Source organism: Ursus arctos, unplaced genomic scaffold (genome assembly GCF_023065955.2).
Source record: "Ursus arctos isolate Adak ecotype North America unplaced genomic scaffold, UrsArc2.0 scaffold_21, whole genome shotgun sequence".
Classification (NCBI taxonomy): domain Eukaryota; kingdom Metazoa; phylum Chordata; class Mammalia; order Carnivora; family Ursidae; genus Ursus; species Ursus arctos.
This window is the reverse complement of record NW_026622886.1, coordinates 11,900,049-12,044,227: the sequence shown is the minus strand read 5'-3', so window position 1 is coordinate 12,044,227 and position 144,179 is coordinate 11,900,049. Positions and strand designations below refer to the sequence as shown.

General features: G+C 41.5%; 1 protein-coding gene and 1 long non-coding RNA gene across 2 annotated transcripts in view; both read right to left on the bottom strand.

The window, feature by feature from the left end:
• Positions 1 to 10,441, bottom strand: part of CUNH12orf42 (chromosome unknown C12orf42 homolog) — an 11,822-nt gene extending 1,381 nt beyond the window's left edge. The window contains exons 1-2 of the mRNA XM_057316144.1: positions 10,396 to 10,441; positions 2,558 to 2,941 (exon numbers count right to left, since the gene is read on the bottom strand). Of these exons, the coding sequence (XP_057172127.1) occupies positions 2,558 to 2,941; positions 10,396 to 10,441 (430 nt within the window). The remainder of the gene's footprint in view (positions 1 to 2,557; positions 2,942 to 10,395) is intronic.
• A 68,411-nt stretch (positions 10,442 to 78,852) lies between these two features.
• Positions 78,853 to 139,516, bottom strand: LOC130544488 (uncharacterized). Its single transcript, XR_008960801.1, has 3 exons — positions 139,320 to 139,516; positions 131,507 to 131,611; positions 78,853 to 81,038 (listed from the first exon to the last, which is right to left on the bottom strand). It is a non-coding gene; the product is annotated as an uncharacterized LOC130544488 (long non-coding RNA).
• Positions 139,517 to 144,179: the final 4,663 nt, after the last annotated feature.

Sequence of the window (144,179 nt, the reverse complement as noted above, 5' to 3'; positions counted from 1 at the left end):
GAGATTAAAAATGCACAGTACCCTCTTTACAGTGGGTGTCAAACAGCTAGTCTATATCCAGGCAATTCAATTAGTTCATTACACACTGCCTTGTACGTACTGGACATCTCCCACTACACACTCAACCTACCCAAGTCAACCTACCCAAGAAAAACTTTTCGTGACTTTGATTTTTCAGTGTAAGAATTATTTCCTGGAGATAAAGGTGGAATGGCATTTCAATATCTCCAGGTAAGTAAAAGCTTTCAGAACGCCAAACACACTGCTTTCTGAAAACTAGACGCTTAATAGCTGTTTGTGGATTTGGACTTGCAGCTGTGGCAGATGACCAATTCATTGCTATCAATAATCAGTGCAAGAGAATTCTATAAGAGAACATGGATATGGTTTTGGAATTTAGAGCCACAGAATATAACCTAGGCAGGTCAAGACAGGTCAAGGCTGTGCCATAAACAAAGAATAGGAATTCCTTCCCTGAATGCAATTCGGTAACGATGCATTTTGTAACAGACTCTCTTAGGGAGGGAGTGTGGTGTAATGGAATCAACAAGGCTTTGGTGTCAGACCATCGTAGATGCAAATCCTGGCACATCACCTGGCCTAAGCCCCTTTGTCCTTACCTGAACCATGAGGATTGTATTACCTACTTCACAAGGTCACTAATAGGATTAAGTTTGTTCATTCATTTATTCGTTCTTTTAGATTCGTCTGTTATATGTCTGCCGGTATTCTAGACACTGGCGATTCAGAGAAGCACAAAGCAGGCGATATCCCTGCACTTACGGAGCTCACGTTCTAGTTGTGGGGAAAGGGGATGGGGATGGGAAAGTAGGTGACTAAGGATCAAATGAAGAACTGAGTGAGTGTCAGCTGGTAATAAATCCGAAGTAGAAAAGTAATGCACACATAGGTGGCAATTTCAAAAAAGACTTGAAGGAAGTGGAAAAGCAAGCTAGTTAAGTACCTGAGAGAAGCGCGTGCTAAAAGTAAAGCATCTAGTAAGCAGTAAGCGCTCCATACCCAAGAGCTGTTATCATCATGTTTAAAATCAGCACAGGTATACTCTGGCCTGGAGTCACAATGGAGGGCTTGAATCCTGCTCCAGCCCTAACGCTACAGAATCTCCACGGGCTTCAGGTTTTGCATCTAAAGCATGGGAAGACAGCAGTTCCTGTCTCAGAGGATGGCCACGTGGATCAAAACTGAAGATGTATGTTCAGATTTTAGCACATGGCCTTATACATAGTAAGACAAAAAAAATGTTGACCAGCCAGTATCCTCAGCATCCCATCCTCAAGCCCGTCTTCCCAGAAATGAAGCGATCTCTGAATGAGCATCTTTGGTAGGAGGTCTACCAGCTCCTCCTCCGCCACCTCCAGTCCAAGCAGGACATTCTCCTCCAGTTCAAAGAAAATTCTCCTTTGTATTGAGTAAAAATCTGTCTCTTTCTTCTATTGGTCAATTCCAACAAACTGCATAAACATATGAAGTGAAATCTACCAAAAAAGTTTCCAAAAAAAAAGTTATGTAAAATTAATCTAATCTTTCTACATGATGGTTCTAGAGCATCTGGAATATACGTTGTTTACTCACATTTTCTTACCTCCAGTCCGGACGACAGCACCATAAACACCGCCGCCATCACCCCCACCGCAGTTTGGTCCCTGCTGTGTCCAGCGGACTTCATTTATACCAGTACCCTAATGACAACATCTGTTCAAGGCAGTAACTGTCATTAGTTTGCAGATGAAAATACGGAGCTCAAAGAACATGTGTAGGACTGATCATGGCTACAGAATGGAAATGGGAGAAGGGGGAGATTTGAGCCTAGGTGTCCCTGGTTTCAAAGCTTATTCCTCCTGGTCCATTTCCTTATTTTTACTCATTCCTCCTATGAGCAATTTTGAAACACTTTGTCGTCATACACATTATCGTGTGCTATGAATTCACAGTTTCCTTACCTGTAAAATGGGGATAATGGCATTACCTGCCTAAAAGTGTTATGAGACGGTTTCATAAAATAATGTGAAATGCTCAGCACACTGTCTGGCACATGGTGAGAGCTAATTAAATGAGAGCTGGATTGACCATGACAGCAATAATTGTCATTATCATTATTATCTGGTGCAATACCTGAATCATCACATTACTTGTCATCAAAGCACACTTGTTCCCTCCTCCAATACAATACTTGGCAACGAGTAGACTTCCATTCAAGACTGACTGATATAGCTCTTACAGAACCTTCTAGAATAGGATCTGCCATTGAGTCAGTAATTTTACTGTTTATATGAAGTTAAAAACAAAGTGTGACCAATTGAAGAGAGAAACAAAGAATTAAGAATCACGAAGTCAGGGCGCCTGGGTGTAGTCAGTTAAGCATCTGACTCTTGGTTTCCGCTCAGATCATGATCTCAAGGTCACATCAGGCTCTGAGCTCAGTGTGGAGTCTGCTTGAGACTCTCTCTCTCTCTGCTCCTCCCACTTGTGCTCTTTCTCTCTAAAATAATTAATTAAAAACAAAAACAAAACCCAAGAACCACAAAGTGATCCTTACCGAGTGGGGCAGAATCTCCCCTGGAACTGCGGGAGGGCCGGTTCTGAAGTCTCGCGTGCCTACTGATGTGCGTGCCTGCAGCCTCCAGGTGCACGGGAATGACTGACTGCGATCTAATAGGCTTTTTTGTCACGTGCTTTGCCAAAATGGGACTGCTCCAGGCCTCACTGGGTGCTCCTCTGGCTCTCCTAATTTCTCGTCTGACAGTGGGGATCACTAGGGTCTCATCGCATTCATTGGATGGTAACTGGGAGGAGCTGGATTCTCCATGGCTCTCTTCTTCCGAAGAAGCTACACTCACCACAGGAGACCTGGGGACGGTGTGCAGGTGGGCACAAAGCAGGCTTTCACATGCCACTGGAGTCTGAATCTTTCCTGGAGACACTGCAAAAGGTAAGCATGTTAGTTTAAAAGAATGCACTTCAGTATTACCTTCGAGATTAATGGTAGGAAGAATGAAATCAAGCAATATGTGGATTATTTGTTTGTTTCACATTTCTGTACCAAGCAAACAGAAAGGACAAAGAAGCCAAGGACCTGAGAGCCTAAGTGGGAGAAGCAGAGGAGGGAAAAGATATGGCAAGGGTGGTAAAAGGCTGAAAGTGCTTCTGTTGGAAGCCTAGACATGTTGGTCAATCAGTCCTCACACGAACTGTATCTGACAGATGCTATTATTACCTCCATTTTATAGGTCAGAAAGCTAGTTTGAAGCTAATGGGTTGAATTGTGTCCCTAAGAGGATATGTGGAAGTCCCAACCCTCTGCACCTGGGAATTATTTGGAAATAGGGTCTTTGCAGGTGCAATCAAGTTGAGGTTGTTAGAGTGAGGCCATAATCCAATATGACAAGCATCCTTGTCGGAAGGAGAAACAGACATGGGCGCACAGGAAGAACACCAGGTGATGACGGAGGCAGGGACGGCAGTGTGGGATCTCCGAGCCAAGCTATGCCAAGGATTACAGCAACCAGCAGCAGCAGCTCAAAAGAGGGTATGGAAGGAATTCTCCGTGAGAATCTCCAGAAGGCGTCAATCCTACTGACACCTGGATTTCTGACTTCTGGCTGCCAGAACTGGGAGAAAACAATTTGGTTTTCAGCCATCCCATTTGTGATTCTTTATGACAGCAGTGCTAGGAAACAGGTATCCACAACAGCTCCTATTGTCCCAGAGCAGTTATTAACAGCAGCCTTTTCATACTTAAAAAAAGAAAAAAATAAAAAGATGTTCAGATTTGGGGAGTAAAAGGTAGAAAAGAGGAAAAACCAGGAGGTGGGAAGTGTGGAAGGGGAAGGGAATCTATTGCATGAGTTCTACTGTGTGTCAGAACGGTGCCAGGGTGCAAAAAGTCTTAGCAAGATTCCTATTCCCTGTGCTCCAGCTGTGGGCAAGGGGCAAAGAGGATGCTGGTCATGTTAGCGACCAGGACACACTCCTCCTAAACCACAGCCTTGTCTGCAAAAGGAGGAATCAAAGCGAATGCCTCTGGGGGTTTGCAGATAATAGAAATGAGACAAAGGGCCAAGGAAGGGTACCCTGGGAGTACATGTCCTGTCAACTGGGGCTAACCACTTCTCAGATCACGCCTTATATGTTGCCGTGAGGGCAGGTGGACCCAGTGTAGACAGATTTTTCTGGATTCTCAGGAGAAGCAGAAATATATTTTTTATATATATAAACATTTATAATTTTTCAGTGTTGGTAACTCACTCAATTTTTGAAAAAAACACAGCGTGAGCTCCACAAAACACATCTGCTCTCTGAATCACTACAGGCCATCAATTTGCATCTTTGGCCCACGGCCAGCCCTATAAAAGTCACAGTATCATTTGCGTCCCTTCATACCATCTTCATCTCAGAATATGATTTTATAAATATTCAGCTGGGCACCATGGGAATGCATGTGCAAGCTTTGTGCGTAAGCAAATTTTAGAGTTCTAGAAGTTTTGTCTACCTCCAACACTTTAGGAAGATTGAGCTCTGTTTTCATTTTAATTGATTGCCTCATTTCATTTTAAGCCCAGAATTCGAAATGGCGCACAAATGCACCAGGCTTTCCCAAATGCAAAGCAATAGCTAGAATCTTTCAGGACAGCAGCTCTGGGACTCTGGATCCCAAAGGAAAATCCATAGCATTAGAACCATCGCCATTTGATCTGCCCTTGTTCTATTGTTCAAACATCAAGGACAGGATGGAAGTTTCAAAGACACTTCACACACCTTCTCATCCTAAAAGTTAGGAGTTGAAAGAGACCTTATAGATCATCTGAGGCTGACCCACCACCCTCATCATCCACCGCTGCTTAAATACCTCCAGGAGCCTGTGGGGCGTCGGGGTGGCTCAATCGGTTAAGCGTCTGCCTTCGGCTCAGGTCATGATCTCAGGGTCCTGGGATCGAGTCCTCCATCGGGCTCCCTGCTCTGCCGGGAGTCTGCTTCTCCCTCTCCCTCTGCCCCTCCCCCTGTTTGTGCTCTCTCTCCTTCTCTCAAATAAATAAAATCTTTTTAAAAAAACACCTCTAGGAGCCTGAATCTCACTACCTCTGCAACAGAGGTTTCCTCGATTATTAGAAGAGCAAATAACATTGTATTTGCAATATAATAAGCGTATTATATACATGGATATATGTAATACTATATATGGGGAATAATTATTAAAGCCTCCTTATATGGTGTTGGGACAGGTGGTGACTATGCTTATTTAGTTATTCAACCAATATTTATCGAGCTCCTATCAGATACCAGGTACTACGCCAATGACAAAAGTTACCCAGGCCAACAAAATGGATCATTTTGAGACTACATTGACCAGTCGATTTACAGCAAAATGGACATTAGTGCAGCAAGCCAGAGCCTCTCAATCTCACAGACACTGGAGTGAATTTCAAGTTTCCTTTACAATACAATTACCAGGTTGCCTGATTGAATAGAACCACCAGTTGTTTTAGCATTAAACACCCTGAGACTGTGGCAAATGGAAGGGTATTTTGCAATCTCCAATGGTTTCCAGTCTTTTTTTTTTTAAGTTTTCAAATTTCCCCACCAAGATAGTGACAGACCTTGAGCCCAAATCCACCGCTCATGATTTCAAGCCCAGCGCACGTTGTTAGGTCCCACATCTCTTGAATCTAATGTGGTATTTTCCAATCCTGGCTGTGCATTAGCCAAAACCCAGCATGCTTTGAAAAATACGGACACATGGTCCCAGGACCCCAGGACCTGTGGTTTGCGAGCCTCTTGGGGATTATAATGAGTGATCAGGGAAACATTTGTCTAATTCACTCGGAAGGAAGTTCAGGTACTGTTAACTATGAGTTAGTCCCAGCAATCATGAACGTGCTGAAACATGAAGTCCGAGGCGTCTTTCTCCTCAGAGTATTACCTCTCTGTGGACAAGTCTTCATTTCAAAAACCAGCATTCTGTATCACTTTACAGCTTGTATACTCCTTTACATCTTATTTCTTTTCCCATCAGTAATCCCCCTTGAGTCTGACAACAACCCTTTTGCTTCCTCATTTTTCTGAGGAGAAAACTGAAGTCAGCGAGTGAGCACCTTGTCCACACCACTCACCATGCATCACAGAAGCTGGGGTGGGGACCCACGTCTTAGATGTTGAGGGGGTTTTGTTTTTCTCCCACACAGTCAATGCCGGCTTTGCCAGAGCAAACTACGGGAACCGGTTTTGATGAAGGGAGGGATAGAAGTGGGCACAAGAACAGCTAACAAGCGGTGGCGCCTGACCACAGCTCTGACACGGTCCTAGGTCCACGCTTCGGGCCGTCGTCAATGCTGTCAGCAGGGCTTCTGATGTGCCGAAGAAGAAAGGGCATCTGCCTATGGCCCAATGCGTGGAACTCGCCCCCATGAAAGCCCACATTCTTGTGGCTCCCCCAGCCACCCGTCCAACTTTTCTCACTAATCGAGGCCCTTGTTTTGTGGTGTGTTGTTTGCTAAAAAAAATTCTTCCCATTATCCCAGGTTTGCGAGTTCTTTTCATGTGTAGGCGACTCCGCCTGTCATCTTGCTCTCAGGTCTTCCATCTGTTGCTAATTTCACTGGAAGCAATATTGTGGCAGACAGGAGATTTCAAGGTACAGTAAAATAAGCCTCAGAGCTTGAACGTGTTCCACAGAAGCAATTTATCTTTCTCTTGAGCAGCAAAATAGTTCATGATAAGTCATGACAGATTCTGATTTATTCATTTTATTCATTTTCTAGTCCTGTAACTCCTGCACTTTCCGCCCCTCCACGACACCAGCAGGCACGGTGCCGCAGCCCTTTGTGCCTGAGCCCAGCAGGTACCCCTCAATATATAACTCCTATGTGTTTGCATCCCCTCTCTGTCTCTTTGCTTTCTTGACTAGCATGTTCATGTTATGGGAGGACCAGAGGCGACTGTCTTGGAAGGAGAACTAAAACCCAGAGACAATTTCCCAAAGCTCATTTGCCCTTGACGGTCGGCACAAATAGGAACTGAAGCTAATTTATGTCATCTCCTGCATATAAAACCAAATGCAACCCTGAAACAGGTCTTTAATTAATGCTGAAAACTCCAACAACATACTCTTTAAAAGGATTCTTAAACCACACCATGGAGTTTAATAGAATCTGCCACTTTACACCATCTCTCCTGGCTGTGGAGTGAGAGTCCTTTGTGAGCCAATGGGGTTGAGTCTACAGAAGGAGTCGATGACGCATCAAGCCCTGAGCAGTGGTAGAGCTTAAAGACCAAGTGTACAAGTTCTGCACCCAGACTCCTCGGCCCAAATCTCTCTTACCTCTTCCTGGCTGTGTTACTAAGACCAAGTTGCTCAAATGCTCTCTTAGTTTTCTCACTCATAATGTCAATAATCATAATACCTACAGGTATTATGACAGGGTTCAAGTGCAGACTAAATTAAAAACAAAGCAATGCCTGGCACACAGGAAGTACTCAGCGAGGCTTAGCTGTTATTATTATTGTTGTTGTTATTGAAAACGTTCCTTCCTCTCTCCCTCTGTAGCTCCTGGCTGGGCTCTTTCAGTGATAAGGACTCAAGCGGAAAACTCAAGTGGATGTGCATGGTCGTTTTGTACAGCGGTTACGAGCTAGAGAGTCTGTGTGGCTCTGTCTCATCCGTAAAATGGGGAAAATGATAACAAAAATGGGGGAAAATATAAGAAATGGACTTCCAGTTTTAGCTCCAACATGGAAACAGCTTGGAAACTGACATTCCTATCCTTGCAACGAGAAAGAGCTAAATGAACTAAAAATCAATAACTTTATTTGGACCCATCAGAGACTGAGTTCACAGAACAAACTGGCACTCTATAATCTGGACACAGGTGAACCCAAAGACTCAAACCGAGGTCTGTTTCCCTAGAGTAGAAGCCTCTGAAGCCATAAACTGGTAGGATCATTTAAATGGTAATTTTGATGAATTGTTGGAGGCTAAGTGTAGAAGAGTTTGAGAGCGAGAAAATCCTGAGGGCTACAGTTTTGGGGGGTCTGTATACGTATTTCAGTGGGTTTTGCCTTAGAAGAATCCCACTCACAGTCCCCCACCCTAGTTTCTCAAGCTGAGGATCTAAGAAAGATCCTTTCACACTTCTGACACCGAAAAGGGAAGAAGAGTCATTGTAAAATATGCCTAGAGCCCTCTCCATAGCAAAGGCATACATCTTATCATCACAACACTAGGTCCCTAGTGTATTACAGCTGAAGAAGCTGAAGACGAAGGGGGAAAAGCCAAAGACAAAAGCAGGAACACTGAGGAAATACGAAGCCTCTGACACCTACAGCTATAACAAACATTAAACACAACCCAACACCTAGCCAGATTCACATCAATACCCCCCTCCACGCAAGGATCTGTTTATCTCAGTTCCTATTTCCTCCTATATCAAGATTGGCCTTCCACAAAACATTATGAGGCATGCCAAAAAGCAAGAAGAAACACAGTGGAAGAGACAAAGCAAAGCCTAAGAACCAGACTCAGATATGACACTGATGTTGGAATTATCAGAGAAGGCATTTAAAATAACTCTGATTAATATGCTTAGGGCTCTAATAGAGAAAGCACACAACAAGAAAGAGCACATAAGTAAGGTAAGCAGAGAGATGGAAACTCAAAGAACCAAAAAGAAACACTACTTGATTTCACTTATATGTGAAATTCAACAAAGTTGAACACATAGAAGCAGAGAGCAGAACGCTAGTTACCAGGGGCAGGGAGGTGGGGGAGATGGGGTGTTAGTCAAGGGTACAAAGTCGCAGTTACATAGGATGAATAAATCTAGAGATCTAATGCGCAGCATGGTAACTATAGTTACTAATACTGTACTGAATCCTGGGAATTTGCTAAGAGGGTAGATTTCAGGTGCTCTCATCACACACCAGAAAAATGGTGACTATGTAAGGAGATGACATGTTAATTAGCTTTATAGTAGTAATCATTTCACTATGTGTGTGTGTGTGTGTGTGTATCAGATCATCATGTTGTACACTTTAAATATATACAGTTTTTATTAAAAAATGAAATACAATAAAAATACAACAAAAAAAGAAATGCTATAAATACAATACACTGTAACAGAAATGAAGAATGTCTTCAATGGGCTCCTCAGTACACTGGAAAGAATCAGTGAGCATGAAAATAGGTCATTAAGGACTTCTGAACTAAAATGCAGAGAGAAAGGATTGGAGGAAAAATTAAAAATTTAAAAATTTAAAAAACAGTACAGAACATACAAGAACTGTGGGACAATTTTATGAGATACAACATACACATCCTTTTTGGAAGACGAAAAGAGAGAGAATGAGGCAGAAGAAATATTTGAAGTAATGATGGCTGAGAACTTTCAAAAATTAATGACAGACACCAAACCATAGACCCAGGTTGCTCAAAGAACATTAAGCAAGAGAAATGACAAAAAGAAAAAAAAATGACATCTAGGCATATCATGTTCAAACTGCAGAAATCCAAACACAAAGAGAAGATCTTGGAAGAATCAGGGGTGGGGAGAGGCAGGGAGCACCTTTTAGAAGAATAAGGATAAGAATTAAAGTGGATTTCTCATCAGAAACAGCAAGCAGGAAGAGAGTGGAATGAAATAGTTACAAAGTATTGGAAGAAAAAAACCAAAAACAGCAGCCTTGAGTTCTATATCCAGCAAAATTACACTTCAACACTTACGGAGAAATACTTTCTCAAATAATAATAAAAAAGTGGAGAGGGGCACCTGGGTGGCTCAGTCGGTTAAGCGTCTGCCTCCACCTCAGGTCATGATCCCAGGGGTCCTGGGATCAAACCCTGAGTTGAGCTCCCTGCTCAGTGAGGAGTCTGCTTCTCTCTGCTTCTGCCCCCCTCCCCCGCTGGTTCTCTCTCTCTCTCTCTCTTTCCAAATAAATAAAATCTTTTCAAAAATTGGAGAAAATTTATTGTCCACAGACCTTCCTTACAAGAAATGTTAAAACAAGTTCTCAAGGAGAAGGAAAATAATAGAGGTCATAAATTCAGATCTACATAAAGAAAGGAAGAACTCAGAGAGGAATAAGTAAAATCTTTAATTTTTTTATTTTTAATCTAAAAGGTAACTGCTTCTAAAAGAAGCCTACTCCTCCATTTCATTCCCAAATGGCCTCCTGACCTCCATCATGTCTCCGTTCCCTGATCTGTTTTTATTCAACATAGTATAATAATATTTTATATATCTAATCATTTACAAGTTTATGCCAATATTCCTAGCTCTATGAGGGCAAGTACCATCTCTCAATCATTCCCCACAGTATCTCAAACACTAGGCAGGAAGTTCATGCTCAGAAACTTCTCTTGGAAAAAACGAATGAATCTCTCACCTCTCCGATGGATGCTCTTTGGCGTTATAACATTACCTTTATCCATGTGCACATCATCCTGTATCCTCCCTTTCTGCAGATTTGTCTGAGAGTAACCACTTCCCTTTTCTTTCCTTTGGGATTGGTCCACACTGCTCAGTTCACCCCAGTCACCACCCAGCTCTCACTACCAAAAAGGGCAAACAAGTTTCATCTCAAACACCAGAAGCCCAAATTGGAGGTGGCACTGAGTTTTAAAGAGGAGTTCCACAGCCGTGTCTTGGTTCATGGGGAAGTTGCCGATGTCTACCATGGGTTTAGGAGAATGAAGCGGTCACTAAAAGGGCAGGCACCTGTCACAGCTCAGGTACTCTGGAAAGTGTGAGGGTCCTGTCCCTGCTTTCTGCAACAGGGTGTTTCTTCTGATATCATTCTAGTAAAAGGACACACAGAGCCAGCCTCTCACTGCACATCAAAGGTAACTGAAGAGCGTTCAAACATACCTCACCGTCCTCCCATGACACCACCTCTTCCCCATCATACATCAGCCTTACTCAGTTCTAAGTACACGGAATTGCAGAAACTTTCCAGTCTAGGGACATAGAAGCGGACTGGATCTGTAGTTAGACCCTAGATTCTTTCAAACACAGAGCATAATTTGAGAACCAGCACACTGGGTTTCTAGTGGATTCATTGAATGAACGTTTCCAGACCCTGGTTTCCTCCTCTATAGATGAAATACTATGATCTCTTAATTATTCTCCAGCCCTATTCTCCAGGCCTCCAGGCCTGTGAGTCTCTGAGTTTTTTAAACTACACTGAACATTTTTTTTCTTGATTTATTTTTGGAGCATTACGTTACCAGATGAAATTGCTATTTTGTAGGACAAAAATGGTCAAACGTGGGCAATTTCATATTTTACAATTTAATACGCTTAGAAGAGTACGCATGACATATACACATAGTTTAAAGAAAACAAATAGCCACAGACCAACCCAATTTCAGTACACAAATCTCCACTACTTATTCATCCATTGTCTTATTGATGGGTATGCGGGTGAAGTCATTTTGTTGTTTTGTATCACAAACAAGACTGCTGTGAACATTTTTGCACACGGCTCCTGCTGCCTGTACACTAGTTTCTCTAGAAGTGCAAGAGCCAAGTCACTGGGTGTGCATGTCTTCCGCCTCATTATACACTACCCACTGTTTTCCAAGTGTTTTTACCAATTTACACTCCACCGGCAGTGTAGAAGGCTTCTTACTGTCCCCCAGACTTGCCAACACTTGCTATTCCTTGATTAGGTTTCTCAATCTTTACCATCCTGGCAAGTATGAAACAGTTCTGCTACCGCGGCTTTAATCCGTACATTTTCCTGTTAAATAATGAGCTCGAGCGTCTCCCTTCTCACCAAATCTTTCATCTGAATTGCTTACAAGCTTTAGAATCATGGGTTGAGTTTCAGCCTCTTTTCCTTCTCCTGCCCCTTCATAGTCTAACCAGCTGGTGAATAGTGACATTCGCCCTGGAGGACACAGCGGGAAGCACTTGGGTAATCCACCAAGTTGATAACCTGCGTCTAAATAAATAACCAGGACTTGACCCTCGGGGACTGTACTCACGCCATTCAACTGCCATGACCCAGTGCAATATTTCATGTCTTGCTAAAACTCCGGCCCCGCAGTATTTTGCATGCAGCTAAGGACTTGGACAATTCTTTCATCTGAGTGATTAGCTTATTTCAGCCACGGCTTGCTCGAGACACAAAGGCTTGTGCTACCTGCCTGTGCTATCACTCCAGACGGCACCTTAGCTTTCGTGCATGAAACGTGCTTCACATCTCTCACCCTTCCCCCGAAGGACGTGAAGTTTCCCAATGACCCTTTTAAATGTGATACTAAAAGACTGGAAAACATTTTAAATCGCACTATTCAATAGCACATGTTTGGGAAAGCAACCCTTCATGATAGGTATTCTGTTAAAATAAATAAATAAATAAATAAATAAATAAATAAATAAAGCAAAAGTGTTTTCCCCGCAAGCTAGAGAATGCAACAGAAAGGTGGATCTTTCTTAAATGATTCTGTGAATAAATGATTCTGATTCTGACAAACAAAATGAAGAAGGGTGGAAAAAAAAAAGTCACACATAGAATCAGGAACAACTGAAAGAGGAATCCAGGCTACCTCTTACCCCGGCCTTTGTTGAAGGGATCACCAGAGATCTATGTAGATATTATTTTGAAATTTAGAGCTTCAACTTGTATGAACATGAATGCCCATGCTGAGTTTCTGCGTGCCTCTGTGAAACTGCAGAAAGAACCCGACAGACCCTATTCTTGCATTAAAGCAACACACTGTGGAAAGCCTGAAAATAAACCATCTATGCTTGATTAATTAGGTTTGTAAGTATTGTTTCAGAACCAAACAATATTTCTAAAGATTTCAATAGTTCAAAGATTGCCCTATGGCCGTCTGGCCAATACATCTTCCAACACACGCAGTTTACAAGCATTTTTCTTCCCAATATGTTGTCTTTGGTTGGTGCGACATTGTTTGAGTGCAGGGCTATTTGGGTCATAGTGGTTTTCTCCCCTGCACAGCAGTGGTGCTGAGCACAGCACTTTGACCATACATCTTCCATGTCATTTCCATCAAAGGCACATGATACTTCCTGGTGACCAATCAGAAGTGGTCCAACATCCTAACAGAGGGCATATTGGCAAACCAAGCTTTCTTAATGACAGCCATTGTTGGAGGCCAACAAAGGGAGGTCCTGAATATTAACATGTGGCCTTGTGTAAAGGTCACCAGTATGGCACATCCATCATATTTCACAACCGAGAAAGAGAACTTTCTAAGTTCTGTCAGACCCTACTGTTGTCCAAGTAAATGTATTAGCCTGACGGCTGACACCAACGAGGCAAAGGATCTTGAGCAATGATCTCCTCTTTTAACAAATACCCTTTCACTTCTTTGAATCAGCAGCAGACATTATGGTGAGAGATCATCTTGAAGGAATATACCTCGAGGCCATAGGGGGTTAGAATAACCAGGCAACCCAATCAAAATATTAATTTAATAACATGTAATCATTAGACCAAATGGCATCTCCTCTTGACAGGAATAACCTTCCACACTGAAAAGAGAAATCGCTTATTTTAACATATCAGAGCCTCGAATGGTCTTCTTAATAGTAAAGACCAACAAGCCCATGAAATTTCTATCAGTGAGATTTAATACAGTTGGTACAAAAGAACTCAAAGACCTAGGTCTATTGATTACACGGAGTCTTGGGTAAAGGCTATCCAAAGGGAAGTATGATGGCAGAATTGAACAAAGCTAAATTGTATCACATGTATTTATTACGAAACCCAGGCGCAGACGGCAAGCTTCCTTATTTAACAGTCTTGGTTAGAACCAGTTCTACGTTCGATATTAGAAATATAGGGTTCTGGTTATTAAGCACCATCTTGAAAAGAAGTTGGAATTTATTTCAACCTAAGAGATCTGAAAAGAATATAAGCATGAGAAAGATTAGTGAATAAGCATGTATCCCTCAGCTGGGTCACTCTGACCTCAGTCATAGTCATGGTGTGGCTCAGGAAGGGAGAGACAAGAAATGGAAAGAGAAAGAAGAGAGAGAGTTCTTTTTAGTTCCTTGGATACATCAGACTTTCAATACTATCTCCTGACATCCAGACATTTTCTATGTGGCATATCTTCCACAGTCCCTGTTCCTCTGACCAGTCTCTACCCCTCTCCTTTTCTTGTTCTTTTCCCTAAACTCTGAACTGCTTAGCTCCCTCTCTGCATGTTCTCATAGTTCCTTGGACTTGCTTTATCATAACAATCAACACTTGAAATTGCTTATCGAATTATCCTGTCTTCAAAATTAGTCCAAGCTCCATGAGAAGAGAGACAGAATATGTCAATTTCATCATCGTAGGTACTCCATAAATTTTTGTACATAAATAGTAACTTTCAATAATAAAACAGGATCAAAGTCTCAATTCATCAGCTCTTGACCTATAATAAGTTTCTGTTAAGTAAAAGAAATTCTCATACACATTAAGGAAGGATTCAGCATTGGAACAATTTACTTTTAGTGTACTATAGACAAGACACCAACTAACTACAATACAGCCTCACAAATTCATATTCTATTATTTCATAACAAGGCATAACCAGATAAAGGATAAAAGGAAGCCAACTTTTGAATTATCTGTGAAAAGGGCATATTTTAGGCAAAATAATTGTATACATAATATATCAGGAAGGTGTTTTGAAACACTCAGCCACCTGCCTTGGCATTGAGTCCTCTTTCCATCCCTGTACATTGACTCCACTTAGAACACTCTCCACGTGGAATGTTGACTACCTGTCTACATCCTATTAGTCTTCAAGGCCCAGGGTAAGTACCACTCATTTTATGAAGCCTTCCCCTGCTGCCCATGTTCACAGCACTTTGCCAACACTCAGGGTAAGTGGTTCTAGTTCTTCCTGTATTCTCACTGGACACTAACTACATTGTAACTAAAAATCTTAGATGAGAGGGCACCTGGGTGGCTCTGTCGGTTAAACATTCAACTCTTGAATTCAGCGTGGGTCATGATCTCAGGGCTGTGAGATCAAGCCTGGGTCAGTCTCCACACTAGGTATGGGGCCTGCTTAAGATTCTCTCTCTCCCTCTGCCCCTCCCCCACCTCTCCCTCTCTTAAAAAAAAACAAATAAAAATAAAAATAGTTTTTTAAAATGTCTTAGGTGAGTATTTTTTTAACAAAAAGAAAATGTTGTAAATCATTTGAGGAAAGAATCTGCATTTTTGTACTTCTCTGAATTCAGCCGAGTGCCTAGCATGTTACACTCTGTGAGAGGTCAGGAATGTTTTCTAAATAAATGCATTAACATACAAAAGTAACCATTCGAAGTATTTAAGCAAATTTAAAAAAAAAAATTAAAAAAAAGAATTTCTTTTGTCAATGCTTTATTAAACTTTAGTAATCATGTTTTATTCTGTCTGCTCACACACACACACACACACACACATACACACACACACACTTTCTTCAGGCCAATGATCCTATGACTCAAAGTGGTTTAAAGGAGAGTTTCCTTATTATTAGATTCTTCCCTTCAGCTACAATGGGAAAATCACCCAAGATGGTAACACTCCCAGTACACAGTTTTGTGCAACTGACTCAAGCTCAGATTCTTTCCAGATATTTTTGTTCTTAGGACCTAAGACACGACATCTCTATTCCCTTTCAGAAAGATGCTCTGAAATATGAGCTATGAGTTATTGGAGACCATGTTTTCAGTCTTCATTGAAGAAGCTACTCTGAGGAAATAAAGGTAACATGCAAGAAGAATGAGGGGGCACAAGATGGAGGGTCCTAGAGGCTCTCATAGTTCCTGGTTCAGATAAGCCCTGAGGCTTCAGCCCAAATTCCATTTACTTTAGAGAAATAAAATCAATGTAATTCAGACTGATATCCATGATGTCTACTCAAAATAACTTTAATAAAACTAGTCAATATATTTTTTAAAGATTTTATTTATTTATTTATTTATTTATTTATTTATTTGAGAGACAGAGAGAAGGGGGGCAGGTCAAAGGAAGATGGAGAAGCAGACTCCCCACAAGCAGGGAGCCCAGCACAAGGCTCAACCCCAGGACCCCAGGATCATAACCTGAGCAAAAGGCAGATGCTTAACCGACTGAACCACCCAGGTGCCTCAAAACTAGTCAATATTATTGTATTACATAAACTGTAACTGCACTTTTTTTTAAGTTCGAATTGATCTCCACCACAAGTGTCTAAATTCCTAAGAATGCTCTTAGGCTCATCTGCTATTTCTCTTAAGTAAATGGAGTGGCTTATAATAAAGTTACTTAGATAAGTAATGAAGACTTTTCATCCTCATAAATATGGTGAAATTTATTACCAACTCTTAATAAATTCAAAAGACAAGAATGAAAATGACAAGGCACCAAGTAACAATATGCATAATTTCACATTTGTCATTGGAAATATTACAATTATGCATCATAAAAAAATAAAATATTGCTGAATTCTGCTCGATCTGTTTCACTCTAGGATGATAAAGAAATAGGTTTAGAAAAGCTAAGGGACTTGTCTAGGTTGTCCAACTCTTCATCGGTAAAAGTCAGGCTTGACTTAAAGTGCTGAACGCCATGTCTACCCCCGCATAGGTGCACCTAACCATTAGTTCTTCTCCAGCTCTTTCCCCCCACCAAATTCTGGCCTTTCTCTACCACATCACTCCTGAATACTGGAAGGATTCCTGAGGCTGAATTCTGCAACCTCCCTTTCTGACTTAGGGCAACCCCTCATCCTCTCTGCCTCTGTTTCTCATCAGAAGGAAAGAAATAGTTACTATGTTCATCCAACAAAAAGGAAATTAATGGTTGATTAGATGCCTGTTCAACACACTGAGGATGAAAACCAGTCTTCATGGTGAATTATTGAATTAGGGGGCCAACTTACAGTGAGGCTGTGTCTACACAAAGCCAAACATCCAGTCAATTCAGCCAAAAAAAAAAAAAATAGTTTAGCGGCAGGAAAAATGAAATTAGTTGATCAGGACTGTGCAGAGAAAGTAAAATGAGAAACGAATGGCACTACAATGGCATGGTAAATGTTCTGGCAGAATTTACAAACTTAAAGGAGAGAAAAGTAAGAATGAGACTTTTGATGCTGTCAGAAAAATAAAAAGGTCTTATTGAGCAAACAAAACTAGACTCCTTCATTTTGTTATTCTGTTCCCGTCTCCTTCTATCGCATTTTCTGCATTCGAATTTAAGATGGAAATCGCGAAAAAACAAAGCCAGTATCCAAAGATTTGAGTCACGCCCTAGCCCAGGATATTAAAAAGGAACGCCTTCCTACAGTTAGGGCGGCAGAGGACATATTATGATGCAAGCATTGAACATGACTTAGTTTCCTATTTGGTGAATTAAATCTTCCCTTCATTCTCTGCAGGGCACGAAGGATATTGAGATGCATATTATCGATGGCGAATTCTAACTCACAAAACTCATTTGATGTGCACACTGATTTTCCCAAGTCATTTTCAACACCATGGCAAACATCAGAAAATCCTCGGTAAAATGTGCGATTTTTGTTGGTTGACTCTTTAGATAGTCATCACGGACTAGCATTAATGGTGAATATGAGCTGTGCTTTTAGGAGATGCCATTCGAATGTCCCGGGTAGTGTTTTTTGGAATGATGTTTCCATTATGAGCCCCGTGTTATTACTATGCTCTAATACGGAGATCCCCTAAGCTCTGAAGAGGCTCTAAGACGGCATGAAGTTTTCATAACTATTTCATAACTATTGATTATTAAGTAAGGTAGGAGGAGAGATCATTTATGCGCAATTTATCCTTTCATTAAGAATGAAATACAATTAATTAAAATTGTCGGTCTTAATTAATAACTTACTCATTTAACTCTCCCTCTAACGCTAAGAGAATTAGGCCCAGGAGCTAGACAAAGCAAGCATTCTTCAAGACAAATTGGAGAGTACAGTTTTGTGAACTGAGTCCTGAACCCCAGGAATGAACACTTGCAGCTGCGACATGAACTGTTTTCTGTTACCTTAAACACTGCCGGGCCATATGGAGCATTTCTGAGGACCTTCTATTTTAAAACGTTCTGTTCATATTTTATGCTTTTCCATATGTCTCATCCTTACTTCAGAGTTTCTATTCATTTCCATAAAAATAAGATCTTTGTTTTACAAGAGTTCATTTTTCTCTCTCCCCTCCTCCCTATTATGGCCACAAACCTTCACTTGGGTTATTACAGCCACTCTAGGACCAGCTGATTGTGGCAAGATGAATAGCGAATTATTTGAAAGAAAAACAGCAGTGGCAGATGACCGCGGGGCTGCCGAGCTCCTGTTTTCTTTGCTCATTCCAACCGACCCGGGATGCAGGCGAATGAGCCTGACGCTGGGGTCGAACTGCTTCCGAATGAATAAAATGTTGACAGAAATCCTCGCTGAAACCCTGAAGGAAGAGCTGAAGCAAGATATCATTTGGTGAACCGAAAATTAACCAAAACGCGCTTTCCGAAAAAGGGAGCTCCCTGTAGTTTGGGGTTGACTTCGAGCAATTATCCAAACAAAACAGTTGGCGCCTGTGTTGGCGACAAAATAGTGTTTGCATAACGTGGAAGGAGAAGACAAACGTGCATGAAAATTAAATTTAGGCCTCTGGGACTCCCCTTTTGGGGCCATAGAAGAGCTGATTACATGTTCACAGCTGGAATTGGTGTTGGCAGGCGGGCCGCATTCATGGGCAGAGGGAGGGACTCCCTCTTTGAGCCTCGCTCCTGTGGCAAAGCAAGAAAGGCAGCGTTAAAAGCATCTGATGTTTACAGACCTCGAGGCCTGTGGCCCCGAGCTGTTCGGAGCTGGCATCAAACCGGGGCGTTCTCCCCTGAGGACTCAGTATGCAGCCCGAGGGGCATGTGGCTGCTGGAGCATAGGTTCTCCCCCCCACCCCCCATCCCACTCTCTCATGCCCCCAGACCGCTGCTGGCAACCCTTCCATTTAGAAGGCAGCGAATCCGGCCAAGAGAAGAGCCAGCATTCTGGACAACAGGAGAGCGCAGGCTTGTAATTCCAAGGTAGACGGTCACACGCTGTCTTGAGACGGGGTCTTTTGGGGTCTGAGGTGACTGAAAGTGTGCGTTCTGGCAGCTTTTGACAATAGTTCTCTTGGTTTCTCTGGTTATAGATTGCAAAATGGCCCTAACTCCGCCCTTTCTCCGCAGTGTGACTCTGTCCCATCTCAAGAGAGAGCGTGTTTCCCCATCTCTTTTTTTTTTTAAGATTTGATTTATTCATTTGACAGAGAGAGAGACAGCCAGTGAGAAAGGAGGAGTGGGAGAGAAAGAAGCAGGCTCCCAGAGGAAGAGCCTGACATGGGGCTCGATTCCAGAACTCCAGGATCACGCCCTGAGGCGAAGGCAGACGCTCAACGACTGAGCCACCCAGGAGCCCCTCCCCATCTCTTAATCTGGGCTGGTCTTGTGACTCGTTTTGCCCAGGAGGATGTGGTGAAAGTGATCGGAAAGGCTTCCTGTAACAACTCAGAGCATGAAGGATGAACAGACATTAGCCTGATAGAAGAGGAAAACGGACAGCAGTGTCCTAAGGCAAGAAAGAGCAGGTTGTGCTCAATAATCATAATAACGTCTAACGTTTATTGGATGTTCACGATGGGCCAGGAACCGTTCAAAACATTTTACTTACATTAACTAATTTAATTCCCCACAACAACCTGATGAGGTAGGTATAATTATGACCCTCATCTTATTCAAATTAAGAAAATAAGGCCCAGGGTAGTTAAGAATCTGGGCCAATGTCCCACAGATAGTAATTGACAGCGTTGGGGTTCAAACCCAAGGCCCTTCGGCTTCGGAGCCCATATTCTTTCACCATCATGTTGTGATGCTCTTGAGAAAACTGGAAAAAGATCAGCAAGACAACAGCAGGTTGTCAAAGGCAGGAACCAAAACTTTGTTCAAAGTCTCACAACCATGGTCCAGTGTCCATTCTCGTGCTCTTCAGTTCATTCTCAATAAAGCCACCAGAAGGAGCCTTTTAAAAGTTAAGTCAGATCCTGTTAATTTCCTCACTCAAACCCTTCCAATCGCTTCCCATTGCACTTACAAAAAATCAAAGTGTCTTACCACAGTCACAAAGCCTTACACAATCTGCCCCCTCTTAATCTCTCTGCCTACATGCCTTCCCACCCTCCATCTTTTTTAACTCCACTCCAGCTTCTTGACCACTCCACGCTTGTTTCTTGTTTCCACCCAGCTTCCATGCCTTTCCTGGTGCCTCTACTTTAGAATGTTACTTCTCTAGACCTTGGTATTGGTTCAACCCCTTGTCTCCACCAGGCTCTGTGCAAATCTCACTCCTCCGAGAGGCCTTCCTGGTCACCTTCTCTAAAACAGCATCTCTTAATCTCATTGCTCTCTCCCTACCCTGATCTACTTTTCTTCATAGGACTCACCAGCGCCTGAAATCATGTTATGACATATTTGCATGTTTACTTGTTTGCAGTCTGGCTGTCCCACTAGAATGTATGTTCCATAAGGCAGAACTCTTTGTGTTGTTTATTACCTAGACCCGTGTCTGCCATATAAAAAAGACTCAATACATTTAATGAACTATCCCAGAGCCTTGGTGTTGCTTAAGACCGCAAAAGTTTCAAAAACTTGGAACACTAACCAACGAAAGTATGCCCAGAGTAGGACATGTAGGGGTGTACAAAATGGTTAAAGAAGTGGTTCTCAAACGCCAGTGAACAACTATGTACCTTTAGTGGCAGGACCTCTAAGGCGGGGAGCTCCTAGGTGACTCTAACTCAAGTGATATGTGGATAAAGTTGTCAGACTTAGCAAATAACCTATAGGATGCCTTGATAAGCCTGAATTTCAGAGAAATGTTATAGTGTATGGGACATGGTTATACTAAAAAATATTCTGAAGGGTAAACGGAGTGTCTTATAGTCTATTTGAAAACACTGTGGATCACACTCAGAGAAAACCCCTATATTAGAGGGAGAGATGATATTCCGTCTGGAGAAAATCAGTTTGATTGAGAAAGAGACATGATTCACAGTGATACTCAAATACCTGAAGAGAAAAGACCTCTAGGGGCGCCTGGGTGGCACAGCGGTTAAGCGTCTGCCTTCGGCTCAGGGCGTGATCCCGGCGTTATGGGATCGAGCCCCACATCAGGCTCCTCCGCTATGAGCCTGCTTCTTCCTCTCCCACTCCCCCTGCTTGTGTTCCCTCTCTTGCTGGCTGTCTCTATCTCTGTCAAATAAATAAAATCTTAAAAAAAAAAAAAGAGAGAGAAAAGACCTCTAGTCTCTGTCACTCTAGAGGACAGAACTAAGACCAGACACTGACACCATCTTTTCAGTAACTACAGGTGGGCAGCGGTGGTAAGGATTGCTGCTCAGCACCAGTGGTTTTCCACCTCCAAGAGTACGTAAGCCACGCTGCGGAAAGAACTGAATGTTGATGAAAGGAGTCTCTTCTGGGTGAAGGTGGATCACTTCCAAAGACTGTTCCAACACTAGGAATTCAGTTTCACAGACGGAGTGAGAACAGACAGACCTTCTCTGTATTAGACGGGACTCCATTCGTTGAAAGTAACCAAGATCCAATACAAACGGGCTTATGCAAAAAACTGAGTTTATTATTTTGCACTGAAAAGTCCAGGAGGATCTTGATTCAGGAATGACTGAATTCAGATATGTAGAAATGATGTCATCAAGATTCAGATCCAAGTCTCAGCACTATTTTTCCATGCATTGGCTTCATTCTTGGGCAGTCTGTTCTTTCATGGTGATAAAATGATCATCTGTGTTCCAGGCCAACATCTTAACAGGTTAGCAATCTCATCAGGAAACAGGGATTCTTTTTCTCAATAGTTTCAGCAAAACTGCAAGGACAGCATCTGATGGCCTGCTTTGGGTCAGATGCCAACCCTCGAACCAATATTACAATGCCAAGGAGATTCAAATGCTCTGGTGAGACTCACTGGGTCGTGTGCTCATGAAATTGGGAGTAGGCTCAGCGCCACCCAAGTTACAGGGACTGAGAGTCGGGGAGGAGGGTGATGTTACTAGAAAAAAAGGACATTGGATTCCAGGCAGATAAAAATACCAGAGAGTCCTATATTCCAAATTCAGTCTATGTCAGTGATATTAATAGTATCACACAAGCTAGCACACTTATTTCACTCATCCTCCTCCAGCCATGCCTCCACAATTTCAGTCAGTTCTTCCCTCACAGTAGGAAGATGCATCTCCCCACCTTCCCAAAACTCCATCCCTTGCCCACTGTTGGGTTTCATTGAGTGAAACAGCTCTTGAACAGAACACATCTCCATTCTTTGGAAAGACAAGCTTTCTAACATATATAGGTGGGCAATGGTGGAAAGGGTTGCCTCTTGAGCGGTGGTTTTCATGCAAGTCATAGGGTTGAAAAAAATGGAATGAATGTTGAGGAAGGCAGTCTGTTCTAGGTGGGGGTGGATCAATCCCACAGACTGCTCCGACACCAGTAAATTCAGTACCTTGGAAGGAGACAGACAGAGGGCCCTCCTTTGTATTTCTTGGACATTTCTGAATTGAAAACAATTATTGAGCACCTAGTATGGTCCAGGTACTGTGCCCCCAAAACTAGGAATACAAAGATAATTAGTGCACTTCAGACTATCCAGACCTAGTGAGGGAGAAAGAAAGAGTACAGAGGAGATTATAAAATGATGTGATGAGGGTAGCGAGGCAGAGAGACATTCAGGACCATGACCGCACAGGAGGCGGTACTTCACACAATGGGGCCACACAGAGGGCTCACATCTCTGTGCTTTTCAAGTGCAGGGGCTGCACATTTGTGTGTAAGGATTTCTAACATCTTTTAGTTTGTCACCTTGCTGTTTCAACGGTTAGTAAGATAGTCCAAAAGAGACAAAATGATGAGCCATTGCTTTTTACAAAACATAAAGGCTTTTTGTTTGCTAATAAAAGCATACATATTCATTGTACAAAATTTGGCAAATGAAGAAAAGACATGGGAACAAGGAAAAAATACATAACCACTCTTAGCACTTTAATGTTATTTTTATCCAGTCTTCCTCCTTTCTCTGTCTAAAAATGGATCATTGTATGTATTGATGAGATCTATGTCAAATGTATAATGTAGAGGTATATCCATGAAGATATAATGACACCTATAGTAATAGAGATTTTATATTCTATTTTTAACTTAACCCTCCATCACCACACATTTGCAATGCCAATAAATATCCCTTGAAGACTTTTTTATGACTTTATAATATGGTTGTGTGATAATATCATCGTTCCTTCTGGACAGTCTTTTTGACAGAAGCAATAAAAAGAAATTGTCAAGTGAGGGGCGCCTGGGTGGCATAGCGGTTAAGTGTCTGCCTTCGGCTCAGGGCGTGATCCCGGCGTTATGGGATCGAGCCCCACATCAGGCTCCTCCGCTATGAGCCTGCTTCTTCCTCTCCCACTCCCCCTGCCTGTGTTCCCTCTCTCGCTGACTGTCTCTATCTCTGTCGAATAAATAAATAAAATCTTAAAAAAAAAAAAGAAAAGAAGAGAAATTGTCAAGTGAAATGACTCATTTTGGCAGGCCAAGACATCAAACTTCAAAACAGACTGAGATTCACAACTCCAAAAATTTAAGAAAATTGAAGTGCCATAAACTTTTAGGGAGATAAAAATGTCACTGCACTTCCTTGGGGTGCCTGGGTGGTTCCATCGGATAAGCATCAGACCCTTGATCTCAGCTCGTGTCTTGATCCCAAGGTTGGGCTCCACTCTGAGCGTGGAGCCTACTTTAAAAAACCATGTCACTGGACTTCCTTTGCTCATTCACCTTTCTCCAAGTGTACAAGCAGTTATAATTAACAAATAATTCTTGTGTGATTTTATAATATCTTCCTTCCCATTCAGACCAGCATCAAAGCATTTTTTATTATATTTGTAGTGGTGGGTTGGGAGGAATATCAGTTGCTTTTAATACCCCACTGAAAGGAATTTAATCTTATTCCAGGTGGACCTATATATAGAGGCTGTGGCTCTTGATTTCATGGACGTGCATCTGTGTTAAATACCAGTAATGATTTTCAGATTATCTTATCTTATTTTGTAAATTCAAAAATGAGGTCGTTTCATTGGAGGTAAAGGAATTGCTCCCAGGAGCGCACAGGGAGTTCTAATAGGATTAGACCCATTAGTCTCAATGAATCCCTTGGTGTCAAAGTCTGGATAATCTGTAACTATTAACTTTAAACTGATGTGGTTCGCTGCTCCGGCCCACAGCGTAGAAGCACTATTTGGATCTGAATTTATTGCGGATAGTTGGCCAAGACAAGCATGACTCTGTGGGGAAGGATGAAGGCCATTTGTCCACCATCACTGTTGTTCTTAAACCCTCACCTTCTGCTTCCCGACTGTATGACTTTTCTTTATCTTTTCCTGCTCTAACTCCCAGACAGCTTAATTTCTCACCAACTGTATTATTTTGAATTACAGTCATCTGTGTCCTTACCTGACTCCTCTGTTTGCAAAGATTATTTATGTCTTCCTCATCTATTTTGTTTCCATGCATCTAAACTGAAGGGTAGGAGGAACTCAATGTCAAGGTCTCACCAGCCCTCTCTCTTACCCCTCACCTTACTCCCTTCCTCAGAGTAGGACTGGACAGACTAGCAGCTACGGGATCACTGTACCCCAAAGCAGGAAAAAGGAGTAATGCCTTCTGTCACACTGCTATTTTCTTATATGTCTGCTCTTATGAGGGGCAGGCTCACCTGGTGCCTCCTTTGCCCATGCTGTAAGCACCCCAGGAAAAACCGCCACATTCTCCCACCCAGGTTTACCATTCGCTGATGAAACTGAAGCTTTGCTCCTATTCTGGCTCCTGGTGTCTATTGTCAATTGGATGGGGAAAGATTAGTGACTGCCTCCCTCCACCCCTCCATCACTCCCATTCTACGGACGTGCACAAAGGCATACACGGCTTGATGTGTTTCAGTGAGAGTGCAATCGGCATCCTGTACCAGACACACACACCACCTCCTGGAAAGGCCTTTGCTCCATGCATCATTCTCTCTCAAAGACGACTTACAACTTTCAAAGTTCACCTAACTAGTCATTGTTGCCTTCTCTGACACACAAGGCATTGTGCTAAACATTGGTCTTAGAGCAATAAATAAATGAAGCCCAATCTCTACCCCCAGCTGCTCCAGCCTAGAGACAGCAAGGTAACTAAATAATCACATAATGTGATAAAGGCTGTCATGGAATCCTGCACCAATGGAATAGGAACCTCTCATAGAAGTCCTGGGATATAGAGTCAGCAGACATTAATATTCCCACTTTACTGATGAGATAAATGAGGCTCAGAAACACTAAGTTCCCCAAGGTTAAATAGCACAAGATAGTTAGAGCTAGAGAAAGCTCTGGTTCATTGCATTTGCACTACAGCATGGCACCTCTGTGGAATCGTAGGACCTCATCTATCCTAGAATGGAAGGGAAGTGAAGATGGCTAAGGAAGTCAGCCATTCTTGCCTTAGGTTTATGCCAGATTGCTCTAGCCTATGTAGCTATTATGATTCTCTGAACCACTCTTCTAGACCTTACTGCTGAGGGGAAATCAACTAGCATCTGATTTCGAGTCCTATCTATTGGTCAGTTTAAGTCTAGGTTACGGTGCAATGACAAACATCTCCCAAGTCTTGGTGGGTAATAGAAAAAAAGAATTATTCTCAGTACTTCACAATTCATTATCAAGTCAGCTTCAGCTCTGCTCCACATCAGCTTCATTCTGGGCCTCATGTAGAAAGAGCAGTCTCTATGTGGGATGCTGCTCGTATCATAGCAGGGGGGAAAGAGGCCAAGAAGTGACACACTTCTGTTCGTACTTCATCAGCCTGAACAATCACATAGCCAACCTTCTGTCAATGAGGCAGAGAAGCATAAACCCCTCACAATTCAGGGCAGCAAATGTTTTGAACAACAGCCCACTGTCTCTTTTAATGACTATAGGGGTGCAACTAGGCATAGAGACAGAAGACCTGGAAATGAATACTAGCTCATTCATGAACTTCATCAGGGATTTTCTGAGGGTTAGAACTGTATTTGAAGGACTGTTGGACATATTAGACTGACAGTTGATGATAGTGGTTCCGCAGGCCAAATCTAACTATCAGATATGCAGTGGAAAGCAGTGAAAGAAAGAAAGAAAGAAAGAAGAAAGAAAGAAAGAAAGAAAGAAAGAAAGAAAGAAAGAAAGAAAGAAAGAAAAGAAAGTTAGTTCATGAAGTTCAAGTCCATAATCAAATAAATAATATATTTATCTTATTAAAAAGTATGGCCAACAGCCAAACATAAAGTACCTAGAATGATATAGAAGACTCGCGTCTGCTAACTGGTAGCTCCTTCTTAATAAAACAAGCATAAAAGATCTAATAGTTCATGATTAGCCCTGATGAAAGTTTTAACTACTTCAACTGCAAGGAAGTGTCCACTCATTTCTTCATAAAATGTTTGAGTGATTGTTATGTGGAAGGAGACTCTATAAGGCTATTTCTCTTTTATGTCTGATGGAAATATAGCAATTCTCATACAATGTAGAAAATACAACAGAAAGGTAAGCCCAGGGAGCTAAGGGGGCACATGGGAGGAGCATGTGGCCCAGTTCACTGATGTAAAGGGGCGGAAGTACTCACATTACAGAGGGAACTGCATTGTGAAAGATGGGAGAGATAGTGTAGGATTGAAAAACAGGACAGTGAGAGGAGCCCAGCATGGGAGCGCACCATGGAGAACAAGGATGCTGGGGAGGTAAGCAGGGCTAAATCAGGCAGGGCCTTAGCAAATGTGTCATTAGCTTAGACACATATAGTTAAATAAATGAGGTAGAGATGGTTCTTGCCCACAAGGGGAGGCAGGTTAGGATACAGGCTCTTCGGCGTGAAGTCCTATGGAGAGTTAGAATAGGGAAGGGTTCTAACCTCTCCACCCTCCACAGTGGGGAGTATAGGAAAAGATGTTCAGCATTTGAGATGGGCTCTGGAAAATGGAGAGGATTTCAATTAATGGAAATTGGGAGGGGGGGAATTCTAGGAAGGACACAGAGATACAGAAATTAAGAGAGTAACAATGAAAGCAATTTGTGCAAAAGGAGGTATAAAGAAGAGGTAAAAGAAGGAAATGAAAAATCATACACTGTACAGCAATTGTTCATCAAGGACCTGGGTGCTAGGCTCTGGCCTTAGCATGGTATGCAAAGTAGCTCATTTAATTTTCATAATAATACCATTTCACTGATAACAGTACTGAAGCTTTCTTCGAAAGTTGCTTTCTTTAAGGTCATTAAGTAAATGGTGACCTCTCTGGCTGACTCACCATACCTAAAATTTACTCCAGAGGAAATAAGTCAGAGTGATGAAATCAGTGTTTGGGGCAAATTCCTCAAGCATGAAATACAAGGTGATTTGAAGTGTGAGACTAAGGACAGCACAGGGAGTTTGCTGACATTTAAGCGTCCTTAATTATCAAAAATCTCCCAACAACAACAACAACAAAAAAGCCCAGGACCAGACGGCTTTACTGGTGAACTCTACCAAACACTTTTTTTTTAAGATTTTATTTATTTATTTATTTGACAGAGAGAGACAGCCACGAGAGAGGGAACACAAGCAAGGGGAGTGGGAGAGGAAGAAGCCGGCTCCCAGCAGAGGAGCATGGTGCGGGGCTCGATCCCAGAACACTGGGATCATGCCCTGAGCCTAAGGCAGCCGCTTAAGGACTGAGCCACCCAGGCGCCCCTCTACCAAACATTTAAAGAAGAGTTAATACCAATCCTTCTCAAATTTTTCAAAAAAAAAAAATGAAGAGGAGGGAACACTTCAAAACTCATTTTACAAGTCCACCATACCCGAATACCAAAACCAGACAAGGATACAACAAGAAAATGAAATCACAGGCCAATATTCCTGACCCACATAGATGCAAAACCATCAACAAAGTCCCAGCAAACTAAAAGGATCAGGAGGCATAGGAAACAAGAGCAAAAATAAAGAAAAGGGACTACATCAAACTGAAATTGCCTGCACAACAGAGGAGACAATCAACAAAATCAAAATGTAACCAATGGAATAATGGAAAATATTAGCAAACCATATATCTGATAAGGAGTTAATATTTAAAGCATATACGGGAATCCATATAACTCAGTGGCACAAAACCAAACTGATTAAAAAATGAGCACAGGACTTGAATACACACTTTTCCAAAGAAGACATATGAATAGCCAACAGGTATATGAAAATGTGCTCAGTATTACCAATCACCAGGGAAATGCAAATCAAAACCACAATGGGATATCATCTCACACCTGGTAGGATGTCTATTATCAAAAAGTCGTATAACAAATGTTGACAAGGATGTAGAGATGGGGGAACCCTTATACACTGTTGGTGGGAATATAAGTTGGTACACTCATTATGGAAAACAATATAAAGGTTCTTCAAAAACTTAAAAATAAGAGAGCGCCTGGGTGGTTCAGTTGGTTAAGTGACTGCCTTTGGCTCAGGTCATGATCCTGGAGTCCCAGGATCAAGTCCCACATCAGACTCCCTGCTGAGTGGGGAGTCCGTTTCTCCCTCTGACCCTCCCCCCTTTCATGCTCTCTCTCTCTATCTCAAATAAATAAAATCTTTTAAAAAAACTTAAAAATAAGATACTATATGATCCAACAATCCCACTTCTGGTATATTTCCAAAGAAGATGAAGAGATGAAGATGTCTCAAAAAGATACCTGCATTCCCACATTCATGGCAGCATTATTCACAACAGCTAAGATATGCGAAAAAAAAAACCTAGAGTGTTCATCAGCAGATGAATGGATAATGAAAATGTGGTGTCTGTGGATAATGGAATATAATTCTGCCTTAAGAAAGAAGGAAATGTGTCATTTGCAACAACATGGATGACCCTAGAGCTGCAGAGAACATTGTGCTGGGTGAAGTAAGCCAGACACGGAGAGGCAAAATACTGCATGATCTCACTTATATGTAGAATCTCAAAAGCCGAACTCATAGAAACAGAGAGTAGAAAAGTGGTTACCAGGGGCTGAGGGTGGGAGAAATGGGGAGACCTTGGTCCAAGGGTACCAACTTTCAGTTATAAGATTAAAAGTTCTGGAGACCTCATGTACGGCATGGTGGCTACAGTTAATAACACTACATTATATCCCTGACATTTGCTACAAGACGAGGTTTTAAGGGTCCTCACCACACACACACACACACACACACAGTAACTATGTGAAATGATCAATGTGTTAGTTAGATTTGGGTAATGATTTTGGCAATCGTTTCACAATGTACGCATATTTCAAAACACCACCTTAGACACCTTAAACATATACAATTTTTGTCAATCATATCTCAATAAATAGGGGGAGGACAAAGGAGGCCTTAAATGATTTCACCAGCTAAAAAAGTCCCTTGAGTTTTTATATAGGTACCCTGTTTGATTTCTAAATAGCACTCATCCCTAACTGAAAATATTTTATGAAAATATTCTTTCTGTTCCATAGAGGCCCCTGTGTGTAGCTGGTTTGCCACTGTATCCACTGGAATGCCTGTACCTGGTCAGCACTTGTCGTGGGCTGAATTGTGTCCCCAGAAAGCAGATGTTGAATTCCTAACTGCTAACACCTATGAATGCGACCTTATTTGAAAAGAGTCATTAGAGGGGCGCCTGGGTGGCTCAGTCGTTAAGCATCTGCCTTCGGCTCAGGGAGTGATCCCAGCGTTCTGGGATTGAGCCCCACATCAGGCTTCACTAGGAGCCTGCTTCTTCCTTTCCCACTCCCCCTGCTTGTGTTCCCTCTCTCGCTGGCTGTCTCTCTCTGTCAAATAAATAAATAAAATCTTTAAAAAAAAAGAAAAGAGTCATTAGAGATGTAATTAAGATGTAAGTTAAGAGGAGCTCATACTGGAGTAAAGAGGGCTCTTAATTTACAGTGACCAGTGTCCTTCTAAGACAGGGAGAAGAGGCCCAGAGACACACAGGGAGAAGGTCAGTTGACAATGGAAGCAGAGGTTAGAACCACACAGCTCCAAGTGGAGAAACACCAAGGGCTGCTGGCAAGCACCAAAAGCTAGGAAGGGGCCTGCGAATCCTCCCCTAGACCCTGCTGAGAGCATGACCCCGCGACACCTCGATTTCAAGCTTCCAGCCTCCAGAACAGTGAGGGAGTGAACTTGTGTGGGGGAAGTCACCTGCTTTGTGCTACCTTTTATAACCACCCCAGGAAACTCATACAGCACTTGACAAATATCCTTTGAATGAATGAACTGTGCGGTGATACAAGTTGAAAGAAGTGAGTGTTGAATGTGGGAATGGATGGAAAGAACGGGAATCAGGTGCACTGGAAGCATCGACAGGACTTGTTAGGAAGGACCCAGTCTGAGTTTCCATCTTGCAGCTGGAAAGTCATTCTCGAAAGGATTCACTCTGATTTGGGAAGATTCTCATTGCGGATCCTCAAATTCCAGAGTTCTAGATCTATACAGGTGGTCTACCAGAGATTAAGAGTAAGGCATTTAATGAGACAGGCATAAGAAAAATCTGGGCTTGGTTTCTGATCAGAGGTGTGACCTTGGAGAGTTATCTTCTAGCCACTGACTCTGTTTGGCCAAACTTGAGTCTCATGTTCATTCCTGAAACACTCAGGGTGTGTGGGAGAATAGAGCACAGGAGTCAACTTTTGCTACCCCAGCATTTAGCTCTGACAGTTGCGTTTAAATTACACCAAGGTCACACCTCCGATCAGAAACCAAGCCCAGATTTTTCTTATGCCTGTCTCATTAAATGCCTTACTCTTGAGTTATTGGACATCTCTGAGAGGGCTCTGCTGTCTACCCAGCACTTCCTCTTTAAAAAGCAGACTCTGTTTCAGGAGATCTGGGGAAGAGCCTGTGACTCTGCATTCCCAACAAGCTCCTGAGTGCTGATGCCCGGGCGGCTGGCCCTCAGGCCACACTTTGAGCAGCGGGGGAGGGACGAGAGCACATTACTTTTAAAGGGACTCTGAAGGATGGATTCCGCAAGACCAGGAGAGGCTGAAATGAAAAAATGGCCTGGCTGGAAAGATGTTAATACTTGACTGAGTACAACACTTGCTCAGCAACGCTGCATAAATCTACAATCCATGGCCCAGGGACCAAATGTGGCCCACCCATGCCCTGCAAATCCTAAACTATTCACTATCTCGACCTTTACAGAGGGAGTTTGCTGACTGTGGAGTAACCAGTCTGCCTCTCTGTTTTAAGAATCAAACAAATGTTTAGGAAGCCACTCTAAACTGCATAACATGTCATCTGAAGACATGATACACAATAAGAGGGACTTCAGGTGGCAAGAAATGAAAATATGGGGTGGGGGGACAGGCTAGCCCAGTGAGGGGTATTAAGGAGGGCATGTATTGCACGGAGCACTGGGTGTTATACGCAAACAATGAATCATGGAACACGACATCAAAAACTAATGATGGACTGTATGGTAACTAACATAATAAAAAAAAAAAGAAATGAAAATATAAAATGCTGATCATGCTTGCCTCATAGGGCCACAAAGGAAAACTACACAAATTTGAGAACAGGGTGATGACCTCTGCCTAAAACTTACCCAAAGTTAAAATAAATTTCAGGAGCATCTGCGTGGCTCATTCGGTTAAGGGACCAACTCTTGATTTCAGCTCAGGTGGTGATCTCAGGGTCATGAGATCTAGCCCTGGGTCGGGCTCCGCACTCAGCAGGAAGTGTGCTTTGGGATTTTCTCTCTCTCTTTCCCTCTGCATCTGTCCCTGCCTCTCCCCTTCTCTGTCTCTCTCTCTCTTTCTCTCCCCCCACCTCTCAAAACAAACAAATAAATCTTTTTTTTTTAAGTTAAGAATAAATTTCAGAAACAAGAAACAAACATAAAGAAGAACAAAACCCATTTTCCCTTTTCCAGCTCTAGCAGGGAAACTGTGTGCTGCCTGTAAAAGCTCAGAACACCCACTTCCCAGATGAGCTGAAAAACTCCCAGTGTCCTCTTTCAAAACCATCTTGTAGTAGCACCAAACATTCAGTAATAGAAATTCGAAATGTAAAAAGTCAAAAGAAAAACAAAAGACCTATAATTCTTGAACTTCAAATCACCAAGTGATTTTGCTTTTAGAAGCTCATAAAATGTAAACGACGGCAGTTGGCCTTCAGGGTGTCTCTCTGTGAGGAGTCGGCTTGGGAAGCCAATCTCCAGAATTAAGACCAAGAACCACACCTCATATTTAGTAGGAGTACCAGGGCTATAATTGAAAAGTAAGAACAGCAGCATAAATACCTTCCCAGGGCTGTAACTTTGGTGCCCTCACTGCAAGGGCTTCTTAATTAAAATTTAAGTTGCTGAGTGAACAATTTTAGCTTCAGCTGTTTTTATGCATATAAATGCCCAGTTAATCTCTAATTGGCAATATCTTCTCTTTCTCCTCTTTTGTTTCTTTTGGACAATGTAAAATCCAGAAAGCACCCAAGTTGTGCCTCCACAACGTCTACATTACTCTTGGCTTTCCTGCATTGGCTCCCCGGGGGCGGGGAAGAACCCACCCTAACGAGTTTCAGGAGGTTTAAGTCTCCTGAATCTGAGCCAGCCCTTATCTTAACTTGCCTATGTGAGATTTACAAATGGGAAGAGAACAAATAAAGAGTAATTTAAATTTTAATTTAAAAAACCCTCTATTTTCTTATCCTTATCAAACTGCCAGCATTTTTCCTGCTGACAATGACCAAGTGTCATTGGCATAGGCCAGACCCTACCCACAACCCAGGAATCTCTTTCATCTAAAACCCTGATCCCTTTAATAAACAAAATACGAAAAGGCAGTCAAAATTACGCTGCGGCTTTCTAAAAAGAAGGCAGGGAAGTCCTCGGAGTACAATCCCCTACTTGTTATTTTCACAGGCCATGTGACTCCAAGTCATTCTGAAGGATAAAGAGACAGGGGCTGCCACTAGATCCCAGCCATGATTTCCCCTCCGTTCCCAGCCCTGGCCCATCTGTTCTCCAGAGGCCACATGAATGGCATATGTCAAGAGAGTCAGAGCTGTGCAAACTGCCCAAAGAAATCGCTCGGCCAACTTCCCTTTGCTTCCACGGCTTCAGCAATTGTTCCTGAGCCAACCACCATATGGCGAATAATTAGTTTCTCGACCCCACTCAAGAAAAATGTCCGCTTCATTGCCAAGCGTTAGCAATATGTGTGTTAATGAACAGTGCGAGTTGAATGCCTATACATTAACAAAAGGTGTGTGTGTGTGTGTGTGTGTGTTGTGTGTGTGTTTTCTTTTCCAGCTTCAAGCTCTGTCCCTTTTGCTTTTGCTTCCTTTCAAATAGGTGACAGTCTAGAGTCCATGGCATTTAGGAGCAAACTGTAATTTTGTGTTGCTGTCGATGTTGTTTTCTCTTCATGAAAGGCTACAACCCAATGGGAGATGCCCAGATTTCACAACCAAATACCTTTCTTTTAATAAAATGGCTTTAATCTTCTTTTTTTTTTTTTTCCAAAATGATGAATTCAGTCCACATAAAGATTGGGACGTCCAAGCCGAGCACCAGCATGCTTTTTGCCCCTGATGCATAAGAGGTAGGCATAAATTTACGCTGAATGCCATTAGTGCTGTCTCAAGCAGGATGCCCTTCTTGGCCTCTTTAAACACTCACCGCCTTCCTCCGACAGAAAATGCACTTGATGCTCTTAGCATGAAGATTTAGGAACCCGGTTAGGATTTCAAGTTCACTACCCCAAGAGTAAAAGCCTTAATAGGCAGATAATTTCTCTCAAGGCAAAAAGATCTTCAAGCAGACAGAAAATAAACATGCACTTAGTAGATATGCTGCAAGACAAAAATACCTAAGTTTGCACCCATTTTTGCATTTTCTAGGGCAAGGCAACACTGATTTACTCCCGATAAGTTTTTCAGATTTTTTTTTTTTTAATTTGACTGCTTTCTGACCTTGGCCTTCACATACTCTGCATGCAAACGTAGAAACCCTGAGAAAAAGAGACAGGCAATTGACATGTTCTCTAATTCAATTCTCAAAGTCTGGCTATAGGTCAGTGGTTCTCAAATATCTTCAGTTTGCAGACCACCGTACCATGTCAGAAGTTCCTAAAGATCCTCCCTCTTATTTGCGGGTGAAAAAGAAATGCTTTGCTGGAATAAATCACCAGAGGGGTGCTGATTTAATGAGACAGTTGAGAGGAATCTCACAAGCAAAATCTGAATCAGTGCCAGAAACAATGAGTGACGACTGTCATTTTCTCTTTATACTTGTGATCAGTCAGAATAACACCTGCATCACCTTCTAGACTGCAAACTCACCGAAGACACGATGGCTTCTTTTTGCTCCCTGCTCTATTCTTAATTGCAGCTGGATGCTCGGGGCTACAGTGGATAAATTTTCAATACGCAATTGTAGAGTAAATACTTTCAATATTTTAAATAATCTTGAATATGGCGCAAGACCAGTCTAGGAACCACGAGCATTTTCTAGATCACAGTTGGAGAATCCCTGCCAGTGGACACTGTAAGCTGATATTGGACATTATATCTATTTAACAGCATTGTCGCTCTGACTACCACTGGCCTATAATTATAGTCTCAATCAATCAATCAATCAATAAAAACTTTAAAAATTATAGTCTTTATGTATTTCTGCTCTAAAATTCGAATTGTAGAATAAACAGGCTCTATTTTGGGTCAAAGAGCAGCTGACAACGTGTTTTCTATATATTTTTAGACAGAAAATGAAGAGACAACAGCATAATTTGAAAGTCATCTATCCCACACTTCCCTCCACACTTCGCCATTACTACCTGTCTCTTGATTCCTCCAAGTCTGTTTTCTTATCTGTTGATAAAATGTGGTAGGAAAGGGAAAAAAAATAATACTTCCTTTGTGGCGTTTTGTGGTTTAAAAAGTAAGTTATGCAAACTTCCCCAGATAGTGTGGAACAACACGGCAGATTACAAAGCTTGGCTATTTTTGAGTTCACAATCAATGAATTTATTCTCAAAACATCAAATCTGCTTAATCCCAGGGTTTCCGATTCGAAGAAACCATTAACAAATGCTAACTTGGAACATGAGAGGAGTTTCTTATGGGTCTACTCTCTTACTTTGAGCCAAGCCTTTTCCCCCCATACATATCAATTCATAAAACACTAAAAATGCCTCACTGGGGGAAAAAAAAACCCAGCTTGAAGTGGCTCCCTTCATGGTTCACACAGGCATTAGAAACAAGCCCCCTTCTGATTCCATCCTGAGGAGAAATAACAATAACTTGGTCAAACAAAGGCTTCTCAAGTCTCTGGCACCCTATTTTCATCCTGCTGGTGGGCATCAAATCTGGTTCAAAGCTCAGCCCCTGAGAGAAGGTTGGGTTGCTTCACCAATGAATCTGCTCTTAAAGAAAGTACTTCTGCTGCATTCTCAAAAACATTATAATGGAAAGTTATAGTTAAATGAGTTGGAGACATTAAAGCAGAGTTGCTGTTCTGATTGGTCTGTGGCCGAGAAAGGTATCCAAGGAGAAGCCAAAGCAGAAAGTGTCAAGTCCAGTGTCACTGGAGTAGCTGCTGCAGGTTTGCTCCTATCCGGCAGCCTAGGTATACGGCTGGGGACAAGGTATACGGCTGGGGTCCCTGGTATATGGCTGGGGACAACGGCCTGGGTCCGTGAGGAGGAGCAGACCAGAAACCTGGAGGGACAGGGAATTTTAATATAACATATGGCTTCTCACTTGGACTGTGTCCCTCTAGTGGGGTCTTCTGTAGTAAGCCACACACACCATGGCACCCTGCCACCAGTCCAAGCCCATCCTCTCCTCTTCCCTCTCCATGCTCATGCTACCCAACCTCCCTAATCAATGGTTAAATGGCTGCTGTGTAAAAATGATTCTCTGAACATCCCCCTGGACAAAACTGCCCTGCTTCGAACGAGCTGGTTGGGTAAATAGGGGGTGACAATCAGGGTTAACTCTACGGAGGGAGGAGTGGGGCCCTACCCACGTGTGTTGAGCTGACGTGTGCTATCAAGTCTCCTTGCCTTGTCCAATGTATGTCTACTTGGGCTTAGTAAGTGACCCTGAAATTCTTTTCCTTACATAGAGTCATGGCCTGGGGTTAAGGTATTGCCTCTAGAAGTTCTCCACTAGAAAGCCAACATTTAATTTGGGAGGGGCTGCTGCATGAGTTCCTTCACACTCATGACTTCATCTCTGTGGGCTTGCCATGGTGGCCATACAAAACTCCTCCGTACTCCTCAAGCCCAGAACCTCATTCCCAGCCTGACCCTAACACCGTTGAGAAGACGAAACCTTCTACCAGGAACCCCTTCGTGGGCTGCCTGTCTGTCCCTCGCATCCACTCTTCGTCCTCTTTCCTTCCTCAGGACACAGGTAAACCTCTACCGGGCCTCTTCCTTTCACACTTTCTCCTTCTCCCAGCATCTTATTGTGTTGACTGTCCCTGTTTCTGTTGGAAATTTCCATCTCTTCCTCTGCACCTGTGAACAACTCGGATCTTTTAGTTCTGATACTGCTATCTTCTCTTTCTCTTTTCCTGTACAATCAAACTTTTGAGGAAGGGGGCCCACTCTGAATGCCTCCATTTTCTCATTCCTAATTTATTCCTTAATCCTATTTGAATTTGGCCTCCACTACTGAAACTGCTCTCCAGATGGTCATCACTGCACCACAGAGACCCAACCCAGCAACCTCTTCTATGTCCTCTTCCTTCTGGTCCACCAGGCAGCATCTTACTTTTTTTTTTTTTTTTTTGCAGCATTTTGCTATTTCATCTGCTCCTTACTTCTGTGACTTTCCTTTTCTCTTCAGACACTGTCCTCTCTGCTTCCATCCACCCGTCTAAAATGTAAGCCTTCCCTAAAGCAGCATTGTACAAGAACTTTCCACACAGATGGAAATGTTCTCTATTTGTGTGGTCCAATACAGCAGCCACTAGCCAGATGTGGCTAATCAATATAGGAAATGTGGCTAGCACAATGGAAGAAATCAATTTTACATTTTATTTTAGTTTAATTAAGTTACATTTAAGCTGCTAGATATGGCTAGTGGCTAGTATATTAAGCAGCACAGCCATAAAGTTCTGTCTCTTCTTTTGTGCATTCTTCCTTAAAGACTACCTTCTCTTCTAGCTTGCCCTATCTCCTCTCTGCAAAGGACAACCAAAACTCTCTAACAGGACAAAGAAACCCATGTTTCCAGGTTCCCTTTGAAAATCTGTAACAACTCTCTCACAAACACCTGGAACTCAACATTTCAGATTCTGTGTTTTACTGCTATACTTATGCACTTGAAACTGATGTCATCCTGGCAAAGTTCAGAGTAGCATCTGGCTTCAGTTCAGCAAACTCTTCTAATGAGGACCGAATAAGTGTTTCCTGGTCACTTGGAATTGCTCTGTAGCATTTAATCTTTTAATCCTTTCCTTCCAGATTGTATTTCTTCATAAAGCCCTTTCTGAAGGTAAGAACTTCTTAAAGGGTTTCTTTTTTTTCCCCAACACTTTTACCCCTTTCAGTTTTAAGGCCACAGATTTACCTTGTTACTTATAGTTCTTGGGTCCCTGAAGCATGCCCAATAACAGAGGTGTTCTGTGGATTCTCTGGCTGATTCTCAGTTCACAAAGGCTGGTGACGTGTACATTTGCAGAAAGAGCTGGCATGGGAAACAGTGCAACAGGAGTGGGAGCAGGAGAGGAGGAGGACGACAGGAGACATTTTGACTGATTTCAACACTTTTACCAAATCATTAGCTGAATCCAATTCCGTTAAGACACAGCCACCTAGCCTCAGGGCACGAGCTCATCTCTCTTTTGTGCTAAAGATTCATAGAAAAGCATATTTTTATAAAAGCAATCTGGAATATTCATTCATATTAAACATAAATATGTCCATGTTTCATCATTTTACTGATTTTTAAGCTACAAACAGATTACATTTAGAAGATTTCTCTTTTCTTAACTTCCACAATAAGAACAATTTAAGACATAAATATTATTTGCATTTTGGGTCTCTAAGGCAGGATGACATATTGAGATACATATTTTATTGAGTAAATTCAAATACACATTTGGATTTATATTTCATCTGTGTGCTACTCCAGCAAGAACATTTATTTCAGAACTTCAAGTGATCTGCAAAGAATCACCTGCACTCAAATAATTCAATCAGAATTTAAATAAAATAAACTACTGTCACATTATAAAATGCCTTTAACAGTGTTTCTTGGAAAGCTGGAAAGACTTCTTAAAAAGCTGCTAGTAAAAAATTAACATGTAAATCAGAAAGCACAGGGACTCTGGAGGGGTGGCAGAAACCGAAGTAATCACTGAGATTGTCCAGCTCACCACCTTCAAAGAGTCCCTGAGCCTTGACAAAAAATTTGAACAGCCAATTCACCCAAGAAGATACGTGGATAACAAATGAGCATGTGACAAGATTCTCAACATTAGTCATTAACATGCACATGAAAGCCATTACACCCCTGTTAGAATGGGAATCAAAACCAGTGAAGCGTTGTGGAGCAACTGGAATGCCCCACACTGCTGATGGGACTTAACACAGACCAACAGGGAAGAAAAACGTTCAACTACCACATGACCCAACCACTCCCTCCTAGGTATTTATCCAAGAGAAATGAAAACATATGTCCATATGAAGGCTTGTACTCAGACGTTTGCACTCACTTTGTCCTAGTTCCAAACTGGAAACAGTCCAAAGCCTCTCAAGAGGTGAAGGAATAAACAAATTGTGGTATACCTTACAATGATACCGAACAATGATAAGGAGCAAACTACTGGTCTGTGCAAGAGCGTGGGTGAATCTCAAAATATTTACAGTGAAAGAAGACAGGCCTCCTCTTCCCCTGCCAAAAAGAGGACATACTGCCTGATACCAGTATCATAAAATTCTAGAAAACGCAAACTACCTTATAGTGACAGAAAGCAGACCAGTGAGTGGGTTGTCCAGGGAGGGGAAGCCTGGAGGGACCAGAAGGAGGGATTACAAGGTAAAGGAGGAAGCTTTGGGGCATGATGGGTATGTTTACGGTCACGAGCATGCTGAAGGTTTCAAAGGTGTCTACATATGTCAAAATTTATTACATTTGTGTACCTTAAATAGGTGCCATTTATTTTATGCCAATTATGCCCTGATTAAAAGGTCACTTAGCTTAAGCCCATTTTACATTTTAAAAAGAAAGAGAGAGAGAAAAGTTCCCTTAACTAGAGGGAATATGCTTTGGTGTTACGGGCCCATCATCTCTCAGTTTCCTCCTAGTCTATGATATTCACTACCTACCATGCATCCAATAGCTATGTAGCATAATCAATATTTCAAATAAGTAAGTAGATCGATGATAATGGTGATTATGATAAAGAAGAAGAGGAGGAGGAAAAAGAAGATGATAGATAGATAGATAGATAGATAGATAGATAGATAGATGATATGGGTGGATTGATGGATAAAATATCTACACCGAGCTGATCGATTCGCCAGCATGTCTGCATTTCTATGGATCTCCCAGGTGGAGGGGTACTGGGTTAGACACATGTGCACATGATGAACCTCAAAACTCAGCAGATACTCAAAACACTTATGAGCCTTCTCGACCTTTTACTTTCAACAGAAGAGCCAACTTTCTAAGACTAAAAAGGTTATAAAGATATCAAGCGTCAGGCCAGACTTCATCTCTGATCCCGTTTAGTCTGGGATACATTAGTTTCTTCCTACAGAGATCTAGACAAGGAATGGGTCTTATTGGATCCCATGACACATGATGCTCAGATAAAGAGAGGTGACGGAGAATAACGCATACGCATTGAGAACCTGTTGTGCTGGGCACTGTACTAGGTGTTCTACACACACTCTAGTCTTCCAATCTGCCTGCGGTATATATAGCATTATTACCTCATAGTACATACTCCCGGAGAAGCTTAAGCAAAGTTAATTAGAAAGCTTGTAAATTAGGGGCGCCTGGGTGGCACAGCGGTTAAGCGTCTGCCTTCGGCTCAGGGCGTGATCCCAGCGTTCTGGGATCGAGCCCCACATCAGGCTCCTCTGCTGGGAGCCTGCTTCTTCCTCTCCCACTCCCCCTGCTTGTGTTCCCTCTCTCGCTGGCTGTCTCTCTCTGTCAAATAAATAAATAAAATCTTTAAAAAAAAAAAAAAAGCTTGTAAATTAGAAAACATCCTAACTCTTTCAGGTTAAAAAAATAGAAATGCAAATTCAAAGATTAAATATGCATTTTCCTCTATCTCTCTATAAAAACAAGCCTACTCTTGAATAAAACTCCACGACAGAAGCTACAGAATGCACAGCCAGCGGGACTGAATTACATTACAGAGATGACGTCTGCTTCCGAGGGTCAGCATTGATAGGAAAACTTCATTGTCCTGTCACCAGGTCTCTGCCACCCTTCCAGATGCCAGAAAGAAAATAACCAGAAAAGTACGGGGGACAGATTCAAGAGCAGTGCTTGAGAACCCTTTGCCCACTCCCCTGTTTACAACTCATACTCCACATCCAGGGAGTAGAGAGTTTTAAAAACCTGGCAGAGATGTTGTAACATTGAAAACAATAAAAGGAAAATATGTAATTATTAAAATTTTAGTACAAATCCAAACGGAGTGATTCACTTTCAAAACACCGAAGTTTGCTGCCAATGTGATTTAACAAAATGAAATTCTAATGTTCACAAATGAAAGCAAAACTCTTCTATACCCCAGCACACACAAAATGATTCCCCCAAATGCCTTCCCATAAAAAATGGAGATATTTAATATCTTCTTTTAATATGTTTTTGTGTAGGCATTTGAAACACAAAATCAATTCAATCTGACTTCTTTTTACCTTGAGGGGAGAAAACCTCAGTGCACCAAAATTAAAACATTGCTTTGAAAAGGGAAACATGCTGAAATCAAAGATTTTTCTCAAATGAGACTGTGAACAAGGTTCTCTATTTCAAAAAGAATATTTATAAAAGTCATTATGTAGTTGAACAATCTTAAGAGAAGCAATAAGGTCAGCTAAGGAATACTTCCTGACATGCTTTCTAATGACATTTCAGAAGCCAGAATTTTAGTAATGCTTGAATAGGATCATGGGGAGAAAGTCCAACATTTTTCTCCAGGGCCACTAACACTAATGGTACAAACTCATTGAATTGGCACCATAATAAGCACTACCAATTAGTGTATCCATGTGCCCTGAATGTACATCTCTGGAAGGAAAGATTTTTATCTTTTTCATCTTTAAATCTGGACAAGGAGTAGTAGCTAGGCGCAGGCATGTTACCAGTTGTCAGCTGATGCGACCAAAACAGGGAAAGGCCATGTATCAGAGGCCCCTCCTGTATTTGTATAAAATTAAGTTGTTTTCAACCATTTTCATCTTTGTGATACAAATAAAGAGGGAAGATGGGGCAGCTGGGTCTCAGATCAAGATAAAGAAGTCCTCCTGACCTCATCCACAAAGATGAAAATTAATCTAATTCAAACTTCCCCAAGCTGTGTTCTCATGGCACAAAGGGGGCCACGCTGAAATGCTCAGGATGATGCCGGAGCCAATGGACACTGAAGTCTTTCATGAAGAACAGTATATGAGAACTCGGTGGGCTGACCAATGAAAGCACTAGTAGGTGGCAAGGACCACACAGTCCCATTCCTCTACTGGGAAAGCTCTGGGTTTTCCTATCTGATTCCAGTCAGCAATAAACCCGCTTTGCTGCCCATATCCCCTTCTGAGAGAAACAGGCTCACCACAGCCTTGAACCATGTGACACACACTCACCCAACACAGGTGGTTGGATAATCCTGGCCCACATTGGACCAATCAGACTTCCACTCTCAGAAATCTGAAATCCAGACCCAGGGGCTAAGTCAGCTGGCCTTAAAGTCTGGTGGACCTGGGGATGAGGGCACACTCGGGACTATGATAGTTCAGGCACAAGTACAGCAGAGGAAGCTGGTCTATAGAAGCTGACGGAGGCAGGTGTGCATGGAGTAAGGAGCAGAGAGCGAGCGAGTGCGAGCGAGCAACCCTGGAAAAGATAATAGAAAGCACAGCAGGGTGCTCGAAGGGCATGGGCCTAGGAGGAAGGAGATGGGTTTCAATCTGGGATTTCCTACTGCACATCAGGTGGCTCTGGGTAAATCATTTGATGTCCCTGGATTTTGGTTCCACACCAATAGTCTCAGTCCCAGGTAAGCTCCTTTCAGCAACTTTGGGATCCAGCAAAGTTGGGTTTAAGTCTGTGCTTTGAGCTTTATAAGTACTGTGACCTTGTCCCCTGACTTGCCCCTTTGGCTTCAACACTTCACATGTAAAACTGAAAAATTACATGCCTAATAAGGATTTGGGGAGAAATAAATAAAAAGATACATGGAAAGCAGTTAGTAAAGTCATTGACATGAAGTATCCAAGAAATATTAATTTGCACCACAATAATAAGGAATTTTTAACCTCTGTGTATGTCTCCTCTTCTGTAAAAAATAATATATATATTATATATATATAAAATATAAAAAAAAATATATTATATATATATATATATATATAATATATATATATATAAAATGGCATCTTACTCATAGGGTTGCTGTGAGAGTCAAATGAGTTTATACACTTAAGGCATTTAGAAGAGCACGCAGCATAAAGTGCTCCACAAATTTTAGTGGCTGTTCTTATCACTACTACCATTGTTGATATTGTTGTTCTTATTTTCAGGATTACTATTACTATTATTTTATTGTAATCCCAGCACCTTGCAGAACCCAGCAGCGCTTTTAATGTCACCACATTTGCAGATTAAGCCAGTCAATCAGCAAATGATGGAATTATGTTTGCCTCTGTTCAGAACTTTGTAAATCTTGGACGCTTCATTGGGGTTATTCTTGCTGACACTCCTATTAAATATACAGCAAGGGCAATAGTTGACGTTAATGTGGTGCTTGAATTCTATCGAGGCAAGCATTTTGAAGTTATTCATGAAAGGGAAAAAAATGAGTAAAAGCAACCTGTATGTCCCATAAGGGAGAAATGCTTAATTCAATGATAGTAGGTCAACTGAGTAAATTGTTGAGCCATTACAAGAATATGGAAAAATGTTTGTTGAGCTGAGCTATGAGGCTTTATAGAAAAATGATGTGATGGTAAGTTAAAGCATTATAGAGTCATACATTTTCTATGATTGAAACCCTATGATAATATCTATGCATATGGGGACAGTCTAAATAAGTCTTCGAAACAATGATAAGTTTTGTTAAGTTAGGAGGATCCGAGAATTCTCACTCTTTTGGCCACACTTTCTGCAATGAATTTTTCATAGTAGAAATGCTTGCATTGTACTCTGGTAATTAGATTCCTCCAACGTGAAGTGACAAGGAAAGTCGTCGAAAGCAAATCCTGTTGTTTTCAAAATAAAGAGGAAGCCTATGATAATCCTCCACAATTTTGACAGTAATCACTTTCCTTAATCACACTCCATCAAATATTAAATTAAAATTTGTCAAAGGTAACTCGGCAAGAAGAAGGGCACCTGATGTGATGAGCACTGGGTCCCACATGCAACTAATGAATCATTAAACATTATATCAAAAACTAAATAGGTACTATACTGGCTAATTGAATTTAAGCAAAAAATAAATAAATAATAAATAAATAAAATAAAATGATGTTTAAACATCAAAAAATTGTCAAAGGTTAAATCTTTAAATAAATAATATGTTATTGCTGATATAACAATGGGCTAACCTAACTTCATTCATTGCAGCATGTAACAGTGGTGCATGAATGGATAAACACTATAAACACTAGCACTTAGCCGTGTATAGTTGACCGTTGAACAGCATGGGCACTAGAAGCACCAATCCCTGCACAGTCAAAAATCTGTATGTAGCTCCTGACTCTCCAAAAACTTAACTACTAATAGCCTACTGTTGACCGGAAGCCTTACCAATACCATAAATGGTCAATTAGCACATATTTTGTATGTTATATGTCTTATATACTGTATATTTACAATAAAATAAGCTAGCACAAGAAATTGTTATTAAGGAAATCATAAGGAAGAGAAAATAAATTTCCAGTACTGTATTGTATTTACTTTTTTTCATTGCATATAAGTGGACCCATGTGGTTTAAACCCATGTTCAAGGGTCAACTGTGTAACAGTTGATTTATAAAACAGATGATTTATAAAAAAAAGACCCTTTTTATAAATCATCTCTACACCATGCTAGAGAATGTTGAAATCAAGTGAGCCTCTACCAGATGTAACTGGGAAAGAATGTTTATTCCTCTCTAGAAGCCTCAGTGTGAATTTAGGAGGCACTCCTACACAAATGCATCTGTTCCCAGTGGTTTGGCCATTCCAGGCAGAAGCCCTCAGCAACTGACACGGTTTCCCCAAATAGGCCTCCTGTATCGAGATGCTCTGTGACATTGCTCCTAGGAATTCTGTTATCAAGTCAGGTACCATCTTGACAAAGCCGCAGGCTGAAGCAAAGACTAGGTCACAAGGTATTTATGAATGAAGACAAGTTTCAAACTACATAACATCAAAATTTCACTCTTGCATTTCTGTGTAGTCTTATTCCTAGCATTAATGGGGAGAGGAAGAGGCCATAAGCTCCATGTTAAAAAATGAAATGAGGTACCAAGCGATGAGAAGTATGGAAGAGCTGTTGTCAGCCCATCCCACAGCTGACATCACAGGGCCACGACAGTCTGTGCCATCTCTTGTAATTGCCACTTGTATGGATGCTATGAAATGTAAACAAGGTTATACGGCCAAAATTCTATAATCTCCATATTACCAAGTGAAAAATCCATTATTGGAAGTATGGTGTGAACTTCCAGCCATTGTTCCCAGGTGCAGTTTCTCCACACATTTTACTAACTCTAAGTCTGTGAGACGCTCCATGATGAATTCTAAGGGGCATTTTTATGAAGAATGACATGGAAAGAGAACTGCCAATACCATATCCACACTTTAGAAGATTAGCAAAAAGGCCCAGCTCATGGGAAAATGGGAGGAAGATGCTTTGCCTCATCCAGGTGTCCACCTCCCCAACCAGCCCAGATTACAAGGGTCTGTGGCCAAGATAAAAATAAAAACAACAACAACAATGCATAGTCACCTCTACATACCATACCCAGTGATTTTTGAGGCAGGCCATGTGTTTTTCCAATCCCTGCCCGACACCCCGCTTGGACGTATGAGGGACAGAGGGACAGTGGCAGAGGTACAGTCTATCCCAAAAGATGTAGATCCTCCATCCCGAGCGTTAAGTTAGAGAAGAGCATGGTAACAATGCTCGCTGGAGTGTAATCCTTCGTATAATCCATGAGTACCAGAGAATCGGGCAGTGGGCGGGAAGTCCCAGCTTCTCATGGGAAAGCAGTGCTAGGTGGAGGTGGGGTTAGGGTTACAGTGGAGGCTAAACCTGGGCACAGGTCTGGCCCTGTACCATCACCTTACTTTTCAGCAGTAGGCCTGAAAAAAGATTCTAACAACTTCCGAGTGGATAATGCACAGAGGCAAATGACACTTGTACATCATGTCTTCTAGAAAGCACCAAGGAGCAGAGATTCCTGCTCACTCAAAGAAGACAAACAATGAATTCATATAATGTTATATAAAATGGAAATGTAGTTACATACAGCAAAATGAAGGAGAGAATGCATCATCCCAAAGGCTCACAAAAAACCCCAACCAATCATTTTAGGAAATTTCAAAAACAGAGCTTGGCAATGTAGACACAGGCCAGTGAGCGGCAGAATCTTGCAACCAGACCATCCTTTTAAGAAGAAGCCACTGAAAGACGTTGAGTAAGAGAGAGCTGACGTGAAGGGTTTCAGAAGATCGTACTGACAGCTGCATAGAAGCAGATTTTCAGGACTGGCTTGAAGACTTGGGCATTCTGTCCAGTTCAATGATGAAAGATGAGATGGCAGATCCAGTTGTCAAGCTGCTTGGATGGTCTGGGGCTCAGGGTAGGGAATGAACATGAAGCGAGGCACCCTTGCTCTGGACCATATAAGGGATTTTTGGAGAGGCAGCTTCGAATATGGAAGGAACATGAAAGTGTCTGATGGAGAAAGATGAAATGATTTTTGAGTCAGGAAAGAACAAACAAACACCACCAAGGTTGGCATACTTAATGGAAAGAGGATACAGCCTTACTGGACAGGAAGAGAAATCAGCAAAAGAACAGGATGAGAAACAAACAACAGGATGACTGGCAAAGACCAGTGAGCAGAGACAAGACAGAGCAGGGTGAGATGAGGAGCAATCCCAAGTAAATTAAATGTCCAATAGCAAAATCAAGATCTTCTTTGGATGACTAAATGGAATAACCAACATTACAAAAAAAAAAAAAAAATCCAGAGTAAGGAAGATGCAGCAGACACTGTTGGTGCAGTAGAAACCACGATCTCTACAAACAGAAGCCGCCTTTCATTGAGGCATCCACACCTCCGAGAAGTAGCCCTCTCCCCAGCTCAGGGGAAAATCCCTATTAACGGTAATCTCATTCTGTCCACCGTGATTGGTCGAGGGGAGGACATGTGACTGAGTTCAACGTAAAGAGACCGGCAGGCAAGTCTGAGGAGGGTTGCGAGAAGAGTTTGCTCATGAAGATATCCACACGCAGGAAGACTGCTCTTCTGGAAGGTGATGTCTTACTAACATGGGGGGAACTAATTCAAGCCCACACTGGGCTTGGCAGGCTTCTGCTCGTTGGATTTAAAAGAATACTGATGTGCAGGACAAACAAGAAGTTCACTGTTTCTGAAATTAAAAACAAAACAAACAAACAAAAAAAAAAACAACAAAAAACAAGTAAACGTGTTCCTTTAAAATTTTACTTGAAAATGTCCCTAATAAACTGAAAAATTAATCTAGAGTAAGAATTAAAAATGAGAGTTAGCAGAAGGCTGAGGGTGGACATAGAAAAAAAATAAAAGCACATAGATTAGCTTTAAAGGATTGTGGTAAATAATATGATTCAGATACAAGAGGAGCTATATAATTGAATTAAAACCAATGCATTCATAATTAATTAAATAAAATATTTACTAAAAATAGTATTATTCTAAGTTCTATAACTGAAGACCAGAAGTGAAGGGGCACTGGGATTAAGCATGGTTTGCTAACTTGCTTGTTTGAAGGAAAAGTCAAAATGCACCTTTTGTATAAAATTTCCATCATAGAAATACAGATGGGAGAATATTTTGTAAAATATTTAAGGTAGCTACTAAAATAGGATCCTATTATTATCTGCATGTTACAGTGGGAGGAAAAGGTACAGAGAGATTAAAATCTTTCCTCAGAAGAAAAGATAGGTGAGACTCCTTTCTGCATATTAACCCTTTCATTAACTTATTTTCTGTAAAACCCTTTCAACTGTGTCAAATATTTCTTGCTGTGTCCTACTGATAAAACCAGTTATCACTTTTCCCTGCCCCTAAGACACTAAGTCTTCACTTTTTAAAAATTTATACCAGCGATTTTAGGGTAACAGAATACACTGATTTTATCTTCAATTTTCAGAAGTTTAATTTGGATGTGTTTTTATGTGGATTTTGTTTTAAATCTATTTGGGATTCTCTCAGCTTCTTAAATGTGTGGGTTTATGTTTTTCACCAAATGCTTTTATTCCTCCAAATGCTTCTTCAGTCTCACTCTTCCTCCTCACCTTCTGGGCTTCCAACAATAAAAATGCTAACACTTTGGTCATTGTCCCACCTAACAACTAGAATGTTCTTTCTTTCGTTCAGGTTGGGTAAGTTCTATTGATCTTTCTGAAGACTTTGATTTTTAAAAAAAATAGAGATGTGAGGAACTCTTATTAAAAATATATTTCCAAGGCGTTTTCCTAAAAATTAGTAGCATACTTCTCTTCCCAGAGCTCTTCACGTAACTAGGTCCTTTTTATCTTTCGGATCCAGATTTAACCGTCACTTTTGCAGGGAATTGCTCCAAGTTTATTTCTACTATTTTTTTTTTTGCACAATCTGTAATTATGTTGTTTATATATTTTAGTGGTTTACTTTCTGCATCCTCCCCTAGAAAGCCAGTTCTAAATGCCAAGAACTATGTCTTGTTTGGTACTGGTTTGCCCAGAGTAGGCACTCAGCAAATATTATTTTGAATCGAAAGTGAAGAGATAAATCAGCTACACCATGTATGTGCAAAGAGAAACAACTGGCATGGTCCACATCTTCTAGCAATGGGGCTCAAGTTGGACCAAGAAAAGGATGGTGCATGTGCCCACACCCTGGAGATTTTAAGATGAGTAACCCCTAAGGAGGGGAGCCCACCTGTGGCTCCTTCTTGCCTAGATGCATCTAGAAGTCTCAATAAAGTAAATTTAACTGTTGTCTAACGATTACTGAAGATCAATCTGCATCTTAATTTCAGTCTATTTTGAAAATACTGAAGGAAGTCTACATTCATAAGGCACAACAAATTCCTTGAAAGCCTCTTTCCCCCATTCTTCCTCATTTTCTCCCTCTCCCCCTCCCCCCATTCTGCCCCTTCTTTGCCCTTTTTCTCCCCTCATTCTCTCTCCTGTATAAATAGCAGCTGTCCCCATATCCCCCCCACCATGCTGCCCCACTCCCAGACCCCCAAAGCCCCCCCCTTCACACCAGCTGGCACCACAGGCTCCCTGCCCTTTCCTCTTGGCCCCCCTCCACGCCATCATTTTTCTTCTTCTCTTGTCCTTGCTACTTTCCTGCTTCTTCACTCACCATTACCCTGGTCTGATATTGAAAGCCAAGGAGCTAATCAGTGAGGGCAGAATTCTTCTTTGCTGATCGATTTGAAGAAGAGACCAAGTGGCCTGAGAAAAAAGAAAGAATTCTTCCTCTGGAGGGAAGGTGAAGGAGGAGGCGGCTGTACAAGAGATAGACTCTGAAGAGTAAAACCAAGTCCCTTCACCACATCATAATGGCACTCGAACAATAAGTACAAGGTGCCGAAGTGTCTGTATGTGCCCGTCCATTTCAAGACATTGCTTTTTCTTGCATTACTAGCTGCTCCCTGTTCTCCATCCATTTTCCCCTCTGTTGTTTTTCCCTATGAGGTTCATCAGGGTTTTCCACCTAATGATGGTAACTATGAGCTGGGGCTGAAATAGGAAATTGTCTGCCATGTTATCATTTTGAAAAAGGCACAATTCATGAAGGCGTGTTCCAACATAGCCTAGGAATCTATCTTCTGGAAGAAGGCACCATTTACCAGGGCTTAAAGGAACCGGCTTTAGGCAGGGAGGGACCATGGTTAGGATCACAGCTTGGGAGCATGCTGGATCTGCACAATCTCAGCTACAGCATTTAGCAGTGGCATGAACTCCGGTCAGACGCTGCACATCTCTGGTCCCAGTTCTTGTTTCGGGAAATAGAAATAACACCATGACGCCTCCTAAGGTCTCTGTGAGGATGAAGTGAATACTTCAGGTGAAGAGGTAAAACGATGTCTGGCTTCGTAGTCACAGTCCTCAAGCTTTAGCTGTTGTTGACTTAGACACAGGCTGACTGATCTTACCCCAGAAGACAGGGAGGCTTGGGTTCGTGAATGTGAAACAGGCTAAACAGAATTGAGACCAACATACACATCCCTCACCAAGCCCTTATCTAATATCCTCCACCACACATGAAATGCCTTTGATGTAGTCTTTGTCTTGTTTACAGGTAAAGAACTGCAGTGTGCTACTTTTCCCTCACAGCAAACTATGCCAAGTGTAGGGTCCAAAAGACACCCTGAGTTCTCCCCAAGGCACAGAGGTCACCATATAGGCTCAAACAGGAGTTCCACACAACTGAGAAATTCAGAGAGCCTACCTTCCAGGCGGGTTGAACCAATGGACCATTGGCCGGGATACTCATAGAAAATGCCTTTTGTTCTTTCAGAGTTCCACAGAATTTTAAAAAGCAAAGGGGGAGGCGGAGGGCAAGTACAAAGGCTAGGAGGCACCAGTGAGTGGAGGCGACTGTGTCTTATTAATCCATGGGATTAATCCAGCATGCTAAGGAAGACTCTTTACAGAATCAAAACTTGTGTGGTTTTGATCCACTCGGATTAGAAAACACTGTTGCTTTCACTTGCCAGTGCCTCCTCCGCTTTGTGCTTGAGTTGTATTCTTCAGAGTCCGGTGGGAACAAAGGAGAAAGAGCATTTATATGAGGACGAGCAGCGCAGGCAGTTTGACAAGTGTCCTTCTCCCCCTCCTCTTCTGCAAGACGCTTCCTGAATTTCCCAAGAACTAAGCCCTGGGTTTATATTTGCACTGTTTCCTCTCAAAAGCCAAACAACTGGAAATTGCCCCAAATGCAGATTTCTGTCAACTCATGGAAAGTGATTTTCACCAAGGGATGGGTGGATGGTAAATCCCACTCCAAGCTCTTTGCAAGAAAGTGGTGAGAAAGGTAGAGAGCATTTAAGGTTCCAGTGAGAGCCAGCATTTCTTCACCAGGGTAAGTGGCAGGAAAGAGTCCTGTCAGAATCCGAGAGTTTTCTCACTAGTTTTAGTAGGAGAGGAAATGAGAGCCTTTGGATATGGCAAAGAAAGAGCAAGAGAGTTTCAGGAAAACAGAGAGGAAGCTGTCCCTGCTAGACCCATTCAGCTTCACCCACCTGTGGTCGGCTATGATGTGATTCTGCAAACTGGCAGGAGATATGTCTGGACAAAATAAGACATTTTTAAGCTATTTCCTCTTTTCCTATTCTACCTGGGAAGAGCAGAAATGAGTCTTCTCCAGGAAGTCCCTATGCTCTGTAACACAGGAGTCTCCAATCTTGGTGAGACTTTTCCAGACAATGCATTGTGTTGAGGCTGATATTAGCGCCAACAGAACGGTAGTATGGGGTAGTAATCACAGAAACCTTCCCAAAGCACACCTAGGGACACAGGAAGTGTCATCTCATTCCCCTGTCCCATCCCCCCCCTCTTTCCACAGTTCCCTTACTCTACTGCCCAGACTGAGGCCAGCAGCAAACCTCCCAGGTGACATGTTGAGATCACCTGGGGACTGTCAACTGATGGACCTCATTAAAAAACTGAAAGTTTATGAGACTTCTTTATTAGAAATAATTTTACACTCTCCTTTTTCTCAGGGCTCTCCCCCAATACCCAGTACAGTGGTTGCCAAGGAGTTAGCATTTAATAAATATTTGTTGAATTGTATTGTAGATCTCATTACCAGTCAGCTACCTTGTCCTTTGGTAAATTCCTAATCTTCCCATTAAACTATAAGATCTTTAAGGACAATCATCCTGATGGATTTATCCCCAGGATAGGTATCCCTAACACCTAGCAGAGCACCCAGAACATGGTAGGTTTTTAGTAAGTGGTGGGTGAATCTGTGGTCTGTGGCATAATCTGCTTATGTACTGTCTTGTCTTATGGGTCTCAGGACAGCAGGATTTGTGTTTGTGGGTGCACACAGACGTGCCCACACTCTTGTCTGCATTTATACCCATATTGGTGTATGTGTCTGGCTCTGAAAGGAAGAGCACCAAGGAAAACGAGAAGGGGGAGGCCATAAACTTTGGCAGGTCATCAACCCTCCCATTTGAAAATAAAAAAATCATTTCTACCACATTCTGCTGGATGACCGTCTAAGCTCCCATTGGTTGATTGAAAAATATTTCAAAATGGAGAACAGATCACCGAGTGTCCTCCTCCTTTAGTTTATAGCAGAAGAGACTAATCCAGAGAGGTTAGGTGGCTTGTGTGAGGTCACACAGCCAATGAGGAAGCCAGGCTTGGATCACTGGTGGTCTCACTTCTTCCTTATGCCTCCAGTCTCAGCAGCCTACTTTGAGCCCTGTGACTCTGCAAAAACTTTTCTTTCCAGTGTTCCCAAGACATCCTGCTTATTAAATAAAATGAGCATTCTTAGTGCATTTCTTATTTGTCTTTCCTTAGTACTTGATGCCAGCTAACCTCTCCCTTCTTTTAAAACCCATCCCGTCCTTTGATTGTCATACCAGTAATGCTAATGATTACTGGGCATGTAGTATGGGCCAGGCACTGTCCCCAAAACTCGAACATGTTGTGATACTCACCCCTCACAATAAACCTTAGGAGTTAAATATATTGGTATCCCATTTTAACTTAGGAAAGCTAAAGTAAAGAGAGGTTAAGAGACTTGCCCAAGGTTATACAGCTAGTCATTGGTTAATTTGGAATGCAAACTCAAAAATCTAAGTGCAGACTGGGCACTCCTAGCCGCAGTGCCTCTTGTTGACTCCTGCTTCTTTCTCACCTTTCTAGACCACACACCTTCTCAGTTCCCCTCCCATGCATGTTCCTTAAATACTATTTCTTTGAGTTCTAATCTCAGCCCCCAGAATTTCTCCCCTGTCTTCAACAGGTCGTCTTCTCTCAAGACTTCCTTACAGTCTCCTTAGGACTTCATAATGTTTCCTCCAGTTCAGAGCCTTATTCTAAGTCACAAAGAAATAAAACATCTATAAACATGTCCATTTGAATGTCTGTGTCTCTTCGGGTCCATTAGAACCGTCACCTTTGCTCACTTCTGCTCAGCTGATAAGAAAATGGGTTTAGCTTCCTTTTTCTCTTCATGCCACTTGGGTTTGGTTCATTTAAAGCAAAACTAGCACTCTAATTCTTTCTTGTTATATTTTAGTAAATGTGTACTTGTTGCTTTTAGCCAAAGGGTTAGGTATGTTATGAGAAATGTTGCACCTGTCTGCTGAAGGGAAGGTCCTGGTTTCTCAGGCCAATCAGGACTCCAAAAGGTCCTTCTTTGGCCATTGCCATCAGCCTGGGCCCGGACCTGACTTCATGATCATAGCCAGGAGGGGAGAGTCAAAGGCTGATGGTCCCCTCATAGTGTTAGCTGGGGTGACAGCCTCAAGTTCCTCATCATCCAGTAGGATAGCCTGAACTCATTTATGGAATGATGGAAGAGTTTCCCGCGGTGAGAGAGGCCAGCCTCAATATACAAGCACTTTCCAATTTTCTATTTATGCCATATTTTCTAAGATCCCATCAGCCAGAACAAATCATGTGGCCAAGTACAGATTCAAGGAGTAGAGAAATGAACTCTACCTCTTCATAGGAGGATTTAAAAAGACATATTTCAAAGAGGCATACCTTTAGGGGTACAATGGATTACTGTGGCCATGTTTGTAATTTTGTAGACTTTCCTTAGTCATGTCATAAGAATAGAAACTTGAAAGATCCCAGGGATGTAAGATTACTGGAGTTATTCAAGAAGCAGTGGGTTGAGAGGCAATATCTGTGAGAAGCCATTTCAAGGGTCAAAGTGATTGCTCTAGACTGATCAAGATGGCAATCTCCAAGATCTCCCAAACTTTGTGACTGAGTATGACAGAAATAAGCTCTTACTCTACTCCTTACTTTTCTCCCTAAAACAGGTCCTCACTCAGTAATTCTCCAACCCGGTAAGTGACAGTACTATCTATCCAGTTGGTTCAAGCCAAAGAAATGAGAATCATTCTGGATTCCTACCTGTCCCTTATCCCCATATCCTAACCGTCAGCAGGCTTATTGGTTTTTTCCACCTAAAATTTATTTCTAACTTCCACCCACCTGTTCCCATCCTCACTGCCATTACTGCCATCTGGTTCCCCTTCATCTTTCACTTGGATTTCTACTATAGTCTCCTAATTGGTCTCCCTGCTACCTCACTTGTCCCCTTTATAATTAATTATCCAAACAACCACATCGGAATCATTTTAAAAAGTAAATCAGAAGATCGTACAGCTCCACTTAAAATCTCCATGGCTTCCCACAGCATTTAGGATAAAATCCAAAGCCCCTCCGTGTGACCTAAAATGCTCTTTACAATATGGACTCTGCTTGCCTCTTAATCTTAATTTATACAGCTTTCTTCTTTATTAACTATATTCTAGCCACACTGGTCTCTTTTTTTTTTTTCTTTTCTGAACACATGAAATACACAAATCTTGGGCTGAATGTCAGTTCTTCAGAGACAGTTTTCTTGACCTCCATATCTTAAACAGCCCCCAGTCCTCTGCCATCTCAGTTATTCTCATTTATTAATCCACTTTTTCTTCTAGTCTTTTCTAATTTTTTAAAATTTTGGGTATACAAGCATTTTTAATGTGAGTTTTACTGAGACATGGTTTATATAAAATAAACTTCACTCTTTTTAGTGTCCAGCTATGAGTTTCATCAAACACATAAAGATTTGTAACCATTATCACAAATAAGTATATGACATTCTAGAAAAGGTAAAACTATAGGAGCATTGTCAGGGACTGAAGTAGAAGGGAAGCTGACTAGGAAGGGGCATGAGGCAACTCACCCATCTTGTTTATTTGTTTGCTTGCTTATTAATTGTTGCCTTCCTCAAAAGGCACATCCCAAGAGGACAGGAACCTTATACATCTTGCTCACTTCTGTGTCTCTAGAAACTCGCATGGGGCCAGTCATTAAATAGGTGCTCCCTCTTCCTTTGTTGAATGACTTAGTGAATACATAACCCTCCCCAACTTGGCCCTCTCCCTCAGTCCTCATCTGTAATCCATGACCACGTCCTATAGATATTACCTCTTAAATATCTCTTTTAGTTACCTTCTTCCCTCTAACCTCACTGCCATGTTCCTGCTCTTACCATTTTTCACTTAGATGATTATAATAACTTCAAAAGTGGTTTTCCTGGCTATAATCCTGCCCCCTCAATCACTGTCTATGGCTACTGCTACTTACAATCGAATTACATCACTCCCTTGCAAATGAATGAATGAATGAATGAATAAATAAATAAATAAATAAATAAATAAATAAATGTTCCCCACTGCCGAGCAATCAAACCAAACTAGTTTGACTCTCCTTTTCTCCCAAGTGCCTAACCCTAACTGCCCTCTTTTCTACCTCCCAGAACCAAGATGTTGCCGCTCCTCTTGTCCTGCCTCCAGCCAAGTGAGCGCCTCGTCTCTGGAAGAGTCCCTGCAGTCTTCATAACCCCACTCCTCGGTGCTCCCTCAATTCCAGCATGCCTAAAGACTTCATGTCCCCAAATTTAAGACACATATCAACATGGCAAGGAATTTAGAGCTATCAGAGCAAGCCGTGTAATTGTTAACCATGACATGTCTCAAAGTTATACCCATTCTCTCAACCATCAAATCCTAGTACACTGACTCTTGAAGCCACACATTTTTCAGATACTGAGAGTGGCAATTATTTTCCGTTCTTCCATTGTATTTCAAAAAGAATTAAGGGGTTGGCATTGAATTATATTAGTTGGCTAGAACAAAGCCTAAATTACTCTTTCTCTAAAACTAACAAAAGTGGACTGGGTCAAAATTTTCAATAATTTTTAATACATGCCATCAAGGCTCTAAATATGAAATCCTAATTATTTCATTGAGGTTTTTGGCAGGGGAGGGGGAATCACTAGTGTTTATCAAAGGAAACTGGTTAAAGTATATTCATAAAGTATGTTACTCTGAAGTTGCAAGAAAAATGAAAGAAGAAACTCTCAGTGCACCGCTGTGTATAGAGCCCCAAGTTATAGTGTTAAGCGAAGACAGCAAAGGCCAGAACGCTGCTACTAACCTATACACTTATATTTGCTCATGGACACACTTTTCTTGGCTTAGAGAAAATGTGGATGGATTCCCAAGAAACCAGAAAAAGCAGGGTCCTGTGGGGGAGGGGGAATGAAGCAGATTGGAGGAAGGGTGGGAACAGGACTTTCCACTGTATACCTGTTCATATTTTGGGTTTTGAGCCATGCAAATGTATTTCTGCCCCCCCCAACTCAGTTTCCTAACTTTTGTTAAAAAAAAAAAAAAAAAAAAAGAGGAAGAAGAGTTTGAGTGGGTATCACAATGTGACAAGATCCCATTGAAATCGTATTAGTCCAGAACTTTGGAAGTATCAAATCAACAAAACCTTTCAAACAGTCCTGATATGTACATATATGCCACAAACTTTATTGCTATATAAATACAAGTAAATAAATAAATACATTCTAAACTAAGACATTGTCCGAATGAGAGTGTAGCAGTTATCTGCTTTATCAATTGTCCTAAAAACTTGTTTTCTCTTAGGTAGGAAATTGGACACATAAATTCATTTATCCTTTCAGGTCAGTGAAATGGTCCAAAGTTGTCAAAATAGTTTATGGTGACAGCACTGTATAGAATATAAGTAATGCAGCCACTTATCATTTTGGTTTGACACAAAACAATACTTTTTGCATGTCCCTTATCAATTTATTTTGGGAAACTGTGCTTCCCATTCTCCTTCCTCCTACCCTCCCCCCCCCACACACATACTTTGTGTAATTTAAATGCAACTGTCAGAGCTAAATGCTGGGGTAGCAAAAGTTGACTCCTGTGCTCTATTCTCCCACACGCCCTGAGTGTTCCAGGAATGAACATGAGACTCAAGTTTGGCCAAGCAGAGTCAGTGGATAGAAGGTGGGGACTGTTAAAGGTGCAGGGCCAAAGAGGGTCTCTCTACTTATGAACTTACAAGCTCTAAGAATCATATAAACCTGTAGCTGCCAATACCCATTATTGTTATCCATTAAAATAACTCAAAAAGAATTATATCAATATGGAGGAAAAGAAAAAGAAAAAGAAAATCATGATACTATCAGTGAAGAGTGGATCCAACCATACTTTGAGCCAGTCCCTCCCATGGATTTGCTAACTTCACAAGCCAATAAATTCTTTATTGTTGCTATTTGGAACATATTTCAAGTGTTCTTCAATAAAGTCTTTATGCTTTTACCTGTACCTAGTTTAGAGTTTCTTTAGAAACTCTGGTCTTTCTTGGGATTATCTCCAAACTTACCTGGGAAGTGCAGAAAACATAAACTTCTAAGTTTAAGAGATTCAGAGAAATTCTTCATGTGATGAGTGAATCTGGAGCAAGGTAAGGCAGCCCTTTCATGAGGAGGGCTGGGCTATAAGGTAAAGGGGGAAAATACACAAAATAAAATTAGATCTGCGGCTCCTAAAATAATCCATGCCACCTGTCATGCTTACTTCCATAAATGAATGATATTTCAAAACTCTTTTTGTGTCTTTATTTTTTAAATAAGATAATTCTGAAAGTAACTGCAATTGACGCCAGTTACCAATATATATGCACACCCTTCCCAAATATTTCATTAAAGTGGCTAATTATTTATCTCTTCATTCAACAAATTTTTATTGAGTTACACTACATGCTGGATGTTGTTCTAGAAACTGGGGATATAACAGATGAAGTCTCTGTCCTCATGAAATTGACATACTAGTGGAGGTGCCATAAAATAAATAAATTCATCTATAATATATCAGGTGGCGATTTTTTATTGCTAAGAAGAAAAATAAGGTAAGGGGAATGGAAAATATTGAGGATAACATACTAATTTATATACATAAATACGAGATGCCTTCTTGGACAGGGTGACTTTAAAGCAAAGATTTGAAAGCAGAGATGTCATAGCCATGGGATGTCTTGATGAGGGTAATTCCGAGTACAGTCAGTGGAGACATAGGGTAGGAAGAAGGATGACAGAAGATTGAAGTGGGGGAAGGTTTGAAATTGGGCTTTGTCTCTTTGAAATAATAAAAATAAAAGGGGAAAACAAGGAGGAGAAAGAGACAGATATTGGATAATTAATAGGAATAAGGTCATAAATTAGGATGGCCCGATTCAATTTGAAATAAATCAATTCAGCAAACATGTAGTCAGTACCAACTGCCCATTAGTGTTTGTGTGTAATGCTGGTGGTTTGGATATGATTGGATATGATTGTTCGGATAATATATGTTCAAGGTGGTGTCAACCCACTGGGTCTATGAGACCAAACCACGCTTGCATGAGGAACAGGATCTTACCTGAAGGGTGAGGTTTTCATCCCACCGCCATATTCCCCCAGCCCCATCCATTCCCTGTGGAAAAGCCTTGTATCTCAAGCCAGAATCTTTAAGGTGAGAGGGAGGGCCTTAGGAGGGAACAGAAGAGAAACATTTCCTTGGCCGTGACTACAGACCAAGGAGGGATGAAACAAGAGGACACACAGTCTGTTAAAAGGTGGAAAGGGAGCCAGGAACCCAGTGGCCCAGGCCAGCTGCACCAGCCACAGGGTATGGGAGATTAACCGAGTCAAGGTCAGACACCCATACTTTCTACGTCTCCACTGCTGCCAGCATTTGCTTTATTTCTGACAGTATTTGTTCCATCTTAAGTCAAGTCTTTTTGAAAATCATCTTAGATGAGCTAAGACAAGCGAAAGGGAGGGGCTTGCTATAATTTAAAGGGAGGGGGTGTCTCAGAGGTGACAGTAAGAGACCTTGAGAGAACGTGAAGTGAGAAGAGACTTTGGGTGGCTGAGTGAGCGCCGCTAACTACTGGAGCGCATCTCTCCTTGGACAAACCTTGGAGCTAAAGGTTCAGAGCAGGGACTGCCCAACAAGGAAGACCCCATGTGGAAAACTCATCTCCACTCCTCTGCACCCGTGGGAGCAGGACAACTTATCCTCCACTCCTCAGGCTCTACCTCTGCAAAATGGGGCTAATATTACCTCACAACAACCATCACCCGTGTTTTGCTGATGAAAAATTAACTTGCCAAGGCTGTGTAAGTCAGCGTTGAAGACCGGTCTCAAATCTACTCTTTGCCACTCCCAAGCCCACCTTCTTAACCCCACACCATACTGCTTCCCCATCTTATTGGCACAACCAGAAATGGAGACATCCAAACCAGAACGTGGAAAGTCACTCTGGCCTCCTCCTACCCTCTTCACCCCCAGACCCACTCATAACCGAATTCTGTCAGCCCCACCCTCTCAATGTCCTTCAGACCCATCCCCCTGCTACAGTCCTGTCTTAGCTTCTCCACCCATTTCCACCATTCACCTCAGTGGAATTCCCTTTTCACCTTCTCTTTCTAAAACCCAAAATAATAAGTATAATAATAGACATAGCACTCACCTTCTCAACCGTTCGATGGCTTCCTATCAACTAGTTGATGGCTCTAAAACTCTATTGTGCATACAAGTCACCTGGAGAACATGTTAAAATGCAGATTTTGATTCAAAAAGTTGAGAGGGGGCCCAGGAATGGGCATGGTTCATAGGCATCATACAGGTGATTGATACAAGTAATATGTAGATGTTTCTTACTCAAAGTGTATCCATGGACCAGCGTTATTAACGTCATTCGGGAGCTTGTTAAGACTCGAGATTCTACAGCCTGGCCTGAGTCCTACCAAATCAAAATCTGAATTCTAACAAAGTTCCCAGCTGATTTGTATGCATGTCAAAGGTGTAGGCTACACTTTGATCTGAAGGATAAAATATCACATCTTTCCATGGTATAGGAGGCTGGTCATGACCAGGATTCCTGCTGTGATCTAAGCTTGACAAACCGGGGAAACTAAGGCACCAAAAAGCAACTGTCTTCTCCATCTTGGTCACCCCAGTGCCTAGCACAGTCCCTGCTGCATAAGACACGCTGCTTTATTGACATGTTGAGTCAAAGTGAACTAAATCAGTGTATATTTTAAAACATATTTTGAAGTATAGCATAACATTCATATTGTATCTTCTTCAAGGTATGATTTAACAGGAAAGAGAAAGAATGGATGGAGAAAAGACCGTCAATGTCATGAGCCAGATACATTTTACTCCTTAAAACACTGAACATGTCATCATTGGGCAGGGATGGAGGGTACTTAGTTCTGCCTGTGAAGTCCTTGCTGTTCGCAGTTGATTTACAGCCTGAAGTCAAATCCATGCTCTATAAATTAAAGCACAACCCGCACCTTTTTCTGTTGTTGTTTAAGAAGAGCAAACTTCCACCACAAAGATACAAGAACAGTCAATATTGATATTCTTGACGGATGGTGCACCTCGCGCCACAGGCCACTCCAGCACCTGCTCACTACCACCCAGCCCTCCCTTTTGTGGGGAAATAATGCCAAGTGGCCTCCTGCGCTATCGGCCGCAGATTGCAAATATTTAAAAGAAATAAATTTCTCTGAATGAAAAGCACCTTTCTTTGTTCTCCAACCCCCTCTCCTCCCAAGTCATGTTGATTTTGGGGCTGTGCGTACTGCCAGCACCTGTACGTTTCAATTGTCTGCTTGCCAACCTCACTGTGGTTTTCTTGCTCGGGTTTAGGAACCATTCTAAGTACAGTAGCCAATGACAGTGTGTTTTCTTTCTCTCTTGGCAACCTGTAGGGGAAGCATCAGCCTCAGGACACCTAGCAGCGACTGTAATTAGAGGACACGGGAAGAGGAGAACAGAAATTGGAGCTTCTCTGACAGTATACTTGTCCCCGTATGATAATGAAAATGGACCACCGCTGCAGTCCAGAAAGAAAGGCTTGGATTTCCTCACTAGCCGTATTCCTTGGCAGAGAGCTCTTCGACTCCATTTTGGGAAATCCAGAATCATTCTTTAACTGAACATAAAGACCCACAACAAGAAATAAGGGCGGGATTTCAGCAAGAGGAAATTCAAATTGTGATTGAGAATAGCCACGTAGAATATTACCCCAGGGATCTGAACATAAATATGGAGTAAAACTGTTATTTCGTCTACATGAAGCATTACCCACCATGTGGTGAAGTAGCATCATGCCCTGTGTGACCTGGATCACTGCTCTTCATCTCTTCCCACTGAGCATTAGAGTGAAACGAACTGCAGCCAGGCGTTGCGACTGGCCAGTGCCGAGGACGAGTGCAGGGGCAAATAAACGGTCCACACGTAAAGCTTGAGCGCTTTCTCTAACCCAAAGCTGACGTCTCCTCCGAAGAGAGGGCTACAGCCTCTATTACCACCATGACGGGGGAAGGTATTTGTGCCCTTTCAGCCCCTACATACCTTTATTCTACCTCCAGGAGCAAGTCTTCTGGCATCCATGTGACTTCAAATCATGATCCCTGTGCTTAACATGCGTGCCTCCCCCAAACTTCAGGGATAAAGCAAATGCCCACATCTGAGCACAGCAGTGCATTACATTCTGTTGGCTCCAGGGACTGAAATTCAGAACCAATGGGAGAGCATGAGATTTTTGTCGCGACGTCCAGGTTCAAGGTTTGGCTGTGAGAAAGCATAGAGTCTGGGGTTCCCACAGCCACCTTACCAATGTGGCACCTTACCAACGTGGCAAGCACAAGTCGGCCTTGAATTGCTTTTTGGGTAAAACAGTTTGAATTGGGGGGTGCCTGGGTGGCTCAGTCATTAAGCGTCTGCCTTCGGCTCAGGGCATGATTCCAGAGTCCTGGGATTGAGCCCCACATCAGGCTCCTCTGCTGGGAGCCTGCTTCTTCCTCTCCCACTCCCCCTGCTTGTGTTCCCTCTCTCACTGGCTGTCACTCTCTCTGTCAAATAAATAAATAAAATCTAAAAAAAAAAAAAAAAAAAGCTTGAATTGCCTGAGCTGAACTCTCTTGCCTGTTCTGCCTGGTGCCCAGGGACCTGTATTTGTGATATGAGGATTTAAAATGCAGTCTATGGTCATGGAATGGTTTATTTCACTCTGGGTAAAACTGATCCTTCTGACAAAGATGGTACTGATACTGGTAAGGATGATGCCCACTTTGCATTAGTTGGCATCATTCTCCAATCAGCTGAGTCCAAAAATCCTAGGTACTTTCCTTATCCCCAGAATGAAAAATATGATAGTTGCTACAAACCCTTACAACCAAAAGAAAGAGGTATTTTGCTTTTGTCAATATATGTAATGAGCCACAGAGTAAGGAGATAAAACCAGCTTCCCTATTTGCACTGAGTTAGGAAGATCTTCCTGGAATTGCATAACAAATGTTTTGAATTATGTGAAAATCATTAAGCCACCTTCAGTTTCTTGTAAGACCTCCACAAATGACAGAAATGTCAGAGGAAACGTGAAACTACCATCGTACAAACTTTAAGTTTAAAATTAAATTCAGATTTACACAAAACAAATTTGTAGGAAGAGTTAAATATTTTTAGAAAAATTGTCTGAAAAAATCATCGACTCTAGATGTACCAAAATTTATATTTCAAAACAATTTATCATAAATGTATCCCAATGTTGTCACCATCTATAAAAATACTCTTAACAGCTTGAGTAGCATTTGTATCGGCAGAAAGATTCTTCTGAAAATTAAAAATTATAAAAAATTATTTGCAATGTTGGCTACCCATTGATATTTAATAGTAAAGCACGAAAATGCTGCCTGCAAACTCTGGATTCCCTAGAGCAAGGCTTCACCGTGGCATCAGGCAGTAAGCCTGCCTTTCTCATGACAGATCCCTCCATGTCAGAAAGTGAAGGGCTTTTCTCTGACTTCTCCACAAAGAATGCTCCGAATGCCGGCCCAGGAAATATTTGTCTGGCTGATCGAATTCTGGGAATAGAACAGGGAAAAGGGCCTGGAGGTCCCAAAGGCTACTACCTAAAATTTCCAGAAATCCCTATTTGGAGATTCCACCTCATTTCTGAGCCCAGTGTCTCTGGGTTGAGAGCCTCTCTAGCTTAATTTTGCCAGACAATAAATCCTTACCTTGACTCTACAGGGTGAGCCAAGGAAAAATGGGGTTCTGGATCCAGACTATTGCCAGCCCCTTGTTTTAAGCCCTGTGCCTGTTTCCTGCTTTAGAAGTTATGTGAAACCTTCAAGTTCCAGGTCTCTTGGGGGTAGAATGAATTGATTCACTTCTTCTTGTAGGACATCCGCATAAAATTGTGTTGGGAATCACTCCATTCTGTTAGGTCAGTGACCACATTTTAGCCAATTTTACAGCTTTCAACAAAGAATTGTTGAAATGTTAACTCCTCTCTTTGTCTTTGTTTTTTATCTTGGGGGTGAATGCATTTTGTTTTAAAGCAGTGCTTCCCAATCATTTTCAAAATTCCATGAGACAAAAAATAAATAGCATTTGTAGGGAACACTGGGGTAAATGGATAAGACTATTCAAGGCCAAGGCCAACTGGTCTGACTTTACCTGCTATCCCAGCCCTCACAACACTACTGAGAGGACTAAAGAGATTACTATCTCTGCCCACCTGTGACCCATTTGCAACATACATTTGGGAGGCTTTGTTCTGTTGTTGATTCTGAGGGGTCTGGGGAGAAGGAGAAGAGATGAATAGATGGCGTCAGTCTACCATGTTTAACCAGTCACCCCTCACTGCTCACTCTTTTATATTGTCCAGGTTAGATGATATTTTGCCCCTGTGCTCATCCATTTCATAGCCCAGAGTATCCATCCAGCTGATCAAAATGGCTTCTTCCTCATACTTCTTACCAGGAACACCAGAGGCACCAATGGCTTCTCTATGATTGCTATCCCTGGAAGTGGTAAAGGCAACACTTCTTGCCCCAATATCTCACCCAAAGCAAGTACCTAGCTCCATGATGTCTCTTATGTCACAGGAGCCTGAACTCCAGACACATCCAGCTTGGTCCCTGGTGACTGGAGAAAGAGGGCCATCTACCCCAGCCAATGAAATACAATGGCAAAGAAGACAAAAGAAATAAACTAAAAGACGCTAACGTACAGTTTGATAGGACAGTACAACCCAGTACGCAAGATCATGGGATTTGGAATTGATAATACCTGTGTTGGAATCTGCCTCCACCATTTGCTAGATATGTGATCCTAGGAAAATTATTCTAGCTCTCTAAGAGTCAATATCTTCATCTGGAAAACAGATTGAAAAGTAATTCCTGTTGCCCTGAATGTCTAAGTGAGAAAGCAATTGCAAAGTGCCTAGCACAGAGGTCATGGGGGAATGAGCGGGAAGAAAATATTAATGAGGGGTTGAAAGGAAAAAGATAACATTCACAAAGGAGAAAAGATAGGGTCTTAGAAAAAATTACCATTAAACAGAGAATAGAAGGAATCAGAGCCACTGTTTACAAACACACTGATACTTAGGCCCCTACCATCTACAGAGAAGCAAAAGATATATAGAGATTTACTATATATAAAATAAGGCATATGTGTAAATATACATGCATGATGTGTATGTATGTATACATACATTGTCAACAGCATCTGAGGTCCTTACATGTGATAGCAATTCTAGGAATTAGCTTCCCGATATTGTTTTCCAGGAAATGAACGAAGTTATCATCTCCATTTAGTTATTAATTAGCCCTTCAAATGGTGTCAGGCATCCTTGCCTATTGTTAGCCTTCTTTTTACAAGACCATAAATAAAAATACAGCTGATCTCTCATTTTATCATCTGTCTTGCTCAGAGGCCAGCCCACACACAATCCTATGTAGCAAAAAGAGCCCAATGTGAATATTTAAAACTACTACATTGAGGGATGTGCACGTGCACAGGGCCAGACCATCACGCACTTATAACTATGTGCCAAATTTGTCCAAAAAAAAAAATGACTAAAGTGGAAGAGAATAAATAAAAGGTCAACACCTTCTTGACAGCTATGGGTACATATATTATTAAATCTAAAGGTGTTACTTCTAAAGAAAACATAAACTGAAGTTCCTTTCAGGTTCTCCTTAGTGTTGGGGTTTCAGATTGTCCTTGGACAAAGGAACCATAATTCAATTATCCAAAGATTTATTACAAAACACTTTGCCCACACTGGATATTTTGATGTGTAAACATCAGAGTATTACACTCCCTCTATCCCAGGCTTCACATTTCAGATTTCATTAGCCAATAAAGCCAGGTTTATTTATAATAAAGTTAAGCCCTTCAAACCACTGACCATGGAAACCAGATTTTGAAATAATTCAGATTTGTGTTTCTGTTCTTTCTAATTAAGGGTAATATCGGGAAGCACAGACAGTGGGTAGCATTGTTCGAGCACCATGGATTTAAGCAAGAAAATCTGATTATCAGCTCATGTCAGAAGCCAAGCGATAATGCAGCTTAGCATTCGTTTGGGCTTTTTCTTTGGCCAAAAGATAATTACCGTTCGTGAGGCCTTACGTAAGTGTATCTAATATCTAAGGCCCTAAAATTTATGAATAGCAAAGACACACAATAGGCAAAGAAGAATTACTGTATTTATTATTTCTATGGCTTGTTCCACCATGATAATTTCATTATCTAGCAAAGTCAAACCTCTAAAATCAAAGTATAATTTCTTAAAGGACAAGAAGTTAAATATGCTGGCAAGGTTTTCTGCCCAATTTCCTCTGGTGAAAGTTATTTCTAACAAATAAGAAGTAGACCAGCCAGAATTCTAATAGGAAATTTACCAAAGCGGATTCAGAGTTACCTATTGGGGTCATTGCACAAACAGATGTTAAGCTTCTACAGTGAGATATTTTTTCTTTCATAAAGTGTTACTTCTTAATCCTGTGCTGTTGAAAAGAAATGCAATGCTTCTCACCGAACAATACCAAAATTCTGAAGATTGAAAAGCACCTCTCGGCAAAGACGATGGTGTCAGAATGAGCATTGCTATAATACAAACAAGCAACACGCAGAATCAATTTTGGGAACTCAGAGGGAAAAGTTATTTGAAGGGGTTAGACGTTTGATATACAAAAGCAGATCTAATTAGAAGGATGGGAAGAAAATCAAGTTGTGAAATTTCTAAAATAAGAATGTTGAGATCTTCCAAAACATAAAGAAGCACCTGCTTTTGGAAGAGAAAGATGGCATGCTTGTCCTTACCTATAGATTTTTATTTTTTTAGGAATAACTTTTATTATTAATCTACTATTCATTCTATATATATACATATATATTATTAATCTACTATTCATTCTATATATATACATATATATTATTAATCTACTATTCATTCTATATATATACATATATATTATTAATCTACTATTCATTCTATATATATACATATATATTATTAATCTACTATTCATTCTATATATATACATATATATATTATTAATCTACTATTCATTCTATATATATACATATATATTATTAATCTACTATTCATTCTATATATATACATATATATTATTAATCTACTATTCATTATATTTGTAGCAAAAAACACTCTGTTGACTACCTTGTATAAACCAGGCATTGTTTCAAACACTTTAGACATGTGAGCTCATCAAATCCTTATGGTAACCTGATGAAATCACTACTTTTCCCTCCCCATTTTACAGAGGAGGAAAATGAGTCACACACAGGTCCAAATAACTGCCAAAATGGCACTCCATACCCCAAACTTACATATATATAAGATTCTCAATTTTATTCATCTTCATAATTCAATTTGGTTTTAGATATCAAACTTCTAATCTTTCATTTAAGTCATTTTTCCCCTGGGTGTCTAGAATTTATTCTGTGAAGTTTATACTGAGGCTACTTGTATTACAGCAATGCTCACTCTGACACCATCCTGAGGCAAAAGGTTCATCAGGACTGGTCGGAGTAGTTCCAGTGCTGGCTAGGCACTAACAATGAGCTCCCCAGCCTTGGGCACATTGCTAAGCTCTCCGTTCAACAGAAGTCAAATGCAACTAATGAATCACTGGACACTACATCAAAAACTAATGAGGTACTATATGTTGGCTAATTGAACATAATAATAATTAAAAAAAAAAGAAGTCAAATGGGAACAACAGAAGTAGGAGAGAGGGTGACACAGAACTTGATGAAGGAGATGAAGATCAGTGCCTGGGCATGGCAGCCCTACACACTCCTGCTTGCAGCCTCGCTGATGCACCAGTGAGGAGGCATTGGTGCTTCAGGCCAAGTCTACCCTGTGCTTCTCCTCCTGTCTTCCATGTTTGCTTTGATTACTTTTTGATTGATTTCCTGGCCTTAACTATCCTCTTGCTTTTTTTTTTTTTTTTTTTTTTGCATTACACTCTGGGAGATGTTCTGCAACTTCTTCTTGCAGTCTTCTGTTAAATGATTTACTTTTAGCCAGCATATATTTGATTCCATGAACTCTTTGTTTGTTGAGTGCTTCTTTTTCAAGGACACAGCCATTCTTATTTTATGGATTTTCTCAGAATTCCCCAGAATTAGATATCTTCTAGAGTGAAAATTTTCTTCTGGCTTCTGAATTATGTCTGTTTCTTCTATGACAATTTCTCTATTTGTTGGGTCTTCTTGGTCCTTTTTGTGCAATTGGTTTCCCTTCAGTTGTGCAACTGGCAGTCCTTGGCACAGGCATACCTCGTTTTATAGTGTTTTACTTTATTGTGCTTCACAGATAGTGCATTTTTTACAAGTTGGAGTTTTGTGGCAATCCTGCATAGAGCAAGTCCATCAGCACTCTTCCCCCACAGCATTTGCTCGCTTGGTGCATCTGTGTCACATATTGATGATTCTTGCAATATTTCAAACTTTTTCATTATTTCTTATATTTCTTATGGTGATCTGTGATTGATGATTACAACTTGCTGAAAGCTCAGATGATGGTTAGCATTTTTTAGCAATAAAGTATTATTTAATTAAGGTATATGTATATTGGGGTTTTTTTAGACATAATGTTATTTCACACTTAATAGAGTGCAGCATAGTGTAAACATAACTTTTATAAGCACTGAAAAACAAAAAAAAAATCATTAGACTGATTTTATTGTGATTTTCACTTTTTTACAGTGGTCTGGGACCAAATCCACAATATCTGAAAGGTAGGCCTATATTATGAATAAAAGCCTTGTTGATGCGTTTCCTTTCTGTTTGCGCAGATATGCTTCTCTTTTTGGAGAATTCAGGGCTCCTTCCCATGACCGTGAGCTTGGTAGAGGTGGTCAAGACATGTGAACTGACTGGCTTCACTTCTGGGTGGGTGAGCTGGCTGGGGCTTCCAAACACCAGAATGAGAGGGCTTCATTCTAAGACACCAACTCCCATATGAAGGGTCCAGGTCCTCCCCCATTAAAACTTCTCACTTTTTTAAGAAAAAAAGTATATTCCAGTTTTGTCCTGGAGAGAAGACCCCACCTGCAAATCACTCCTGCCTTCTCATCGATCCCTGGAGGTGCAGTGATTCACTTGACTGGGGAGTTTGGAGGAAAGAACTGAGCATGCTTGACTCGTTGCACTCTCCTTCATCTTTGAGATCTACAGAAAGCAGGTGGCTCCAGTCTGCCTTTAGTCACGAGGTAAGACTATCAGGAAGGGTCTATTGTCTCCCACTCTTCAGGAGTTCTGCCATTTCCAAGTGCTACCATGATGGTTCAGGCAAGGCTGCCATTTTGGAGGTCAAAACAGAAAGCCCATTTTGGCCACACACCTAAATCACATTCCTAACCTATCTGCTATTTTGACTTCTATCACCCAGCTTCTCTGTCTCTCTCACTGGTTCAAAATACATGCAGAGAGGAGTGTTGTGTATTGATCCCTTAGACCTTACTATAAACATTTGTCTGGCTTTTTTGGTTGTTTTTTATTCTGGTCTATTCAGCATCAAGCCAATTATTTGCCATGTGAAGAGGCAGCACCCAGTATAAGTCGGAAAGACAGACACCCATCATCTCCCCAATTCTTGGCAAATATCTTTGTTTCTTAACCTTCAGAAATACTTTAGATGCCATTTTCCAAACTCAGCTGTCTAGATTCTCACAGATGCTATGAGCCCCTGATGCCCTTTCTGCAATTTGAGAATAGAAAGGTCCTCCCTGATACACTCCCTTCGAGGAATTAAACACTTAGTGATTTAGCTAGATCTTCCCTTTGGTCTGTGCACTATTCCGTTTCCAATAAGTCTTGATGCAATTGTTTAAACTTCAGTTAGGCATCAGAAGCAGTTTTCTCCACAATCTTACATATTTAAAATCGTTTGAGGCAAGAAACATAACTGCTGCTTGGGACAATTCCTCCTCTTTGTATTCCTATTCCATTTAAGAGAAACATAAACAGTATCACTAAAATATATCTATTTTTAAAATTTTAAAAGTAATAAATGCTCACTCTAAAAATCGTAAACAGTATAGAAGAGTATGTCAATTTCAGCACTCTCAAAAGGTAATTAACATTGCAAAAATGTTCTTAGTTGCATTCAGAAAGTTTGAATGCTTATATAGTGCCATTATACACATATATACTTTTTTTTTTTACACACAAGAGCACAATGTAAGCCAGATAAAGCTGTTTCCTCATCGTCCATCCACTTCAGTATGGGTGCCACAGTGAAAAGAAAGCAAGCCCAATCCCTACATCCAAAAACCAGTTGGAAAGCAAGTAAAATCTTTCCATCAGTAATCTTTTAAAAAATAAGAAAAGTGTTGCCTTACACGGCAAACAGCAGTGTGTTCTCAAATTGGTCTCATATCTCCCCTTTTCTCCTTAAAGTCCTGCTCTTCACAGCATGGTAGCGTGCTCTCTCTCTCTCTCTATCTCTCTCTCTCTCTCCTGTCCTCCCACTTCCTTCCCCCTACCTTTCTCCCCCCCATACCTTTGTCCTCCCCACCCCCAAAAAATCTCCTCAAAATTCAATCTATGCTAGCTTTAGTTTTCCCCTTTCCTCCTGCCTCTTCTAAATATAATTTTATTCCTTAGTAGCTTTAGTTCATTCCCAAATCACTAGCTCTCCTGGGGTTCTCTCCGTTCCCCTCCATAGCCAGTGAAAGGTCTGACGTGGCTGGTGGGCCAAAGCAACAAAGGCACTTTTCTCTTCCAAGGCCAGTGGAGAGGTCAAGGTTGTGAATACACACATGCACCTTGTCTTTGTCACCCTTGTCACAATATGATACTTACTGCCTACAATTTGCTTCTTCTACTTATAAATTCATCATGGGCGTCTCTTCTCATCAGCACATAGCATCCTGCCTCATTCTTTTTAAAAGGCTCTAGCATTCTATAGTGTCCAGAATGCATTTAACCAGTCCCTGCTGATAAATATATAGGCTGTTTCTGGTTTTTTGCTATCTCAGGGAATACTGCAATGAATAAACCCTGTTCCCATATCTCTTTATACATGAGGAAATGTAGATGCGTGCTCTTGGCAACCATTTGACTTATGTTTCTCTGGCTCAGCTTCATATAATATAATAACAAATGCACATTCTTTAAATGAATTCTTTAAATTCATTCCTTGAATGAATAAATTGGCAAATAACTGGGAGTGTGATAATAAACCACAACCAAGGGAAAGGATGTAGTAGCTGGACTTGTGCTATAGGATTTAAACTCTACTTAGCTATTCTTTTTTTTTTCTTTTTTTGTAAGGGAGGGAGAGAGAGCGTGCATGCAAACACGAGCAGGGGGAGGGGCAGAAGGAAAGGGAGACAAGCAGACTTCCCACTGAACAGGGAGCCCGAAGTGGAGTTGGATCCCAGGACCCTGAGATCATGATCTGAGCTGAAACCAAGAGTCAGACGCTTAACTACTAACCCACTCACGTGCCCCTCTACTTAGCTGTTCTTGAATTCAACATTCCCCACCTGTAAAATGGGAACATGTTTTTAAAAACCTTTGAAAAATTAGATTAGGTAATATCAAAAAGTTGCTTAACTCAGGGAAATGTAAGATACTTTGAACTAAAATCATACATCCATGTAAATCATTTAATTAAGTGAAGTCTGGGTGCCGTGACCCTTTCATGGATTGGGAAAATCACCAGAAGTGCTTGAGCTCCACAATGCAGACAGAGCTGCCTCAAATCCTGGAGGGCATGTTCGTGCCTCCAGGATTTCAAGGAGTAGTCACAGCTCTATTATGCTCATTGTTATCTCCTTTGATCTTCCAATGACAATTTCAAAAATTAATCTTTTAGGTGCACAGTTTCTTATTCTTAAAAGATAAGTACAATGACAGCTATGCAAGCATTCTAAGCCGTAGGGAATTTATATGCCATCATAAGCAGAAGTATTTATGAAACCATTGCTTATATGCTAGGTAATATTTAAAGCCAGTGTGTTTCTGACCTTGAGGATACCAAAAAGGCCACTGAATCTAGTGGAAAGATCTTTGGAGCCATATAGACCTCGGTTTAAAAAGCCCAGCATTCATTCATTCATTCATTCACTCATTCAACAAAACTTAAATGGTTTGAATGCCAGACACTATCTTAACTGTGGGTGAACAAATTTCCTGCATTGTCACTTAAAAGATATTTAAACCTTATCAAATGACTTAGCTTCTCTTTTTCCAGGATGCAATGCCAACTCTTAAGCTTTTCATAAAGGCACTTATAAAGTGCACAGCATTGTTCAGTAAATGTTGGTTTCTTCCTGCTCCTTCCCAATTAAGGGCTAAAAATTCAAGATAAGCCATAAACATTTTAACACACTCACAGAACTTAGTGAAGAAAACATTAGCTTATAGAAGAATAAAGAGCAGAATAGTGACATCAAAACCAAGTTTAAGAATTTAGAGATCCTGGAGCCTAAAACGGGCACATAGTTAATACTCAAAAATGTCTACTGACTGGATATATTAATCAAGAATTCAAATAGTTAGAGGGTCGCCTGGGTGGCACAGTGGTTAAGCGTCTGCCTTCGGCTCAGGGCGTGATCCCAGCGTTATGGGATCGAGCCCCACATCAGGCTCCTCTGCTATGAGCCTGCTTCTTCCTCTCCCACTCCCCCTGCTTGTGTTCCCTCTCTCACTGGCTGTCTCTATCTCTGTCAAATAAATAAATAAAATCTTTTTAAAAAAAAAGAATTCAAATAGTTAGAGTCTCACATTTGACAGGAGGCAACACAGCATGCTAGGAAGAGTTCTGCCACAACAATTAAGAGGCTCAGGTTTGAGTGTACAAAGAGTGTGGTCCACCAGCCCTGTTTCCTTGGGCAAACCATGACCTTCTCCAGCCTCAGTTTTCTCACTTGGGAAATGAGAAGGTTGAGCTGCATCCTTCGTAAGGTACCAATAATTCCAGGTAAAAAATACTTGTCAAAGCTTCAGACCACCACCTGGAGTTTATTCGCTCAGTCTGACGTCGAACCGTACATGTGTCCTCCAACCTCCCAGCACCTTCCAGAGATGACTGGAAGAGCCCAGAGAGGTGGACTTTATCAATAGAGCTCTGTTTAATTTTTTGCTCTAAGGTTTAAAGTATAGACCAGCAAGTTAAGAAACAAGTATCACCGCACACACACACAAAAATCCATTTCAAAATCTAAAGACTAAAAATTAACCAGTCACGTCATGTTTTTAGCAAACACACTTACCATTGTGTGGAGTTTTATTGTCCCCCTGGTGAATAGAAGCCTTTAAAAATATATATGCCTAGAACTGAATACCGTGTCAGATCTACTGGCACTGTGTGTTTAAACACCTGCATCTCATCATTAGCCCTTCATAATATTGTTAAACAATAATTATACTTATGATGAGTAATGAATCCAAATATATCTTTCCTTGAGATGTACTCATTCTTGTGTTATGTAAGTAACCCATTAACAGAATATGAAAACTACTCAGGTAAGACAGATTCATAAATCCATCCAGATAATACTCAATAAAGTTTTTAAATGATTATAATGAACTGTAATGATGTCACATTCCATATTAGCGAATCCTTGCCTTATTTTTCTGAGGATAATTGATTTCATCATTTCTGTTTACCAGGGTTTTAAATTTTACCTGTCTAGTCAGATTTAAAAAAACCAAACAAGGTTTCCCCTAGAAATTTGGCAAGTTTAGTTTGCTTTTCTCATATTTGAAATGAAAGTGAAAATTTGAGATAAAGGCTATGCTTGCCTTTGCTTAATACCAACAACATTGGCTGACGGATGTACAGAGGACTCCACAGGAAAAAAATCCACCTACTTCCCAAAACAGAAAGATGATAGCGTGCCCAATCACTGTGATCAGAATAGACCAGCCTCCAAACACCAGCCTTCAACGGATTAGTCTATAAGATTCAATACCAGTTAACTTCCAAAGTCAAAAAAAAAAAAAAGACGTTTCATTTAAAAAAAAAAAAAGACTGGCCTCATGAGAAAGAGGGGCGTAAATATAGAGTGCATTCGTCAGAAGAAATAGTAGTAAAAGCTAACAAGTGTGGCAGACTTTCCATGTGTGCCAGGCACCGCTCTAGGCACTTTACATTCAACCCACAACAGCCTGACGAGGTTGGTGCTATTATTATCCCATGTTGCAGATGAGGAAGCTAAGGCATCCGGGATGCAGGGCGGCAAGCAGCAGAGACAGGTTTGAATTCAGGCCGCTGACCCCAGGGTTTGCTGGTGTAATCACCATCCCTTACCATTCATCCCATTTGCCACCCATTGAATCAACAACCTTCCGAAAGCAGGTGCCGGAATCCTCAGCACCACATTGCTAAGGAACCTGGGATACAGTCAAGGGCTCGATGGCAATTCCAAACTCTACTCTGGAACTGAACTGGCCTTTTGGAAATCCATCTTGTCCTGCCCCCAGGTTATCTCTGGCTTACTTCATCCTTTTGCATCACTCTAAAGCCCCAAAACTCGTCGGAACCATGTCACATCCAGCATGAGGGAAGGAGGCTGCTTGAGCGCTCCAAGTCCTCTGCCACTCGGGAGTCCTCCTGAAATTGTTACTAATATGAGCCCCTGATCCTCAAGCACAAGTGTGTGTCACAGAAGAGAGCTCACATGACCCAAATGATAGCAACCGGTCCTGCAGCGGGGGATTGCTTAAAAGACACAGAGCAGACTGCCGTCGCCCTCCCTCCCTCATGAAGCCAGGCAGGTTTGAAGTGGGCTGAACACCCCCACGTACCCTGGAGTGTTGCCTCAGGCGCCAGGTGTTAGACCCAGGAGGATGTCCTGAGAATGAGGCCAGCTGCCTGGGCACCCCTCCGGCAGGAGCCCCGTCTCTTGGGGCAAACCCACGCCTGCAAGCTTGTCTGCCACCTCCAAGAAGTCAGCTGAACAGTCCTGTTTACCCGAAGTCATATCGCGCCACTCACAGCCCTCCAGGGGCTCCTCATCTCATTCAGAGTATGATCCCCAACAGCTTCTTACTGAACTGAACAGGACTGGTACCCACATACTTACAGACAGACAGACAGACAGACTGAACAGGATCTGGCACCTGCACCATGGCTTTGACCAATTCAGTACATGTTTTAGCATAAAAAAGAAGCTTACTAACAATTATCTGGAAACAACGGGTGTAAACCTGGACTGTCCCAGGCAATGAGGGAAGTCCTTCTTACCTCTCTTATTTCACCTAGTACTCTCCCCTCATGACTCTTCTCCAGAGGCTTTGCTATTCCCTCAACATCCTAGCCTATCTTACTGTCTCGGTACCTTTGCACTTACAGGTCGTTCTGCCCAGAACATTCTTCCTCTGTATGTCATGACTTTCTTAACCTGATGGCCCAAGGACCATCCTTTCTCTTTCAATGAATGAAAAACACATTCATTGAGTTCCCCTCTTCTTTCTACCCAATGTTTGTGTATTCATTCAAGAAGCCATCCAATTAGTTTCTGACCTTGGAACCACATACTGCATATAAGTGTAATCATACAATAATCTTCCCTCAGCAAAATGTTTCCAGGGTTCATTCACGTTGTAGTATGTATCAAAACTTTTTACATTCCTACCAGCAATGCACAGGGGGTTCCAATTTTTCCATATTCTTACCAACACTTGGTAGTGTCCGTTTTTGTAATAATGGTCATCTAATGGGTGTAAACTGGTTTCTTATAGAGGTTTTGTTTTGCATTTCCTTAATGACTAATAGTGTTGAGTATCTTTTCATATGTTTATTAGCCATTTGTATATGCTCTTCAGGGAAATGTCTATTCAAGCCCTTTGGCCATTTTTAACCAGATTATTTGTTTTTTGTTGTTGAGTTCTAGGAACTCTTTATGTATTCTGGATATTAACCCCTTATCAGATATAATTTGCAAATGTGTTCTCCCATTCTGTGGGCTGTCTTTTCATTCTCTTGATAGTGTCCTTTGATGTACAAAAGTGTTTAATTCTGATGAAATCCAGCTCATTTTTTCTTTTGTTGCCTGTGCTTTGGTATCATATTTAAGAAATCATTGCCACATTTATGGCAACGAATGAGGATTTTTTTTCCTGTTTTCTTCTAGGAGTTTTACTGTTTTAGCTCTTATTTAGGTCTTTGAGCCACTCTAAGTTAATTTGCATATATTCTGCAAGGTCCAATTGCATTCTTTTCCATGTGAATATCCAGTTCTCCTAACACAATTTCTTGAAAAGACTGTCCTTTCCCTATTGAATGGTCTTAACATGCTTGTCAAAAATCAATTGACCGTATGAGTGAGGGTTTATTTCTGGGCTGTCATTTCTATTCCATTGGTCTATATGTTTAGCCTTAGAGTACCACACTATTCAGATTTCTGTAGCTTTGTAGTAAGTTTTGAAATCAAGAAATATGAGCTCTCCAAATCTGTACATTTTCAACATTGCTTTGGCCATTTGGGGTCCCTTGAGTTTCCATAGATTTTTAGGATGAATTTTTCTATTTCTTAAAAGGAAAAGTTGGGATGTTGCTCGGATTGCATTGTCAATCAAGATCACTTTGGATAGTGTTATCGTATTAGTAATGCCAAGCCTTCCAATCTATGAATGCAGGATGCCTGTCCATTTATTTGGGTCTTCTTTAATTTCTTTCAGCATTTTTTATAGTAGTCAACATACAATCCTGAGCTTTTTTGCTTAAATTTATTCCTAGGTACATAAATGGAATAAATAGGTAAATACAATTGTTTTCATTTCCTTTTCAGATTGTTCATTGCTGGCATGTAGAAACAGAGCTGGTTTTCGCATGTTGATTTTGCATCCTGCAGCTTTGCTGAAGTTATTAGCCTGAACTCATTGAATCTTGAAATAAATCTGAAAAATGGACATTGTCAAGGCCCAGGCACTGACATCAGCAGCCAGACTCATGAACCAGTCACAGGTGAGGAAAGAGCAGGAAGCTCTTTCTCCTCCTGCCACAAGTTTGAGTGTCCCACAGAAGTGACAGTGGTACAAACCGCGGCAGCTCATTCTCGGTGGTGGAGGCAACGGAGGTGGCAACAGGTACTGGGTCAGCTGTGCCATGTTCTTGGAGTCACTGTTCCAGGAAGCCTACCCTCGGATCTGGTTCCATAGCCCTCCCGCAGATCCTGCGAACTACCCAATTTTATTTTGCTTACTCCCTTTTCTGATGAATTGACCTGAGTTAGCTTCTGTTGAGTCCAATTAAGAATCCTTTTTGAAACACTATCAACAACGGCACATACCCCCGTTCTCTGATCGACTTTTGCTCTACAGTACGTACCAGCATCTGACCTCTCAATGAATTGTCTGACTCTCACACTGGAGTGGAATCTCCATGAGGTCAAGGTCATTTATTTTGTTCACTGCTAGAAGCTGAAAACCATGCCTGGTATATACTGCACTTAATACAGTTTGTTGAAAGAATATAACATCTAACCCTTGTTAACTCATTTAACTCTGACAACTACCCAGGGCTGTTCATTCACAGTCCTATGCCTGTGATTCCAGCTCTGCAGTGCAGCGCTCTCCAGCTCTATGCCCGATGATTCTGGGCAGAGCAAATTCCTGGGCACCAGCGGAGTCGCTAGTGGGACCTTCCCCAGGGATGCAGACATGCCCCCTTGTGTCATTCCTCTAGGACACGGACTCTCCAGCTATCCTCTGGCCCAATTACTATCAGCTTTGGGTCAAAGCAAATGGCCATTCCTCTCTTTTATTCTCAGATTTTCATAGTGGATATTACAAAATCATAGTGGATATTGAAAATCATTCAGAGGCCACACTTAAATGTCTGCAGAAGCACTTAGTTGAATATAAAAGGTGTCCCCAGACCATCTCAGCCACAGCAAGATTAATTTCCCACTGAAATCACAGAAGAGATAGAGAATCAGCTTGCTACCATGGTATGCTGAGGTGAAGACACTCCTCTTCTCAGATAACTCATTCGTCAAAGATCTGAAAATGCCTTCCTCACACAAATCTAACTCACTCACACCCACTGAGGAACGGATGCTCTTTTCTAGGTCACAAGTGTCACGACCTGCCCTACATTTACCTTACTTCTCACAGCCGTCAGCTCACCCATGACTAGCTACCTCCTGGTTCATTCCCTCAAATGCCCGTTTTACCTCTTGCCGTGGAAACGATGCACTGCAAGGTTACTAACCCGTTTATGACTGACTCTCCTGCATCTTTCCCCATTCGAATCCACCACAGCTTATATACAAGCCTTGAATAGACATGACTCTAGAATATGTATTTAGTGTACGATCACTGATGTGGCTCTGTGTTTAAAATGTAGAACCACGTGAAACCAGACTTTCCAGAAAGCAGTATGTTTTCTACTATGTTCTATCAGCCTATTCTTTTTTTTCTTAAAGATTTTATTTATTTATTTGAGAGAGAGAGAGAGAGAGCATGTGTGCCCACGTGCATGCACGAGCACAAGCAGAGGGAGGAGCAGAGGAGGAGGGAGGGGGCAGAGAGAGAATGTCAAGCAGAATTCATACTGAGTGCAGAGCCCATCACAGGGCTTGATCTCATGACCCCGAGACCATGAGCTGAGCCGAAACCAAGAGTCGGATCCCTAACCCATGGTGCCACCTAGGCACCCCCTATCGGCCTATTCTTGGGCTCATTGTCGTCTTATAGCTTTCTAAAAAGTTTTGATATCTGGTCAGACAAGTTTGCACATTTTATTCTTCATTACTCTTTCATTTACTCTTAGTCTTTAATCTTTCATGTAATTTGTAGGATCCGCTCTTTAACTTCAGGAAAATTCCGTGATAATCTTCTCACTCATTAGCACAGCATCTCTTCCTTTATTCAGACCCTCCTTTACATATCCTTACGTAATGCTTTGTCCTCTTATCCATATGTGTCTTACAAATATTTTGTTAGGTTTATTCCAAAGTAATTTATAGCTTTGGTTTTAATAATTTATAGGGTTTAATAATATGAATATAATTTTAGATTTTGAAGGTATATAATCAGTATTATCTTTTTTTTTTTCAAATATTCTTATATCTCGGGGTGCCTGGGTGGCTCATTCAGTTAAGCATCTACTTTCGGCTCAGGTCATGATCCCAGGGCTCTGGGATCAGGCCCCACATCAGGCTCCCTGCTGAGCAAGGAGCCTGCTTCTCCCTCTCCCTTTCCCCCTCCCCCATTTGTGTGCTCTCTTTCTCTGTGTTGAATAAAAAAATAAAATCTTTTTTAAAAAATTCTTGTATCTCTTTTTTTTCTTGTATTTCATTACCTTGGGCCCCCAGGACATTTTTGAATAGAAGCAATAATAGTCAACATTCTTGTTTTCCCTTACTTTAATAGAAATGCTTTCAAAGGCTCACTATTAAATCGAATTGTGTTTTCTGTAGATTTTTATAGATTTTTTTTAGGTTAAGGAAGTTCCCTTCTATTCCCACTTTTCTAAGATTTTTTTCCTCCCATAAATTAATCTTGACATATCCACTGGGATGGTTATATGATTTTACTCCGTAAATCTATTAATATATATTTCATGGATTGATTTTTTGATAGGAAACTATTCTTGTATCCCTAGAATAAATTCTACTTGATTATGATGTATTTTATTGTGTATGTTGCTGAATTTGATTTTGCTAGTATTTAATTTAATGAGATTAATGCATAGTTTACCCCATTTTATTTTAAATGTTTTGCTACCTTCAAAAAATAACTTAGGTGGCTTCTCCTTTTCCTCTATATAAGGATTATCTGACATTTGAAATTTTAATAAAACAGCTACAAAACTCTTGGCATGCTATTTTTGAGAAAATTTGAGAAAATGGAAATTTCTGAATATTGATTTAATAGTGTGTTTTTATGTGTTGACATAAGTTATTTATAGTATTGACTCTGCATTTTATAAGTACCATCGTATTGGTACTTATGTTTTCCTTTTCATCCATAATATTGTTTCTCCTTTCTTTTTCTTGATCAGTCTTGCTTGGTTTATCTATTTTATACACTCCTTCCAACAACAGGTTTTTGGTTTTGTTAATTATCTCTGACTGTATTTTTTGGTTCCTATTTTGGTGACTTTTTCCTCTTCTCTTTCCTTTTTTTCTGCTTCCTTTGAATTCATTTTGTTGTTTGAGTTGGATGCCTCGCTCTTTAATGTTCAGCCTTCATTTTTCTCTACGATGACATTTAAGGCATAAATCTACCCCTAAGAACCACTTAAGCTGCATCTCTCATTTTTAAAATTATTATCATTCCATTCTGAGTATTCTTCTTCTTTTCATCATTATTTCTTCTTCAACCCATGAATCATTCCAAAGTAATTATTTTTGGAAACCATAGACTAATAATGTATGCCACAGAAATAAACAATAACAGTGTGACCCAATTATATGGTTTCTATATAATATGTAATAAAATGTATAGTAGTCAATATAATATAAACAATGACAAATAATATAAAAGTTTTTTAAAGACACACACCTTAAAAGTTTTTAGTCCTCTTCTATAATTCCTCCAAAGTCACACAAATGCAGAAAGAGGAGAAGAAAGAGGGAAAAGAAAAACAGGGGACAGAACAATCTGAAAGAGGCTCCAACTATGCCAAGCCCCTGATTTCATGCACTTGCTTCCTGGTGCTTAGTTGAGCTGTGGGAGGAAGAGGGGGAGGCACCCAGGCAGCACCTGTCTGTGAGCTTGAGAAGCCCTATGTCTCTGCAGTATATAAGCTAATTAGCAACCTCCGATTTTCCCTGTGACCTGTGTCACTCCTTGTCAGGTGAATGGGCCTGTGGTTCCCTTCCACGAAGTTTTGCCTTCTTAGAGTCTTAAGGTGCTAGTGGTGGAATGGCAGCAATACGGGGACTTCATTGGGGTCTGTTTCCTCCTCAACACAGTCCATGCTGGGAATCACAGAATCCCTTAGTTGATTCTTAAGAGGTTCCTAAGAGGTCAATTGCTTGATGGGAAAGTGATTACCAGAACAGCATATTTCAGACACCTTATTTAGATACATTCTGTGCTTCGGGGGTGTATAAGAACACCAGGTCATGTTTTTCAACTGGGTCATGTTTCTCCTCTTCCCGCACTTGGCCTTTTTCTTTACTCTTAGAATATGATTTTCCACATCTCTTGATTTCTACTCTTGAACTCTATTTGCAGTTACCATATGCTACTTGTCAGCAAGCAGTAATTTGGAGCTACTCTGCTCACAAATTTTGGAAAGTAGAGACACTGAAAGACATCGCTAGCATGACCCCCTCCCCACATGCTTGGGACTTTCTGCTTTCCTCAGTGTCAGTGAGCTGTGTGGTCCTCTCCAAAAGACATTGCCATTCCCTGCGTGGTAAATAGGAAGGAAATGAAGGCAATTAGAGCTCTTCGGATGTAAATTTAAGTGTTGGCTGAAAGGTTTTTTTCTTTGCAGATCCTGCTTTTGTCAACACAGCTCTGGCGGGAGGGAACCTGGGAAGCTCCCACAGCTCCATGACAACTGGACAGGCCAGCCATGGCGACCATCTCCGTGTGCACATTGCAGTCATTCATAGACACGCATTTGCACGCTGTAGCAACAAACACTCACTGTGGCTCTCACCAACAGGAGATCATTAGCAACCCGGGGGTAGAAGATGGGATGAGGGGAGAACATGACCAACGGGTCAGCCTTTCCCTTGATGAACTCAGTCATTTATTGTTATTGATTATATTAGGTGGAATTATTGTCCTAGTTGCTGTATGTTGTGCCAGACGCAAGCACTGCCCACACACCTGATGCGTGGTGATTTCTACTGCTGCTTATCCAATGAACAAGTTACTTTCTCAGTGTACAGAATCTGCATGTAAAGGATACAAGGGTAGTGCAAATCCCAGACAGAGACCCGGAGTTCCATAGGATATTGTTTTTTAATGTTCTCCCTGTTTCGAAATTTAAAAGAAAATCTTTCCCAGTTATAAAGTAAAAACACAATACAAAGGAACAAGTTTTCTTATGTATCAAGCAACCGAAGCCAAAATCATTCAACCACAGTTCCACTCTGCTTACTCACATTTGCATGGGATATGTTTCTCTCCCACAGGGTAGCAGGTCTCACAATGGGAATGTAGCAAGAGGATTTCTGAAAGATTTGAAACAAGGCACTTAGTATCATGTCAGTAATTCCCACAAAGATATTTCCATGCCTGAGATGATTTTTAGGTAGACCAGAGGTTAATTCATTTGAACAATGGCTGTTCATTCATTGAGTACTTGACATCATCCAGAACACTGTGCTAGGTGCTAGGGGAACAACAGTGAGGCCAGACAGACACAATTCCTACCCTCAAGAGTCCAGAAGAAAACACAGGCAGTAGCTAAAGAATCATGCCAATCAATGCAAAATCTCAACTGTGACAAATGTTATGAATGAGAGAAACAAAGTATTTTGAGAATCTTGTAATATATTAGGATGAAAGAGATTTAAACATTTACATCCTTTGCCATGTGGCTTTGAAGTCCTTCCCACTTGAGTAAATGAAGTATGTTTCTTTGGCTCATTGATGTTGAGCAAGGCCCCATGACTTGCTTTAGCCAGTGACATGTTCACACACATGACAGGAGCAGAGGCTTTAAATGTCCATGCAGGGTTTCCCTTGCCCTCTTGGGTTTCTGTCTTAGCCAGGAAAAAAAAAATGCCCCTAGTAGTCATTGGTCCCAGAATAAGGAGACAAATGTAATAGACTAGACCCCAACCCACAGCCTTCAGCCAATCGCAACTGAGCCCAGCAGAGCCATGGCCAACACGCAGACCAGGAAACATAAATAAGAAACAAATGTTGCTTGTGGAAAGCCACTGATTTTGGAGTTGTTTGTTGTGCAGAATTATCACAGCAGAAACCTGACTGATACAAATATACAACACCTACAATAGTTCCATTCCGAGGTCAGAAAAGGCACCCCGAGGATGTGCCAATGGTATGGAATCTTGTAGCCTTGATATTAAAATATCAAATCTCAATAAGATACAATCAGGATTTCTTTTCATACTTCTGCTTTTCAATTTGATACTTTTTATTTGTTTAGTTAGTTGCAATCTTCAGGGTCCTTGACCTTTTATTGTTTAATATTTGCTAAAATTGTGCCTCGGCCTTTTATTGACCTGCAGAGCCTGCTGTGGTGAAGACACTATCCTCACAGATCTATGACCAGGATACAAGCGTATGTCCAGACACCAGAAAGACAATTAGTCTGCCACATCGTTTCCCTGAGGAGATTAGAGTCTAAGGCAGAAATAGTATCCAGAGAATCACACAAATCAGGGCGAAATTTCAGGGACACTGAATGTTATGAGGGAGAGACATGTGGAGGACAGACATATGTGCAGCCAAGGAGCACAGGTGTTGCCGACTCAGCTGATGGAAGCAGAACCCCAAAAAGAGACAAAACTGGAAGAGACAGGGATGTCTCTGAGATCAAAGTATCAAAACTAAAGGAATGTGACAAGAAAAGTAGAAGAAATGTCCAGATGGAAGAATAAAGAAAGAAGATCGAGAGAAGAGCAGGGAGCATAACAAGATTTCAGAGCGCTGACACTGAGCGGTATTGTAAGTATCACACACTTGTACTGCCTGACAGGTGTAGTGGGGGCCTTGAGTCACACTTACTTGTCTTCCCATGACACAAGGAAATGTATCTTTTACACAGTAGCCCTGACATCACCTCCATGCCAGGCACACGGTAAGCATCCAATCAATAGCTTCAAAGAAAGCAAGTGGACTCTCCCATGATCCCAAAAAGGAGTCACAGAGCATAAGAACCGGAAGGAATACCATACCACCAACATTCTCATTGGATAGATGGGGAAACTGCTCAGTCCACACCAGCACGTAGTGACTGGCCAGCGACCAAATTTCTGCATCTGGGTTCTGTGTTTAAGCCCATACACAATCTTCTGTTCTGTTGTCAGCACACAAATGGCCTTCAAAACACAGCTGTCGAGTTTGACTACGAAAATAACTCCACATCTGTGGGAAAGGAAAGGGGTCTCACTTATAAAACAATAATCACCAGGTGGAGTGTAAGGCCCATCTCTATGATGTGTACCTCAGTTCTCCTCCTCAATGGACTTCCTGCCATGCACTCCAACCATGTATCTTCACATATCTGGTTGTCTTCTGAGTAGATAATTCTTGTCTAGGACAATCAGCACCAAGCACTGAGTGCCGTCCCAAGCCATACTGCTGTGACACATTTCTTATTTCAATGCAGATTTCTTAGTGCCACTGCCTGAGTTATGCAGGTTGTAGATAGCACATTTCACATCATTCAGAGTACAAAGCAAACAATACCTGCAAAGATTGTTCAGTGCACCACTTGAACACCTGTACAGGACAATCCTGAGATTTTTGCTGTCTGAACAATAAGGCTTCGTGATAGCCAATGGTTCAAGGAAATCATATGCATTCTGACTGTCCCATTTTATAGGAGATTCTTTGTAAAGGGTAAAGGCACCAGTAAGCAGAAAGAAGAATCAGGGAGTGGGGTTATCTGATTTCTTAGAAAAGCTTTATCTTGAACTTTTAAGCAAGCCTCTAATGCAGGTAGAATTTCTTTGTAAACAAAAAAACTATTGTAATCAACAAGCAAAAAAAAATGTCTTGAAAGAATAAAGGAGCTGGGGTATTCATTGCCAGTCATTAACCTGATTTTCTAATGAATATGGCATTAGGCATTCATTAACAATCATTTGTGTTTATGTTGAACAGTGGATGTATAATGAAGGTTGGTAAATGAAAGCAAAATTAAACCAGGGAATTTTGGACACTTATAAAGCAATTAACTTGTTTGGCAGTAATTACACATTGAAAGCTAAATCAAGTGCATTTAGAAAGCCACAAGAGTCGCCACATAAACCAGAGGTGCTTTGCTCTAAAATAATAGAAAAACCTCTCTTTCTTTCAAAATGAAAGAGAAAGGCAAAAGTATGGTGTAAATGACAAACGAGGCCCAGGTCTAATGAAAAGAAATACGGTTACAGCCCATATGTTAGGGAAGAGGCCAGTTATTGAAAAATAGGACAGCTCAGCTAATTAAAAAAAGAGAGAGAAAGAAAGAAAGAAAATCCTTTTGTGACAACAATGATGTGAAAACAGGTGGTATATGCTGGAGAGTTCAAGTTTTCTATTTGTGCACACAGGCATGCACATACATGTGCACACGCACGCACACACACACACACACAGCCTACATACTTGAACTACGTCTTAGATGTGTGAAGAGTAAAATCTGAATCCACAATCCAATTTTTGGACAGCACGCATCTCAGGAGTCACCAGGGTTCTGTCACTGACGGTTTTGCAACTTGGTTCCCCCTAGTATTTGACTAAAGTCCTTTACTCAATTTGACACCTGGCACTAAAGGCCAGTCACATCCAGGGGAAAGAGGAGCAGAATGAGGTGTGATGAGTGAACCCCCTGGGGGAAGACTCAGTACTGAACTATGAGGAAGCAAAGGAAGCAAACTCGCCATTCCATGCGGCCACAACACTCAGAACCACAAACTTTGCTCCAAAAATACATTCAAGATCCAAGAAAGCTGTCAAGATGAATTTTGTCAGAGTTTTCCAGCCTACCAGAGTCAGCCAAGACACACTACAGAGGTGCTGTTTGGTTTGGTTTTTTGCTTATTTTTTTTTTCCTTTCCTCAGCCAGAGGAACTAGTCTTCAGATGAGCCCAGAGGTCTGAGCCAAAGGACAGAATTTTCCAAACTGGAGGTTGAGCATCTTCCTCCGAAAAATTGGAAGATTCGTGAGCCCTTCCCATATGACAAATACCTTCGCAAACAGGGTCTGTGGGTGCTTGAGGGTTGGTAACCAAAAGAAAGGTTCCCAGGGGGATCTATAAAGGGCAGCTGGCTTTGTGGAAACATTTGCGAGGTGCTCGGGTATCAACTATGCTAAAAGCAAATACTTGCTTTGCCTTGGATTCGGAACAGAAAACGGAAACCAGGAGAGAGCTCTGAAATCCTCACTCAGGTCATTTAACTGCTATCAAAAAAAAAATGTGTTCGCCATGATGGGGTGTGTGCGTTTCTTTACAGAAATATGGTCCTTCTTTAAAAAGATCAACACTATTATTTCCAAGCAGAGAATCAAGACCTTAAGCTGAAAAACTCATTTCTCACTTACTTGAAACCATTTTAAATATTTAGATAGTCTGCCTTGTTCTAATCTAATATGGAGTGTTTTATTTGAGGTTTTCTTGGTCACAAAATTACTTCCTGGTTTTGACCAAGACTTCATCGCCATATCAGGGAGTCTGCTTGAGATTCCCGCTCTCCCTCTCTCTCTACCCCTCTCCCCGCTTGCATACTCTCTCATTCGCGCTCTCTATCTCTCTCAAATAAATAAACAAATATTTAAAAATATATCTCAGGAGACACTTCTCGGAAAAGATACTGAATCTCGAAGCTTGAGCGAAAAAAATTTCTAGTTCAAGAAGAGGAACTAAGAGTATTGTTAGCAGGTGATCAGCATGGGGAAACGTCTAGATTGTGAGAACATTCCAACTGCGGGCAAGATAGAAGGTGTATCCCTGCAAGAGCTCCCCTAATCCTCCACCAGAGGACTATTGAGAGGCGACTATTCTTATCACTATTTTGTAGGTGAGAAATCTGAAGCCCAGAGAATTTCTGACAGCCCAAGGCGGTATCCCTAAGTAAGTGGTGGCACGGAGAGGCCAGCATGAGTCTGCCTGGTTCTGCACCCTCTGCTCTCTGCCTGTGTTCTGACGTCTCCCCTAAGTATTTCAGCACCTGGGCTGTGGAATGTAAGGCAGGACTGATCTTTTTTTTTTTTTTTAAAGATTTTATTTTATTAATTCGACAGAGATGGAGACAGCCAGCGAGAGAGGGAACACAAGCAGGGGGAGTGGGAGAGGAAGAAGCAGGCTCATAGCGGAGGAGCCCGATGTGGGACTCGATCCCAGAACGCCAGGATCACGCCCTGAGCCGAAGGCAGACACTTAACCGCTGTGCCACCCAGGCACCCCAGGACTGATCTGATAAGGAAGCAACACCATATTTTCCATGAGGATCCCAGCCCTGATTTTTCCTTCCCTCAACTGGTATTTTGCTCAAAAAACAGAAAAATAACCCATCCCAATCCCATGGTGATTTAAGATTTTAACAGTCTGGGGCAGACTCCAGTTTACAAAGAATTTTGTACCCATAAAAAAACTAACGATTTCACTCTTGATTACATGCTTATTTATTGTCTTATTAAAGATCTAGATTTCGAAGAATAAGATCAAGATCGGGCCAAGGGAATTGTTGACAGAGCCACAGCTAGCGCTATGGAACCTTCGGGCAAAGTACAAAAATCAAAATGTTGCCCCCTCTAGACTGATACATCCCCATGACAGGGTTTGGTGGGGGCTCCAATGCACCTGGATTTCAGCCTCGACGTATCCCCTTGGCCTAGAAGCCTTGCGTAGGAAAAATTCTTCCAACCTCACATGGTGGCCCCAAAGTTGGAGACTTCAGCTGGGGGACATAGTATGTGGCACATGGGTGATCCTGGAGACTAAGCTCCAGAGAGAGAGTGAGATGGAAAGAAAAGCTGTGGGAGTAGCACACAATACTTTTAGGAGTTCAACCATGAGTATTAAACAAGAGATGAGACAGAGGCCAGACAGGTCAGCGGGGTCAAGTGTTGACTTCCCCCCACCCTCTAAATAATTACAGAGACCTGAACTCAGAAACAGAGGAAGGGGGTGTGGTCTAGGAAGTCGGCTTAATGCACACAATAGTCAACTTTAAATTCAAAAGCATCAATTCCTCATTCTAATCCTCTCTTCAAGGAAAACAAAATCATGTGGGATTAAAAGATTCTTTGAATCTAAGACACAAACCTGATTCCTCTCAAAATAAGCACTAAGACTCAAACTTGAATAAAATAACTCACTCTTTCTGTAGGTCTTGATTATAAAATTGATTCCTCAATTCCTCTGATTTCAGAAGCCTAAAAATAACAAATAATTACCAAACAGTTATCAAAATGGATTCTCCCATTATCAAAATGGGAATATGGATTTTCAACCCACGTATATATGTGCTTATTGCTTCTTATTAAAGTGTAACTTGTAGATGACCTTCTTATCAACAATGAATATGCATGACAAATTGTTCACAACCAAAAACTGTACATTCTTTCTGTCGGCACCTCTTGTAATAGTTTCCTAACAGAAAGTACTAGCAATACATCTGAGGCTGGCTGTTCTTCTCTTCCTCTGGTAGCCAGAGAATCAAAGAGACAGACCAGTTATATGTTTTGTGGCCAAATATTAGCAACTTCATCATAAATCTAAGATCATCATTTTTAGTTGAGTATAAATAAATGTAGTGAAGTCTTAAAAACATTAACCTTCACTATAATTGTCAGGAATAAGAAGAGTTAGAGTTCCAGCCAGTCCTATGCTTTATCTTTTATTGTGGGTCTCATTTCAGAAGACTCATTCAATTTTTAGGAACCCGCCAGTCTAGTCAAAAGAAATCACAAATCCTTAACTAACATATGCTAACTTTTCTTTGAGGAACAAAAGAAGCATCTTTGTTTGTTCCTCACCAGCAAACACCAAGCCATTTAAAAAGGAGTCTTTTCAGTGGCAATGTTAGCAGGGAAATTCAATTGTATTTAATTAAGTTCTTCCCCCAAAAACTGCACACAGAAGCACCAAAGAGGTTATCAGAGGTCAGATGCCTGTCCTGACTTTCTGACCCTCCCAATATGCAAAATAAAAGATAGTGGTGTCCCTGCTGGTAAGATGGGCTCCCACATTTGTGCCTCTCTCTTTCTGCTTTAATTTAATAGCAATCAGCACAATATGGCTGCTTTTTTCTGAACAATAGGACAGGCAGAAGTTAGATTTACAGCGCTGCAAGGGGAAGGTGGGAGACAAGAGAGGCTCACTATGGCTTTTAAGGTTCAATAAGAACATCACTGTGTTCCCCATAAAAAAAAAACTTGAAAATCTACTTAACATGCATTGTTGTCAAAAATGGACAGATGTGCACTTCTGATATGTCATGTCCTAGAATTATGTTAAATTGCCAACTTTCTTATAGATCCTATTTAAAAGTGATATTTAGATGAATAAGATTTCTTCCCTATCAAGAAGAAAATGATATCTGGTCATGCATTTAGGAGCTCCTTGACTTAAAAGAGTAAAAGCATTTACATAGCAATCCTTATTTTCCAAATTTCACCATTTTCACAGGTCTGCTAACAACCTTTCAATGAGCGAACACACTCATGTGGTCAGAAGTACTAACTGTGTTTCACGAAACCAGACAAAAGCTAATTAACCTAAATTTTATTTAGAGTCTTGCATGTGTAATTGCAAATGAGCCCCAGACATGGAACTTACTTCCTGAGATGTTTCATGTTTAGGAAATTGCATTTTTCAGTGACACTGTTAGGAGAATCTTAGAATCTGGGGCCCTTCTGAAGTCATCCTCAAGACCATTTAATCCAACATCCTAGCTGATGTTTGAATCCCCCCCAGTAACACTCCCACCCTCTCTCGTCCAATTCGTAGTTGGACGATTCCACAAAGACTTTGAACTCACTGCTTCCTGCAGCCAGTGTTTGCAGGGAAACAACTCTTTCATAAGCACAGAGTGAAAACCTAGAGTAAAAGGAGCCTTAATTTTGAGATAGAGGGCCCCAAATTTTAATCCTGGTTCTGCAGCCAGTTTGGGATTTGGAGTAACTCATTTAATCTCTCTGTGTTTGTGTAAATAAAAGGTAAAAATATTTGCGTGCCCATCTCTGAGACCCTTGTGTTCAAATGTGTGTGCTGTAAATTGTTTCTTATAGAGCTGTTCGATCAGGATGGCGAATCCCCTCCAACTTGAACATCAACTCAGATCAATTGGCATTAGCTACCTGGACTGTTATCAGGACATTGAGCTTTTCCAGGTTTCTTGGGAAAGAGCATCGAGACTGATTGCCATGATTCTCATGGGCACAACCAATCTCAGGATGGATGAGGACCATATGCCCCTATTTACCACCTTAGCTCTAGGGAATGCCTAGAAAAGAGCTATGAGAAGGACATTTGGGGCTGTTAACTTTGTCTAGCAAGAATAGCTGGGAGACTGGTACAGGTGAGAATTATTTCCAGAGAGGTTCTCGTTTTAGAGATTAGATCAACCTTTGATTGGCAAATCTGGTTAAAAGTAGAAGACTCTCTAAGCTCACATCCATTCACTGTCTTGAAAGTTAAGCAGTAGGTTAAGGAGAGAGAGAGGGACCAGCATTACTGAGCACATCTCAACAGCCCTACAGGGTAGGTATTATGGTCTCTCTTCAGATGAAAACACTGACTGAGTGATTAGCTGTCAGTCCCAAGGATACTCAGCTACTAAATAAGGGGGATTTGCACTAAGATCTGTCCTCAAAATACCTCTAAATATACCCGCAGGAGCTTTCACTGTTGTCTTAATTCCCTTCAAGATGGAAAGGACAGCAAAAGACTGTGCTGTGTTGTTCCCAACCCCTCTCGTCCGTTCTGCTGCATCGTGTAACTGCAGATTCATTCACCAGTCTCATCCACGATCTCGAGCTAACACGCAACTAATTAACTTGCTATGTACCTAAAGAACCATCCTTCTTTTACAGTAATAACACTATTCTAACAGGGATATATGTCTAACCCTATTAATCTTTCCTAATAAGCAAATATTTTAAAAGAAGTAATGTACAAGGAGGACTTACTGTCCATTTTATTACACAATTCTGTAACAATATATTCTTCACAGAACCCTCTATTCTTTCCTTCCATTGGGTATGTATCATCAGGTAGTATAAAATACAGTTATTATCCAAAAGTAAAATCACAGAAAGTAAATCTGTGATATGGACAATTAGAGACAGAGAGAGAAAGGGAGAGAGAGAAAGAGACATAAAGCTGATCATTTGAGGGGCACCTGGGTGGCTCAGCTGGTTAAGTATCGGACTCTTGATCGTGATCTCATGGTCATGAGGTCGAGCCCTGTGTCAGGCTCCATGCTCAGTGCGGAGTCTGCTTGTCCGTCTCCCTGCCCCCTTACCCCCTCCTCAAATAAATGAATAAATAAAATCCTTTAAAAAAAACCCAAAAACCTGATCACTTGAATTCCATCCACTACTCCCACTCATACAAACATAAGTCCTGAAGGAGCCCAATATAGTTTCCCCTGGAAACGGGCTGAGTGACCCGTGCAATGAGCCCTCACAGCTAACAAGGGTGCCCTGAGTTCATAGAGTACAATTAAGTCGACGACACATAAACACAGGAGCCACAACTGGACTGGTTACCAAGGCAGCAAACACCATCTGATACCCCCGCTTTGTAAAGCACATGTTCTGGAACTCTTTCTGCTCACTAACATTTTAACTAGGTCCAAATTTTTAACCTTTGAAAGAGCACCAGTGAAATGCCATATTTCAAAATCAAAATGAGAAATGCACTGAACACCAAGCCCTTTTCTATTAACAGCCTTTCAACCGAACACTAAGATAATTTTACCTCAACTGAACAGTAATAACCAAATAAATATCATGGTGATACAAACACACTGTGGTGTTTATCAGATAAACTGGAACAAAATTTGAGAGATACCAATCTCCCATATCAAAGAGCAAACTTGGCTTCTCTTTTCACAGGAGAGGCTGAATCGTGTGTGAAGCGGGTAAAACATGGCCTCCGGAGCCTGACATGTTTCATTTGTCTCTTCCTTCCTTTGCTGGCTTTGTGACCTCAGTGACTAATAACAAAAGCAACCATTTATCAAACACCTACGCTGTGCCAGGCGTCCACATGCATTAGCTCTCTGAATCCCAAGTTAAAGTTGTATTTGAGAAAGAAACTTTTTTTTTTTAACCATCTGAGGAAATGCCACCGGTCTTCCCCAAACAAGAGAACCAAATACACAGCGGCAGTGGAGACCTCTTAGTGTCAGACCACATGGGTCTGGAAGAGGTAACGGAATTGAGCGAAGGATCACTTCATGATTTCAACCCCAGCAGCCCAGTAGAACTGTGTATACTTGGTTTCAGCTGAGGGAGAACTGCATGGCCAGTCATGAGGGTGGCCTAGGGCGCCATGATGCTCATGGTGATAAAGATGGTCAGCAATGTGCCTACTCTGGTCAATTAGGCAGCCTGGTGAGACTCTCCTGAGTGGGGTACAGGCTGCCCCCGGAGGCAGGGGACTTTATGGAAATCAAAAGAAACAATAAGAAAATGAATATTTAGAGGGGAGTAATTGCTTAAACCTGTCTGAAAACTCCTGGGCATCACAGACCCCTTTCTTGGGGATTCTGGTCCAATCTATGAAATTAATACATTTTCTAACAACGCATTCACATTGTCTCACGTGTCCCTCAAACCCCTCAACCCTGCTACTGGGAGGAAGCTACAGTCTGAGACACCAGAGCCGTGAGGTGGCCTGTTCTTAACGGCCTCCCGTTCTCCCGGCATGGCCTGGGGAACGTAGGGCCAGCCCAGAGGAAGCTCGGCCAAACTGTCTCTTGCCAGCATTTGCTAGACAACGAAGCAGGTCCTTCATCAGGAGAGCTCTCCTCTCTGGTAAGAGGTGATGTTGTGGGTTCTAATCCCAGGCCCCCTGAATACAAGGCTCACGCTTCTCCCACCATGCTCCCCTAACGCTGGCCCATGCATCAGTTAGCACAGGCTCTGGCACATAACAAGCACAGAGAAGATGTAGCTCTTTGCTTTTTTGTTTGTAAGACAGCTGCCGAATAATCTTCTGCAAAATATCATGACAGTCTGTGACTCATACTTTACAGTAACATATGCTTTCAGAGTTTAATTTGGTTTTGAACAGGATTAAATGTGCTGAAAATCAGACCACAAGATTTTCATAATGAGGGACAGAACACAATAGTCACCTTACGTGAAGAGCAATTATTTAACATGAATTCACGAATTGCTTGATGGTGTTTTCTTGTGGAGACAGGCACAGCTGTTACACTGAGAAAGTGCCAAATTTTATTCATTTTTCCCCCCTGTTTCCAGGAAGAGAAAACCCCTCTGCCTTCTCTTTCAAGTGTCCTCATTCTCCAATGGGTCCTGATGATTTAGCAGCAATTCCTAAGGCACCTTTGTCTTCAGTTCAAAGTGTTTCTTCCTGGCCTTTTTTGCAATTGAGTGCATGTCCACGTGTGTCGTGGCGTATCACTTGGGCTGCTGGGTTTTGTTATAATTAAAATGTGTCTTATTCCATGAAGGCATGTGCATTTATATAAATACTACAGAAGTTGATAGAAAAGCAAAGTAGAAAAAGAGTTTTGACTTCCAGAATTTTTCAGTTGATCTGAGATGCTGGGCAAGCCCTCAAGATCTGAGAGATCAATCTATGAACCAAAAGGATTAGTGCATTTTAGGGGATGACATGCAGTCAGCCCTGGGCTGAGCTCGACGCACTAGGACAATTTTCTTGGGAGGCTGAAAATCCAGTGGCAGCCAGAGAACATTTGTGCAGTGAGGTTTGAGGTTGGTTATCTTCAACGTGGCTATGCAGAAATAATAAATTCATGGGGACAAGACATTTTCTTAATACAGAAGAAAGCATTAAAGTGGCCTGCTCCCAAAAAAGGAGCAACTTTCTTCATACATGTGCCATGTTTACTGCTGTATGCAGGGAGTTGAAACAGTTTGCTTCCGAGACAGCAAAGATATTTTTGCCCTGAAGAAACAACTTTAGAAACATTTTATCCCCTCTGTAAAAAGAATCTACTCTTCCATATTTTGCATGATTCTGATTTTGTTTTCTTTTATACTGGTAACCTTGAGAATTGATCCCAAATTCTTCGCCTCTGTTTTAGCTCTCCATACCCAGAGCACTGCGTGTCAAAGCTACCTCACTAATGAGTCAAATATTTGTTTTCACGGTAGTTACACAAAAGATATTACAACTGGTATGCGCAAGGACGAAAGACTGGTTTCTAAGGTTGATGTTATTTTACTAAGAGAAAGGGCCTCTCCTTCCCGCACTCTCCAGTTCATGCTTGGTAATTGTGTCTTCATCCTAAGCAAAAGCCACCTGAATATTCAGCTCAGAAACAGTTCTTTTGAATAAACAAAGCACCCTCCTCAATAATTAGGAGACAGTCAACATTAAACGTAAGCCAAAAAGAACAACACAAACAACTTCTCTGTCTATCCCTGACATGTGACCAGCACCTGATGAGCTTGAATGGGAAAGTTCCCTGACTTAACTGTAGCCCAGTCCATGTGTGATAAGTGACCCAAATCAGAGCAAACCTAATTATCCTGAAGCACTGACTCTGCCTCTTACCTCTCTCTTATGCCCCTCTTCCAACCCATCTCCCCAGTCGACCGGATTGATCTTCCAAAAGACTAGTTAACCTTCACATCATTTTCCCTGGTGAAAAATCACCAGTTTCTCCACACTCTTTTGTTTGGCATGTAACGTTCTGTCTCTTTATCCAAACTGCCTTTCCAGCCAGAGCCACCGTTTTCCCCTGCACACCACCCTGGGCCCCCCTTCCACACACCTCACTGTTCCCACCATGCTTCCCGTTTCCCAGTGCGTGGCAGCATTCATAGTCTGTCCTCTGCCTTGATACTCTTCTCTCCTTAGCTCTATCCAGACCCCCATTGTAGTGACCTAAGAGCCCATTAGTGACCTTCAAGTGCTTTGAGAGGATAGACTGTCTTGCTTGTTTTTAAATCCCTTCTGTAACTAAGAATGTCTCACTCTGGGTAGATGTTTACAAAAGATTTACTGGATGGATAAATGGACGGACACAGAAGATGGACAGGAAGAAAGATGGTGAGATTGATGGGTAGGTGGGAGGATGAATGAATGAATAAGTAAGTGGATGAATGGATGAGTCAGCGTTAGACGAATGAGCTAATGAAGGGTATCTTATTACAGGAGATCCAAGTAAGAGAAACAACATCTAATAATGTCACTTGACACCAATTTCTGGAAAAGAACATCAGTTGAACTCTGATTCTAGTCTAACCCAACTTGTTGTCAAAGACATTTTTAAAAGATAACTTTGCTACTCTGCAGCCTAGAGCTATTTGGAATAGCCATTCATTTCTAGGTTAGCATGGGAGTGGTATTTAAATTAATCTCAACCCAGATCTATTTCTAAAGTACTACCTAGCCAAATCCTCCTTTCACTGACTCAGAAAATATTTTGTTTTCTCAATACAACAATCTTCCATCTGAAAAATTCAGGTTTCTAGAACTATCAACACGGGTCTTTGAGATTCCAAAACAATGATGATAGAAGTCTGATATCAGTAGACATGTGCTCTTTTTAGATAGGGGTTTGCAGCCTTCACTGAAAGCCTACAGACTCGTAGACAACACACAATGCTACCAAGATCATTTGATCTGCACCAAGCTGCAGATTGCAAGCAGCTACTTGGATACAGCAGGAGGACCTGGCATAAACCAGTGTATTTACTGCAGTCAAAACTAATGATTTAGAGCCAACTGCCAAGCGGGTTGCAGGAACACTTTTTTATTTCAGGAACACTTTTGAAAACTGTTTTAAGAAGCTTGTTTTCTTTCTTTCTTTCTTTCTTTTTTTTTTTTTTGAGATTTTATTTACTTATTTAAAAGAGAGAGGGAGTGGGGCGCCTGGGTGGCACAGCGGTTAAGCGTCTGCCTTCGGCTCAGGGTGTGATCCCAGTGTTCCGGGATCGAGCCCCACATCAGGCTCTTCCAATATGAGCCTGGTTCTTCCTCTCCCACTCCCCCTGTTTGTGTTCCCTCTCTCGCTGGCTGTCTCTATCTCTGTCGAATAAATTAATAAAATCTTAAAAAAAAAAGAGAGAGAGAGAGAGAGGGAGCACAAGCAGGGGGAGTAGCAGGCAGAGGGAGAGGGAGAAGCAGGCTCCCAGCTGAGCAGAGAGCCCAATGCGGGGCTCGATCCCAGGACTCCGGGATCATGACCTGAGCTGAAGGCAGATGCTTAACAGACTGAGCCACTCTAGGTGCCCCAAGAAGTTAATTTTCTGTATGCCACATTTCATTAAGTTCTTTGTTGGTTTCTTGGTTTTGGGTTTTGGGGGTTTTTTGGTAGCCATGTATATAAGCCACAAACAGCTTATTTATGTTGTCTCTACTGTTGACAAAAGCCCAGCCTTCTCTACACATGTGCTTCTGGTTTTCTGAACTCGTCAGTAAAAGAGAAAATCAAATAGATGTGTCCCACACAGCCGCACTAGAGGAGAGTCATTTACCTGGTCCTGGGAAATCACGGAAGACTTCCTAAAGGAAGCACCATCCAAACCTAGCCCAGACTGGAGGATGAGTGGGAAGGCAGCATATGCAGTGATAGAAAGACAGCACATGCAGAGAACCACACATAGTTCAGAGAAATGGCAGAGGAGAGAAGAAAGGGAGTTTAGTGGCAGAAAAAAACCTAGAGAGGAAGCAGGGCTTAGCATGGCAAAGGACATTATAAATTTGTAAATTTATCTTGGAGGCAATGGGAGGGCAGTAGAAGTTTGTAAGCCAAGGTGTGACTTCAAAGCAAAGATACATTTTAGAAAGATCACCTTGGCCCCAAATGGGGAGGTTTTATGGGATGAAATAGACTAGAGGCAGAGTAAGGACATAGGAGACCATGCCATTGATGATTGAAAGGATCCCAGTAACTCCAGCTCTTGGCACGGCCACTGCCTGGAGTTTCGCAGGCTGGGCTCCCAAGTTCTCCAGCTCTGCTTGGCACCCACGCCAGTCCTCCAGATGTGTTTGAGTCCACTCCTTTAACTGAACTTGGCTTCTACGGCCTGACCTTGGCACTTTCAGAGAAACTTAGCTGAGAGTCACCCTTTGGCAGTTGCATTCCTGGCCTCCTCTGGGGATACACTGCCATAGCTCTGCCTCCTAGAGCCCAAACCTGGTATCAAATCCCTCCAGTGCTGCCTGAGCAGGGATTTTGACACTAGGGAGCCTACACAAAGTGTTTTCTGGCACAAAACTGAACCTGTGGGGAGTTCCCTGCAACAGAAATTTCCATAGTTATTATTAGCTGTACAAAAGTATACAAAGATATATATTGCATCCAAAATAGCATTTTTAAAAGCCAAAGGAAATGTGAGAAAGGGAAGAAGGTGCACTGCCCTTCCTATACACCCATTTTACATGGTCATTATTGCTATAATCTTAAACATGGAAATCCAGAGATGAATAGAAAATGAGAACAAGAGAGAAGGGAGGGAAAGACTGTAGAGAGAAGAAAAGAGGCCACAAGAAGAGGCAGACCAAATCCATGTGAACTTGAAAATACTTTAGAAGACAAAATGTACTGATATCAATATAGCAATCAGAAATAGCAAAAGAAGTAAATACAACTTAATGAAACAAATATTCCGGTCCATTTGAACAGTTTCAGTGTTGTTCCGAAACAACTGTTCCAGGTTATACTACGGGGCTATGATTCCCTCACAGTACTATCTGAGTGATCACAAGTGTTTCTGCAAAAGGTACAGATAAATTGCTGAAATTGTCAAGATAACAGCTTTCCAGAAGGAATGACTAGTCACAAAAAGCTTCAGTCCTTATTCTCGGGTCTTACACACCTGGTACATTCATTTTCCAAAAAAGGAAATACGAGATGGTCAGAAATGATGCCATTTGTATCTGAAATATATTCACTGGAACCAGAGGGATTAGTGTATGTATAATGAAGTATTGAATTTGATTGGATTCGGTATTGAATTATTAAATCAGTTCTTAAAGAAAAAAAGAGGTGTCGCTCTGAGGGTGGAGAATGGAATAAATCTGGGGGAAAAAGCTCTGTTTTTGAAGGATCCCTTGTTCTATTCAAATCTCTTTAAATTGATGGGAATGAATTTGAGGCCTGTGAAGGTCATGACTGAAAAAAGAATCCCAAATTGATTTAAAGGGGCTCATCAAGGAGAGATTTGCAATACTTTCACGAAACAGCCTTCTGAAATGGAAGAGAATTGGCCAACAATTCCATTTTCCTGAGCGTCCCGTTAATAGAACAGCCAATTATTGTTCGGCAAAAGCAATATCCCAATTCATTCTTTTTCACAAGGTAACGACTCTGGTCTGAGCTGAGACTATGAAATGGTGGACCGGACACACGCCGCAGAGGAAAAGCGTGGGGTAGGATTTGGGGCTTTTTACTGGCTGCAGTTCATTTCATTAGAGGTTCTGAGTCTCCCGCTGGGCTCTTATTTCTAAGCCTTTTGTGTGGGATTTTCCTTTTAAAATGATACCTCAATGCAAACGTCCACATCAGTGTAAGAAAACACTTAGCACACGCCTAAGAAACCTGTAGAATGGTCATAGAAAGCGCAGAAACATTTTAAAGCAAAAATAGAGGGAATAAAATGGAATATTTTGGGCTGCCCTAGCAGGTGGGTATTTGGTGGTTGAAAACCGGCTCTCACACAAGCAGGACTGTAACTGTAACAATAGAAAACACACTTGTGTTCTAATCATCCCAACAAAACTAAATTGCAGACCTGGGAACATTAAAAAAAAAGAAAGAAAGAGAGAGGGAGAGAGAAAGAAAGAACTGGAGAAAGAAAGAAAGAAAGAAAGAAAGAAAGAAAGAAAGAAAGAAAGAAAGAAAGAAAGAAAGAAAAAGAAAAGAAAGAAGAAAAAAAAACACAACACCCTTCAAAAGAAAAATAAAACAATGCTCCCAAAATCGGCCCGATTATGTGGGTCACTGCATACTGTGTATTTCCCCTGTAGCATTTTATCGTGGTTACTGTTGCCAGGGGACACCTGATGCTCTCATTATATATGTTTGTCTTTCACATCAGAGCCAGTCTTTTCCCTTGGATGCTCCCAGAACTGTAACAGAAATAAAAATAAGGAATGGACCCCATTATTACACAAATACCTACAAAGCAGAGGGAGTGACCCCCGTGGGTCAACGTGTTGTCCCTGGAAGCATTGATGCCCTTGCCCCAGGGGCCCCCAGCCTTTTGTCACAGGGTCAAAGCCAGGACCTCGGCTGAGTATCCTCTGTGAAGAATTAACAAGTGTGACAATTTGTGGGCCCTCCCCCCTCGGCCCCTGGTCCGGCCTGCCTGAATGCTGTAAATAGAGACATCTGGATAGGGCCCTTTCACTGCAGTAATTGAAAATGAACACGGATCAAGTTCTGGCCTGTTGTATTCATAAATCTTGAGGCTTAATTACATTAAAGGGAAATCTAGAGCCCAGCACTATGGAAACTGCAGATTCTATCAGGCGCTTGAATCATGAATCTTTAAGATAAGTGGGTTTCTCTCCCCACCCCACCCCCCAAGTCCTTAGTAGGGTTGAATGAGAAAGTTCCAAACCAAACCTTCCGTTTTAACGTACCGGGAAACTTCTGGGAAGATTTTGTGCCCCTCTATTTGTACATGTGAGTCCCCTGCATGTTCACTGGCTGACATGCGTGGCATTCCTCCGAGCAGATGAGCGTTTTGAGGCTTACAATTAGGTGCATTTCTATGAGCAATGATGACGGACTTGACAGATATTTAAAATATGTTTTTCCCCCAAGTGGAGCAGAAAGAGCATGCATCTAGTTAAAATTTAATGAGTTTCAAAAAAAAAAAAGAATTATGGCAAATGAATGTTCCAAAGGGAGTCAGAGCTCTAGGCATCCCCTTTAAAAGATAACAAGTTGAAAATTATTCCCAAGTGATTTGTAATTCTATTGAAATATATATATGAAATGACTTTTTATTTGCTTAATATAAAAATTCACTCAACTCTATCAACCAAAGATGGATTTTTCAAGAAGTACATGACACTGGTGGTTCGTGCAGTTCATACTTTTGTAATAATCGTGTGCATTGGATGACATTTGGCCACTTTGGCAAATGGACGGATAGAAAGCATTGGCACCTACCTGTTAGAAACACATCGACACCAGTCACCACGCAGAAGTGAAGCCCTTCGAGGACACACTCCACCTGCGACTGCTGCCTGCCCTGCAGACAATGCCTCTCCCAGTTTCTCATACACCATGGGCACGAAATAAATGGGGTGGGGACGAGCTGCTAAATGAATCTACGAACTAGATCTGTATCTCTGGGGTCAGCTGTAATAACGAAACCTGCTACTACTACCCCTGTGTCTCCACTTCTTGAGGAGAAGCATTGAATGACAAAAAAATCACTGAGTATAAAAGCATGCAAGGGACTGTGAGGGGTCTGGCATAATAGTTATCACTGATCTAGAATCTACTCTTTCAGACATTGTGCTAGGGTCTCCATACACAGGTTCTCAAATGCTCACAAAAATTCATCAAGTTACACATCATTATTTCCCCTTTCTTGATTGAAAAACTGTGACTCAGAGGAATTAGGAGCCCAAGACCGCACAGCTGGGAGAGATGAAGTCAAGAGGTAAACAGGATTATTTTGACTCTAGAGTCCATGCTATTTCCACCAAACGACACAAACATCTAACCTTTTATGGAGATCTACCATTTATAAATCATTTCCCTAAATATCTTGGGCAGCATAATATTGTGGTAAAACCATGGGCGCTGGGTTCAAATTCTGCATCTTGCACTTCGTTGTCATGGCAGCCCAGACAAACACACATCTTTTTCCTCCCAAGTTCCTCATCCTTAGAAGTGGGAATGGTAATGATAGTAATAAACGTCAAAGTTGAGGGTCATTTTGAAGGTGCAATGAGGTAATAACCTGACCCATAATAAGTGCTCAAGGAACAACAGCTGTGTTATCCTCTCCTTCACACAGCTTTCAGTGAGTGTTTTCTATCGTGATCTAACTCTCTAGAAACCTCTCACTATAAACTTACTAGAACCATGTGAGGAATTCAGGAGGTATCATAGAAGGTCCCTAAGGAGGCTCCCAGCTAGTGAGGGAGAAAAACATGTAAATTCTCAGCTTCACTCTACGGTGTGGGCTGAATTGTGCCTCCCCCCCCAATTTATCTGTGGAAATGCTAATCTCCAGTACCTCTGAATGTGACTGTACTTGGAGAAAGGCCTTTAAAGAGGTCATTAAAATTAAATGAGGTCATATGGGTGGGGCCCGATGCAATCTGACCAGCGACCTTATAAGAAAGAGGGGATTAGGATGCAGGCAACATGCAGACCAGAGGAAAACCATGTGAAAACACAGCAAGGATGTAGCCATCTGCAAGCCAAGGAGAGAGGGCTCAGAAAAAACTTACCCTTGATCTTGGACTTCTAGCCTCCAGAGCTGTGAAAAAATACATTTCTGTGGTTTAAGTCACCCAGACTGTGGCATTTTCTTATGGCAGCCCCAGCAAATGAACAGACCATATAAAATAGATTAAAAACACTAATAGAGGAACAAAGAACCCCAAACCCAGAAGGACTCCCATAGAACTATATACTATCTTTATAATACTTCACACAATATGGTGAGTGTTTATTTCCTCATCTGTATTACCTAGACCGTAGGGTGGAGATATGTTTGCTCTGGTGTCCCCCACAACCAGTGCAGTTCCTGGCACCCAATAGATACTCATTTAATAAATAAAATCATGAGCAATGTTTTATCCTTCCTTTCCTGTGTTTCACGGTAACCAAATAGTCAATGACAGAAAGTTCTTCTTTCGAGAAACATTGTAGCTAAAAAATGCAGACACAATGACAAAATTAGGCAATCGCCATCTTGTAATCCTTACTGCAAAAATGGCTCTAGCCAATCATTAAAAATAGATGCTGAAATTATTGGTGAATGGTTGATGAGGAATTTACAAAGAGAGGATCATGTTGACACCATCTGTGTTCATTGATCAATCCTCAGATATCTAATAAGACTAGATATTTTGTGACTTATGACGTGATGCAACAAGAAGAACATAGCACCACCTTGGAAGTATCTTCCCTAAAAAAACTATACCAGTGTCTACTGAACCTCTAGATCCAACTACCTGTTTACAAAAGTACAGGGGATAGAAGAACAAGTTAAAAGACACATCCATGAAGCAATCAGCAAAATCCAGGATGCAGGACATTTGCAAAGAAATGACCCACTTTCTCTAACAGAAGAGTGATATGGGTTGGAGGGAAAAGGACAGGGAGAGAGTTACAAATGAAAGTGAACTCAAGAGACATAACAACATACACAGAACGTGCCATTGCCTGGAGTCTTGACCTAATCCTATCAAGTGGAAAAATGACACTTTGAGACAATCTGGGAAAAAGAAATGTGGACTACATTACACTGTGTTGATGAATTATTGATAATTTTCTCAGGAATAATAACAGCATGGTAAGTATGTGCAAATATAGAAAGATGTAAATTTAGGTATGAATATAGATACCCTTATCAATTAATGATACATACTGAAGAATTCGTGTATAAAATGGCATGATGTTGGAGAATTTCCAAAACAAGTTTAAAACTAACTTGATTCTCATAAACGTGCTACGTAAAAGAGCACAGATCTTGTTGTTGCTGTTCTGGAGGAGGAGGGGGAGGAGAAGGAGGAGGAGGGGGAGGGGGAGAAGGAGGGGGAGAAGGAGGGGGAGGAGGAGGAGGGGGAGGAGGGGGAGGAGGAGGAGGGGGAAGAGGAGGAGGGGGAAGAGGAGGAGGGGGAGGAGGGGGAGGAGGAGGAGGGGGAGGATTTTTTAAGGTGAAGGCACCAGGAACCCAATTCTTTTGGTTAAGAGGTTTACCGAGATTAGTCAGAAAGTGTCAGGACCTGCTTCTTCTAACTCCTAGTCCCATGCATGTGGCTATTTCACTATAGACCCCTAACTCCAAAATTAGGGATAAGGGCATAAATTTTAAATTAACATTTAACTTTGCAGTAACTTTGCCGAGTGTTTTAGATGCATTACCTCATCTGATGTTCCCATACACCCATGGAGTGTATGCTATTGGACCCAGTTTGCAGAGGAACTAGAGTTCAAAGAGGTTTTGTGATTTGCCCAAAGTGGCACAGGAGTCAAACCTAGGTCTGACTTTACATCAAAAGAGAAATTCAGATCCTTGGCCCTGGGGCCAAATCAGCAAGGCAGTCACTGCATATCGCAGCTTCCTTCTCTTGGTGAGTCACGGCCAACATTGGCTTAGTCAAAATCTTTGACCATGGACATTTTTTTTACATTCAACATCTGTTAACTTCACATTTGCCCATGGAGCACACCTTGAAAAATGTGCTTTGCTCTGTGCCAGCAATGGGTGAAATCTTACTGTATTTCTGCCATTTTCGATTTGGGATATTAACGCATACCATTGAGTGGGAAAGGAATAAATCCACTTATTTAGGAAGCCAACAGTTGATTATATGTGACCAGCATCATTTCTAATTGACGAGCAATTATTTTTATGCTGTGAAAAGCTGTATTATTTATTTCCAAGTATTTAGACTCCTAAGTATTATACTTTCCAAAAGGCCATGAGATTTTAGACACCCCTTCGCCAACCTCACAAGCTCATTGGAAAGCTGATTTCCTAGAAGAGTGGACAGAAAAAGGGGGAGGAAATTTACACTTTGCAAGACGGTCTTGTACTTTTATGCTGCTGTTAATATTATTAATTCCAGCCCAAGGCATTGGGCCAAATTTAACAGAAATGAGAAAAAAAAAATTCTCTCCTGATGTAAAAGACTTTGAACTTCTGAAACTTGATTATTAAAAGAAAAAGGGAAAATGGCACAATAATGTCAAACTGGGCTATTTTAAGAAATGCTTTCCACACATACCCAAAAACTTGTCACCTCTTCTTCCGTCTCCACATGCCCCTATTTTTTATACATTTCTGAACTCAGACATTTCTGTGGATCCCGACAGCAACAGCCTCTGAGGCTGTGAGCAGCACCCGATGCAGCCCTGATCAGACGAGAACCGTTACAGTTCACCGTGGGAGAGTCCCCGGCCGCCAGGACAGAGAACTGAGCTGAGGAGCTGTGTAAAGAAAACCCCGTCTTCAGGACGCGCTCCGCAGCCTCCCTCATGTTTCAGGCCCCGTGCAATTTTCAGATGGGCAATTGTGAAATCAGGAAATGTGTTCTCAAACGCCAGAAAGAAACACAGAACCTTCTGTTAAGAAAGGGAGAAATGGCATTCCACTTGAAAGAAAATGCAATTGTTCAAAACAAATTCTTCTCTCTTAAAAATCAAGGGTGCCTGGGTAGTGCAGTCGTTAGGTGTCTGCCTTCGGCTCAGGGCGTGATCCCGGAGTTCTGGGATCGAGTCCCACATCGGGCTCCTCCACTGGGACCCTGCTTCTTCCTCTCCCACTCCCCTGCTGTGTTCCCTCTCTCGCTGGCTATCTCTCTGTCACATAAATAAATAAAATCTTTAAAAAAAAAATCAAGGATCTGTATCATAACCTTTACAACTTCCCGCTAAAATTTTCACAACACGCTCATTTTCCTCCATGTTCACACCTTTACCCTAGTCTCTGTTCCATCTTCTGAAATCTGGTCCACATACACTTCTCCGATTCTTACAAGATCATTGAGCCAGTAACCCTAATGCCTGTGCACACTCGCAGCCATCTCTCCGCAGAAGCAAGGAGAGAAGTAACTGATGATCTCCTATCTGCTTTCCTGGCCACGGTCACGCGGGTGTGACAGCTCTGCAACCAACGACGCCTGCAAGCACTGAACAGCACTGATGTATAAGTCAGCAGATTGCCCGAGACCTTCAGCAGGCTGAAGACAAGGTAGATTTCCCTGGAAAACCCTATCGTGGAGGTTCCAGTCTGGCAAACGGAGCACTAGATTATTCTACCATGGCTCCTTCCTGCTGAAATCAAATCAACCCTGCATTCGGCACGTTCCTTGTTATGTCCCGGTGCCACCTTTCTACGCACGTCCTGCTAGTCACTGAATTCTTATTTTTTATTTTTTAACAAATCACCAAATCACACTGCTTTGTGATCACAATAGTGGAGATCAATTTCTTGAATGAGCAAATAAATTCTTTCTATGTGCCAGACACTGTACTGCATGCTTTCTTTTTGTTACACATAATTTTTTAAATGAAAAAATGAATGAATTAAAAAATAACAGATACATCAAGGAGCAAAGAAACAATTTTTCATATTATTTGAAAGGAAAATTGCCTTGGAAATTATACATACACTATTTCTGCCTCATAATATATTTATATTTTTATAATTACATAGTTATATATCTATATTACATAATATAAATGTATTACCTATATATTTTGTATTTAATTATAGATGATTATAGATAATATATACTTCTGTATATAATAATCTCTTCCTTAAAATCACTCACTCAACAAATACGTATGAAATGCCTATTAGGTGCCAAGTTTTGCTCTAGGAGCTAAGAATGGAGGCGTAAGTGGGGCTTTCCTAAAAGGAGCTTGCAGTCTAATGAAGAGAGCTGCCAGGTGAAGCTAGGATAGGGGAGGCTGTGAAAAGAAACAGGTCTTGAGTTTGCAAGTTAGTGAGGAGGTACCTGGCTAGTGACCTCTGCACGTTAGATTAAACCAAAACCAAACAGCACGTGGATCATTGTGCAAATAAGCAGAGGATATCAGTTACTACGGAATATTCTGTCAAATAATTGTGTAAATAACAGGGGGCAGTGATTTTATAAAAGAACAACCACCAAGGGTAAAGAGGAAACTGCTAGGTGTTTCCATGTTCAGGATCTTAGTTAATATCCATGAACCTGAACCAACACTTTATAAGCCTAATATTTCCTCCACCCTGCAAATACGGAAAACCGACAGACTCCAGAGTGGGGTAACTTTCGCAAAACAATCCTGCTGGTGGATGGCAGAGTGGGGTTAAAACTTGGGCCCCCTCACTCCACAGGGAATGCAGGAAGTAGAAACACACAGGCCACACCCAAGCCTCAGTAACTCCAATTTTGCCGTGACCGAAATCTAGATTTTTTTTAAAGATTTATGTATTTGGGGCTGGGAGGGCAGACAGAGAGGGAGAGAGAGAGAGGATCTCAGGCAGACTCTCCAATGAGCCCAGAGCCAGAGGCGAGGTTCAATCCCAGGAGCCTGAGATCATGATCTGAGCAGAAATCAAGAGTCAGACCCTTAACTACTGAGCCACCCAGGTGCGCTAGAAGTCTAGATTTCTAATAAAATGCCCTAGTAAAATCTCTGGATTTCTCTTTTTTTTAATCGGTAATAATTCAAAAATAATCTGTAAATGCTATGCAGGCCAAACAAAACACATCTGTAATCAAATGCGGACGGTGCATTTGAAACCTCCCCAACATCTCGCTCAGCAGAAATTACCGAACTGAACTGGGGAGACACGGACCATAAACACCACCAGAGGCGGCATATGCAGTCGTGTTGCGTTGGCATCGGTCCTAAATTTATTTTCTTCGGGGGATTAGAACGCGAAAGACAGAGCCTACTACACACTTCATAGATTTGCATTGAGTGGGCATGGCTAAATCCTTGAAATTTAATTCCCTATTTCCAGATTTAATGCTGCACTTCTTTTAACTTTTTTGTATTTCTAAAGTCTGTTTGATTTTATCACCAGTGTCAAATAAAAATTCTTCTTCTGTCCTTTCTTTTTTTTTTTTATTATATATAGCAAAGTTTTTTTTTTACTGTTTTTTGCAAACATGCAACTTTCGGTTTTATGGGTCAATGTCACTAGCTTTGTTTCCCATTTCAATAATATCTGAGTTTATCTTCAGTAACTGTAATGATCAGGCTGGATATTGTTATTCATTTAGAAGCTTCTTAAACTGAAAGCTTGATTCTTTTTTTTTTATTACTGTTTTTTGTTTTTAATTAAATGCCACTGAAAGCTACATATGTTTCCCTGGCCCCTGCATGGCTGATGTCCAGTAGGTTTTGATATGAAGGGTTTTCATTTATTACCCTTTAGTTCTTAGTTTATAACTTCCAAAACTTCAAGCATTTTCTAAGGTTTTATTGCATGATTCTTTGTCATCAGTCAATGTGGCTTCTGTGATATCTAATTTTGAGAATTGTTGAGTGCTCCTATGTACGTAATGTGTAAGTACATGATTGAATCTTATAAATTTTCCAAATGTATTTTAAAATGATGCTTACTACCTATTTGTATTTATAGACACAGATACATATATGTATGTGTGTACTTGTTAATTGTGTTACTTATATTCTCCACGGGCATAATCATTTTTGACTACTTGATTCATTTATTTCTGTCCTGAAGATTTACCCACGTTCAATTTCTCCTTACGGGTATTTCAATTATACAAATAAGCACATTCTTTTCTCCTCTATCAGGAGATACATACATACGCACATACACGTAATGTTTGCCATCATACCTTCTTAAGTGGTTGATCCTTGTATAAATATCAGAATTCTCTTCTTTTTCCTTTTAAATATCCTTTGCATTGAAATTATTTTGTCTGAAATTAATGTTAGTGCACGTGCTTTCTCGGTCATGTTACCTCCTAAATTCTTTCACGTAAATATATTATTTTTATCTTTTTAAATATATATTTGGTATATATAGAGAATACATATAGTCATGCATAAATTGTAGACATAATAACAAACATAAGTGAACTCACAATCCTCTTCATGAAGAAGAATTTCCCCTAATAGTTGAAGCTTTCTGTGTGCTCCTTGCCAATCTCTGGCTCTTTACCCCGGGGGGTAAATATTTTGTGAATTGGATTATCATTCTCTCGATTAAAAAAAAAAAGTTTAACTAAATATATCTGTATTCCTAACAATACCTGGTTTGGTTCTACTCCTTTTTGTGCTTTATGTAAGTAGACTAACACTTTCTGTTCTTCCATGACTTGTTTTGTTTTTAATCTCATGTATTTTAAGAATCATCCGGTGCTGCTGCATGTTGCTGTCATTGATTCATTTTATTGTGGTATAATGTTCCTTTGGGTGAATATTTTATATTTTGTTTACATCCAATGTTTGGTTGTTTTGTGTGTTCATTTTTTTCCTATTACAAACAACATTATTATAAGCATTCTTGAACATAATTGACCAAGAGCTTCTCATCCAGGGTATGCATTTGAAACTGATGGGTCATAAATTTAAATATGCAAGATAATACAAAATTGGTCTTTTCAAAGTCGTTGTATAAATTTGTAGCATTTCTGATTGTTCTACTTTCTCACCAATATTCTATTTAATTATTGGGGGCGGGGCACAGAGGGAGTCCACTGTATTAGTTTCCTGGGGCTGACATAAAAAATACCACAGACTGGGTGGCTTAAACAATAGAAATTTATTTTCTCACAGTTCTGGAGGCTAAAAGTCCAAAGTCAAGGAGTCAGCAGATTGGGCTCACTCTGAGGCTTCTCTCAGCTTGTAGACAGCTATTTTCTATGTCTTCACCTTGTCCTTCCTCTCCGCACAGACATCCCTGTGTCTCTCTGTGTCCTCGTCTTATGAGGTCACCAGTCTAATTGATTAGGGCCCACCCATGTGACCTCATTTAACCTAATTACCTCTTTGAAAGTCCTATTTCCAAATGCAGTCACATTCTGAGTTTGTGCAAATTAGGGCTTCAGCTTATGAATGTGGGGGTGACACCATTCCCTCCTTCACGTTCACCTAGTGCTGTCTCATCTTGAATTTATTATTTTTTTTAAAGATTTTATTTATTTATTTATTTATTTATTTATTTATTTATTTGACTGAGAGAGAGAGACAGCCAGCGAGAGAGGGAACACAAGCAGGGGGAGTGGAAGAGGAAGAAGCAGGCTCCTAGCGGAGGAGCCTGATGTGGGGCTCGATCCCAGGACTCTGGGATCAGGTCCTGAGCTGAAGGCAGATGCCCAACGACTGAGCCACCCAGGCGCCCCTCATCTTGAATTTAACTTGCATTTCCTTGATGTCTTAATGAGAATGAGCATCCTCATATTCTGATTGGCCATTATTTACATAGGCCGTTCTATAAAATGCTTGGCCAAGTCGTTTGCTCATTTTTCTGTCGTGGTGTTTGTTTTTTAAAAATAAAGTGTTTATAGGGGTGCCTGGCTGGCTCAGTCAGTAGAGCGTGTGACTCTCAACCAACCTCAGGGTTGTGAGTTCAAGACCCATGCTGGGCATGGAGACCACTTAAAAAAAAATCTCTCGGGCGCCTGGGTGGCACAGTCGTTAAGCGTCTGCCTTCGGCTCAGGGCGTGATCCCGGCGTTCTGGGATTAAGCCCCACATCGGGCCCCTCTGCTGGGAGCCTGCTTCTTCCTCTCCCACTCCCCCTGCTTGTGTTCCCTCTCTTGCTGGCTGTCTCTCTCTGTCAAATAAATAAAATCTTTAAAAAAAAAAATCTCTCAAGAATAAAGTGGTTATAAAAAGTTGTTTATATATCCTAGATATTAATACTTTCTGGATTATGGGTATTACAAATATCTTCTCCCTTTTTTCAACTTATTGTTTCATTTTCTTTATGGTGTCTAAATGAACAGAACTAATTTTTAATATGTTGTCCTTATCGAGACTTCCACAAATACAAAATTTTATAATTAATTTTACAATTAGTACTCTTTTTATATTGTTCCCAAAAATCTCTCCTAGAGGTCATGAGGATGTCCTTCTATATTAGCTTTTAAAATGTTTATAGATTTGTCTTTTAAGTCTCTAATCTATCTTGAAATGATTCTTATATATAGTATGAGATAAGAGTTAAACTTCTTTTTTTCCTAGGGATAGTCTACGTATATCTAGGGGTAAGCAATTTTCCAAGCACCGTTTGTTGAAAAGTTCCTAGTTTCATCACCAATCTGCAACAACAACAATAATAGTAGTAATAACGATCCCATCTGCTCGCCTTCTTGCTGGAATTCTCCCCACAGTTAGAACAGCACTTAAATATAAATATAAATATAACAGCACTTAAATATAAATATAACTGTTATTATATATATATGTATATACATATATATATGTTATTAGCAATCATAGTAGTGTTACACCAAGGAATGCAAGTCTTTGTTCTACTACATTATTAGCTCTCAGAAGGAAGAACTCTACCTTCTCATCTTTTTATCTTTCAGATAATATAGGGAAAAGGCTAGGTAGAAAAACCATGTAAAAGGAAGCCATGGAGACTTCCATTTCAAAATGATGACCTGAGGGGCGCCTGGGTGGCACAGCGGTTAAGCGTCTGCCTTCGGCTCAGGGCGTGATCCCGGCGTTATGGGACCGAGCCCCACGTCAGGCTCCTCCACTATGAGCCTGCTTCTTCCTCTCCCACTTCCCCTGCTTGTGTCCCCTCTCTCGCTGACTGTCTCTATCTCTGTCAAATAAATAAATAAAATCTTAAAAAAAAAAACAAAATGATGACCTGAGTACACCCTGCAGTCTCCCACACCTACAAATGTTTCTTGAATTAAATTCATCTGCATTACTCATATAAAGCAATGGCTCTTATATTCTAGATCTGGAGTGATATAATTTTCAAAGAAGAGTGAAATAAGTAGAAATGTCCATCATAACCCTTGATATGGGTTTGAGGGGGTTCAAAAACACGGTGCCAAGCAATGTTTATTAGAAAATGTTTTAAAGTTTTAATTTAAATTCTAGTTAGTTAATTAACATACAGTGTAATATTAGTTTCAGGTGTACAATTTAGTGATTCAACACTTCCACACATCACCAGTGCTCATCACAAGTAGTGCACTCCTTAATCCCCATCACCTATTTAAGCCATCCCTCCACACACCACCCTCTGGTAACCATCTGTTTGTTCTGTAGAGTTAAGAGTCTATTTCTTGGGTTTCCTCTTTTTTTCCCCCATGATCTTTTATTTTGTTTCTTAAATTCCACATGAGTGAAATCATACGGTATTTGTCTTAGCATAATGTTCTCTAGCTCCATCCAGGTTGTTGCAAATAGTAAGATTTCATTCTTTTTATGGCTGAGTACTATTCCGTTGCATTTTATCTTTGCTGAGATAGTCTTTTGTTCTTCTTCCTCAAATAAGCTCTCATCTGCACCATGTGGTTCTCCCACCACCATCGGGGTCTCCTGCCACCATCTTGGACAGCCCTTTCCTTCTGTTTCTCATGACACTGTCTGAGAGTTCTCCTTTCTCCTGCATGTCCCCTAAGACATGAGGTTCCTCTTTCCACCTTCACTGATTTTCTCTTAAGAATAAACCCGGGGCTCTTTTCATTCTTTTCTCTCTTTAGAGAGAGGGAAAGGAAAGATATGGACCTGCATGTTAATTTTTATCCCGTCAACCTTAGAATAAGTATTTATGAGTTTAATAGGAGACATCTAAAATTATCTACTTGTTTTCTACAAAAAACATCTACTTGCACAATATTCCTTTTTACTTTATCCAGGACGCATTTCACTTACTAAGAATCCCAGACTTACATGTCCTTTGTCTACTCGATGTTGCTGTCACTGATGGCTCTAGAACAGAGCCCCTTTGAATAGGATGGCTTTTGACATTTATAGGACATTTTCTGGAAACAAAAGGGATTTTTCAAATCTTGTCAAAGGTCAGTACAAAGACATTTCATTCCTGCCTCAGTTCACTAATGTTTGGGTTCAAAAGTCCATCATTTGAGAGCTGCCATGCTCACTGTACCAGGAAAAGCAGACTTTTAACTCCATACCCACAATTTCCATTAGGCAAACAGTAGAAACATAGCACACATGAGAAAAGAACCAACAGCCAAACGTAAAGTAAGTATTTGGAAATTACACCGGATATTTCTTCTGATGTCTGCCCAAGTACATGGTACTCCACACATTTCCATACAAATCAGTTCTTGCTAAAAGACTTGAGGTTGTTCAGTAGGCCATTGAAATCGGGGTATAGTTTTTCCCTTCAGTCTGAACTAATCCACTTTTCTTTTCTTCTAGAAATTCCTCGCTGGGGTGCCTGGTTGGCTCAATTGGTTAAATCCGAGTCTTGATTTTGGCTCAGGTCATGATCTCAGGGTGGTGAGATCAGAGCCCCACGTCAGCCTCCATGCTGCGTGTGGAGCCTGCTTAAGATCCTCTCTCGCCCTCTGCCCCTCACCCACTGCTTGCAATCTCACTCGTTCTCTCTCTTTCTAAATAAATAAATAGAAATTCCTTGCAGATTTAGGGATGTTTCTTATGTGTGACTCTATGCAATAAATTAATAAGCTAGTAAAATACTCCCATCCAAGTACTAACCAGGCCAGACCCTGCCTCGCTTTCTAGTAAAATCCATCACACAGTCATTTATAATTTGTTTTCTTTGTATGATTTTTAAACTACTATAATCGGCTTTGAAAAATTCACCAGGATGGTGAAAAGACTTCTCAAAGAAAGAGATTATCTCTGTCCAACCACCATCCTAAAAATGCAATTCCTAAGAAGCTTAAATGGTCCACGCATGGGACACAGAGGAGAAGGATGCAGGACCCTGATGTTTCCTCTTCCTTTTGTGACATTTCCTCAGTTAACTTGTTCATCGGTATGACTGAAGAACTGTGTTCATAGAACTTCAACCTTGTTGCTTGTGGTCACTAGAAACTGTTACCTGTTTACTTTCTACTTTGAACCTAGACATAAGATGCTACAGAGAGAATTCTGGCAGTTTTCGATTCCAAATGAACATAAAGGTAAGAGTGAGTTTCTGTATCACGTTCCTCCCAGAAAGTCACTTTTAGTAGAGTTAGCCACAGAAGACACTGGGGCCGTTTCTCTGAGGAAGTTCACTTTTCTCCTTGCCCTGCTTGTGCCCCAGAAGACACAGTCTGCTCCTTCATCTGTGACTGAAAGGTGCCGAGAAGATGAAGCGACTAGAGCCCTTGTACTGGTGTAGCGGGGGTGCTGTAAACTCCATCCAGCTGACCATCTCCCGGAAAACAGCAAGAAAATGGCCGCTTTGGTGCGAGGCCGGCTCCCCTGGCTGGAGCTGTTGTTTACCAGACACGTTCCTTTGTGCAGTCTCTCCAGTTGTCACAACAATGTCTTACTGCTGTGCCATCCAGGTCAGCTGAATGGGGAGCTACATGGGTCTGTTTTTAAAATATTTTTAGTTCTCATACTTTTAAAAACATCTAGTTAAGTTGCCTAAATAGCCTGATCTTTCAAGCTTTTCAATCAGTTGCCATGGTAACAGATGTTCAAAGACAGGGGACTACAATTTTATATTAAACTATGTTTTCTCCGACTTCCCACAAACTTCATGTCTATATGCTCTGTCTTGGCAGGGTCGGGTAAAGGCATAACTAAAATTTTCAATCTTCATTCCCTCTTTATATGATACTTTTTTTAAATAAAAAAACTCCACATTGCACACAAAAAATTGGCCATAATGTAGTGCTATTCCATATCACTCTTGGTGTTTAATAAGACCTGAATATATTGAAATAATAATCATAGCAACTGAGAAGGAGGGAGAAAAGCAGTGGGCTCCATTGCCCGTCCTCCAACTGCACTTCAGATCAAATGAAAACCACACAACTCCATTGACTGGTCATCTTGAAACAAAGAACAAAAGCTTAATCACATATCTAGACAGGGCAATTAAAGTCAAGAGCACAGAAATCTAATTCTCCAAGCACATCCATGCATAATAACCACTTTTGGAAATGTGGTCTATACTGAAAAGCTTCTGTGTCTGTATAGAATCTGTACTTTTTAATTATGAGACATTTCACATAAAGAAGACGTGGGGGGCAGGGGCAAATCCTACAACCATGGGAGGAGGCCTTTCCTTCTCCACAGACTCTGAAACCAGTAGGTTTCTAGCACCAGCTTGTAAGAAAGAAAACAGACAGTGCTTTTCCAAGAATTCACGGCAAAACTGCTCTCTGAAAAGGCATGTGGCAAAGGAGAAAGGGTGTGATGGACAGTGGTCTGGAGGTCTGGGTTCAAATGCCAGCTCTGCTTCTTACCGGATTGTGATGTCAGGCATGTTGCTTACAGTCTCTGAACCTCATCCCCTTTGGGATAAAAACAGTACCTGAAATGGATTTCCATTAATAATTCAGTGAGATCCCTGTGGAAAACATCCAGCTTAGCAAGGTCTTAGTAAATGTTCCTCCTCTTCTGTTGTCCCCATCTCCATCAGGGATCCCCGAGTCTAAAAGCTAGAAATTCTCTTTCCCAGGGACTTTTGCAACTTGGTTGCCCTGTTTCTTGAGTGGACCACTGGGGTCTCTGCCACCATACCCAAGATAGCCCAAGTGCCAATGCTCATGTTCCACAATGGAGTCGCACCTGGTCAAGGAACTAGATGACACAACCACAGCTCCCTCATGTTTTAAGAGAATTGGTCCCTTTCAATACTTCCAAACAGATTAGAATGATTTTTGTGTTGGTTCAGATCTTCTGAGAAGCAGATGCCATGACAGATTAAACAAGCAAGAAAAGTATTAGGGGAAATACCTGTGGGAAAAAAATGGGGAGAAACAAGTCTGACCCCAGGCAAGGAGAAAGGAAAAGAGAGGAGGCTGGGTGGAAGCTTCTGAGACTGACATACAATCTAAGGAAAGTGCATCTAGAAGGTCTGGGAGTCCTCAAGCCAAAGTCGGCCATCAGAGGAGTCCCTTATCTCCCAGGATGGGCCTGCGTACCCCTACCATGCTGGCCTCCTGACAGACTGGAGAGTAGAATTCTCATGACAGCCACAGCTTCCTAATTAGCTTTCACATTTTCTCCAGATGTAGACACAACCTTAAATTAAAATTTAGGTGTTTCAAAAAGGAGTGTGTGTGTGTGTGTGTGTGTGTGTGTGTGTGTATGTGTGTGGCGCCAATCTCTCAATTAAGAAGAGTTTTACATGGGGGCGCCTGGGTGGCACAGCGGTTAAAGCGTCTGCCTTCGGCTCAGGGCGTGATCCCGGCGTTATGGGATCGAGCCCCACATCGGGCTCCTCCGCTGTAAGCCTGCTTCTTCCTCTCCCACTCCCCCTGCTTGTGTTCCCTCTCTCGCTGGCTGTCTCTATCTCTGTCAAATAAATAAATAAAATCTTTAAAACAAAAAAAAAGAAGAGTTTTACATGAAGCAAGCATTGCAGAGAGCTGCTGAAGACACTGCTTTTGCTCTTCCTGGAGCTGCTGCCACAGCTAGAAGACACTCTTTCACCCACTTTTGAGGACCCTTATACTCCTGTCCTCTCCATACTTCTGCTACAAGCAGCCTTCCTCCTCAGCTACCTTGAGAGCTCCCCGTACCCTAAACCATCCCATCTTCCTGAAAAGCTCAGACCAAAGTGGCTTAACTCTGTGGGCACAGGATTCATAAAAAGAGTATTTGTTAACACTCACTGCTGTGACAGATAAATCCCAAAAGCTCAATGACTTCGCACAATTGGAATTTATTTTTTGTACGTCCAACAATCCCTACAGATATGTAACAGGCGGCCTTCAACACAATCAGTCAGGAACCTCTCGCATGACCAACCCCTTAGGACTTGGGGACCTTCTCTTCCAGCCAGTGGACAGAAGAGAATAAAATGTAGGAAATCCTGGGAGACTTTCCTGGGCCAAGCCTGGACATGAAATCGATGACTTCCTCACTTATTTGTTGACCAGAACAAATTCCATGGCCACATCTAACTGCAAGGGAGGCTGGGAATTGTGGTCCCACTGTGCGCTCTGGAGCAAGAGTAAAATTTGATTAACACCTAGCCATCTCTGCAAAGAAGGATCCAGTACTGGGGCCTGGGGGCTGGGGTCTCGGGCTAACTGAATTACTCTCTGTGCAATGAGAGCTGCAAAGGTTTTTGAGGTTGGCTTCGGAGCCGACCCACAGGACTGAGCTACTTGAGGGTTCAGCTTCGAACACTCGGTAAATGTTTTCAGGGGGAAAATTTCTATGAGAAACTGTATTTTGAGTTATAAACAACCTATTTATAAGCAGACTTTAGTAAGAAAGTCCATCTGTAAATTACACGTGTGAGTGAAAGTGCGTATGTTAAATGTGAATCTGGATATCAAGTAATAGACAATTGGTTCCCAATCTCTAACAAACTTAAATTCTTATCATTGGCATGATTAGATCCAAAGTATGTTAGGAAGGGACACTCGTGATCATTTCAGTATTTCCTCGGTGCAATATACTGTCTGTTGAAAACACTATTAAATTGATCTTTACTTCCGTGGTCTTTGTGACAGATCGACTAAAAATACCATCTTCCACTAACCTCCAATGAAGCAATCTGTCTTATAAGAATAAAATTTTAGGACCCCATTTATTGCATTATGGTGAAATTTCATTTGATATTCTCATACTTATGCAAATATGCCATTTTGAACATATGCTTAGAGAGAACGTGAAAACTGCTGGCAATCCAGCCACTTAGCTCAGACAACTAACAATAGTATCTTTTTTTCAAGCTACATCAGAACTTGCCCTTACTTTGAAGATGACAAATAGCTCTTCATAATCCCCTAACAACATAATCCTGCATTGCCTCGTCCATTTTAGAGGACAGACAATATCACGGGCTTACAAATTCAAGTCTGGAAATTTTAGGTCTGCGAAGAAGTGGAACAATACATTCATGATTAGAGAAATATGCAAAGACCGCCTTCCAGATGCACTTTGCATTTGTAAAACATTTCCATAACACTTATAGACATGTGGACATAAATGATACCGTATTTGCCATGTCTGCACTTATGTTCATGAAATTAGATTAGAGATAGCAGATTGTGATAAGAAGAGGAGACTTGAATTCTTGATTCAGCTCTGCCTTTACTAGCTGTGTGACCCTGAATAAGCCACCTGACTTCTCCAGGCTTTGGTTCCCTCGTTTGTAAAACAGGGATTTGGATTAAATGACTTTTCCACACCCAGGGGTACCTGGGTGGTTCAATGGGTTAAGTGTCTGCCTTCAGCTCGGGTCATGATCCTGGGGTCCTGGGATTGAGCCCCGCATCAGGCTCCCTGCTCAGAAGGAGGCTCCTTCTCCCTCTCCCTCCCTTTCTCTCTCTCTCTCTGTCAAATAAATGAATGAATAAATCTTTAAAATTAATTAATTAATAATAAATAAATAACAAATGGCTTTGCCACATCCAGCATTCTAAATGATATCTTTACCCTTTTGGGGTCTCCATTTCCACAAATAGAAAACTGGTTATAAAACTATCCACCCTTTTTTTATCTTAGGATTCTCTTAAGGATCAAAAGAAAAAGTATATGGAAATGAGCTTTGGAAATTGCAAGGTGCTATGCAAACGTAAGATCTTTAAAAAAAAAATAGTCACATTCATACCATCCAAATCGTTTGCATGTTCGCTTAGTCTGGACCCCAACGTACATACAGTGGAGTTTAAGACTCCGCTGTGCTGATCCATCTACCCGTCATCTAGGAAGCAGAGAGTTTCTTCCATTTTTGACAAGCTGTGGAAGATGCCCTACACTCCAGACAAAGAAACGTTGTTTACAGCCAGAAACTGAAGCATCCTCCTAACACCACAATACACAACAGGGTGCTGCTGTAGGCTGCATTCTTTAGCAACTCAAACTGGAATGTCCCCTAAAAGCCACACACACAACGTGTCCACCAGACTAAAATACAGGAAAGCAAACTCCTTAGGTAAAGGTCAAGCGTTACTGCCATTAATAAGGGCATTATTTACTATGAGACAGCTGGGCCTGCAAAATCCGGCATGGAAGACATGGAAGCCCAACAGACCTGACTTGATGTGAAGAACACGAGGGGTGTCTGTGCACACTGTCGGCGTGATGGCACGTACTATCAAAGGTGTTGTGGGGTCCTTGATCCCATTACTCACTAAAGCCCATCAGTGGAGAATGTCCTAAAAATCAGTGCGTTCACACCTTTTGTTTCTCGCTTCCCTCTGGTCCAGGCAGTGTCCTGAACAAGAACGTGGTAATCTTGGACACCTGGGTGGCTCAATTGATTAAATGTCGGCCTTCGGCTCGCGTCATGATCCTGGGGTCCTGGGATCGAGTACCACATCTGCTTCTCCCTCTGCCTCTGCCTCTCGCTCTCTCTGTCTCCCCTGAATAAATAAATAAAATCTTAAAAAAAAAAAAAAAAAAGAACGTTGTAATAGAAGAGCCAGCCTTTGGAGCTGCCACTGACAGGTTTGAATCCTGGTTGTGTCATTTGCCTGCTCTGTGGAATTAGGCAAGGTGCTTAAATTCTTTGTGCTTCAGTCTCCCCCTGTATTAAGGAAACTGCCCCTCAATTTCCAACTGTAATAGAACAATGACATATAATAAGGTCTGTATATATTACATACAGATATATACATAAACCGCTCAGTACCATGCCTGGCATGGAGTAAGAATACGGTTACTGTCAGCCAGGATTATCAAGACTCGCTGCGAGATTAAGGCTTTCTATACATTCTGACCCTATATTCTAATTCTCTCTACCTCCCCTAAATATTTTATAACTGCTAGTTATGACCTATTAGTATATCATAGGGTCAATTTAGTGGGATACAATCAGCAATTATTTAGAGAAAAATGGAATGGAATGCAATGCAATGCAAAGGGACAGAACATAAAAGAATAAAATAGGATAAAATAGAATAAGAAATAGATCACATGTAATGAGGTTAATCTTGTCATGTGCAATTGGGGGGAGGAGGGCCAGGGGTGTGTGTGTGTGTGTGTGTGTGTGTGTGTGTGTGTGTGTGTGTGTTACTGAGGTAGGATGAAAAATATATTTTCTAATGTGGGATGCTATCAAAAATGTTTCAAAACTACAACCCTAAGCTTTTCCATTGTGCCTTCTGGAATCAATGGCCCATGGTGAACAAAATTCCCTATATTCTCAGACTCTTTTCTGAATGGTCCTCTTGACCTCTTACTGTAACTCAGTGGTTTTCAAACTTTAAGTGCATCAGGGTCTCCTGGAAAACTCTGTAGCAGACAGCCACTGAAAGAGTCCCTAACAATCCCTCACTCCTAGTATTCACACACTATGTAATGCCTTCCAATGTGAGCTGAAATCACAACTCGCTTCTTAGGAATAGAACACAGAAGTCATTGTTTATCACTTCTAAGACTACACCAGCCTCAAGATGACTGCAGACCAGCCAACAGCTTGACTATAGCCCAATGACAGACCTTGAAACAGAGGCACCCAGCTAATGTGCCCAGATTCGAGACCCTCAAACACTGTAAGATGATGTCCATTGTTTTCAGTTGCCGAGTTTGGGCATAATTTGTTACACAGCAGCACATAACCAATACAGGCTTGTTAAAACGCATATTGCTGAGCCTGACCCCAGAGGTCCTGATTCAGTATGTCAGGGGTGGGGCCCAGGATTTGGAATTCTGTCGAGTTCCCAACTGATGATGCTGATCTGGAGGAACATATTGAGAAGACTGTTCTATCTGAACCCAGGTTCTCACTGAGGACCCCACTTTGCCTATAGCCCTCTCGAGTGAGAACTGTTTCATTTTGCTTCCTCTCTCTCTCTCACAGCCCATCATCCACAGGGCATTCCCTTCCATATCTCATCAGCCCTCCCCCGCCCACTCTCCCGAGCTCAGAAAGTGATTCCATCTCTACTCTATCTGGAAGGAAGCTGCCAGATAATCTTTTCCAGGATCCAATCTACTCTGTAATGATAAAGCTTTGATCAATTCGCCAACCTTATTGCTAGGAAAGCCTCTTGGAATGCAAAAGCTCTCTTCTCTCTCAGACACCTGACTCTCACAATTGAAAGCTGACCTCCAACGCCATTGTTTCTGAAATGCCATGTTAAATTTAGCTTAGTCCCAAGGGATAGAATGGGTAGAAAAGCAAGAACTCTGAAAAATGCAAAATAAATCATATAACATTTCAAAATGTTGTCCCATGTGGTTGATTGCATGACCGGCTCCCTGTATATCTCTCCCTGTATCCGTGCCCCATAAATGTGTAGTAGCTCCCGCTCAAAGCCGGGCCCAGCCACGTGACTGCTTTGGCCAATGGGATGCTAGCAAATGCAAACACAAGCATAGGCTCGAAGACCTTGCACTGTTGGACTTGCTCACTCTTGCCCCGTGTCATTACCCGAACATGTGTCCTGGCTAGCCTGCTGGAGGCTGAACGACACATAAGGCAGAGCCAGGTCGCCCCAGTCCTCCAGGTCAATGCCAATCTAGATCAGCCAACAGCCAACCAATCCCTGAGCCAAAATCAGCAGAGCTGCCTAACAGACAGACTCAAAGCTGAGCACAGGTGTGTGAGGGAGCCACGCTGAGATCAACCCGGTCCAGACCATATCAGCTAAAGCCCTCAAACAGCTGAGCAACATAGTCACTACTGTCATTGTCTGTTACAAATTTGATAATATGATAAGAGAAAGCACTTCGCTCTAAATGTAGATCACTGATGAGATTCTATATACTTACCAGAATTTTATTTATAAAATTTGGTAGAATTTACTGTTTATTAGAATTATAAAATATACACATATAGACACAATCATCATGTAACCATTGTATACTATCACTTAAAGTATCCATCACTTCATTCATGGGGAGTGGGGAGGGTAGACAGGAGGGTATTTGCTCCGAGAGAGGGGATTTCTGCTGAATATTTGATGGATATGAATCTCTGCACACGATGCGCTCGGAGACTGCTCCCCATCTCTGAATACAATTAGAAGAAGGTACTGATGGCATCTCAGGTCAAGCAGCTGGGATCATCATGGAGGGCCTCTCTCTCTCTCTCTCTCTCTCTTTCTCCCTCCCTGTCTCTTCAAAGACACTGGCTTGTTCTGGCTGAAAAGCAAGCCTGCTCTGCCCTGGTTTCCTTGGAAGGAGTGACTGTGGGCCCTCCGCGACCAGGGGCGGACACCGGGCTGAGAAAGCACCTTTCAGCACAGGTGCTCTTCTTGTCTGCAACCAGGGGACCACAAACCTGCAGACCTCCGATGGTGGCAGATGCATTGTATTTCCCTTGGGCCGCTTGCCCCTCAATAAATAGCATCTATTTGAAGAGCTCAGATGCCAAAAAGGCTTAGACACGACTAAGATATTTTGAAACTGAAAGCATTAGCAAGATCATGGTGCCCACTGCTATATGCAATTCAAAATAATGTGTTTTTTAAAGCTGCAAAACTTCGTGTATGCTGTGGTCTAGCTGTTCTGACTACAAACTTTCTGACATACTACAGAAAGCCAAACTTCTCTATTTTGATGGATTTTTGTTTATTTTCTATTTGTTTATTTGGGGGGGGGGGAGAGAAGTTCTTGTTTTTCTGTCCATTTTGCTGGGTTTTTTTAAAGCACATATTGAACCCTTCTGGTCGGTAAATATATCTATCTGCAGATTAGAAAAGACTGCAGGAAAGCTACAGTTTTTTCTACCCGGGACTGGCCGATTGACCTGATGAGAGGCTTCCATTTTAAAATGGAAACAATGCAACAGCAAACTTTCATTGATAGATACAAGATAGGTAAAGTTTCATTCAACGCACTTGGGAAAACAACTTATTTCTGAATGTGATTGCATTTACAGAATAAAACTGTCATTGAGAACAGAAGTTCGGCCCATAAATGCTTATTTTCAATACTATTTCTACTTCATAACCTGCTAACCACCCTCCTGATTTTTTTTAGCCTGCTTTTACATCTTAATGAGATGTAATGTTCAGAAAAGCCTAAAATGCTAGCATTCAGAGAGGAGTTGATGTATAAAGTACAGTTTTTCTCCTCATAAATGGGACCTGCCCTCCCGAATCCCAGACTTAGCCCCTACACAGCTTAAGACTTGCTGGGTTAAGAAAGGGGTTTATTCTCCAAAGCTCTGTAAACATAATGCATGTGACAGTTATTCATAGAATGGCTAAATAATTCTATCACCCAGAGAGCAAACTTCTAGAAGGCAAACTGCATGCACATTGCAACCTGCGGTTGTGTCCTGATCAGATTTTTAAAGGTAAAATTCTCACTGTTCTTAACTCAGACCCCTCGCTCTCGTGACAAAGAGGCAATCTCCTCGTTCGTGGTGTTTAACAGAAGAAGACTTTGGAATTCTCCCCCATTTCAAGAGCCCACAGAACTGCTCCTGTCTTTTACAAGCATCCAGAGGCCTGGCTGTAAAAACAAACCCTATGGGGGAAAAACAAAAAACAAAAAACAAAAAAAACAAAAACAAAAAAAACGGGTGGATGAATTCAGCCAAAGTGCAAATTACCTCGAGACTCAGGCTCCCCTTTTCTGTAGAACTAACAAGTGAATCTTATAGCGCAGACAAAAAAAACCCACTGAAGTGAGCCTTTGAGAGACACTGGTGCTGGTGAGGACAGCATTTTCATGGTAATTTGTTAATGTTCTTGCAGAGCTGGGGTAATTTACTGCAGTAAAATCCAGCTAATAGTCTTAGAGATCTGGGGCCTTCTTCAGGGAGATCGCACACAAGCCCACAGGCTGTCTGGTGCCTGCAGGCTCCCATAGCCACTCACAGCTCCCCTCCTAAACTTTGTTCCCCTGGACCTGTAGGACCCCCCTGCCCTGCCCGCTTCCCCCACCTTACAGCCTCAGCGCCAGCGCCTGGGGAGGGAAGCCCAGCTGGGGTGAGAGGGAGCCAGGAGTTTGGGGAGGGGTCAGGCAGAAGGCTTGGTGTTCAGGACACTCAAACTCTGAGAGGTCTTACCCTGATAGCTCTCTTTTGGGGCAGGCTGTCAAGAACAAGACAAAAAAGAAAAAAAGATTTGTAACAGACATCTATCGATACTATTCATTTTCTTTTCTGATTATGAAGGTACACACTCATAGATTTTCAAAAACCTGGAAGACCCAAAAGGGGACAAAATCACCAATAATTCTATCTAGACCTCTTGATTCAGTTCCTTCCAGTATTTTTTTTTTAAAGATTTTATTTATTTATTTGAGAGAGAAAGCATGTGTGCAGGAAAGAGAGAGGGCACACAAGCAGGGGGAGTGGAGAGGGAGAGGGAGAAGAAGATGCCCCGCTGAGCAGGGAGCCTGTTTCAGGGGCTGGATCCCAGGACCCCAGGATCATGACCTGAACCAAAAGCAGACGCTTAACCGACTGAGCCACCCAGGTGTCCCCTTCCAGTCTTTTTCTATACAGAATTTAATTACTGTATGCAACTTTATTGTGAATGAACCCTTTTTTGTTCTGAAAATAGGATTCTTATAGCCACCTAATATCATTGTCTGTAAACTCTGTAAGTCATAGAATGATCCTGTTAGTGGATCACAGCGGTGGCTCTCATTATTGCATAACTACAAATAACATTGTAGGGACCGTCCTTGTACAGAAATCTTGGTCTCACACTCTATTTTATCAAGATGCATTCTCAGAAGGGATGAATGGTATCGACAGATACGGACATGTCAACATACGTGGTACAAAAAAATCGAGTCAAATTGCTTTCCAGAAAAGCTGCAGCCATTAGACGGAACAGGAGTCCCATATTAATGCCCTTCAGTCACATTCGGTTTTTAATCTGTGCTCCTTTGACAGGCAAAATTACAGATGGAAAGTCACTTTTTCAGTTTATGGATACAAAATGCATTATGTATAGCTTGGTTTGCTCATTAAATGAACATATCTGGCGCATTTGGGAAGGCATAAAATCAGTCACTGAGAACTGAAAGTGACCTCACAGAGCGTATGATCCGTCAGGTAAAGTGGTTTGCCCAGGGTCACACAAACATTTGGTGATGAACTTGGAAGTAAAACCAAGAATTGTTCTAATTCCCATCCCATTGTTGTTAAGTAGAGATTTTTAGTAAAAATAAAGCCTACTTTAAAATGCAGAAAGAACAGAGAGATGGGGAGGAGTTTTAAGGGTCCTTAGACAAACTTCGTCCCCATCCGTCGTCCACATCCTTACAGCAGTGCACGAGGCAGGCACTCCGCTCGCAGCAGTTCATCATCACCTTCCACCTCTCCGAGAGGGTGCTTTTGGAGGAGAGGGGTCACAAAATGCGGATTTGTTTCTGGATTAACCAGAGCCAGTTGTCAGGGGGAAGCTCAGCCCATCCTGAAAATATCTCAAGTGACAACCTAAAATCAAATATAAATGACTCCTTCTTGCCTCTCTGTCTTTCCTCCCAAGTTGTCTCTGTGGCCCTGTTATGGCAAGAACATGAAAGTCATGGGCCCGACTGAAGACTCCTGGTGATACCACCCTTCCCATCTAAAATCACCTTTTAATTTCTGCATTCAGATGCCTCTCCATCTGACCCTGTCGTGGCTTTAGAACAGAGTCACAAATTCTTCCTGATGCCAGGAGATCTACGTCCCCACCCCTTGAATCTGGGCAAGCTTGTGACTGCTTTGACAAATCGAGCATAGGAGAAGTGATGTCACATGATGCACTGGGCTAAGTGACAGAAAGCAATACAGCCTCCTCCTTACCTGCTGGGAACACTTGTGCTGGGAGCCATGAGCCACCATATAAGAAGTCTGACCATGCTGAGGCCACCATACAATGAAGAAATTCACATCACATGGGGAAGCCACAGGTAGATGTGCTGACTGACGGTTCTAGCCTTTAAGTCATTCAGCTCAGATGCCAGACAGGGGAGTGAAGAAGTGTCCAGTACCCAGCCATTTGAGTCAACCTTGACTTTCATGTCTTCCCAGCTAATATCCCAGGCATCATGGAACCAAAGCAAGCCATCCCCCTATGCTTTGGCTGAATTCCTGGCTCTCACAATTAATGAACATAATAGAATGACTGTTGTTTTATGGCACGATGTTTGAGGCATTGGTTGTGTACCAGTAAGTAGCTGAAATACCCCCCTCTTATTGCATTACTGCTATGATCGAAGGTTTGCACCTGCCCCCCACACCCCAAATTCATATGTCGAAATCCTAATGCCTAGCACGATGGTCTTAGGAGATGGGACCCTTGAAAGGTGGTTAAGTCATGAGGAGCGTTATGGATGGAATTAGGGCCCTTATAAAAGAGGCCCCAGAGAGGTCCCCTCACACCACATGAGGACACAGCAAGAAATCAGCAGTCCATAACCTGGAAGAGGGCCCTCACCGGAACCTGACCATGAGGGCACTATGATCTTGGACTTCAACCTCCAGAACTATGAGATGTAAATTTTGGTTGCTTATAATCCACCAGTCTGTGGTATTTTGTTATAACCGTCCTAATGAACTAAGACAACTCTTCTCCATCCTTTCCTTTTCCTTACACAGCCCGTGAGCTACCGTTTCCCCTACCTTTCTTTCAAAAATCTCTGAGGACTGGATTGGGGGCATTCCTAACAATATTTACTATGAATATCGTTGATGGTTGCATTGAAAAGGAGACTTGGAAGTCACGTAGAACACAAGGGGACCTAGAAACGGACTTTCCAGATGACATTAAAATGTCAAATGTTTTCTCTGCTCTTTTTTTTGTCATCCATTTCCCAGTTCCTGATGCCTATCCACGTCTTGAATGTAGAGAATTTCCAGAAACTTCCCATACTCAATCAAGTAAACAATTAACAGGAGTCAATTTCATTAAAAAAAAAAAGCTACTATTTACTTGAGTGATATGCTAAACACTTTCCCCATATTATCTTAGCATCTTGATTGCATGAGTTAAGTCTTCTTAACCCATTCTCCTGAAGAGGAAACTGTGGCTTAGTGAGGCAAAGTAACACAGCTCCAAAATGGTAGAGTCAAGATTTGAACCAGGAGTACAGGGCCCCAGACCACTATCAGTGGTTTTCAAGTCTTTGGTCACATCCCATAGTAAGAAATGTATCGTGACCAGTGAACACCGCCACACATAGATGACCACAATGAAAGTGTCAGGAAACAATGAATACCTTATCATGGACACAGCACATTGACCTCTATTCTTTTCTGTTTATTTTCTATTGTTAAAATGTAGGTAGTAACCCATCAAATCAATTGCATAACCTGCTACTAATTGTTCACAGCATGGATACTACAAAATCACTACTAGGTATTTATCCAAAGGATGCAAACAGTTTTTCCAAGGGCTGCATGCACCCCAATGTTTCTAGCAGCAATGTCTACAATAGCCAAAATATGGAAAAAGCCCAGCTGTCTATCGACAGATAAATGAATAAAGAAGATGTGGGGGGTGTGTGTGTGCGCGCACGCATGCACACGCGTGTATAAGGGAATATTACTCAGCCATCAAAAAGAATGACGCCTTGCCATTTGCAATGACATGGATGGAACTAGAGGGTGTTATGCAAGCAAAATAGTCGGAGAAAGACAAATACCATATGATTTCACTCAATGTGGAATTTAAGAAACAAAACAGATGAACATAGGGAAGGGAAGGGAAAGTAGAATAAGATGAAAATTGAGAGGGAGGCAAGCCATAAGAGATGCTGAACTCTAGGAAACAAACTGAGGGTTGCTGGAGGGGAGGTGGGTGGGGGGATGCACATTAAGGAGGGCACTTGATGTAATGAGCCCTGGGTGTTATATGTAACTGATGAGTCACTAAATTCTACCTCTGAAAATAATTTTTTAAAAAAGTTCTATCCACCTCTCTCCTTTGTAATATGAGACTCTTCAATAAAAAGCTCTATTGGGTAAATTTAACGAACAATAAAATTGATGCTTCAGTTCACACTAGATCTAGTTGCTGGGCAGGAATAAGATGTAGGACAGATGGCCATCTCGGGTTTGCCTTTTTCTCCTCTTTCCAGAAGGGCACCGGCCACAGCTCCCAATGGGCTCGAGGGCACAGAACACAGCTGGTCCCTCCTCGTTCCAGCTGTTCAGACCATCAGTGACTTAAGAGTCATGACATGACCTCGCATGAGAAAATACACTGGACCAATGTCAGAAGCTAGAATGAGGATGACAGGAAGGTAACCCCAAGAATTGGGAGAAGATGCTGAAAGGTCATGACGCAGCACTGGGGCTGGAGGGGCCTTGGTGACCACAGACAAAGCACAATGGTGAAAAAACCAAAGATGCCACTGAAGGGAGAAGAGAACGGAGGACTCATTAGGGGAGGCAGAGGCCCTGTGCCCTCCAGACAGAGTCAAAGAGAAGCTGGTCCCTCACGGGGCAGCCAGTCCTGCTAGTTCTTTGGGAATTGGCTTTCCAATTCCAGTGACATGTACACTCAAAATAAAGACCTATCTTTCTTTCTGAAAATTCGGAAGGCTTTTACTTCTTTATGATCCAAAGATCCTTACTAAAAATGGATGCCAAAAATATTCTTACAGTGAGAATTGAGTGTGGGACAGCCACAGAGTTACAGGCAACAAACAGGACCTCCTAGAGGACTTGTCCCATGTTTTGCCTTTGGAAATATTAATGATATTAATGGCAATGCCTTTTATTTAAATGATACAAGACTTTATAGTCCACCAAAAAACTGGTGACACATAATTGTCTGTAAAGTGGGGATAATATTACCTTCTTCCTATTTTTGTTGTGGAGATGAAATGAGTGAAACATGTGAAAAATCCTTGGACTAGTACCTCCCACATAGTAAGTGCTCAACGGATAGGACCTGACTCTTGATCATACTGGAACACGGGTAGACGTTATAGAGTCCTCTGATAGGTAAAGAAATGGGACACGTGGAGAGACCCAGGGCCACGCTAAAGGTTACACAGCTGATAAGTGGTAATTAAGGTCTTTGAACTTTGCGTCATCCATCTTTCATTCCACAGGTTTTCATGGAGTCCCAGGATCAGGGTCAGGCCCACACTCTACACAGTGAATGTGATGGATGTGATTTCTACATCCACATTCAAGGGCTCTTCCCCATGGCTTCTCATGTGTCTACAATACAGGCATCAACTAGATAGTTGCTCTTTGTTTTATGCCCTGCAAAGGAGTTTAAATTAAGCTACAGTACAGAGGCACACAATTATGCATGTGTCTTCCAGTATCTTGAGAAATTAGTGTTGGTGCCCCCTCTGTGCCTGTCCACAGCCTCCTGGGGTCACTCTACCACAGCACTGGGTGTGCTGTTTTGTAACTGTCTGGATAATGATCTGTCCCCCATGCCTCAACCCAAGACTGTCAGCTCCCTAAGAACAAGAACTGTCCTTGGAGCACAGAGTGGGTTGATTTTTTTTTTTAAGATTTTATTTATTTGACAGAGAAAGAGAGAGGACAAGCAGGGGGAGCAGCAGGCAGAGGGAGAAGGAGAAGCAGACTCCCTGCTGAGCAAGGAGCCCAATGTGGGGCTCAATCCCAGGACCCTGAGATCAGGACCTGAGCCAAAGGCAGCTGCTTAACCAACTGAGCCACCAGGCGCCCGAGTCGGTTGATTTTAACTGAATAAAAGGGAGCTTCTCATATCAATGCAGCTGACTTGGTTTTTCTTCATGCTCAGATTGGTCCTAGTTTTTAGTGTCATGAAAAGTTTTTATTCCTCGGAGTGTTTTGAGTTTGTGTTTTTTCCCCCATGGTGGGTTTTCTGTTGAAGAGGCACATAAAGCTCAACGGAATCTGAAGTAAACAGCCAGGAATTGAAATGGCTTCCACCAACCACCAGCAACACTTCCGTGCAATTCCCAAGCCCTGAGCTCTAGGGAGATGCAAGGCAGAAGAGAAAAGTAAGCAAAAGGGTAGAGAAGAGAGAAAAGGAAGTGAAGGTGAGAAAGATGGTGGAATACAGTTCACAGCCATTCGGGCATGACAAAGCAAAACTGATTAAAGGTACCAAAAGGAGGAATTGTAAAGTGCCATCGGTCCACACCTCTTTCCCACCAAATCCAGAAGAAGGTCTGGCCGATTAGATAGGTAGATAGATAGATAGATAGATAGATAGATAGATAGAAAGAATATAGATATAATGTATAAAGCAATAATAATTATTACATGTTATTTGTTTACAAAATATATTACATATTATATGTATTACAGAGAGAAACAGACACAGAGAAAGATCAAGAAATATTAATCAAAAATCAGTGTGGAATCCTTTGCAATCTTTTATTAGAAGTAAACCTTATTCTAAAAACTCCTAGAACACAGCAAATGTAAAATCAGTCACGTTCAAAAAAATCTATCAGCCAGAAACATAGTTCTCACTTTTAAATAAAGCCACTACACTTTTGGTTGATTCAATTTTGTCCAAAGTAGATTTTTCTTCACCGTTAACATATTTCATTCATATTAATTCCAAAGAGAGCAATTCTGAGATCAAAATAGCTTGCCAGCAAAGCTAGAGTCCACAAAGTCAACAGTGCTAAATGTTAATGGATTCCGCCCTCATCAACCGGGGGTATGGGAAGACGGCTGGATCGTTTGGAAACTTCATAAAAACTTCATAGACATCGAATATTGGGAGTTAACTGTGAAGAGGTGAAGGTTTAGAGACCCTCTAGATAAACTTTCCAAAGTTAGACTTCTCTCCTGGTTTACCTAAGACAAAGGATTCTCTGGGGGAATACAGTAAATGTGAACTTTTGTGTGGCCTTTGTATTTGTATGTGTGTGTTTTAGCAAGCACCCCAGAATGGCAAATGCTTCCTCCTCGGTGGAACCATGTAGATTCAGAAAAAGCCATCTTCCACTGAGAAGACAATTGTTTTCTATAGAGACAAGAAACAAACGCCCATGACCCGGGTCACCTCCTCCCAGCAGGCTTTTGCTGCGGCTTCCTCTGAGCAAACACAACAAAGTCCGGAGCAGTCAATCCTGCCGCCCCTCACTGGGCCCCTGCAGTTGTGCTCTGCTATTTACCCTTCCTATTAATCTGTCAATGTTCTAGTCAAACATGCAAAACAATATGGTGGGTGCATAGTTTGATTGGCCATTGCTAAGTAACTTGGGCCAAAGATGAAGAAATGGAACTTCCACCCAACAAAATGTGAGGCCCAATTTGATTGTAAGAAAATGTTCAACAATACCAGTGCATGACAATTTTTCAGGGTGGCTGTGATTTAACATCCCCCTCACCAGGAAAGAGGGATCCCAGTAAACGACATTCAGCTCTAGAAGCTAAAAATTCAGGTCATGTTGCTGCCCCTATCACTGTGGGACAGGACTGTCTGGGAGTTTAGTAGAGGAAGGTATTTGTTAATGAAGAGACTATTAAGGGATTTGGTCTGGTACACTGGTGAGCCCCTGGCTAACAACGGAAACATTCTTTGAACTGAAAAATGAGAGTCCTTGTTTGAACACTCCCTGAAAACTGTATATGCTACAATGTATAGCTCAGTAGTTGCAAAACGTAATCCAAATTCTCAAACATCATGAGACATAGAGGTAATGAGTAGCTCACGTCTTCATTGCTTCCTCTTCTGCTAGCCCAGATGAAGCCTCAGAATCCTTCTCAACACAAAGGTCTAAGTAGCCACTCCCATCCCACTGGAACTAGTACAAATTATGGAGCCTATCTGTCATTCTAGCTAGTCCTTGAGCCTCAAGTGAACAAATGTATCAGAATATAAAATGTGTAAATGATTTTTTAAAAAATTGTCCCCTACTAATACTATAGAGCATGTATTTTTCCTGCTGTGTGTTTTCAGAAACCGGGTAGAATGGCAAGAGTAGTTAGATTTATGAATCTGGGGTACCAGGACATGGAACAGCAAAGGGAAAGAAAAGATGGATATTGCAGTTAGGCTGACTTAGGGTCAAATTCCCTCATATGCTAGCTATTTACCAGCTACCTGAGCTCTGGCCAGTATTTAACAGTTCTGAGATATGTTTGTTCATCTATAAAACAGAGAAAAATGTATAAGTGAGGACTTCTCAACTCCCATCTCTGTTCCATTTTCTCTGATGATTTACTTCTCCACAGACCACAGGCAGCTGTGGACTCATATCCTTGGCAGTTTTTGGCCCAAGAGAAAAAGGAAACCTCTCTTCCCAGCCTGAGCTCAAAAACTGATGGGAAGAATTCTGATCGGCTTGACTGAGGTTATCTGTCAACCTCTGGACTCCCACTCTGATTGGTCCAGACAAGGTCATACACCCATCCATAGCCGGGGTACTATGGTTGGGCTACCTCTAGAACCACTCACTCACTGGGAGTGGGTAAGAGTAGTTTCCCAAGAGAGGTGTTGAGTAGGGGGGGGGATACTTTTCTGGGGTAGACAAAACAGTAAATGCATGATCTGTGATGTCACAGAGTGAGAAGATTAAAATAATCCATGTAAAGGATTTAGTACCTGGGCACTTAGAAAGCATTTCTATAGATGGCAACAAAGATGATGGTAATTATTACTGTCCCATTATTATCAATCCCTAGTCTCCAAAGTTATAGCAATAATAGGGGCATTCACAGCAACATAACATCGATGAACATGGAGTTCATCACTCACTGATGTTAGTAATCTGGCTACTTAGACTATGTACTCAAAGAGCACTCTCAGTGAAATAACTAAGTGGAATGGCCATACTTTTTGTACTTCAATTTGAATTCAACTATTAATTTGAATTATACAGATTTCACTTTGGTCCAGTTCACTGAAGCAAAGGATGAAAGTAAGAAATTGATTCACTCATGCATTTACTTGAGCTTTTATGTGCCAGGCACTAGGTTAGACACTGGGTGGTAACGGGAGCCAAAGGGATCAAGTCAGTTATATAGAAGGAGCTTACTTTCCAGAAGGGAAGCTGGAGAGTAGTGAGAAGCATTATGGAGAACAATGAAACATAATAAGAGGTTGAAAAGCACAGAATGGACTTTAGGTAGAGGCAGGCCCTCTGAGGAAGGGACATCCGGGCGGAGACATGAACAAATTAAAGAGAACATCCTTGGAGGGAACAGCATTCTACACTGAGGGAACAGTGAGTACGAAGTCTGGAGTGTAACAGTGTGGCCAGAGCAGAGTGAGCAGGTGAAGGAGACAGGAAGCAATGTTAAACAGCTTGCCCCCCCCCCCCAGGATGTTCATGTCCTAATCCCCAGAACCTGAGAAAATGTGACTTCACGTAGCAAAAGGGACTCCGCAGATGAGATTAAGTTAAGGACCTTGTGATGGGACATTATCCTAGATTATCCAGATGGGCCCAGTGTAATCACAAGGGTCCTTAAAATGTTAAAAAGGGAGGTAAAAGAGGAGGTTAGAGTGATGTGATATGAGGAAGACCCATCTGATGTTACTGGCTTTGAAGATGGCATAAAAGTGACATGAGCCACGAAATGCAAGTAGCCCCTAGAAGCTGGAAAAGGCCGGGAAATAGAATGTCTCCTAAAGTCTTCAGAAAGGAATGCAACCTTGCCAACACCTTGATTTTAACCCAGTAACACCCATGTCAGACTTAGGGCCTACAGAGCTGTAAAATAATACATTTGTGCTTTGAAGCCACTATGTTTGTGGCGATTTGTTACAGGAGCCACAGAAAACTATACAGCATCGTTCTCTACATTTCCAGAGGATTCTTGCTTTCTTTCCAGGCCCGAAAGTTTCCTTCTGTCTTGAAAAGCCTTGACTTTCACAACTTGTCAGGAGCAGCACCAGTTACGTCAAAGTGAGTACACATGTCCCACCCTAAAATGGTCTGGGGTCACCTTACAAATACACAAATGAAAGACTGGTAAAGGAAACATGGGCTGTGTCTCCAGGTTTTCCTAGCGGAGGTATAGGGTGTCCCTACGGTAGCAAAGACACGTGTACTTTATGAGGGCGTGTAAAACTATGTTATCATTCACAATAACGTGGGTAAACATGGAAACCAAGTGAATGTTCCAAAATATAACAAATGGCACTAAATCAAGAATCAAAATTATTGGCTGAAATGAAGCTAAAAAATATGAAAGTATATTTTTTCTCATACGCTACCTGCATCCTCGTTGCAAAGGATCTGATATATGGTCAGCAAGAGTGTTTCTTCTCCCATTGCTCCATAGTACGTCACTTAGACGTCCATTTGGTGAGTTCAGCTCCCTATAAATGATGGATGGAGAAAGAAGAGCAGGCTTACAATAATGCACCAATGGGGAATCTGACATTTTTAAGAAGTTGAGCCATCCTAACTATGAACATATTTCTTTCCAAGGGTTGTCAATAAAATTTTATACCATTCTGTAAGAAGTTCATGACCACCTTTTGTAAGATACAATCCTAGGTATTGTTGGATTTTTTGTTTGTTTGGTTTTGGTTGTTTTGCATTATAAATGATATCTTTCAAATTAAATTTTTTCTAATAATTTCCAGGGTATAGAAATGTGATTCAATTTTATACACTGTTATTTTTTTTAAGATTTTATTTATTTATTTGACAGAGAGAGAGCACGGGAGAAGGAGCAGAAGGAGAGGGATAAGCAGACTGAGCAGGGAGCCCATCATGGGGTTCAATCCCAGGACCCTGGGATCATGACCTGAGCTGATGGCCGGCACTCAACCAACTGAGCCACTCAGGCTCCCCCAATTTTATAGACTTTTAAAACTGCAAGCTAGCTCAACTACCATATTAATTCTGAATTATATGCCTGTAGATTATTTGGGGGTTTTGACGTGAACAATTGCTAATCACCTGCTAATAGTGACAGCTTTGTTTCTTCCTTTCAGTTTTTTATACTTTAAATTTCTTATCTTATTGCACTAACTTACAACTCTAAAATAGTGTTGAACAACAGTGGTAATAGTGGACATCTGTGTCTTTCCTACAGACACATTTATTATTTATTTACTAAAGCAAATAAAGGTTGCTTGCACAGGCCCCTGTGAGCTCTAAGAATCATTAGGATTTACAGGGTATTGTAGGTAGAGAGGGAAAACCTAGTGAAATTGAGAAACACTTTTGATAAATTGCTATAAAAGGTTTTCAAAATGACAAAACTAAACATATTCTTACCATATGACCCAGCAATCGTGCTTCTTGGTATTTACTCAAAGAGGTTAAAAACATGTCCATACAAAACCTGCACTTGGATGGATGTTTATAGCAGCTTTGTTGGTAATGGCCAAAACTTGGAAGCAAACAAGATGTCCTTCAATAGGTAAATGGTTTAATATACTATGGTGTATCCAGAAAATGGAATACTATTCATCAATAAAAAGAATTAAGCTATCAAGTCAAGAAAAGACATGGAGGAACTTTAAATGTATATTATTAAGGGAAAGGAGCCAATCTGAAAAGGCTACATACTGTATGATTTCAACTATATGCACTGTATATGACATTCTGGAACAGACGAAACTATGGAGACAGTAAAAAGATTGTGGTTGCCAGGAATTGGTGAGGATGGGATGAATAGGCAGAGCACAGAGGATTTGGGGGGCAGTGAAAATGCTCTGTATCATACCAAAACCATGGACACATGTCTTTAATACATTTGTCCAAACCCATAGAATGTGTAACACCAAAGGTGAACCCTAACGGGAACTAGGGACTTGGTGTGACAATGATGTGTCATTGTAAGTTCATCAACTAAAACAACTGTGCAACTCGGGTGGAGGACTTTGACCATGGGGGAGGCCAGGATTTTGTGTGGTCAGGTATATCAGATATCTCTGTACCTACTTTTGGGTTCTTCTATGGACCTAAAACTACTAAAGACCTAAAAGAAGGTCTCAGAATGAAATGACCTACATCTCTAAGTCTCTAATTTTTTGTGTTTTATTGTCATATTCATTTTGGTACATATTTTTTAATTATAGTATTGAGGCTTGAACTATGAAATATTTCAATCAAAAGGAAGTTAAGATGGGAAATTGCATGCAAAGATGCTGAAAAAGAAAAGAAGAGGTGTGTGGAGTTGCAAAAAATAAGAAGAGGTGATATGGACACGCGACAAGGTGTTAACGCTCAAGGAATGGAGCCACCAAAACAACATAAGCTTCAGCCTTTACAAAAATTATATATGCCTGATTGTTTCTGAGGTAAACAGGAACTTATACAACATTTCTCCCAGCAAATACAATGTTTGCTGTATTTTTTATTTACTTATTCTTTGTAGATTGCTTTATCAGGTTAAATAAATTCCTTCTATTTCCAGTTTGCAAAAGCTTTGGGGTTGGGGTAGGTTGTTTGTTTGCTTTTTCATTAGAAAGAAATGGTGAATTTTATTGAATGTCTTCTCTACATCTGGTAAGATGATCATATTTTTCCTTTTAATTTGTTAAAGTGATGTTACATTAATCAAATTTCCAATATTAAACCAGCTGGGCCTTCTTGGAATAAAAACAACTTGGTCATAATATATATTCTTTTTAGCATATGGCTGGACTTTCTCTGTTAATATTTTGTTTTATTTATTTTTATTTCTTTAATGATCATGTTGAAATTGAGTTCTTTCCCCCTTATAATGTCCTTGCCTTGCTTTGTTATCAAGTTGTGAAAGCCTCCTAAAATGACCTGGAGAATATTCTCTTTTTCTGGTTGCTGATAGAGTTTGCATAGGATTGAAATACCTGTCCCTTAAATATTTGGATGACTATATTCGTAAAACTATCTTCTGATGTTTTTCATGTGAGAAAATTTTTAGTTATTCATTTAATTTATTTAATGGTTATAGGGCTACTTTTTTTCTATTTCTTTTGAGTCCATTTTAGTAAATTGTGTTTTTCTAAGAAATTTTTGTTTTTTAAGTTTCCAAATTTGACCATGAAGTGTACATTAATATCCACTTTTGTTTTTAATCTATTCAATATATGTTCTTTTTTAAATTCTTAATATTATTTATATTGCATTTCTCTTTTTCTTGACAAATCTTGCCAGAGGCTTATCAATTTTATTATCCTTTTCAAAGAACCAACTTTTATCTTTATTGATCTTGTTTATATGCTTATTTTCTGATTCATTAGTTTTTATTGTGTCTTTTAAATTATCGTTTTTCCTATACATTTTGGGAGTTTATTCCACTGCTCTTAGCCCATTGATACTTGGTTTTTAAAATATTTTATCCAGCATATTTGGTCAGTTTAGATGATAATATGAGATAATTAGCCTACAGTTTCCTTAGAAATAGAAAACCCTTATTATATTTTTCAACTTATCTTTATGAATACCTTTAATAATTAAATTTCTACTCTTATTTGGCATCAATTAGTTTATTCAACATGATCTATAAAGTGGAACTTCTAATTCTTTAAAACATCGAAAGAACTCATTTGTAAAACTGCCTGGGCTCAGAGCCTTTTTCAGAGTTAATTATTTGAAAACATTTTTCATTTTTATCATGACTGCTGTTCTAGTTAGGTCTTCCATCTCCCCTTGAGTTAATTTTAATTATTTTGCCTATAAATACAATATAATAATTTTGTGAGAATTTTGGATGTATCACCACAAAATTCTACATAGTGTTTTCTTAAATTTTAAATCTTTATATGTACTATAGCAAGAGGAAACTAGTTTATCCATTCCATTTCCTTGGAATTATAGGTATAGTAGCTTCTATTCTGCTTCTCAAGAGAAGTTTTAGAAACAAACACCCCTCCCCTCAAGAAATTATTGGGCCAAATTTACCAGGAGTTACACAATTTTAAAAGTAATAAGGATATATCTCTCACTGTGTGTCTTTATCTTGCTGCTGCTTTTTTTTTTTTTTTTAAGATTTTATTTATTTGTCGGAGAGAGAGCACACAAGCAGGGAGAGTGGTGGGTAGAGGGAGAAGCAGGCTCCCTGCTGAGCAAAGAGCCAAATGTGGGACTTGATCCCAGGACCCTGAGATCATGACCTGAGCCGAAGGCAGATGCCTAACCGACCGAGCCACCCAGGCTGCCCTCTTGCTTCCTCTTCTGCTTTCTGGTTCCCGACACAGCAGGCCTGGGTTCTGGCAAGCTCCTGATTGCTATCTGGTGAGCAGAATTCACACACTTCGACCAACATGCCTGCCAGTCATTATTTTACCTACTCAGCTTCTCCACTGTGACTTGTGAGTTATCTTCAGTCAATTCAGATTGGAGAGAGTAGGAAACCCATCTAGCTTAAAAGTCAAGTCTCAATCCCCAATTCATTTTTACCAGGGAGCCCTTTACCTGAGAGAGTCCTCTGGCCTACATTAATAGAGCTGATATGTTGATGCAAAACAGGTGTTTACTCTACAAAGCAGGACTCTGAACGGGAGGAAGGAATTATTGACTTCCCAAACATAACCCCTAACATATTAGAGACCTCTTTCCATTCTCAATTTTATGTGTTTGTAGTTTGTCCTTTTTTCTCAAAACACCTTTCCAGAAATTTGCATGTCGTTGTTTCACGGTCTAAGATAAGAGATTCAGTCTGGGTCAAAAGCAACTGTAAAGACCTCAAGTGCATGGCTTTATAGATCTTCCCTCTAATGTTACTCTAGTCACACATTGCAGCTTCTTCACATGAACTTGCTTCCCCCAGCCACCTTCTCTCCCTCTAACACATTACAACCCCCTCCAAGCCAGGTTTCATAGTTTCTGCTTATTCATGTCAACCATTTGATCGCGACCCTTAATAGTTCTTCCTCCAGCTCATAACTTTTCAGCAACTCCTCTGACACTAACCACCAGCTGTCTCAGGATATCCACTTTGGATTCAGGATGTAGGGCATCTTACCAGCCTGCTCATGCCTTCACGCCAAGCCACATCACTGATCCTGAGAATCTTAGGGAATGACTACGGCCCAGGGCCAGTCAAGTGTCTGCTCCTAAGCCTACCCTCTCCATTTGGCCTCCTCAATAACAGTTCAAAATTAACATGTTGAAACAGAATTCTTGATCCATACTCTTTTTCAGTCCTTAATGTACATTCCCCATCTCCATAATGTGACCACCATCTGCCAAGTTGTTCTCCTTGGTTCTCCTATGTGTTCTCCTTGGTTTCTCCCTTTCCCCCTTCACCTCACTCACACACTCTCATTCATCACGTCTTATCGTCTTATCATTCTTTCTCTAAGGTAGGTCCCAAATCCGTCCACTCTTCTAATTCCCATTAGCATCTCCTTAATCCAGGACATCATTATTTCCTATCTGGATTATTACCACACCCTGCTAACAGCTCCCTAACGAGCTATTACACTTTTGATTCTTTCCATCATTCTATCCACATTCCTCACAGCAGCAGTAAGGATCTTCTTAAAATATACATTCAATTGTACAGCGCCCTCACTTTAAATCCTTCAGTAGTTCCCTATTTCCCTTAGAATAAAATCCAGTCTTTTCTCATGCCTGACACAGTTTCCCATGATCTGGTCCTGACTAATGTCTCCACCTGATCTCACCGTTTGCCGCCCCCACCCACAGTGTGCCAGGCATACGAAACTTCTCCCGGTGACTCACGACCCCTGAAGCTCTTTCCTGCCTTAGGGCCTCTGCACAAGCCTCCGCTTGCTTGCTCCTCACTTTGTTCCTTCGCTTGCTTTAGATGGGGGATCTTCTCTGAAGAGTCCTTCCTTGGCCACTCTGTCCAAAGGAAATATCCCCTGACTTGTATGTAATTCTTTATGTCATTGCCTTGTGCTTTCATATTTTGCCTATCTCCCTAAATTACAGGGAAAGAAACTACAAAAAGACAGAGAGAAAGCAAAAGCCATAAGAAGAGTCAAAAACTAAGAGAAAGGAGAGGAAGAAAGAAATTGAAAGGAAATCGACATAAAATTACCAAATTCCTTAGAGAAAAAAGTTCATAAAATTAATAAGCGCAAATGTTGTCCACCCCTCCAGTGAGCATTCTGTATTTCTAAGTCTAATGAAATGATTTCTAGCTTTCCTGCCTTCAAGATTTATGTCAGTGGATCTTCCTTGAATTCTGGCAACTACAATATTCTCTAGTTGGAGAACTTATCAAAATGAAGGTTCAAAATGAGTTAGAAGTATTTGAAGACGTCATTAGGAGCCACTAGAAGAGTCTAATGCTGCTTTTCTCATTGTGAGTTTGCACAGCAAGCATCCAAGACAAGTTTTAAAATAAAACAACCCTCCCTTAGGGCCATGGGTACATGAGGCATCATTTCCCCACAATAGCCTGACCCTCTCGCCTCCCTTTGTCCTCTGCAACGCCTCTTTGTAAATCACAGGTGTTTGTGGGCATAAAGCCCATCGGAAGGGAGTTTATTGTACAGAGTTCTTTCTTTGCCACTTGTTCTAAACCTGTTCAGAGAGTGCTCCGTGCCTTAGACCAAATCTCCATAAAAATCAAGAAACAAGAAGTTTTCTGTACTCCTGCCCAGCAGCCGCACTATGACATTAGTTTCGACAGCTCTGTGACCCGGTATTATCCCAACTTTATTCACTAGTCTCTTTTTCTCTTTTTCTCTATTTCTTTTTTTAAAGCCTACTGGCATTTTTTTATCTACTGTAAAATAAAAAGGAGGATGGTTGTTTTTTTTTAAAGCACCCTATGTGGCAGCCAGAAAAAGCTATCTGTAGTTACTGTAGTAATGGTTTCAAAAAACACCTGCAAATCAAAGAAAGACACCATTGCAGTGTCTTCAGTGTTGTTTTTTGTGGGGTTTTTTTTTTTCTTCCCTTAAAGTTCCTTCTTGGCCATTATAGGGGAGGCTCGGGAATGAATTTATGTGACAGCTATGAAGTTAGTATTAAAATTGTGAATAGTGCCCTAGAAGTTTTCATGCCCTTACTATAAGATCGCCTCAATTTGCCACACAGCGGTGAATAGGGTAAAGAAGGGGGGGGGGATGTCAAATGAATGGGAGGAGGAGGGTATGTGAATGGGAGGGTCTCCCTAGAGGGAGCAGCATGGTAGTCACGGGGAAGAGTGATTTATTTTTGAAATTCCAGGAAGAAAGGCCAAGAGAAGCTGCCTAAGAGATCCCGAACCCTGGGGTAGGGGGTGTGAGATAAATAATACGTCTGCACACATTTAGCAAGTGTCAGCGCCAACTCTAGAAGCAGGGACTGGGGCAAGGGCGAGGGGGGAGGTGTGATGGTAAATCCATTCCTCTGGTCTTCTAAGATTGAATATTAAATGCCAGCAGGGAGCAGATGCGGGTAGGGGCTGCAGAGTGGGGGTAAGAGCACGGAAGGAGGGGGTTAAGCGTTTATCTCAATGGAAATTAACCACTTGGGGAGAATTAGGAGAGGGCTGGAGCAGGCTGGGCGGGGGGAGAGTGTCTCTCAGTGAGTTTAAAGAGAGGAACTCTTCTGGTGCAGTGATTTGGGGAGGGCGTTCAGAAATCCGAGGTGCGCGGGGCCACAGAGAGCAAGGCGGGGCGTGCCCTCCGCAGCCCCCGCGGCCCCGCCCCCGCAGAACCCCCCACCCACACCGTATTAGCATGCGGGCCGCAGAGGGCCAGCCGGGCGGGGGAGGGCGGCAGTGAGATCGCCGCGCGGGGCGCATTGTGGGCCGCGCTCGCCTCCGCGGGGGACCATCTGCTCGCTGTCAATGCATCACCTGCTCGTCTGGGCCGTCGCCGGGGCAACGTGGGGCGGGGGGGGGGGGGGGGGGGGATTAAGGAGCGTGTGCGTCTCGGTCCGGGCTGCGGCGGCGGGGGTGGGGCGTTCCTCAGCCGCCCCCGGCCTGGGACGGTCGGCCGCGCGGAGGGGGCCCGCGACCACAGTGGCTGGCTCAGCCGTTCGCCGCTGCCCCTCCGGCTTTGCAAAGACAGCCGGACCGCCTTCCCTCGCGGAGGTGGCTGGTGTCCCGAGGAGGAGCAGACAGCAATAGATCCAGCCCTTTGAACCCACCCAGAAGGCGAGAAGTGTGACCTTCGCGTCTACCTGGAGCTTCTTGGGCCATGTCCCAGGACCGGCGTCTGCAGCCTCCTGCAGGGCAACTGACCCGCCCAGCCCGGTCCCTGGAACCGTTCTGAGCAACGCCCCTGCAACGCCGTTCTGAGCGCCCCGCAGTCGCTGGGCAACCACAATGGGGTGCGCATGGCAGGCAGACCCTTCCTGGCTCCTGTCACCTAAGTTACAGATAACTTCCGCACCGCTCATCTGATATTTTGGTCTGCCGCCCAACGCCCAGACTGGGGAGCCTTTGACATCAGAATACGAGTGACTCTTGCTCTTTGGGGGCGGATGGTCCCAAGGTTTATCAAAACGGGTTTATTTTCCATGGAGGAAGTGGTTCTGGGGATGAAAATCCCCAGAAATCCTGAAATCCCCTTAGTTCTGTTCCTCTCACTAGAAATGCTTTTGTACAATGAGAGACGCAGCCAACAGCAGGGGGCAGAGCGAGGCTGTGGATGGAAAGGAGTGTCCGCCTTGGGATTACATTTGCTCCAAAGTCACCAACAAAGGTCCTTCCTATCTGCCAAAGGATTCCATGCCCCTTAAACTCCCTTACCTAAATTTTCCATGGACTCCACGGAAGCAACATGTTATTAAGCTTTAACCGTAATGGTAATAGATGGTGTTTTCTTTCTGGGCCGGCTAAGTACTTTTATTCCCCTGCAGAACAACCTGAAGCAGCAAAAAGTTCACCAAATCCCAGGCTGGACCTCCCAGACCCATATCTGAAACCTTCCCAGCCAGGTAAAATCCCAGCCCGTTTCTAAAGATATCTGAGTCAAGCAAGCCCCAAACCTGTCTTGTTAGCTCTCCCAGGGGCTGGCAGCTCTTGAGAATCTAGTCTTTCTTTGACAACTTAGTCACTTCAACCCTTTTCCTACAGTCCTGCTTTCTGAAGAAACAGAGAATTTGGCCTTTTTTCCAGTCAACCCTTTGTGCTGAAGATATTATTAAACTGTCCATTAACCTTCTCAGATTTTCTCCTGTCTTTGAGTCCAGCCATTTTTCTTCTCTTTAACCAAAGCCTTATTTAAAGTTACACTATATACAAGTTGGTAATATCGATCCTATGTATTCCTCCAACTAAAATCTCAGAATCATCAAATACCATTTCTCTCATCCTTTTATGATTTCTAGATATGAGCATAAAAATTAGACTAATTTCATGATTAAAATTATGGTTTTAAAATTTACTGTTGCCACCATTTTATTTGCTGTTCCTATCATTTATATGCAAGAGAAGAAAGTCAATTATACAAATACCCATGTGTTCTGACATAACAGATGAAGGGAAAAAAAACAAGTGTGTAATGTATTAACTTGCTCAAAAGATAAAGAAAATTCTACCCATCCAAAACTGCTGTTAATTGTGACTTTCATGGATTAAAGTTGAGAGTTCTGAGAAGGCAGGCTCTTCAATTCACAAGGTATAGTTGACCCTGGAACAACATGGGGGTTAGGAGCACTGACCTCCTACATAGTCAAAAATCCACAGAGAACATTTGACTCCCCCCAGATTAACTACTAATAGCCTACCGTTGACCAAAAGCCTTACCTATAACATAAATAGCACATAATTTGTATGTTATATGTATATATACTGTATTTTTACAATAAGCTAGACAATAAAAAAAGTTATTAGGAAAATCATAAGAAGAAAATACATTTATAATACTGTAAAAATCTGCATAGAAGTGGACCCATGCAGTTCAAACCCATGTTACTCAAGGGTCAGCTGTACTTCCAAAATCATAGAATCATGGCATCATTCCTATTTAAAGAAGGATGAGTCTGAGTCCGACCATCCTCTCTATCGACAAGGTAACTGAAACAGAAGTACAAGTAACCAGCCCAAGACTGTTACAGACAGTAGCTGAGGATGCCCAGGGCACTCTCAACCCCACAAACCTCCCGAGGGAGCCCTTTCCACACCAAGAACACCTCAAAGTGCCTTTTATAAACCGCTCTATTCCTATTCCGACAGCTGCTGGCTTCACAGCAGAGATGAGAACTCTTCATCAATTCAACAAATAATCATTGAACACCTGCCACATGTCAGGCAAGCTAGACAAAGATCCCACCCTTATGGCACTCACTGTTTAGTAGGGGTAAATAGATTTAAAAAAAAAAACTCTTTTCTTTACTCATTTATCCAATAAACATTTCCTGAGCAACTAATCAAGTACTATGGTAAGAGGGAAAAAAATATATCCATACATAAGATAGGGATACCTCTCTCAAAAGGAGAAAAACACACAAAAAAATTAGGGCATCACGTAGTTAATTAGAAAATACCAGTAGGACAAAGTATCATGGAAGTAAAGAGGATGCATCAGATAAATTTGCCTGGATAGCACCACAGAAACGTGATAAATCGGGCCATGAAGAATTAGTAGGAGTCCCCAGCACCTAAAACAGGGCATGGACATCGCAGGTGCTCAATAATTAGTTAAATGAATAAATGACGTAGTTTTCAAGTAGACAAAGGGAAGACAATCCAGGCAAAGATGTCACAGTATGAACAAAGGCGCCAGGAAATACTATTAAAGGGATGATGAGTGAGCAATTCACTGTAAGGCAAACAATGTAAGGAGAAGAAAGAGGAAGATGGAATGCCAGTGTGGAGGCATGTGGAGGAGGGATTTACAAATCATGCCAAGGAGGTGGACTTTGTCTTAAGGATGAATAAATTTTTCAACAGCAGAATGCTTGCTTTAAATAGAATCTTACAAGGAACACAAATACAATAAAACCAATCAAAACAGAGCTACCCTACTTGAAACAGGGGTAGGACCTGACACCCTGTCCTCTGGCCACAATCTCACTGCCTAGCCACTGCTGGAGAACCCAGCATGCCCCTTGGAACACTCTTTGAAAACCAGTGTCATGGTCAGTGGGTCATCACTGAACATTATTGGACATGACAATGCGAGTTTGGATGGAAAGAAGCCAAGAAGAACAGTTAGGATGCTATTGAAACTGTCCAAGCACAAAATAATGAGGATTTAAATTAGACCAGTGACAGTTGTACTGAAATGGAAGATAAAGAGATTTTGAAGATGGACTCCTTAATATGTATGGTCCTTCTACTTCAGGGAAAATAATTTCACCTCTCGTACATCTGGATTTTAAAATGATAATATATAACAAAGTACATTATAGCTGTTATTATGGCCAACACCTTCCCACACTTGCAAAAGTTTGTGGAAAAAACACAAATTCCTTTGCAGTGAGTAGGTAAAGTATGGCTTGTATCTCAGAATATTGATTTTTGGATTCTAAGAGGAGCAAATGGATGATTTAGAAAAACAGCAAAAAGGAGGGCACAGATGAGAGAGGTCCAGTACTCCCTTAATCAATAACCAGGAGGACCAATTTTTGTGCAATAATCAAAGTTATGGTGAACAGTGACCCTTCCCCCCACCGCCTCAAATGTAAGCATTCAGGTGTTGTTCTTAAAAAGCCATATAAAAATCACATATAATATTGCTCACTTATATTTAGGTATGATTGCTGATTAAAGGCCCCTCCTGGGTAGAAAACCTGTGACTTAAGGAAACCACAAATTATGGACTGGGTAAAACAAAGATACATGCTCTTGCAAATAAGCTAATGGAAGAGAAGCGGCAAAGGGGAGCTGGGAAGCCAAGGAAATTCACATGATGAAGATAGCTGGCATTTAGCCAAAAGTGAAAACTATAAATATTAATCAGATGAGAATCAGTGTCACTTTACTGCAAGAATGTTCTGTAATTAAAAGGGTGGGTATTGTGTTGTGCATGTTAGCACAATTGCTGCCAATAATATCGGATGCCAGCAGCTCCTGAGCGCTGGAGAAAACACAGATTCCTAAAGATGTCACCTACCAGAAAGTTTACTACATACGCATGAGCCATTTATGTCAAATTCAAATGATACTTCAAAATAAAGGGGGAAGAAACACCAGGCCTTCAAGATTGTGTTTCTGTCTTTAAAAGAAAACAAAAGACAAAGAAAGAAATATTTGTTGGACACCTACTATATGCCAGGCATTTACTAGACACTTTCCATACATCATTTCATTTCATCCTTACCTCCAACCTGCAGAAAAGTCCTCACAGCCACATTGCAAAGACTCATCAGTTCCAAAGTTGGCTCTGCTGTCCAGGGTGCGACTCTGGGTGTGTCTGAAGTGGAACAGAGGTGAAATGTCCCTGGTATTGGTGAAGTGACAAGATCATGAGATTAAGGTGCTTAATGGATTATCCACGTGACCAGTGAGTCTTCTAGGGAGCTGATGTCCCTTGGTGTGGGTGGAAAGTCTTGGAGGGAGTACCAAAGCTCTCATTTGGGGAAGTTGGCAGTAACTCTACTCAATGGTCAGGTAAAGAGTGTTTAGAAACATACTGAGTGTCCAAGGAGAGGAGGTTACTGGAGATCAGAGGAGTCACGGTTGAAAGAGGCAGAGGGGGATGAAAGCATGTTGTTCCCTTCTTTGCTCTGTGCTGGACACAGATGAGCAAGGGTAAGGCACCCACTGCAGCAGGGTGCAAAAGCAGGCATCTCTTCAAAGGAAAACAAGGTTTCAGTTAGGGCAAAAGTGGAGGGCTCTTTGAATGAAGAGGCCAAGGATGCAGAGGTCCCTTTCTTGTCTCTCCCTTGCCTACAGTCTAAAATCCAAATACTTAAAGGTCACTGAAGCCCTTCAAGAGATGATTGAGTCCAGTGGCGCCCTGGTAAATGTGTAACAACCAGCTCTCTGAGAGGATAAAGTCCTAATTTGTAACATCTCCCAATACCCCTGCTGTAAATACTCCCACCATGGTTGACTTCAGCTTCTGGGCTGACATTAGTGAGTGCAGAGTT